Genomic DNA, 144179 nt, shown 5'->3' with positions numbered 1-144179 from the left:
ATAGTTAACTATCAGGAGTTTTATGTATAACTATATGCATTTTAAAGCTTATTATTTTATTTAAACATTACTTTAGATCATATTACTTTGAAAACTGGACCCAGGGGCTTTATTCCCAATAACACTGTGGAACTCCAGATTAAAAATTGAAAAGTTTCTGTAAATATCCTGTTTTTGTTCAATAATGTAGTTCGTAAGTCCCTTAAGTCTTAAGGACCTTATTATATCTAAAGTTAAAAGTTTTGGAGCATATGAAAAGTTACAGAAACCCATCTCCATCCTATTTTTTTTTTTTTTTAATAAAGAAAATTGGGAAATCTTTGACTTTCAAACCTGCATTTCTTTGTGGGACACTGCAGTGTCCCATGCATGCAAGATTGGTTTTTGACAACATTTCAACTTGCATCAGTTAATTGTTAGCAAATAATTTACTCAAGATCTATATTCAAATAACTATTATACTATCCTAATAATACGTCTATTTGCACAAATCTTAATCTTATTTCTATAAAGAAAGATAAACATTATTCGTGGTACTTACATACTTAATATAAATTATTTTCACACAATATAAACGTAACGCAATGCAATGTCGATTTAAAAATTCTTTTTTTAGTTTTTTTTTAAGTTTTTTTTTTAGTTTCCAATTTTCAAATTAATTCCCATGCAAATCCCACAGGAAACCCACGTGGGATTTCCCATGTGTGTAAATACCATATGGTTCCCACATGTAACCCATGTGGGATTACCCACATGGGTTTAAGGTGACAAATTTCCATACGGATACCACATGGGAAAATCCGTCCCACGTAAATCCCATCAATCCCACACGGAACCCACGCGGAACCCATGTGGGACGCGGTTTTATTTTTCACTGGGAAAGTGTATCATTGCAAGCGCGTAGCACGTGATAGAAAACGCTCCACACATTTTTTTATAAGGGTGCGGTTAAAAATCCCCAGTGACGAGGACAAAATCAGCAGTCAAATGCCAAATGGCGGTAGCAAGAACAAGATCAGATATTGAATGCCAAATATCTAATGCCACATTTGACACCTAATTTCGCTTTTGTTCTCACCATCTACCATTTGACAGCTGATGTCAAATGCCAAATTTAGCATTTGACATCAATAGGATTTGACATCAATATAATGTACAATTTTATTACTTTTTATTTATATTTTTAACAAACATTACTTTTTGTTATTTTTGCTTATTTACCAGAGTATCTAACTTAGAAGTTTCCGCATTTCAAAGAATATTTAGATGATTGTCGGGTTATTTGGGTGTGTCAACTTTCACCTTTTTCTTAGTTTCTATGTACGTTTTTTATTTATTGTAAATATTATTTAAAGCAAGAAAGTAATTTTGATTAAAAATATGTATATATTTAGCTACAATTTTGTTACCCCGAAAAATTGCTTTTTTTTTAAATATGTCGAACTAAGTATTGAAAAAAGCTTAATTTATTATGGATTTAAAAAAAATAACCATTTGAAGCATTTGTCGTCAAATAGCTTCGACGTTCTTTCTCTAAATTTTCGCGAATATATCTAGTCCCTTCATATGTGTATTCTACATAATTTAATAGAAAGTTATCATTTCGTTTCGGTTACCTAGTTTTAAAAAATTATTAGAGACAGTTGTAAAATAATAAAAAAGTAAAATCCTTTGGTGTGATGGTAGTGCTACTACTATACCAGTAGCGGTTGTGAGGCTTTAGTCTGGTTACACCGTCTCCGTGAAATAGCCTAATTTTAAATATTTTATAAAAACTTATTTTAAAAAACAATATATAATTACTTTCTTTTAATATAACGGGAAATAATTCTAGAAATAAAAATTATTGTAAAAGAAATAAAATCTAATTTTGCGTAATATCTCTCAATTAACGCGATTAATTTAATATATGATCAATTATTATCAATCTATATATTAATACGGTAATGAATAGTGCGCATAGTTACGCCTAATGTTTCGCCCATTGTTCGTATTGTTATTTACGGTTCTGTATTCTGTAAAATACACTATTTCTTAGTTTTTAAGAAGTTTCTAGACTTTTTTATGCGCGGTAACATTTTCCATGCGGTCTTTCAAGTTAAGTCAGCTTGCGAATTTGAGATGATGTACTTTTATTCTCAAGAAGAGTTGATGTTGTTCATTGTTTAAAACAAAAATTTAAATATTCGTTTGTTTGTTGTTGGTTGTTTTTATTATTCTAATTTTTATAGCCTGTTTTCATTTTTTAGAAGAATTTGAAATAAAATGTCTGGTAAAATAGTTTTTTTAGTACAATCTAAACATAAATGCTGTAATTTATCTAATCTTCTAAATATGAATACTGTAATTCAATAGTGTTAGTGTCGTTTCACTTTCTTTTTTAATAAAGAACTTTCTAGGCTTTTCTAAAAGCGTTTCTTTACTCCACGCGGTCTTTCAAGCAAGGTCTTCCAACCGATTAGAGCTGATAAATTTTTAGTTTCAAGTGGAACTGATGTTGTTCATTGTTTAAAAACTAAAAATTGTTTGTTTGTTCGTTGTTTTTATTTTTCTGTTTTTTTTTTTAGAAGAAGTTAAAACTAAAATGACTGGTAAAAAAAATTTTTTTAGTACAATGTTTCTTTTTTAGTAAAGTGTTTCAGTTTTGTCTTCAGTTATTTTAGATCATTTTAAGCAAGTATTTTTCATTGTTTAGAGCAGTTAGAAGGAGCTGAAGGCCTTTTTAGTAAGTATATAGTGTATAGTAGTTTATTTATAGTTTATATTAGTAACATAGTTGTATTAGTTTATTTATAGTTTATATAGTATATAGTAGTTTATTTATAGTTTATATAGTATATAGTAGTTTATTTATAGTTTATATTAGTTCAAGTTTATTTATCGTTTATATTAGTAAGTTTATTTATAGATTATAGATTAGGATTAATGAGAATACAAATTTTTTTTTAGACAGGCTAGCTGACAGCGACTTAAGTAAGTTTTATCATTTAGATTTTATTTGAGTACAAATGTATCATTAGCAATTTTATTGTATATAATTTTATCTCAATTTTTATTTTTAGACAGACAGGTAGAACTCAGTAAGGACTTAGATTTTGTAGATTTAAAAACTTCTTTTGAATATTCTTTTAAAGCATTGAATATGTTTTAAATATTTTAATAAATTTTGTCATTTAGGTGTGGTAGCATCATCAGTTGGTGCAAGTGGTAGTAATGTCTTTTATTTTATTTTACAGCAAATAGTAATGTTTTTTAATTTATTTTAAAAGGAATCAATAAATGTTGTTTATTTAAACATAATCATCAGGATAAAATAGATAAGATAGATAAAATAGCTTTTTTATTTAATATTTTTTTATTTAGTTATAACTTCGTTGCACCAGCCACAACAGGTAACTTCGTACATTTATTTTAATATACTTGAATTGCATTTGTTACTTAACTTTTCAAGCAATAAATATTGTTTATTCCAACATTATCGTCAAGATTATATAAATAAACTTTTTATTTGATAATTTATTTTAGTTGCTTCTGGATCAACTTTAAATAATGGTAAATCATTAATTCATATTTTATTATATATAAATGTAGATAAAAAAATGTAAGTTGGAAATTTTTGTAGATTTAAAAGCAGTAAGCTTTTTTCTAAAGGTTCTTTCTATTTTTGGAATAAATCCACTATCACTACATTTGTTCTATGTTTATACAATGTATTTTAATAATTTTTGTCATTTGAAAAAAAATATATCAATGTTTAATTACACCAGGTTGTCGAAAATAGTTATAGTTTAATGATAATGTTGTAGACTGTTAGAGCAGATTATAGATCTTTGATCTATTTAATCTATTTAATAACCTACTACCAAAGGGAAAATTTACTATCAGTTGTTTGTTTGTTTTTCTGTTTAGTTGACAACAATGAAGAGAGAGGTAGTATATTTAAAAGGGTTTTTATTTTTTTATAAAGTAACTAAAATGTTTTTTAAAATATTGTTGTTGACTTAAAAGTAAAACAGAAGGTTTTTATATTTTTATACAATAAGCCCAAAAACTTATAGTTCTTGGGCTTAACTAAGGTAATACTTAAAATTATATTGTCAATAATAGAGAAGAAATATAAAATTCTCAATAAGACAGCTTCTTCTTATTTTACCTCAAGTTAGTTTAATTAAAATTTATTTTCTTTAGTTGATCAAGAGAGAGCTAATAAAGGTATTAGTTACATTAGTTTAGTGAATTTATTTTTAAAAAGTTAAGTAGATATTTTTAACGTCTATACATTTAAGTGCTTTTATTGTTTAGACACAGAATTGAAGACTGAAATAAGTCAGTGTTTTTGCTATTAAAATAATTGTTAATAGGAATTTGTTTATTTGTACTGTAACTGGAATTTTAAAACTTCAAGTACTAAAGCTTTATTTTCTTTTTATTTTTTAGGAGAGTCGGAAAAAAAACTAAGTATAAATTATGTGACTAGTATAGTTAAATAAAGCATTTATATCTGTACACTCAGTAATCCAAGTCAGTTGTCACATTTTAGAATTTGTCCAGGAGAGAGTAAATAGTAAAATAATTAGTCTTTATTGGCTTTTTTATTCTTGATGGTTAAATTTATGTTTTATTTAATTTCTCTTATTTAATTTGTCTTGAGGCACATGAAATATAATTTTGACAAAAATAAAAAGTTAAATAAAAAAAGTGAAAAGTCATTTCTGAACTACAGACGTTTTTCCATTGAACATTGTGGGGACACCAGACCCTTTATATTGATCAAACTTTGTTTCACATTGTTTCAGGAAAACAGTCTTTATACCTATGTAGATACTGAAAAAATTAAAAAGGTCTCATACATAACTCATTTTCACAAAAAACTGGATAACCGACCTTTGTCTTCTGAGGTACAGATATTAAAATTTAAAGTTTTTTTTAGTTTTGGTTTAGTTTATAGTTAATTTTAGTTTAGTTTTAATTAGTTTTAGCTTCAGTTATCTTTTATCTTACATTAGACAACTTCACGGAAGAAATGAGGGGAATAGGTAAAAAAAATTATAGTTAAATATTTATTTATACGTAAATATAATTCTATCAATTATTCTGAGGTATATTTTTTGGTAGAAGCATAACTGGTAGGGCTTTGTTTTAAATTTTATATATTTTTTACGGAGAAATATGTGCAATAGGTGAAAAAATTATTTATTATAAATATGACATTTTTAAACTGTTTGCATTTTACTCATATTTTTATTAAAATTAAATTTCTCACAAGTTTGACTTTTTTTAATTTACTTTTTTTTAATTTATTTTTAGCATCCTCTTCATCCTGTGAAAATGGTGAGATTATGCTTTATATTTTGATTTAAAAAAATTGCAAATGTTTTTAAATTTTATTATATCCTTCTATTTGTAATTTTAGAGTCGTTAACATTTGAGGAATATGAAAGATATCGCTCCCAACACCCAGGGCCACTCTCGGAGAGGTCCTTTAATAAGTGGCGAAGTAATGGAGGTATGGATGAGCCATCCTTCAAATGGAGGGCTCATCCATACAGGGGTGTTGGGAGACACCGAAGAAAAAACAGCAACCAAAAGGTTGTAAATGTCTTCTATCAGTGAAGATATTTATAACTTTTTTGTTGCCGTTTTTTTTTTGGTGACTTTTTTTTATTTTTTTTAATTTTGTAATTTTTTTTTTAATTTGTAATTTTTTATTTTTTATAATATACTATTGTTTGTATTTGGTTTGTTTTTGTCTTTTTTAATTGAAATTTTATTTGTTTTTCACCAATTAAACTTAAATATAGTTAAATTGATTCACTACCCAATCATCATAATAGGATGCTACATTCTATTTGTTAAAAATAATTAATTGGTAGTTTAATTTATTGAAAACAATGTTTTTAAAATTTACTATAAGCCAAGACTATTTAGCTATATAAATGCAATTTATTTATATCTATTTGATTTTTTATCTTTAATGTTTTTAGTTTGGCTCCTTGAAGCATTTTTTTTTTCTTTTTAATTAAAATATTTTAAATCTATTGTAATGTCTTTTAAATATAACTAAAGTTTACTAAAAGCCAACGTGAAATAACGTCATAAAACAACACCGACAAGTTGCATCATGACAGCAGTTTAAGTATGACAACAGGCTACCAAAAAGCAGGTAAATTGTTTTCCAGTTTGTTTGTTTTGTTTTTCTTTTATGTCTACTTATCTGTTACAATTTTTATTTTAGGTTTGTCATATGACGCATTAATGCAATATAAAAGATCAAAGTTTACATATTTTTTACAATTTGTAATACACATTAGGGTAGAGCGATTTTGAAAATTTTGAAATTTGATTTGCCTGAGCAGCAAATCAATATCTTTTGGTGAAAAAAGAACCTTACTCTTTTTTTTTTATACTTTAGATAAGTTCTTGAGGTTCCCCTTTGGATTCTAAATTTTTGATGGGTCCTAATATTGTTTAAATTATTTTTTCTAAACTATATTAATTTGATACTTAAAAGAAGCAAAATATTATACTGATTTTGAAAATAATATTTGTTTTTATTAAAAAATTAAAATTGAAAAGTAGAGTAAAAAAAAAAAGTAGAGTTGTTTTTTTCATTAAAAAACCCCCTCCTCAACAAAACGGGGGTTTTAAGGTATATTTTTGCAAGTATTTTTTTTACTAAAAAATTTTTCTAATAAAATTATTATTTATGAAACAAGCATTTTTTTCTGCTTTTTTTGAGTCTAAGGTTGATATGGTTTAGAAAAAAAAAATTCAAAAATATTAGGACCTGTCAAGAATTTAAATTCCAAAGAGGACCCTCAAGGTCTCTCATCAAAATCAAAAAATATTTTTTACTTTTATCTTATAATTATTGACATTGATTCGTGTCTCAGTAATATTGGTTTTTAAACTCTTTTTTTTTTTCTATGAAAATCGCTCCACCCTAATACACATGTTTGATTGTAAATCGACTTTTTTTTGTTTGAAACGTATTTGTACTCAATTGCTTAGTTATTTATAATAAATTTATTTAGTTGTGTGCATTTATCGTTTTAAAGACAATTTCCTTTTTTAAAGAAACATGTATCAAGGGGATACCAATAAATTAATAACTCATAAATAAATTACTTCACTTCATATTCTTATTAATTAAAGTTCAAAATATAACAAGAATTTAGCTTTAATCTTTCGTCAATTTAAGGCATGATGAAGTGTTATTATTTTGGGTCAGTAACTAAAAACGTATTGTGTTGAACTTAGTAATGTCTAGGAAAATGGTTCGGCCATACACTGATATGACCTATGTCAGTTGTAAATTACTCAAATAACGTTAAATAATTCGTAAATTAATTTATTTTAATTTTACAGATAGTTTAATTTTTTAATTTGAAGGAGTTTTTCTTACAGGGTATTAGTTAAGGTATCGCAACTTTAAATTGTGGAAAACAGCCACTATAAATTAACAGACCGACCGTAACCCGTATTACGGGTTGCTTTCTGCTAGTATATATATGCATATACATATGGATATTTAATATATATAAATGTATTCATTAAATATATTTAAAAAGTATTTATTATATAAAAATAAACTAAAATTTGATTATGTATAGCATTTTTATATAACTAATTATAAAATATAAATAAAAATCTAAATAACTAAATGTTTACGTCTAAGTAACTGAACATGAAGTAAGAACATACGCCTAAGTACTGAAGTAGAAATGATATGTTTGTTAAGTTACTGATAAAAATAATATTAATGTGATGGAATTGCCTGCCATGTCCCCTACCTTAATCCGATTGAGGACTTGTGTTACATTCTAGAATGAAAAATTGGAGATCGAAAATAAAAAAAAATGATCAAAAAGCAGCATCAGTCGAAGCATGGGAGAAAATCACTCCAGAAGAATCCAAATCTCTTGTGGAATTGTTGCCTCAACGTCTGCAATAAGTTATTCTGGCGAAAGATGGCCTTAGTAAATATTGATATACTAATTATTTTTGTCTAAATACTAAATTTTTTGTCAAAGTTTGGAATTTTTCTTATTTGTGTAATTATTTTTTTTTGCGAGAAAATATTTGATCAATAGAAGTACAGTTGATTTTTATACGTCATATGAACTTATAATTGACATTTTTTGAATAGGATGCTTCAATATAATGATATTTTTAAATAATTTATAGTTTTTTCCCTAAAAAAAAAAAATCAAATACCGTTTTTAAATCATTTTATACAAATTAAAAAAAAAAAAATGTGTCATTTAATTTTTTGCTTACTGTATATGTATGTACATATATATATATATATATATATATATATATATATATATATATATATATATATATATATATATATATATATATATATATATATATATATATATATATATATATATATATATATATATATATATATATATATATATATATATATATATATATACATATATATATATATATATATATATATATATATATATATATATATATATATATATATATATATATATATATATATATATATATATATATATATATATATATATATATATATAATATATATATATTGTGTGTGTGTATGTGTGTGTGTGTGTGAAATTTAAATGTTTCTAGGAAAGCAGAATCTTCTTTGTTTTATATACAAGTTGCTGGTTCTTTTTTTTCTTTCGTGTTTATATTTTCTGTAACCACGTTTAAACATTGTTTATTTTTTTATCCTCTCCTGAATTGTATAAAATTGTGGTGATAAAGTTGTAAATGCACGGCAAAGTTGTATAATTATTCTAAACAGTTTAGACTAAACTGTTTATCTTTCAAACATATCTACACTATTGATAAATCAACAAATCTCATCCGAATTGCATATGAAAAGGTGGCAATGTTAAAGAAGCAAACAATCATCAATGATTGATTTATAGGTTATTGCTTTGGAAACCTCGTTAAATATTTATCCTAAGTAAGCAGTTCCCGTTTAAAGCTATTTAATTGTTAATGTAAATTGAAAACAATCTTATTTATGTTTCTTGTTGTATGAAAAGAACATATATGCCATAATCAAAACTTCTTGATAAGATTTTACGAACTTTGGAAGACATTTCATGTTGCAACTGTTTCAAAGCAAATTAAGAAATAAGAGTTTTTAACATTTAGAAAACAAAAACTTGAGTTATATCACAAATGATAGGATTCTTGATATTAACTGTTCAATGTTGCTTTTATTTTTAGCCTCGCGCACAATCAGCGCTTATGTCTTCATCAAAACCTACGGCAACCGCTTTTCTATCTGCATTTTACGCGTATCGCAAACGGGTAAAATGATACTGTCAACGATTATTGATATTGCCAATGGTGTACGGAAAAAAAGTCACAACAATCCAGCGGAAATTGCTTTTAAAAAATAAATTAAAAAAAAACCCTTAAATTTAATGGGTTTTTGTTCCCAGACTATAATCATTGCAATTTTTTGCAAAGCATCAATCTTTGATATTAGTATGAACATATAAACATTTAAAGTTTGCTCCATTTTTGGAAATTAGCTGTTTATAATATTAAAAACGCCTTCGCCAACTCTGACTGTGATTACTATATGGACCACTATCATGAGGTTGATAAAGATGTTGCAGGCAATTTAGATTAAAAATTGTGTGATGAATGATCTTAATGCTTAGTTAACAATATTTTTTTAAAAATTCTGTTCAATTGCAAGTGCTTTGAATCAGAAGCAACAAAGTCTGAAAACAAAATTGATGAAGGCTACGCTGCTGATCAGAGATGTTGTAGGCCACGGCAATTGGGTTTTGACAGAATTGAAGGTGCAGAAGTTTTAGAAAATTAAAAAGAAAAAAACATTATTTAGTGAAAATATCAAGAAAAAACTCAGAGGATAGATCTAGAAAGAAAAGTATGAGAATCGATGAGTTAGTAGAAGTGAAAAAGAAAGATGGAATGAAACGAAAGAAAGAACAAATCGCCTTTTGAAAAAGATAAATTGGAATTAATGTAGAGTGGGTTCACCGAACCGGATTAAAAAAAGATAAATGTTCCAGAACAGTTGTTATTAATTTACTAAGGTATTCAAACAAAATTAAAAATTCTGAAAGAATCCTACAGATTCAAAGAAACTAAAGTGTACGTGAACAAAGACTTCTTCCGTGAAACTGAGGATATAAGAAAAAGGTTTTGATAGAAGTGAAGAAAAAACGATAAAGTAGTGAAATTTTTTATTTTCAGTATAATAAAGTTGTTACTTTAAGATACTCTTTTCTTAAATTAGGTAATAATAAATAAAATTAAAAAGGGATATACTGTTACAAGAAATGTACTCAAATGTTTTTCGGATATGGCAAGTACTCAAGCGATACAAAAATCTTTTCGGTACTTGGCTTGCCTAATCTAGATAATTTATTGCGTAACTATAGGCTTTTAAATCAGTTAGTTATCTGTGCCAGAAGCAACGCAACTGTGTATAGATTAAACGGATCTTTTAATTAATTATTATTTTTAATTTTTTATCTTTGCTATGGACCTTGTACTGTACTTGTTGTCTGAATCAAATAAATTTAAAAAAAAAAAAAAAAAAAAAAATAACTATTTGAAGATATAATATTTCCTAATTAAAAAAGATCATGGAAAGTAATATATGTTTTTGATATATTTACTATTATTTTAAAAACTTTTTATTAGACATTATTGAATATTATTTGGTTATTATTGATATTATATATATATATATATATATATATATATATATATATATATATATATATATATATATATATATATATATATATATATATATATATATATATATATAACCATGAGCGAGATCTCGTCTCGTTCTCGTTTCTCGTGAGAAATGGGACTTTTTGTGAGAAACGAGAAATAGAAATTCTCGCGAGAAGTAGAACAAGACTTAAATATTATAATATTTTCCAAATTAAAAATTATTATAATTTACTTTTCAAATTATTAGTTAATTAAAAAACCAAATTATTAAATGCTTAATAATTTGTTTTTTTAATTAACTAATATTTTGACTCCGTGATTTTAATTAAATTTTTAATTAAATTTTTAATTAGATTTATAATAAGATTTTTAAAAAAAATCTAATTAAAAAATTTCAATTAGATTTTAAATATTTTTAATTAGATTTTAAATACAAAAACTTTTTGTATAAAATGGTGCACTTTCGACTTAATTTCATTAGTTTACCAATGGAATTCAACTTGACACATATTGTTCATATTGAAAAGAAATATTCTTGCCTCATTTCAACGATCAAAAATGTCACCAAGAAAAAACAAATCTGGAGATATTTTCAAAAAACAAGTGACGGTGCTGAATGCAAGGCGTGCAAAAAGTCTTTAAAAACAAAAGATGGAAACACAAGCGGACTTCATTGTCACCTCGAAAAAAAATACAGCCAAGATTACGTTGAGTGTTCTGAAAAAACTGACGACTCTCTTCTTCCTCCTCCTAAGAAGAAACAATGAACCATGGTCGAAATGCTTGAAACAAAGTCCAAATATGACAAAGACAATTGCATTCAAAAACAGTTTGACTCTGCAATGCTGGATTAAATTTGCACTAATCTGGCATCCTTTTCAGCAGTCGAAGGAAGAGGTTTCAAGAAATTGTTTGACATTGCAAGCCCTAAACTGAGCCTTCATCACATAACAACATATTCAAGAAATCTTTCAATTCGGTCAAAGAAGTTCAAGCTGGAATGAAGAGCATAATAACGGAGATTACGCCAAATCTAAACAGTGCTGTATACATGTAAACATGAAACTTGGAGTCAAATTGTCAAAGCGCCTTGACTAATACTTGTGCAACAATCATATTTTGCAATGTGCAGTTCGAGACTCATTTGGAATGACTGCTGGAATGGTTAGCCTCACAGATTAAGGATAATGTTGAGTACCAACCTGTTGCCAGAGTCCTTTCGGCAGATTTGTTTCCTAATTCAAAGTTGAAGCGCAAGTTAAACGTCAGACTTGAAACACAAGAGCCAACATCTAAACTGAATCCTATTTTGAGCGAAATGTGCCTGTATGAATATCTCCCTGATGCCAAAAAAGACTTTCCAATTCTTGATTGGTGGAAATTGCATTCAAATACATTGCCAGAACTCTCTTCATTAGCTAGACAAATTTTAGCTATTCCAGCAAGTTCAACTAAATCAGAGAGAGTTTTTCGCTCAGGTGAAAATGTCGTCCGATCATCCAGACACAACTTACACCCAGAAAATGTAGACCAAATCATCTTAATCAGAGAAAACATTGTCTTGTTGGAAAAGTTTGGCAAAAAAACTCTGAATTAAGATTTGAAAAAATTGTTTACATTTGACAAATGTCATTTGTGTCTAATTGTCAAAACCATGTTAACATTTGTTTTTTTTTACTTGGATTTTAATAAATTTGTTTTCAAAAATTTGTAAATTTCTTGTCTCGTCTTGTTCTTGGTCTCACGAGAAGTACTAGCTTTTCGTCTCGGTCTTGTCTTGGTTTGAAAAAACCTAGTCTCGCTCATTGTTATATATATATATAAATATATATATATATATATATATATATATATATATATATATATATATATATAAATATATGTATATATATATATATATATATATATATATATATATATATATATGTAAATATATATATATATATATATATATGTATATATATATATTCATATATATATATATATATTAAATTTAAAATTACCTGTATATATGTATATATATATATATATATATATATATATATATATATATATATATATATATATATATATATATATATATATATATATATATATACATATATACAGGTAATTTTAAATTTAAAAACCGAAGCATACCCAGTAGGACCTTGTCGTAATTTTGATGCATTTTAAAAATTTATATTACTGGTGCTTTTAACACTGACATTTAAAAAATAGATAACGATAAACGGTTTCTATATACTCTATAACTACGTAGCACCTGTAATAAACAAAGAAAGAGCGTAACTTGCAATACTTCTTCAATTATTAATAACATTATCACTAACAGTTGCATGGTTTATCAAATTAAAATCGGCAACCTAAAAGCTGATATTAGAGCTCACTTTTAAACAATTTTAATAAAGATTTTTAGTTTCAACTAACGGGTTTTTTACGGAAACGGGGATAGTGAAGGAAAAAATAATCACGTGAGCATCTTAGTTTTCCTTTGGATAAATTAAAGCTTATGCTACGCATGCTTGATTGTTTTTTTCTTCCTTTTTTAGTTCCTGTAGAAAAACGGTAAGGTGGAAATTTACCTAAACTTACTCTTTAATTCCTGAAGCTAACAATTTTGAAACATACGTAAAACAAATAAACAACTAATCTATTATAAAGTTTGGTGAATTAATCACAAAAAATTATTTGGAATGAAAATTTTAAAAAATAAAATTTATAACAAAGGAATTAGATACCAAACACATTAAATTTTTATTGAAAGATTAAAAAAACAAAACAAAAAAGAGTTATTATTGTAACTTTTTAGAACATTCCATTAGAAATTGTGAACAATCCATTATAATAGCAGAAAGACGTAATAAAAGAAAAAATAATTACAGTTTTGGTGTTCCAAAAAGATTAAAAATATTTATAAACGGAGAAATATTTGACAAGAAAGAAATTGCTGAAAACTTTATTAAATTATTTATAAACGGAGGATAATTTAGCAGCAGATATAATTTAGGAGGGTTATTAGAGTTTTTAATTTCTAGGAGTTAAATTCTGAAAAACATTCCAGTCCTATTTAAAAAACCCACTATGTAATGGGAAAGCCGGTGTCATGTTAATATTTTAATCCGTTAAAATTTTACTGCGCAGTAAATTTTTAACGTTGTTATTTTACTGCGCAGTAAAATTTTAACATTGTTATTTTACTGCGCAGTAATATTTTAACGTTGTACATTTACTGCGAAGTAATATTTTAACGTTGAAAATTTACTGCTATTTTTAGTTTTTTACTGTCATTAAGTAAAGAATAATTGGTAAAGTTTGTGCAAGGGGCGGTTAAATGAACATGTGTTATATAACTAGGAGGACTTCAATTTATCTTCCTGTCAAACTTTTATTATTTAATGCATTCATTAAGTGATAGTTTATTGTAATGTAATTGTAATGTAGTTGTAATGTAATCGTAATGTATTTGTAATGTAATTGTAATGTAATTGTAATGTAATTGTAATGTAATTGTAATGTAATTGTAATGTAATTGTAATGTAATTGTAATGTAATTGTAATGTAATTGTAATGTAATTGTAATGTAATTGTAATGTAATTGTAATGTAATTGTAATGTAATTGTAATGTAATTGTAATGTAATTGTAATGTAATTGTAATGTAATTGTAATGTAATTGTAATGTAATTGTAATGTAATTGTAATGTAATTGTAATGTAATTGTAATGTAATTGTAATGTAATTGTAATGTAATTGTAATGTAATTGTAATGTAATTGTAATGTAATTGTAATGTAATTGTAATGTAATTGTAATGTAATTGTAATGTAATTGTAATGTAATTGTAATGTAATTGTAATGTAATTGTAATGTAATTGTAATGTAATTGTAACGTAATTGTAACGTAATTGTAACGTAATTGTAACGTAATTGTAACGTAATTGTAACGTAATTGTAACGTAATTGTAACGTAATTGTAACGTAATTGTAACGTAATTGTAACGTAATTGTAACGTAATTGTAATGTAATTGTAATGTAATTGTAATGTAATTGTAATGTAATTGTAATGTAATTGTAATGTAATTGTAATGTAATTGTAATGTAATTGTAATGTAATTGTAATGTAATTGTAATGTAATTGTAATGTAATTGTAATGTAATTGTAATGTAATTGTAATGTAATTGTAATGTAATTGTAATGTAATTGTAATGTAATTGTAATGTAATTGTAATGTAATTGTAATGTAATTGTAATGTAATTGTAATGTAATTGTAATGTAATTGTAATGTAATTGTAATGTAATTGTAATGTAATTGTAATGTAATTGTAACGTAATTGTAACGTAATTGTAACGTAATTGTAACGTAATTGTAACGTAATTGTAACGTAATTGTAACGTAATTGTAATGTAATTGTAATCTAATTGTAATGTAATTGTAATGTAATTGTAATGTAATTGTAATGTAATTGTAATGTAATTGTAATGTAATTGTAATGTAATTGTAATGTAATTGTAATGTAATTGTAATGTAATTGTAATGTAATTGTAATGTAACTGTAATGTAATTGTAATGTAATTTATTGTAATGAAGTTGTTTACAATAAATACTTTTAAAATAACATGAAAAAGAAGTGGAACCAACAACATTTTATTTCAGTACATTTTTTCTCACTTTTTTTCACTTTCAAGTTTTTAGTGACAAAACAACAATAAAATAATTGTTTGTTTTTTTTCTAAAAGAATAGTATAAGATGTTAGTTTTTAAGTTTAGTGGAAGCTGGATATTTTAGCCATGTTAGCTTTTGTCTTGTGACTGACCACACCACTATATCAATTCTCTAAGATTTGCAGTACCAAGAATCTCTACATCTGTAGCCCATATACCATCTGCGGGTATACCACTTTTGGTGAGATAACTTTCCACGTCATCATCTAAATATCCTGATAAGAGACTGGGGCAAGGTTCTGTTGTCATGTGTTTTACAACCAGATCGCAAACAAATTCATGCTGACATTTAGAAACTGACAGTAGAAACAAAATTGCTCGAAAAAAACAATTTCCATCAGTTTTTCATGCATGCCTTTTGCAAAGGTACATCATTTTCTTTTCCATCAATAAGATCTGGCATAACAAGTATTTTGAGAAAAAGATTTTCAGCAATTTTCTGGCAAATATCTTTAGAGGGATGTTTCATTAGGTTGAGGTGGCTTTGAAATTCATCTCTGTCACAACATTCTGAAGATAGTTCAGACATTTTTGAATTAATTTCGATCTATTATCACAATCGACTACGAGGAACAAAAGTTTGTTTGTAGACATTTAAATAAAAACAATAATTAGAACCAATGATTAAACAAAAATAATTAGAAACAATGAAAAAAATGATTTAAGTGAAAAAAAATTTTATTAAAATATTGAGTTAGTTAAAAAGTTTTTCTCACCATAAAAATATTTTTTTTGAAGTTTTTACATTGCCTTTTAAAGTTTGCCTTTTTTCCACTCTCGTTTACATCTTCAGGAAACTTTTTGTCATTCAAATATTTCCTGGTAACATGAAAGTTATTACTTTTGTAGATCTTGAAAACGCCAAAAAAATAAACGCCAAAAACTGTATATTAAAAAAGTCAGAAAAATTTTAACGTTGGAATTTCGTTGCGCAAACTTCACGCTACACCGGAATTGTCTGTAAATGAAAATTAATCATCTTTAATAACGAATATATAATAATAATGAACCAAATAAGTGCAGATTTTGACGATATCGATGTTAATATTCTAAAAGCTGTTTTTGTTGTTATTGAACTTTGTCTTTTTCTAATCTTTAATCTTTTACTTGGTATTTTTTCTTGTCGATTAAAAATGTTAGCTATTAGCTAACGTTCAACTGTTAGCTCGACTGTTTCATCAAAAGCTTAGAAAATTTTTATCTTGCCGAATTTAGCACAGTATCTACATATTTTATACGAGTTTAACAAAAATAATATTGAATAAAGAGAAATTAATATTAATTATTAATATTTTAGAATATTATCAAGGATTTTTTTAAGTCATTAATGTATATAGATTTGTGTATTAAGTTATTTGTATAGAATTTTAATATGACTAATTTATAGTGATTGATGAAAACAAAGACAATTCTACGATTAAAATAGGAGGGGGGAGGACACATCCTTAAAAAGTATCCGACTGGCTCCTAAAAAAAAAGTCCTTAAAGCTAAAATTTACCCGACTGATTTGTGTCAAATCCCAACTAGCCGACTAAATTCATATAAAAACCGCCTATAGTTCGAAAAACCGACTATAACTTGTCACACCCACACACCCTCATAAAAACGCCTCTGGGTGTATATATCTAACACTTTTTTTTAAACTAGTTTTATTTATCTTTAACTTGTTTTGTACCTTTTGTTAACTCTTTATATTGTCAATTAAAAATAGCAAGAGTAGTTCTGCAGCCGTTTATCAAACCCGCCTTAACATGCTTATTACGTATTTCGAAAAAAACGCAATTTAAAAAAAAATTATTAGTGGAAACTCTTTGTAAAATGTTTTTTTAAACTGATAATTTTATGAACTAATTCATATTTCTTCAAAAATAGTCATTCAATAACGAGAATAACATAGGAGTTTTGAAAAACGGCTGCAGAGTTTCTGTTTACAAAAATGATTCTATACCAATTAAATGGTGCATAAAGCGCCGTCCCGTAGAGATCTTAAAGGAGGAAGGAGGGGAGGCGACGTCTCTGTTTTTTCGTGACTAAGGCCTAGAAAATTTTTTTTGCCGAATAAGCAAAAAAAAACTTTACGAGGACAGCTAGCTTAATAGGCTAAAGACCTACTGGCTATTGTAGCTAGCGACATACTGTATTAAAAACGCTGTATAAAAAATTTTGATATGTAGCTATCAACCAGCTAGAGTTTGTAGATATTTTATTGTTACCTACAAATCTATAATATGTAGCTAGCGACAAATTGCTACAAAATTCCAATGTTTAAAGTTCAGTTATTCTCAAAGTTATAATAGACTTTAACTTAACGCTAAAAATTGAATGTTTAAAGATGTTAAAGATGTTAGAAAAAAATTAAATAAAAAAAAAATCGCTTGAAAATTGCTACAAAGCTAGATCTACACTGCGCAACATAATCATAAGACACCCCAAAAATATTTATGAAACTCTACTATACATTTATATTTAAAAAACTAATTTTTATAGTAAATGAAAGCAAAAACTAATTTTTATAGTAAATGAGAGCGAAAAAATTACAAGACTAAACAACATTTCAAAAAATTTATTCAAAATGTAACTTGCATTTTATTAAAAAAAAACTGTTTTTTTTGGTGCGAAAAAATTAAATGAAACTTTTGGAAAAAGTTCATATAAATTAACTGTATATAAAAAGATGTCTCACTTTTAAACAATCAATAGTGGGCACTTTTACCATTTTTTTGAATCAATTTCAATCATTCTAGAAGGAAAAGAATCATACAACTTTTTAATGTACGAAATGTCAATTGCATCCCATGCAGATGCGATAGATGATTTCAAGTCATATAGTGAACTATATTGTTTACCACCTTTAAACACTATATGTGACAGCTGTGCCCAAGCATTCTTAATAATGTTCAGGTCTAGAGATCTAGCTGACCACTTCAATGTTTCAATTTTACTGCTGCTGAAATATTTCTTTACTATCTTAACTGTATGAACGCTAGCATTATCTTGCTGAAAAACAAACTTTTTACCAACTATTACAGATGCTTCACGTCTTAAAAATTCTTGAACAATTAAAAGATAATCCTTAGCCTTCATTTTTCCGTCAATAAAATGAGTTTTTGATCTACCATGATATCCAATTGCACACCAAATCGTTACACCACCACCCATTCGACGTCGTTGCTGTGTTACTAGTTCTTTACGCAAATCATGAAAATAATTTTTCGTCAGAAAATACTACTTGTTGTTACTTTTCTTTCCGTGTCACGTGGTCTTTTGCAAAAGTTATTTGATTGTTTATGTGATTTCTTGTCAAAGATGGTTTTCACTGAAGTATTTTGCGCGAAATGTGAAAAGCATTATGAATGACTCGCTGAACTGTACGGAATTTAGCAATCGCACCTGCTTCTGCATTAATTTGACGAGCAGTTAATGAAGAACTTGAAGCTTTTCTCAACAACCTTAGCCTATCACGGTCACTTATTGTTGATAGACGTCCGGGACTTTTTTTTATTCCGTACATATAAGGACTATTAACGTAGTTATTAATCACAATTCGGCTGCGTCCAATAGCTCTAGTCATGTAACTAACGGAGTGACCCATTTTCGATAAGTTAGAGAGCACTTTTTTTTCATCTGGACTCAATGGTGCAGCACAACCCATTATTAATTAGTTTGTTATTTTATACTTAATAAAAAAAAACCTAAACTTAAATTTTTTAAAGTTCACAAAAGTTTAAAGTTAAATAATCGTTTGTGGTGTTTAACATTAAATAAATATTCTTAATTGTCCCTAACTGCGGTTTTCAAATAAAAAATGTTTTTTGTAAAATTGTCTTATAATTTGAGGAGCCCATCTGCTAAACGCGCTAAGTCAAAAAAATAAAAAAATGAGTCAATTACATTTCTACATTTTAGATATTGAAATCTATTATCAATTTAAATATTAGATCTAATACAGACTCTTGATCCTAAAAATATTTTGAGAAAATATAACAACATTTTCATAACACGCTAGTCAAACAGGGTTACATCTTCAAAACGTACCAAGTCCGCAGCGAATCAAATAACGTTATGATTCTTTAGCAACGAATTAAAGGAGTGTTTATATTAAAATTAGCGCACTTTTTATAGGCGCTTCAAGTTTTATTTAATATTCACATTTAAAAAAAGACTGAATTACACAAAGTTCTATAGCTGTTGGAGAAAAAGCAAGCCATATATATATATATATATATATATATATATATATATATATATATATATATATATATATATATATATATATATATATATATATATATATATATATATATATATATATATATATATATATATATATATATATATATATATATATATATATATATATATATATATATATATATATATGTATATATATATATATGTATATATATGTATATGTGTATATATATATATATATATATATATATATATATATATATATATAATATAGGGAAATGAGAAAATAGCAGAAAGAGACTGGAGTGTGTTAGATAATAAAACAGTATCGCTTAGAGTTTTTAAAAAACCATTGTTGTTTAAAATTCAGGAAAATAAACGCTTTTTTATCACAAGAGGATCACTTAAAAATATTAAAGTTCAAGGAGAACCAAATTTTAGATTTTTTCTGAACAGTCCTCAGATTATAACAAAGAGAGGGCGTGACTGTTATTCTTGTCCATCTCAGATTCAGAAAGGAGTACCAGTTGCAGATGCTAAAAAGGTATCACAAGTTTAATTCTTGTGCATGCAGAAATGAACTGGTTAATTGTTTTAATTTTTTAAAAAGTTTTGTTATTGATTCTTTAATAGAAGAACGCTTAGAAGATATGGAAGATACTATATGTACTATATATATCTTGATGAAGATGCTGTAAGCAGACATGTTTAACTTTTTGTTGTATTTCAAATTTTGTTTTAAGTCCAACTGACATTATCAAAATAAGCTAAGTCTATATTTCAAAAAGGTTTATTTCGAAATCCTGTAGAGTTGCATTTTTTTTATGCACGTGGTTTTATATTGTCTATTTAATAATACAAATTTAACGAACACAATTTTTTTGGAGCGCTAACACAGATCAACACAAAAAAAAAAATTTCTGTTGCCGTGCAAACAATTTGTTTTTTGTATAGCATTTCTCATTTTGATTTCAAATATGCAACTCAATTTTCACTATCACGTCAAGTTGTAAAGATATTTGGGTTCAAATCTTTAGCATTTGGGGTAAAATCCCTAATATTGGCAAAAAAAATTATTCAAAATGTCAACCTGGATTTCAAAAGAAGCGTATTTTCATAGAGATTTTTAAAATGTTATTGATTTGTAATAAAAATAAGTATTTTTTGTATTACTGCTAAAAAACATTTTGATAAAATTTTTTCAAACGTCTGAAGCGTTTTTTTTCACATAATTTTTTTGTCAATAAATTTTAAGAAAAAATATTTGTTTTCTAAAATGTCTATAAAAATAGGCTTCTTTTGAGACCCAGGCAGAATGTGTTTTGGGGTGACCAAAATACAAAAAAAAGTTGTCTCAGATTTTTAAAAACTAAATTTCTACTGCTTTAAAATACTCAGATTAAGGAAAATACAAAATATTTTTACTCTGAAGATAGTAATCCCAGAGATAGTGACCATCAAAGTCAAAAATGGTTGCCAAATTTAAGTTATCAAAAAAAATTATACAAAATTTTTGTTTTTCTTGCTGTGTTTCGTGAATTTTTTTTTTCCAGCTAATTTGTTTATATATTAAAGAGCATCAAATTATATACGTCTTAAGACGTTAAAAAGAAAAGAAAAAAAAACTTTTTTCTCATTCAATTTTCATGATGTTTTAAGAAATAAAAGTTTAAATCACAACTTCCAACTTCCGTGAGCTCTCAAAAAATATAGTACCAAAAGGTATCGACCAAATTATTATTAAATAACGTGGAATTGAGTCTATTTTTAAGAAATTAAAAAATTAGCTGCGACTTTTGCGACTATGCGAGAAATTTCATTTTGAAGTTTACGCTACCTGGATTATAGCCAATTTTCAATTTTTTGTTTTCCAGTTTTAATTCCAGTTTTAAATTTTCAGTTTTTTGTTTTGATAATTGATCAAAAGTCTGCATAAGACTTTGTATTCAATAATCAATTGAAAATGATAGTTTATTATTGATAATTGACATTTAACTAGGTAATTATTTGCATATGTGTTATTATCCTATCCTTAAAATTAACATTCCATGCTTGAAATTAATATAACTAAAAAAAAAAATTAAAAAGTTATATTTTCGACTAAAATTAAAAGCAATGGATTTTACAACTAAAGATATTTTTAGCTGTTTCAAATATTCAACAAAAGAAGAAAATAGAAACAATGCTTTACTTTTCACAACCTCTAGAGTTTGTATGAGTGATGGTATAAAAGAAAATTTGGTAGAAAAGTTAAATGGAGTTGAATCAAATTACAAAAAATTTTGGAGAGATTCATCAAGAAACACAGTTTTTTTTTGAAAAGAAACACGAAAAATGGTTAAATCAAAAAATTGTAATAGACTTTTCGTCATTGGAATTGGCACAAAATATAAAAGGCCGACCAAAAAAGGAATTTGATGATATGAGTAAGAGAAGTAAACGTCGGATAATCGCAGGAGAGCATACAAATTCAAATTTTGATTCAATTGAAAAATCATTGTTTATAGCCCGTAGAAAAGTATATAATCAAAAAGATTTTTTTTTTTCAATGTGTTAACACATGTCATCAAAAATCATAAAGATTCACATCATATGTTTGTTCAGTTGATAAACGACAACGATAAAATGATAGCTGAAGAAGCGGCTGCAATAATAATTGACGTAGATCTTAGCGTATCTGGCTATAAACGAATCCAACAGGCATCTAAAATAAAATATCCATCTTATTCAACAGTTGAAAAAGGCACTTAAATTGTGTGGTCCACAGGAAAATCACTTAGAAGTCAGTGATTTAAGAGTCAAAATAGATTTACAAGCACTTATGAATCATACCACTAAAAGAATTGTAAAAATGAGGCAAAAAGAAATAATGGATTATTTGGATATCAGTAACAAACTAAGTGAATATATGTTGCTTTTAAAGAGTTGGGTTATGAATAAATTAACTGTGCAGGCCTTGTATAACCAAGCATTTTCCGATTCTGTTGACAGCTAAGATTCAAGCATGTTTGCAGTTGTAACAACACCTTTGAGGCTTAGTGTGTCAAATTCAAAAAATTACTTTTTGTGGACCAACTTAATGCCTCCTAATGTTAGATTTTGTAGGCCAATTGAACTTCATTTCATCAAAGAAACTACCGTAGTCGTTTTAGGAAAAAAACGCCAAATAGAAAACGAAATTTTGGTTTTGCATTAAGTGAAATATTAAATTGGTTAATGGAAAGTTTGATATTATTGATTTCAATTTTATTTTGTGCATGATTAATGGAGAGGTTTTAACAATTATGACAAACACATCGTCAACGCAGTGCCGTTGTATTTGCGGAGCAAAACCAACTGCAATGACTTGTTTAAAGAACTTTCTAAGTGAAATTACAGCAAAAAAAAGGTACACTTATCTATGGGATATCTCCGTTACATGTTTGGATAAGATTTCTAGAGTGTCTTTTACATATTTCATACCGACTCGAATTCAAAAAATGGAAAGTAACCAAAGAATTCAATACAGTATACGATGACACAAAGAAATTCATCCAGCAAATAATGTTCAAAAGGAAGCATCTCCAAGTTGATTTTCCCGCAGTTAGTGGAACAGGAACATCTACCACCAGAAATGTTTGCAGAAAAGCGTTCTCTGACCCAAAAGAACTAAGCGAAATATTAGGGGTTGATAAAAAAATTATAAAAACGTTCAAAAATATATTAATTGCAATAAGTTGTCAGCAAACATTGAATCCAGAGTTATTTGAGCAATACTGTAAAACAGTAAACCGTCAATATTTAGATTTGTATGATTGGTATAAAATGCCGTTAACAGTTCACAAAGTTCTTGCACATGGAGCAGAAATAATGATAAACTCGCTTGTTCTCTGGGGAGTTTTACCCGAGGAAACATCTGAATCCCGAAACAAATATTACAGACGACACCGTGAACTACATGCTCGTAAATGTTCAAGACAAGCAAATTTTAAAGACGTCTTTAAACGTGCAATGAGATCATCTGATCCTCTTATTAGTTCTATCTCCTTGGAATCTAGACGGACGGAGAAAATTGTACTCAAACTTCCAAAAAAGTAAAGAGTTTTTTAATTTTAGAAGTGGACAATAAGGAATCAATAAAACTGACAGAACTAGAATCCTCAGACTTAGAACTATCAAAACCAACAGAAATGATTTATTTAGAAAATGAAATAATGAACGATTTATAAACTACTAATGAAGATTATTTGAAAGATGGAAACATTGACGTGTGAAATAAATATAGCAATATTAAAAGTAAAAATTGTGAAAAAGTATTACTTTGAAGAAAGCTTTTTAAATATTCTCTTTTTAAAAATTAAAACAAGTTTGTAACCTTTTGTAGAAGTAATAGTATCTTCTTAGGTATTTATGGCCTACACAGTTTACTAATTAGGTCTGTGAGGGTAACGGGTTATCTTTACAAGCTACCTGCTCTAACGAAACATTATAATTAATAATAAATAAAATAATCAGTGGCGCGGCTAGTTGTTTGGAGTTGTCCATAAAAAAACAGTCACTAGGGCCCACCAAATCTTAAAATTTTTTCTTCATAAAGTATAACTAATAAAAAAAAAAAAAAATAAGAATTCGAAATTTGTAAAAACTTTTATAAAAAACTCTTAAAATTGGGTCGAAACGCAGCAGTTCAGGTGTTTGAACTAAATAAGTTAATAAATTGTTAGTTTAAATGACATAAAGATAAAAAAATTAAATAAAAGTTATTACTTTCTTCAAAACTATTTTTGGCCACCCATTTGTATAAAATTACGACAGTGCCAGGTTAACATACTTTTAAATAAATTTTTTTGGACAATATTAGGGGCTTTGCCCCAAATACTAAAAATTTGAAGCCAAATATCTTTACAACTTAACGTGATGGTAAAAAATGAGTTGCATATTTGAAATCGAAATAAGAAATGCTATACAAAAAATATTTTGTTTGCTCGGCACCAGAAATGTTTTTTGTCGTTGTTAAACTGTTTAATTAGGCGTGGGCCAGTTTTCCTTCGATTTCTCAAATTCAATTTACTCTGACTAAGAGCGTTTCGCAGTTGGGCTCCTCATTTTGTCGCACTGAAAAAACGTTGTTTTTTTTTTTATAAAATGTGAGTTACTTGAATATAAATTTATAGCAGAGTTTGATAAATTATTTTGGAGTGTCCTACCATGATGTCGCGCAGTGTATATACATGTATATATATATATATATATATAGATATATATATATATATATATATATATATATACATATATGTATATATATATACATATATGTATATATATATACATATATATATATATATATATATATATATATATATATATATATATATATATATATATATATATATATATATATATATATATATATATATATATATATATATATATATATATATATATATATATACGTAAGTGTATATATATATGAATAAAGAAAATATCTTTATATTATCATGTATAATATTGTATACTTGAAAGAGTGATCAATAGATAAACTAGAGCTATATAATAAACATGTTACTGTTACCCGCAGTACCAGGAATTAGCTAAATGCTAATGTTTATAATATAATTTAATATTGCAACTCTGAGTTTCATGTGTTATCACAATCATCAGGCAAGTAGTAAAAGTTTAATTTTGCTACGATTTGTTTAGTGAATGTTACGGTTTATATTTGTATTTTAGATCGTTACGGGACGGAAATTGATTAGTAGTTAGGTTAATAATATTATTAATTTGTTTTTAGTTGGCTAATAACTGTGAAATAGTTATATGTTTAATGTTGTTTAAAATATTCTTTATGTGTTAATGTGTATTATTTGTGTATTAAAAAATAATAAAATAAAAATAAGAATTAAAATTGATATAAAAATATACATAATATTATGAAATATATTACAAAAGCTGTGTATGTGAGTAATTTATTAGTTAGCCTAGATTAGTATAGTTATTTTTATTTATAGTTGTTAGTCAGGTTTGTAGCGAGCTTTGTAATTTTTTAATAAGAATTTATTTTCGTGGCGGCACTTTTAATAATTTCTGTTTTCTTATTTAACAGTTCTTCAGGTTTTGGATATGATTTAATAGTAAATTTCTCATACAGACATAGTGGGCATCTTTTGGAAATATTTGAGTAGGGGGGCACTGATTTGAGAATAGACCATGTTAGCATAGGGGTTTCATTAAAATTGTTTTTTAAATCCCAGACATAGTTTGATAGGGCGGTAGAATTATTGTATTTAATATTGTTGAATGATAATTTGTGGTTGTTGTATCTGGTTTTCCCCTCACCTTTCGTTAATCCTATATAAACTTTGCTAGGTTGGTTTTTTGCTGCGATGATGCATTTATATATAATATTTGTGGATTTGCACTTACCATTCAGGGGGCATTCTGCTTTATTTCGACAGTTGCATTTTGGATCATTATTTTCAATTCTAGGGAAGATAATTTTTTTGTTGTGGTTTTTTATAATTTTTTCTATATTTTCAGTGCAACTGTAGCTTACCTTTACAGTGTTTCTGTTTAAGATTTTGTGAAGTTTGTGTGTCTTAGGGAAGTTTTTTTTTAGTAAATACAAGAACATTTTTGCAACATTTGTGGAGACGTTTTTTTAAATATGGGGTTGAACCATATGATATTGCGTTTACGATTTTTCTGGGGTATTTTTTATTTGATCTGATATTTGAGGGAGTAGTTTTTGTATCCGCTATTTTTTAGTGCTTGTTCATATTCGTTTTTAGATTGATTAAATATAACTTCGCTGGAGGAATTTTTTGATAGTTTGTTTGATATTGAAGTAGGTAAGTGTTTAATAATTTGTGGTGGATGATTAGAAGATATGTGGATGTATTGAAGATTATCGTTGGGTTTTTTGAAAGGCTTATGGGTGTTTTGTGCTAAATTGAAAGTTACATCAAGGAAGTTAACTGACTTGAGATTTGTTTTTATGTCTATTTGAAATCCAACGTCTTTAAACTTTTGGATAATATTTTTTCGGATTCGCTCCATTTTTTGGCCGTTAGAATTGCGTATTATCAACAAGCCATCATCACGGTAAAGCCCTATGTTGGTTTTTATAATTATATTAGATAATTCGTTGAGAATGTAGATCCCAACAAGTTCGCAAATTTTAGCGCCATCGTAGCTGCCCATTGTTACATCAAAACTTTCATGGTTCAATTTTTTTATCCATGTGTTATTGTTGTAGTAGAGGAGGGATTTTCGGCTATGTGTTAGAATTCTAAGTTGTTCGTCTGTTATTGTGGTGTGTTGTTTTGCAAAGGAAACGGCTTTATTAAATATTTCTGTAGTTATAGATGGATAAAATTCATTTATGTCGAATTAGATGAAGAAACAACTATTTTTGTCTTCTATGCCGTTGAACCAATTAATAACGTCGGTGGTATTTTTCCATTGGTTTACTTTTAGGCTTTTTCTTAAGTATGTGTTAGTAATGTCTAAGATTTTTTTGATTGAAAGTTTTCTTTATGGTCTTTAAAGGTGATAAATGCTGGAGATTTTGCTAGGTATTCTATTCGGTTATTTAAATTTAGTTTTAAAGCTTTTGGTTGGCTTCTAGGTTGACTGATTTTTTTAAATTATCCGGTGCTTTTTTATAGGTTTTTGTAACATTTTCGTTTATCAGTTTATTGTGACTTTCAGCAGACATTTTATATAGATTATTGGTTTTATCAGCAAATACGTGAACTTCTTTGCTGGTTATAATTTTAAGGATATCTTTTTTTATTTTTGTTTGAAATACTAATATTTAACTATACTAATCTGCTCCATATATCTCTAGGCTAACTAATAAATTACTCACAAACACAGCTTTTGTAATATATTTCATAATATTATGTATATTTTTATATCAATTTTATTTCTTATTTTTATTTTATTATTTTTTAATACACAAATAATACACATTAACACATAAAGAATAATTTAAACAACATTAAACATATAACTATTTCACAGTTATTAGCCAACTAAAAACAAATTAATAATATTATTAACCTAACTACTAATCAATTTCCGTCCCGTAACGATCTAAAATACAAATATAAACCGTAACATTCACTAAACAAATCGTAGCAAAATTAAACTTTTACTACTTGCCTGATGATTGTGATAACACATGAAACTCAAAGTTGCAATATTAAATTATATTATAAACATTAGCATTTAGCTAATTCCTGGTACTGCGGGTAACAGTAACATATTTATTATATATATATATATATATATATATATATATATATATATATATATATATATATACATATATATATATATATATATATATATATATATATATATATATATATATATATATATATATATATATATATATATATATATATATATATATATATATATATATGTATTTAAACATGTGTACATATTAATCTCTGTTTTTTTATTATTACAGCAGGTTCCTCGTATCTTTATGTTTAACTTTTAAGTTATGGACTCTATAGTACTTGAAATTATATATGTTAGATTATTAATTATGTTAACATTGAGATTTACCTTCATATATTGGTTCTGGATCAGAACAAGTTAATTTTGCATCAAAATTGTTACGACTCAGTTGAATATCAAGAATCCATTGATAACCAATATTGGTGTAGTTTATGCACGCCTCTGCACCTGCCTTTAAACTCGTAGCATACCTTGCGTAATTAAATTTTCCTTCCTCTGACTTATCATCTTCATATATTTGAAATAAAACACCGCCGACCTTTCAAAACAATGTACAGTACATGCGATGTAGGTCAAAGCTTACTTCAATATCTTTTACATCATTTATTGCTGGTTTATTGGAGCTATTCCATCTATCAATTTCAGAAACTTTTGGTCAAAAACTGTGGGAGTTTGACTTTATGTTATTAAACAAATTTTCAACACAAGAAAGTTTTTTATTTTCATGTTGCTTTCCACAAGTTTTAAACATATTTTCTTAAAATAAATACTTATTTTCAACTATATCTCTTTTAAGACCAAGTATGCTGTTATCAACGTAATCTTTCATATCAGAAAATTTATTGTTTATTTCATTTGTAAGCTTTTCAATAGCTATATTTGTAGCTTTCAAAATGTCCTCAGGGCAAGGGGTTGTAATATCGTTTAGAATTCCAAATGCAAATCCAAACATACCTAAACATCTTGAAACTTTTGACAGTTTGGAAATCAGTGGTTTAACATTTTTTAAAGTGTTTTCGATGTTTTCAAGTGTTGTTTTGGCTTCATCAGTAAGATACTTTAATGATTCAGAAGATTTTTTAGAAATATCGAAGAAACTTTCAAAAAAAGATGCTTCTAGCTCTGCTGTTGGCGCTGAAATTTTTTTGATTTCTACTTCTAATTTTCCTCCGTTATAGCCTTCAGGAAAACAAAAGCCATGTCTTGTTTTTGATGGAGAGTTGAAATAAAAGTTCTTATCTCTTAATGGTGCATCTATTATTCTTCCTGAAACAGAAAAGCAATAAACATAAAAAATTAAAAAATAAAAGATATAGAATGTATATTTATTTATTATATATATATATATATATATATATATATATATATATATATATATATATATATATATATATATATATATACATGTGTGTGTGTGTGTATGTGTGTGTGTGTGTGTGTGTGTGTGTGTGTGTGTGTGTGTGTGTGTGTGTGTGTGTGTGTGTGTGTGTGTGTGTGTGTGTGTGCAATGATTCATTAATCGGTTACAACTAATTAATTTAAAAGCAATTTTTGGTTTGTTAAAATCTTTTAGCTCTTTTTAATCTTTTTTATAACTAACCTTTAAAATTTATAACTTTATAAATTTATATTCTTTTAAACTGAACATTAAAAGTATATAGTAGTAGTTTTCAAAAAACTAAATATGATATAACATCAAAAGAAAAAAATATATATTAAAAATACTTTTACGGTACTCATACCTCCGTCTTTCATTCAATAAAAACCCATCCGCAAAAAACTGAAAACAAAAGATGTTGCTTGTTCATCATTAGCAGCATCTCTCAGAATCTGAAGAACTTAAAGGGAAAACCATAGGTCAAACTATAACATGGTACTATAAAATATGCTTCAAAACTTCTATTGACGATCAGTTAGTAATAGCAATACTCATGGTATTGTTATTGCTAACTGATCTTTACCTCGGATTTTTACCGATGAAAGATATGAACGCTGTAACAATATCTGATTATATCATCCAAAATTGCAAAACGTTTTGCCTTTTCCCTAATAATTTGCTCGGTCAAAGTTATGATGGGTGCTCCACAATGGCTGGAAAAGAAAAATGGTATTCAAGCAAAGATTCGAAGGGTTTACCCCAAAATTAATTTTATTCACCGCGCTTTACATTAACTTAATCTCGTACGTAATAATCTAAAAGTTGTAGCAGTGATACAAAATACTATTGACACAATTAAAGCAATTATTGCAATTTTTCGTGAAAGCCCAAAACAAATATTCCTCTTCTATGGCAGACAAGATGGCAAGGCAAATGGCAGACAAGATGGACTACTAAGTATAAAAGTATTTGATTTTTTTGTGGTAAATTAAATTTTTTTTTTTTTTTTTTTTTTTTTTTTTTGTTCTTTATTACAATATTTAAAACAATATTTACAAACATATCAATAAGAAAAATTACATGCAAAGAAATCTTAAAAATAAATAAATAAAAATAAAGAATAAAGATAAAGAACGCGGATACTCAAAGAAGACTATACAGGTCATTCACCATTATTTTATTCAAATAATGGTGTTTAAATATAGTTTCTCACATAAACTTTAAATCAATATTGTATAAAAGTAAAATATAAATGAGTGATGACAAAACTGGGTACAAATAAAAGTATATAAATATATTTTCAATTGAGAAAATTACTTTTTTTAGTTTTCTTTTGAGCATATAATAATTCCATTCATGAGAAAAATCAAAATTTTTTAAAATTATTTGGTTCCATAAAAAAGCTCCACGAAAAGAAATGCAAAATTTACCAAAGTTTGTTTGAAATTTTGGTTGTTTAATAAAATTATAATTTCTTAAAGAATATTCATTTTTTTCTTTTAAAGAATATAAATCAAAAAGCTGGAGATGAGTTGGTTTTACATTTAAACATAAAACAAAGAACATTATAAACATTTACTTGATATATATTAAAAACTTTTATTTAACATTCATGTTAAATAAGAGTGGCCTTGAGTGAGTAAAACGATTTTTGAAATTTATAAGACGTGCAATATGCTTCTGCTGACAATAAAGTAGGTTTAAGTTACTTTTTTGGGTACTACCCCATGCAATATTGGCATAATTAATATGACAGTGTATAAAAGAGTAATATAGTTGAGTTAATGAATGTTTGTTTAAAACACTTCTTGCTTTATATAAAACTCCAATGCTTTTTGCAATTTTATTGCATAAATGTCCGATGTGATTCTTCCATGATAGATTTTTATCTACAATGATACCTAAGAAATTTGTGAGAACTACTCTTTTTATTTGAATATTATCAATATGAAGAAGAGGCATATTACTTGGAAGTAAATGTTTCTTAAATAGTGGATGAAAGAAAATCCATTTAGTTTTATCTATGTTGAGTGAAAGTTTATTTGACTTGAACCAGTCTGATATTTTTGATAGTTTAATGTTCATATCATAAAAAAGTTTATTGATGTTATTATTAGATAGGAATAGGTTTGTATCATAAGCAAACATTATAGTTGTTAATTTTGAGACTTCATGGAGATCGTTAACATAAATCAGAAATAGTAAGGGCCCTAATATAGATCCCTGTGGAACACCACAGGTTATATTTAGATAATCTTGTGAAGAAGATCCGTCGACATAGACAAATTGTAATAATAAATGATAAATAAATGTTGTAAGTTTTTTGCGAGTTTTACGTTTACTATATACAATCACTATGTCGTTAAAAAAAATTACTGCTAAAGTACGTACTATTAGCAGCAATTTTTTTAATGACTGAAACTATAAATGTTCAAAATTACAATTTGGAGCAAAGTTTCTGATTTTCCTTTACCTTGAATAAATATTAGGCAAGCTTAAAAGAAATCCATTCGTTAAAATACTGAAAAATTTAAGTAAAATGTTGAAACTGTTGCCAGGAAAAAAAGAGTACATTTTAATGGAAAAATTATAAAAAATACCAAAAGTTAAAAATCCAAAAATACATTTTTGCAATCTCAGTTATTATTGATAAATGAAACTGCTTGACATTTCAGTTATTAAAAGTGGAGTATGATCTTTTAATTCAAATATTGTAAGGGTATGAAACCTGTGATGATGTAAAAGGTTTATGTTTTAATATTTTTGCTACAAACGCAGAAAGACTTTCAGGTTGCGTCAGGTTTAGTTATAAACAAAAATTAATTTTACAAAAGTTGGCCCTAAAGGATATTATAGTATATTACAAAGTTTTTATTACTAACACATTAGGAACAAATTTTTAATTTTTTAATTTTATTTAGAAAATGTTTAAAATATGCATGCTTATTTAAAATAAAAGATATATATAAAATATCTTATTTTAGATATTTACAGTATAATTTATTGCAATAAGTTATGCAGTAAATATCTTAAAAACGAGCATAAAAAAAAAGTTGCTAGTAAGTAATTTCTTACCACCTCACTTTAATTTATTCAGGCACAAACTCAATGAGTACATCATTTGGTTGAACAAGATTCCTTTTAATTACACACTCATTAAAATTCTCCAAGCATGAGATAAATTGAGCATGAAATTAAGATGTCATGCTCAATTGAATGAGTGAGCCAGTAAGGTGTGTCGATTTTCACCTTTTTTTTGAAATTTGATGATGGCCAATATTATTTTTTATTTGTAAATATATATATATATATATATATATATATATATATATATACATATATATATATGTATAAATATATATATATGTATAAATATATATATATATATATATATATATATATATATATATATATATATATATATATATATACACATATATATATATATATGTATATATATTATTGACCTACACATACATTTATAAATTTATTCCTAGATATTAATTTCGCTTTAAAAAGTTTTTTTTATTATTTATTTTATTTTATATAGCATTTTATTTATGCTATAGTTTAATGCAATGTTATAGGTAAAAAATCAATAAGTTGATCTAGATCTTCTAAATCACATTATAATAAGATTAGTTAAGCAAGAATAAAGTAAAATTCACGCAATAAGTATTGCTGAAAAATGAAATGAATTACTTAAATGCAACTTTGAAAATTCAATAAACTTTCGTGAGGAGTCTATTAATCATAATAAATTTAATATCAAACATAATATACTTAATATCAGTTATTGACGCTTGGACATAAGCCTTGGAAAATAAAACTAATATAGAAAATATATATCTTGATACAGGGCTTGAAATAAGCGTTGGACAATGGACATTGGCCGGTACAACGACATCTATCGGACATTTTGTCTGACCCAGATTTTTTTGTGCTTTTATTTTCTAATCATTTAGTTGTTCCAAAATTATTAATAAATGTACGCTAAAAAAATATGTCATTTTTTTGAGTTTTATCATTTTTTTAAAGACGCTCAGTGATCCAGAAATGTCACTTTTGAGACAAAAATCATACCTTCGCCGACTTTGAAGCTAAAGAGTTAAATTTTTGGTGAATGTTCATTATTCTCTGGCCAACAATAACTATTATTGTAATGTTAGTTTTCATACCTCTTAAGGACACACCAATAATACGAAAGCAAGGACAAAGGAAATAAAGAATAATAAACATGTGATACGTATTTCATATTTAATTTTCAACTTTCTATTAACTATAAATAGTCACATGCATCTATGAAACATGTTTTTTGAATGAATAAATATCATACATGTGCAGAACACCATAAACACATAGCGTAATAGCTTACATTTACCGTTCTTATTTTAATATAATCATTTTTGGAATACCAAAATTTTAGCTAAATATTCGCTGGAGGACAAATTACACATTTATTACATCTTGATAGATTGCATAAACATGTAGAGTAGCACACCAATATGGCGGACATATATGTTAAAAAATTGTTTAAATTGTTCATAAATTGGGTTTTAATGGTTCTTTCAGGCCATAAATTAAGAATTTGAGAAAAAAGAAAAATAAAAAAAATTAAAAAATGGTGGATCCTATTTGTCCATAAATGCTAAAAAATGGATCAAATGGAAGATGGTGTTAAATATAGAAAAAAAACATTCTGTTTCAGTTACAACCATTTTGGTTCTTTTTAATCTTTATCTGTCTCTTTGTTGAAATCTACATTATATTCAAAGCCTGTTTCCTCGGCACTGCGTCAGAGTCTTCATAATAATCTGCTACAGGAACTAAGAGGGCAACAGCCTCTGGCAACAAGGTCCTCAATTTTTTTGGTGTTGATTTTCGTAGAGATGAAATATAAGGGTCTGTGGTTGCCAGCAATCTCCTGAAAGCGGCTTCCATAGTCTTAGCTCTTGAAAACTTTTGAGAAAACCCAAACGATATTGCTTTACTAACTTATTGGTTGATTCTTGAGCATCCTTGGATCAGCAATCTGGTCCGTGGATCAGCAATCTATGTACTGATGTTGGCATGTTGTACCAGAGATATTCTTTGATAAAGTGTCTTGGAGTTACTAAGGCGTAACCTCGAAGCTTTTCAACGTCGATTTCATGTCCACTCGAAATTGTTTGCAAAATTATATGAAAACGGTGGACTAATTATTCGGAAACACCATTTATCAAGGATGACGTTTGAGTGTTTTCAAAGAAACGTCGAGTGGTGTTTCCGTTGTTCGTGCTGCCCAACCCTTGCTTTGGCATGTCGACTAAAATTTTTAGTTGCTGTTTGCTTTTTAGCTGCTAGCTTTTATTGTTGCTTTTTCCTGCTTTTTCTTTTTCTTTACGCACCTGCCATTCTTTCGTATTTTTTGTTTGTATCCCAAATGAATACAGCATTCAAGACATCGAATCCAGACGTGTAGAGTTGACAGTCAGTACTATAGATAATCAGTGGTTACCGGTCTTTTCAAAACTTCATCAATGTTAATAAATTGCTTGGAAGTTGCCTGGCAGAGATAAAACCGTTGCGAAGATTTTGTGTTGGTGATAGCATTGCATACTTTACCATCTAACATGGTCATACTTAAACTGTATTGAATGAAAACATTTTTTATATGAATGGTTGTTTTTAATGGTTGGAGTTTATCGATCTGTTTGTCAAAATGCGTTTTCTCATTTAAAATAGTTTCCTCGGTTTCCTTTGTAAATTGCAACTTCAGAGGTCTGCAAAAGAGGGTTGAAGATGGCTTCAGATTACTCCATAAGAGATTTTCTTCTTTCTTTTCTTGATTTACACCCATAAGTTGCAATGGAACAAGCAAAGTAAAAAATAAATTTGCATCTGATATATTCGGATCTTCAAAAATCATTTTATAAATGCTTTGTCCGGATGTTCCGTCAAAGCCCCACTTACAAATCAAAGTCATATTCAATATTTATGAATCACTCTTATATGTAGTATTGTCTTGGTTCATCAGTAAAACACGTTAAACGGTGTGGTCTAATAAAGCTTGCAGCTGTACCTCATCTTTTGATTCGGTAAAATTTAAGGTGTCGTTTGGAGGGTAGCAACATTTTTTTGCATCCAAGGTGGGTAAAGTGTATTTAAGCCTTTTTTTGCCTGATTTCTCAAATGATTTCTACAAATCTTTCGTCAAATTTAGGTCTAAAAGAAGTGCTAGAGCTTCATTTGCATCATAAAAGGCTGGCAATGATAATGATAGATGCAAGTCTTCTTTGTATTTTGTATCCTTGAATGGACTTGACAGTGTAACGTCATTTACAATCTTAGCAGCGTCTGAATGCCTTGAAGATCGAAGACTCATTCGCATAGTGAACGATAATTCGACAGGACTGAACTTCGTGCTCATCTCTTTAGTCCTCTTCTTTTGGACCTTTCAGATAAAGTTTTGAAATTTCCGGTGGGCCGACCCGTTGATTTATTTTACAGTTACACGTTTGGCATCAATCTGAAAATTTGCTGAAGTTTTTGACCAGTTTTCTTTCTTTTTGAAAAAGTAATCTTGTCGTTGAGCTGCTTCCTTATACTTGCTTCTAAACTTTGTCATTAAAACAGGAATAGTAGGTCTGATGTCGTCGGGAATTGAAATTGCATATCCAATCTTTTTTGTCAATGACTTTTCCAAATGTTCAATGATCACTTGCAAATTGTTTGCAAAATAATCTTTTGTTATATTAAAGATCTCTTTCCTCGAAAGTTCATATACGGCAACCGGTAGATCTGATAAACCTGAATTTAAAAAATCTGTTATACTTATTTTATAATTATTTTATAAAACTTAACTAACTATTGAGTAAATAAATAAAATTCATTTACTCAATAATTAGTTAAGTTTTTAACTTTTTATTTTAATAAAATTTGTAATTGTATTTATACCGTCATTAAATGAGTTCTATTCATACCCAAATCGTTTGCAAAATATTCCTTTGTAATAAGTCTTATCTCGAAAGTCCCTAAACGGCAACCAAATTTTAAACAAACTTATTTATTTTGAAATTTCTATTTTAATAAAAATGTATAATGTATTAAACAGTAATTTAAATGAATTCTATCCATATATCTTCTATAGAAAGAATATGACTTAAAGATTTATTAGAAATTACTGTATTAATACATTTATACTACTGTATAAATAAATATAAATTACTATATAAATACTTTTAATACAATATAAATGCATTTTTTATTTTAATTATCAATTTATGCATTATTTTCGTATGTATTTATTTATTTATTAATTCATTTATTAAATTCTTAAAAGCGTTAAAAAACATCTGCAGAGAGTATGTACAATGTGTTTTGATTTATATGTAATTTTTTTCTTATTTTAATTATGAAGTTAGTAACTTTTTTAATGAAAAATATTTCCTTATACTAATTATGTCAATAAAAAAATAACCAAGTATTCAGTTTAAAATATGAAACTAGAAAAAAAGAAAGGAATGCAATCATATCTTGAAAATTGGAAAATGGTAATCACTGTGTGGCGGTGGCGTGTGGCGATCATTGTCTTTTTCTAAGTTATTCATCTCACTGTGTAGAAGAAAGCGTTGTTCCCGTCCTTTTCTACATTTAATATTCTTTATAATGCTTCTAGACATCAATTATAATTAAAATTGTACAAATGTAGCTCATAATTAAATAATTTTACTTTCATTTTTCAAGATGCCTTAATAGCGGCATTTTGCAACTGTAAAGATGTAAGTAAAAGATGGCTTAAAAGTGGAGTTGGTACTAGTAGGTGAATTTGAATGTTAAATTACAAAAATAATACTATATACGAACAAACACAATGTAAATGAAAGTGGAATGTCGTGGAATTCGTAACTTATCTCTATTTTTAAAGCAAATTTTTCAATTTTATAAAACATTTTTCTGTATTTAGTTAATTAAAAAAAAAAAACAATTATAATTAATGACTTCATAATAATTTTTTTTTTTTTTAATTAGTACATACCTCGTGAAACAAATTCCATTTTGAAAATATTTGTTTCACGTGCACACAACAAAAATATTTATCTTTGAAGAGAATACAGTTTTTTAGCTTTAACGGTTGCAAACACGACAGACAAAGGACTGCCGCGTTCGATCTGCAATATATCGCACGAAATGAACAGCTGATCTTCTTGCCAACCGGCATTAAGTAGTCCCAACATCACTAAAGCCAACCTGATAGTCCAAAAATGGCTCTAGCTCAATAAACATTGGTAAGGAAGGAGGTGTGAACTTCTGGTTAAATGCTCTCCCGCGGTGCTCCGTGATAAGATTATAAGGACTACCTGGGAACACCTAAAAAAAAAAAAAAGTTTCATGAATATTGTTCAATTTTTGTGGTAGCTCCAACCTTATCGTTTTTTAATTTGTTTTTTTGTTGCACCAGGCCTTCTTTAAAGTTTACTAGTTTATGTAAAAATAACGTAGTAGTTTTTATTTTAAGTGTGTTTTTAATGAGCAATTTTTTCCTTATACCTGAGTAAACTTTTCTACGGTAACGTTTACTTGTATTTGAGTAAAATTTCACTCAAGTAACATTACTTTTACTTGAGTATAAAATTTTGTTACTTTTTTCAGTTCTGTTTTGCAAAAGTTTCAAGTAGACTATATTTACAGAGGTATTTTAAAAGACCCCGAAACCTTGTATGTAGTTGTTCAACTAATATGACATTAGTTGAACGCTAAGAGATTATTCAATCATATTTTATAATTAATCGATGAATTTAAATTTAGTTGAAAATGGTCACAAAAAAATAGGCTTTATTGAGAATTTATTAAAAAAACATATAGGTTTTAATATTTAACAAATAGAGTGATAGAAGATTGAAATTTCACAAGGTGCAATTGATTCTTGAAACAAAAATAAAAAAGGCAAAATTCTGAACTTTCGTCAATTCTGAAAGATTTGCATTGGGATCAGTTTTTATCTGAAGCTATAGACATTGTGCTCTAATATTAGTGTCTTAGAAGACAATCGAGGTTATCAGCACAATAAGTTTCATCATCAAAAACAAAACAAGATTTTTTAATAATTTTATATAGAGCAGCTTTGAATGAAAAATTGCAACATTTTCTTGGTTTTTTTTACGACCAGGAACTTTTTATAAGATTTATAGCTACAATTTCTCTTCACTCTTTGAATAGTTGAAGCACTTGTATAAAATTTATTTGCTAAAGTTCAAACAGAAATAATCGGATTTTTGTTTAGGGTACCTTCAACTTTTTTAACAAAATCTCGTCAAATAAAAACATTTTTACTTCCACTTCCTGATTTCCTTTTGATTGTACGAGGGATTTTATTTTTTATTTTTCAACATAATCTCTTTGTAACTCTACACACTTTTTCCAGCGATGCTCCCATCTCTGTAACACGTCCAAGTAGTACTTGGCAATTTTCTCTGCAAAATAATTGTTCACGAAGGTGATTGCCTCTTCATTTGATGAAAATCTCTGACCTCCGAGCGCAATTTTTAAATGAGGGAACAGATTTGGGGCCAGATCTGGTGAGTAAGACGGAGGTTAAGCAGTTCAAACCGTAATTTGTGGATTTTCGCCAACCGGCAACCGCTGAGGTGTGAGACGGTGCGTTGTCTTGGTGAAACAGGATTTTCTTTTTCTTCAAATGCGGTCGTTTTTCCGCAAGTCGTTTCTTCAGCTTGTCAAGCAATGATTGTATGCTCCTGTAATGATTTTTTCTTTTTGAAGATAATCGATTAAAATAACTCCACGACTATTCCAAAAAACAGTTGCCATTACTTTTCCAGCCGAAAAAATAGTTTTTGCTTATTTTTGAGCCAGTACCCCATTTGCAACCCACTTTTTGGACTGTATTTTCGTTTCGGGTGTATAATGGTGTATCCAAGTTTTATCTACATTAATTAATCGTCGCCAAAACTCAGATTTACTGCGCCTAAACAGCGCCAACAGAGCGTTAGAAATGTTAATTCAAACACGTTTTTGATCCAACGTGAGCAAACGCGGCACCCAACGCGCGGGCAGCATTCTTATGCCTAAATTTTCAAGTAATATATGACAATAACGTTCTTTTGATATGTTCATAACCTCTACTATCTCTCTCACTTAATCGGTGATTGTCTAACACCATTTGGTGAACTTTGGCGATGTTTTCATCAGTAGTTGCAGTATTTGGTCGTCCTGAACGTTCATCGTCTCCGTTAGACAACACTCTGCACTATTCTCAAATCAAACTGTAACTTTTTAGAAAATGTTTTGTTTGATCCAACAGGATTTTCAACCAGAAAATGCAAAATTTTTTCTCTTCGCATATCTTGATTTAATGACAACTCAACTAAAACTAATTGTTTTGAAATCAGAATTGTTTAAATTTTGAATATTACTAATACAATGACATTTTAAAACAATTAGCTAATTAAAGTAATAAAAGGTTTCTGAGAATACTACATCAGAACACTCGCAAATTTTCTTCTGGTACATGTCTTATTTGTGTTAGAGATTGAGAAAAACAATAGTTGTGGACCTTAACGCCTGCAGAGTCACTGACACTAGAACCAAGTCATTCAGTGACAAGTATTAAAGTCATCAACATCGACAATATTGGCTGAAAAATAAAGAGAAAGTGCTTGGTTAATTTGACCGGAAATAACATTGAAAACGTACAGTCTTTAGATGAACGAGAGCGATATAGAACAAAAAGAAAGGTTATAGAGTGAAAAGAATAGTCTGTGGATTCAAACCTAGTTTTCCGACAAATGGGTGAATTCTTACAAATCCCCAGGCCAAGCGTGTTACTATTAGAGTCTATAAAAATAAAGAAAGATAAATATCAAAATTAAGGTCACAAAACATTACAGCTGAACTCAAATTAATCTCACATAGATCATGTAGGTGTGGTGAGCTTTTGATACATTAGTCATTTTTTAAGTTGGTTAAAGAACTTCACTCAAAGCACAGGTAGTACTCAGTACACTATCTAATAGTTCAAGCAAATGCCTCATTGCTTTTATTAAAAAGAATCAGCCTCTCTGATAGCTACCACAGAATTAGAGAAACCGGACTTCTAGCCGGCATCAGAACCATAAAACTGAGTTTTAGAGCTGTACCCTCATTAAGAGATAATAGAAAGAATTGTCTAGTCATAATAAAAGAGATACAAGTAAGACCCATGTAATGAGTCAAAAAGATCCAAAATTCAAGATCCTAAAAGGGATCCAGCATTTAACATCTCAACACTCAACGCCAGCCTAATAGATGACGAAGGGATGTGAAGCCGGTCAACAGATAGAATCTGTTTACCCATTAAATAACAAACAAAATTTATTTGTAAAAGCCTATTATTTGTATGGGCGTGCAAATATTAACTTTCAAAGTAATATTACATAAAAATAATTTAAAACATTATGGTATTTAAAGTGATTTAATTGCGCGATTTAATTTGCGTAAAGTAATTAAATTGCGTGATTTACCTTACGGACGGCCTCTGACAAAGACATTAAAACTGTTAAAAAAGTAACGCGGTAGATTTAATGAGCTATTTTTTCCTTTTACTTGAGTAAACTTTTCTACAGGTAACGTTTACTTGTACTTAAGTAAAATTTCACTCAAATAACAAGTGCTTTTACTTGAGTAAAAAGCTCTTTTACTTTTTCCAGCTCTGTTTTGCAAAAGTTTCAAATTGACTGTACTTACAGAGGTATTTTAAAAGACCCCGAAACCTTGTATGGTCATAATTTTTGAACGCTAAAAGATCATTCAATGATACTTTAAAATTAATCGATGAATTTAAATTTAGTTAGTAAAGTAAAAGTAGTCACAAAAAAAGACTTCATCGAGAATTTACTAAAAAAACTTGCAGGTTTTAATATTCAACAAATAGAGTGGTAGACGATTGAAATTTTTTTTATAAGGTGCAATATTCTTAAATAAAAATACGTTTAAAAAAAGAGTAGGCAAAATTCTGAACTTTTGGTACCGAATTATATTTATGAACTATCTTTATTAACAAAATCTTACTTCTAATGGCTGTTATACTTAAAACACTGAGTAGTTTTGACTCATCAAACGTAAGTAGTTTGTACAGCTTTTTTTTATATCATATTATAGTTAAAATAAAGTAAAAAAAATTTTACTTTGTTACTTTCACGTTTGTGGCAGGGAGGGAGGGGGCGTTTTTGGAGCTATTCTGTTCCCAATCTCCAATTTTTTATGCAAAACATTCTAATTTGACAAGCATAAAACAAACTTTTGGGTTTGCTCCATGTCGGATTTCAAACACGCAAAAAATGCTGGATCCTATTTTTGGTTGAGCACTGGGTGCGGACTTGCGTACCTAATTTAAAAATTCATTTTATTTAAAAAGCGATTACTACAAATTTTACTAACAAAATTATCATCATACAATAAAAACGTATTGCTATTTATATATATAAAAAACAAGCAAGTTTTCATACAAGTTAACGATAAAAATTTAGACAAAATATAAATTCCAATTAAGTACAAAAAAACCGATTGACCAATAAAAATTCGTCAATAAATTCACAACTTTAAATTTATTTATAAAACTACATGAGGGTAGAACAGTAAGGTGTTAAAAAAGTTCGAAAACTGTTATAGGTAAAATTAAAGAAAAAGGAAGCTCAAATAAAAAAAGGAAATGTACTACTTTTTTTACGACTTTACGCGATCATTTTTTTTTTTAAACTTAACATTGAGAAACTTTTCTCAATTTTTGTACAACCACCTTTAATTTTTTACAACTTTATAGGGCCACGGACTGCGTTAATTTGGTGAAAAGGGAAAAGAATTTTAGTTATTTTTGTTAACCTCCTTATTTTTGTAACCACCTTTTGTTAACCGTACCATGACCAAAAAATTTTTTTGTTTCCTTTTTGGAGTTTTAATTTTATTTAACAGTTTTAATGATCTAGATATGGTTCTTAAAGCAACTACTTGAAATACTTTTCTATTTTTTGCTTATTCGTCATGTAAATTAAATCGATTTTTTTTTTAAAAGCCGTCACCATATAATCAGCAATTAGCACATTTTTGTGAGTTTTTTATGAGAACTTATTTAAAAAGCGTTATCTAAAAGAGTGCTCTGGAATAGTCTTAATCAACGTTGACTCGCTTACAGCATTTCTTATTTGATTAAGGGGCGCTAATTCTATCGAATCATGGGAGTGAACAAAGTCATTATTAAATTCAGATGAACGCATGTGGTAATGCAAAGAATCAGCGCTTACTGCAGGTCGCTTTACTTCTTCTCTTGAGTTGTTTAAGCTCAACCGCTCAGTGATTTTATTTTTGCACAAAACTTCTTCATTTTCAGCAAAAACAGTTTTCATTGATTCATCATCCATATTTTTTGGCGGTGGAAAAACAGGAGTAATTATGAATCGTGATTCAGACCGTAGCCTTCCTTCTTTTACATCTGACGAGTCTTTATTAGAGCATACAGAGTCAAAAGCTTCTTGCTCAAAAGATTTTTCATTTAAGTCTGTGAGCTTTCTTACTGCGCAAGTCGAAGCTTCAGAAAAAGTCGCACACCTTGATGTTTTTCGGATATTAAAACCCTTTGAACCTAATATATCAATAATCGAGTCAACCTTCATATTGATCGAATCAATCTAAACAAAAAGTACTTATCAATGGTTTGTTTTTTCAATAAACAGGAACACAAACCACTACACAAAACATTTTACTTTTCTTTCAACAACAGTTAAACGCGAATCAAGAGATGCTACAGTGTACTTTTCTCCTAAAAAAAAAAATCTAATCACTATCTAAATTATATTAACAACTTTTTTTAAATCAATCAAAAAAGAAACAAAAGATAGAGGGAGGGGGGAGGGGGTTCGGAAAACCAAAGTATTAATGCTAATATTTTGGTTTACCGACCCGCCAATAAAAAAACTTAATTTATAAAAAATATACATTTAACAGGATATTAAGGTGTGAAGGAATTCAAACTTGGTCTTAAAAAAACAAAATTACGCTAAAAAATTAATTTGTGTACGTTAAGGACCCGACAAAATATTTTTTTGAATGTTTTTAGATAAACGTATGCGAGAAATGAACGCAAAATTTTCAAGCCGGCACAACTCCGTAATTATTTCCGAATGGTTTCTGTTGCGTGTTGAAAACCCCATAAGAAGAAGAAAAGGAAAAAAAAAAAAGCAAGTTTCGAGAATAGGATTAAGATTCCGTGAAATGAACTATTACGACTTACAGAAAGAATAATAACAATATTAGGTTTCTATTGGTTATTTTACCGTTACATTACAAATTTGTAACCAGTAATAAAAGCACGCAAAATTTGACTTTAAAACCTCATAAAACATGTGTTAAAGTTGAGTGAAACTGTCTGTGAAGTTAACATGTTTTAATTTTCTCCTGGATTGTGAAAAAAAAACGTGTTTATTTGAGTTTTAAATCCGAAAGTGAAACTAGATGTACTCGCTGAGTTACTACAGAAAAGAGTATCTTATGTAACAACCTTTTTAATTGTTTTAAAAATAATTACAAAAAATTTATTTTCAATGCTAAGTTTTAGTTTCATAAAACTGACGAGCCCTAAAGACAAAATCTGCATATTCTAACTTTTAAAATAAATTTATATCACTAAGAATATATTCATGGGCAAGCTTTTGCTTTTTCTCAACCTAATGATTAGATACAATAATAAATAAGCCAGTCATTTTTTTATTATAATGGATATTTCACAGTAGATCATAGTACTTAATAAACAACTTATAGAACTTTTTTCTGCATTGCCGAGTATTTTTTACACTGTTGTATTTTAAGTTACTATTAAAATAGCTTTAAATTTCTAACTATTAGTTTTAGGTAGAGAAGTTTCTCATAATTGTTGCAAAGGTAAAGCTGTAAACAATATCATAGATATTAGTGAATCACTTGGATATGAAAATGCAGAGCAAGTAGCATCTGGATTGTTAAAACGTAATATGGAATGTGAAAGCATTGTAAGTGGAGAGCAGTCGATGTTGTCTACTGGCGGAAATCTTCTCTCTGTTACAGCTGGAGCAAATAAGAGTTGAAAAGAAAGTAAATTAAATCTCATTCTAAACTATTATTGAGCTATTAAATGTATTACAACTCTCTAAGAAAAAGAAAAAAAAAATTATGCTCTATTTTACGCAGTAATTTAACCGGTGTAAAATCAAATATTAATACTAAAATCACTGAAATGCATCCTGCATTTTCAGTCATTTTAATATTAATGTTTGAAAGTACTCAAGATACTTTATATGAAAGTAAAACAGAGGAACTGTTGACGGTGATCAAATAGTTGTGAGAGATATAGGTTATGTAAAGAATCAGTCATTCATTCATTCGCAAATAGTAAATCTAATTTAAGCTGCTGATGAAATGCTTGAACAACAACCTGTAATGTAAACAACATGTGTTAACCTTTTTTCAAACGATTAATAAGAGCTGTTTTAAAAGCAATTGATATATTGAGATATTTAAACTTCAATTTAACTTTCAAGCAATAAAAAAAATGTTGTACAATTGTTGTATACAAACACAAGCATATATAAAAGATTTGATATCACAGAAATAAACTTACCTTTGATACCAAGTGCAGTTTCAACCCTATAAAAATATTTTTTTATAAAACCCTTCAAAAGTTTAAAAAAATTTAAAAACTCCTAAAACAAGAAAAAAACGAAAAAAAAAACACCCTAAAATTAGAAAAAAAAAATTCTAAGCATCAAAAATTACAACTTAAAATAAAAAAAGAATAACAAATTAACTTTATAACACTTTATTATTAGGTTAACTAACCGTGTTTGAAATTTTCGAATAAACCCAAACATTTCTATCTGACCAGACGTGTACTGCTCAATTACATCTTTAATGTCATAGGGTCGTCGAACTACCTGAATTAAAGTTTTTAAAAATATTTAATTATTTAACTTAATTTTATTTTCATCATGCGATCAAGGCTTCAAGTAAATGATGGGGATTTTATACACTACATAATAAATTTAATCACTTATATTGTATTATCTTTTTTGATAAAAACTTCTTTTGACATTTTTTTTATCGCACTATATTTCAAAATTATATATATATATATATATATATATATACATATACATATATATATATATATATATATATATATATATATATATATATATATATATATATATATATATATACATATATATATATATATACATATATACACATATATATATATATACATATATATATATATATATATATATATATATATATATATATATATATATATATATATATATATATATATATATATATATATATATATATATATATATATATATATACATATATATATATATATTAGGGCATGCCAAAAAAAAAAATTTTTGGTCGCGCTTTAAAAACCTATTCTATACATAAAAATAAGCAAAAATATGAATTTTCATCGTTCTATCTCAATTCTAGGTGCTAGAAGATGAAATCAAGATTTTACGAAAATACGCAAAGTATGATGAAATTACATGAAGGATGGCAAAATAACAAGATTGCACCATTTTGTGTTTAGTTTAAGATTACAATCACTACATGACATATCTATTATAAACTGTTAATAATTTTTTATAGCTTAATAGTTAAAAATAGTTAAAATAACATTAACTTTTTCAAAAGAAATGGGTCCAAAAAAGAAGAAAAATGTCCATGTAAGTGAAAGTGTCAGACGACCATTATATCTGTTAACTAACCCAATTTCACAGCTACCAAATACACAGCTTCCAACCAATGGTAGTATTTTAAGATATTATCAATATTTAATTTCAAGTAAAAAGAAAAGATTTATTAAAACACAAATTAACATGGCCTGTAAGAAGCAAAAAGGAACAAGGAACTTGGTGTGCAAAAGTAAGACATAACTGTAAAACATAAACATTTTTATTCCTAGATTAAAGAGGACTAAATAATTATTTTTTCAGGTGCAATAAATGTTAAATAAATAAAATATTTTTTTAAAATCTAAATTAGGTAGAGATTTTTGTGACCTTGAGACGCAATCAGACTGCTTGATTAGACAAATAGTCAACATTTGGACCAAAGCAGGATTTCAAGCATACATCATTTCAGAATATTCAATTCTTGACAAACTTCAAGCTCTACACAAGAAGTATCAACTTTTGAAAAAACGTGTTACCCTGAAAGATACCAAAGATACTAGAGAAAATATTAAGAATGAATTCATTTCAACAATGGAACAGTTGTTTGACATAGGCAAAGATAACTTAGAGCAACTGATGAGAAGTGACAAAATAACACCAAGAACACAAGCTGCTATTGAAGAAGACCTAAATTTCTATCTAGACCAGCAAACAGACAGGTAAGAGTATCAATTATATTGTAGCCTTTTTGTAAATTTCTCTATATTAATCAAATTGTTAGTAGCGCAGCTACTTTATGTAGGGCTTTCAGTCTGTCTGTCTTTCAGCTATCCATCTGTCTGTCCATCAGAGTAAGTTATTGCATTCTAATGTTATACATTTTTGTTTTAGGAAGTGATTTATTTCTAAGCCAGATAAAGAGCTAGCTACCATCATTGAGAAACGACTAGAAAGGTATAAAAGACAAGAACAAATGAGAATGAAGTACCTAGAGGAGAAAGAAAGATGTAAATCAGCTCCCCCACCACTTGATGAAAGTGATGAAAACTTGACGCCAACTAAGAAAAGGTAAAACAAGTGTCATAATTACTTTAAAACTGTTAAAAAACTCACTTCTTAAAAATGAAATCCTAACTTATTTATGTAAATATTTTAGATACAAGTCTGGTCCAGCCAAATTGGATATGTTTGACTCAACTTTGACAGATCCAGATTTTGCTGTAGAAGAAGACTCATTCGAAGGTAGTGATGATGACTTTGAATATGGTGCTGCTCATAATAAAACCCCAAAAGTCTTACCTAAAGGCTCAATGCAAGTAAATAAAAAGATTACAAGAGAAGAATTGATGGCAGTAACTACACCTATTTGTGCTAGAGGGTTAATCAGCATTGAATTACAAACCTGGCTGTTGTCGTCTGTTGTTAATTATCTGGGAGGAGATGTTAATCAGATGGGCATTTCTAAATCTAGTATTTCAAGAGAAAGAGCGAAAGTAATTGAACATCAAGGTAATTTTTAAAGGGACACCTAAAGAAAAAGTCTTTTATGCCAACTTTTTGCCAGTCAAAATTAAGTTTTTTTTTTCAAATCAAAAAGTTTTTCTTCAGATGCCATATTTCTTATCCCTGATTTTCTAATGTAAGTCTATTATAAATGAAAGTTATGATTAAAATCTTACTATACCTTTAAAGAGTGGAATATTTACCTAAAAATAAACCATCATAACAATAATATATTGTGTTAAAAATGATCTTTATTTAGGCAATACCATCAGAGAAAATTACAGAGAGACAATGGCTGGAAAACATCTTGTTCTCCACTTTGATGGCAAGCTGTTAAAACATTTAGATGAAAATACCTTGCAATCTGTTGTAAGAGATAGAGTTGCTGTCAGTGTTACTAGTCCTGAATTTGAGAATAAAAACGATCTCTTACTTGGTGTTTTACCTGCAGAGTCTGGCAAAGCTGTTGATGAAACAGAAATTATTCACAACTTACTTGAGTCCTTTGAAATATGCAATGAAATTTTCGCAATTGTTGCAGATACTACCAATGTTAACACAGGAGCCCATGGAGGAATTATAACCAGGTTGTGCTATATTTTGGGAAAACCTGTTCTCTGGCTGTTATGCAGACATCACATGTTTGAAATAGCAATACATAAGGCAATTGTAATTGTCCTTGGACCTACTGCTGCACCAGATAGACAGTTCTATAAAGATTTCAAGAAGGACTGGGAAGTATATCACGCCATAATTCAAAAAGCTAACCTGTCTGAGTTTAAGAAATTTGATGAGAAGAAGCTGGAAGTTGGATCTGAACTTCATAAACTTTACCTGGAAGCTCAGGAATATCTGAAGTTTGCTCTTAATCACGAAGTGTTTCCAAGAGATGATTATAATCATCTAGTTAAGTATGCTGCTTTTTATTTAAATGTCTCATCACCAAAGCTGAATGGTTTTAAAATTTATCAACCAGGAGCCAATCACAATGCTTGTTTCATGGCTGACAGTCTTTACAATTTAGCTATTGTTATGACATCAGGTATAATAGATTTTCTGCCTAAAGATCAGTTACCTCACCTGGAAAAGTCAGCTTTTATATGTGCAGTTTTTTATGCTCCATGGTATTTACGTTCATACAAAGCAGAATATGCTGTTAAGTATGATTTCCTGTCATTCAAGTCAGCTTATGTTATACAACAAGAGTTTGATGTCAAAATTGGCAATGCTTTTCTGAAATTTTTTCAGCAACACTCTTGGTACCTTGCCCCAAAGGTTGCTGTGTTAATACTGGCAGATCCAGATTTTGAAGAGAAGCTTGCAGTTCTAGACAAGCTGTTGACCTTTGAGGTACCAGATATCAACTCTATTTCCAATGGTAAACCTGATGCTGTCCTAGTTTTACCAACCTCTGAGGTAACAGAGTTGATTACAGAGGAAAGTTGGGCTCTTTTCATTGTTCTAGGCATACAGGACGAAATTCCTACCTGGAAAACAGGTTTAGCTGCTGGAAAGCTGGAGGAAAATGATTCCTATATATCATTTTGTGAGTTTGTAAAATCTCTAAATGTTACAAATGACCCAGCAGAGCGGAATATCAATCTTATACAAAGATATATCAGTAGCACATTAAAGGAGGACAAAAAACAAGATATACTGCTAGTTGTCAGAGAGCACAAGGCATTAATATCATTAGAAGCTGACCAAAGTGCACTGGCCAAATTGTAAAATATCTGTTATAGTAACAATATTAGATTTTAAAGTAAAAAATACCTTTCCTAACTTTTTTATTTCTTCATTTTCAAAAAGAATATTTTTTTTCAGAAAAAAACAACGATTTCTCGTATTTGCGTAAAAACCTAAAATCATCTTCCAGCACTAAATATGGTCCTAGAGAGTTCAAATTTGGTTTATATACTTCTTTTTATGTATAGAACAGGTATTTATACCGCGACCTTTCATTTTCTGAAAATCGTGATATTTTGGCATGCCCTAATATATATATATATGTATATGTATATATATATTTTTTTATAAAACCCTTCAAAAGTTTAAAAAAATTTAAAAACTCCTAAAACAAGAAAAAAACGAAAAAAAAACACCTTAAAATTAAAAAAACAAAAATTCTAAGCATCAAAAATTACAACTTAAAATAAAATTTTTTTTATTTTATATCATTTTTGAGCTCCAGATACACAAAAGGATGGAAAAAAAGGTTCTTTAAGTGAATTATTTGCACGCTGACAATTGTATAGATGGTTATCAAACTTACCTGTTGATTGTCCATTTCTACATCTAGAAATATGTCCGTTTGTGCGAAATCTTAAATTACTTGTTTTTCCAGCATATTTAGCTTTCTTGTTATATAATAAGCATTTACTTTCTTGTTACATGATAAGCATTTTAAATAGTATATTACATTCATAGTATTACAAGTAATATGACTTTTTATGTTCCTTATAGTGCAATTTGATGTTATAAATGTTTTAATGCTCTTGGTATTTTTCTTAAGATAAATACCTAGAGCCATATATTTGGACTTTATACTTGTCAATCTATATACTAGTCTTCCACACAACCTGGGTTTTAAAACTCTGGATTGAATTTAAGTTTTAAAATTCTAGAATGTAAAACATAAAAAAATTGGAATTGATTTCTAAATGCTGATTTAAAAACAAGTTTTTCTTAAAAACTATAAAAATGGGTGGGCTAATAATATAATAACAACAAACCATTAAAAATTTATCAAAAAAACAAAACAAACATATATAGAGAATTCATTTTTTTGTGTCAGTCCTCAAATGTATGAAATAAAAAAATATGTGCGAAAGATTAACAAACATTTAAGACATTTATGAATTAATGTAATTTTTTGATATATTTTAAAGTTTATTTTTTAAATATTATAATTATAACTGAAAAAATGGCTATGACTAAGAACTTGGCAATATTCTTTGTGGTTGGTGAGCCCCGACTTTTTCCAATGTACACTACAATGACAAAACAGACATTAGGCTATCCCGCTGGATGTGGTTCCGGCGCCCAATAACCTAATGGCTATGCTAACAATCACGCACACGTTCATTCGGAAGCTCCACAATGCACGTCGGATCGGCGCTCGCTGACTAGTTAGCTCGGATCTAAAATCTCACTCCATAGCACATCATTCCACACCAGCAAGGGGCAGTAGCTCTTTTGACTAAGAGCGTTGGCTTGTGGCCTACGGTGACTAATGTGTGCATTCGATCATTTGAAATCTATTCTGAAGATCTTACGTCTGGCTCTTATGTGCTAGCCCATAAGCGCAAGGAGTGAGTGTGTTTAGCTTTCTATTCACCCAATTTGAAAGTGAACGAAAATATAACGAGACCATACGAGACAACCAAACGGTACATACTAATACACTACACCATCACACTTGTAGACATCAACAGTCTCTAAAATCAGTATATCAAATATTTGTTCTTTGTTGCATATGTTCAACACTCAGAGTGACTAGAGCGTTAGTTGTTCCTCCCCATACCCCCTTATCGTCTATTCTTCATTTTTCTACTTCACAAAAGTCTTGCCACACATTTTATATTTTCTTATGATTTTTATTTTTTCAATGACACCATCTACAATCTGTTTTTATTTTCACATCTCCCAGGTCTACGTCACTGGACGGCTCCGTTGGTCACTTTTTGAGATCTTTGTGTCGCATAAACAATTAAAAATGGCTATGACTAAGAATTTGGCAAATAGAGACAAAGTTTATTTATTTGAGTTGAATAAGAGAAATTGTTAAACTTTGCAGTGAAAGTATAATATAGATTTGCATAGAATTACAATACAACACTTTTGTAAGGTTGTATGGCATGGAATGGTATTTTAGATTTCACTAATGAAACTATTAATGCTAATTTGTACAACAAAATATTGGACCTAAATTTAAAATCTTTTGCTAAAAAGATTTCATTAATTAAATTGATTACATATTTATTGTTTTAGATAATTTTTATTGATATTTTATTTTTATTAATATTTTTTTAACAAAAACACACTTTTTAGTTTATTGTCTTGTTTTAAAAAAAACTTTTTTTGACGAATTGGCATAAATGTTTTAGAATAGCCTGCACCATTTGATTTGAATTCAATAGAATTTATGAAAAATATTAGATAAATAAAAATAAAAAAAATTGATCATTTACAAAAAAAGATTTAAAGAAAGCTGTTGTTAAATCATGATCTTAGATTGAAACAATTAAATCAAACTAAAATGCTTGTTAATGTAAATAAAAGAAAACAAGGAACAACTAAATATCAAAGTATCAAAAACAAACATAAAAAAATATATAATAAATATAGTATATGCTAAGTATAATATATACTAAATATAAAAAAGATTTGTCAATTTTTTTATTGAACTAAAAGCTGATAAAAAAAAAATTCTTTATATTTAATGTATATATATAATAACTCTATATCTAAATATAGATATATTAATATTACAGGTAGCCTGAAGATCATCCAAGACCTTATATCATATTCTATGAAGTTTTTTTTTGATATGAAAGTAGTCTATACGCACATTCTATAACTATAATTTAAACCACTTGTTGGTCGCTACTAAAATAATATTTTTTCATCAGTTATTTATTTTTTGTAATTGCATATTTGATAGAAATGTGGCTAATAGTTGTTGTCTATAGGACATTGCTTTAATAGCCTAAACATAATAGGAGAGAAGGGGGGAGAAATGGGACACATAAATTTTTTATTAAGAGTAATATTTGATTTGATTTATAAACTAAACCAAACAAGTTTTACAAATAAACCTTCTTTTTAGGCACCAATTCAATCCTCTTAGGTTTCCAGCAAATTATAACTAAGTATAGAAATTTTTGCTTTTAGAGAAACCGTGCTATTGGGGTAAAGTGGAACAAGTGTGAGTAGAAGTGGGACAAATAAATTTAAAACAACATTTTAAGACAAATTATTAAATAGAAACTGATAAAATGATAAAATCACCTAATCGACATAAAATTGTTCAAGAGCTTTAACCAATCGAAACAATCAAATGGCGACGGGAAGAAGCAGGAAATAAATGTTTCTTTTTTCTGTCCCACTTCACCTCAATGTAAACACTTTTTTAAAGTACATTTCAAATTTAGGGCTTCTAGCACATGTAGGGAAACAAAGCAATTTCTGCTAAACAGAGGGAAAGAAATTTAATTGTTTACATTAAATAACAGTATTTAGGCACCACTCCTATTTAGAAATTTCAGGCTGTCCCACTTCTCCCCACTCTCCCCTAACAATGGCTATAACAATATAATAAAACTTTTTATCTTTAGTTCTAGTACTGTTAGAACTATTTAGAAAATGAACTAGTTTTAAATCAAGAAAACAAAAATACCATACATTGTTAAAGATGAGTTTTTAAAATAACTTGTATACTGTTTGAAAAAAGGATTTAACTTAAATTGTTACATTATTAACTTACAACAAATAACGTTAATTTATATTGTTATAATATTGCATTTAGAATATACGCAATAAATTTTAAGGTGTGTTTAGCCCAAATCCAATAAAGCAAGTTCAAAGCAAGGGAAAATTTCGAAACGCTTATCAAGAAGTACTTTTTGGAAAACTACTCTGTTGACAATCATCTTCGACCTGAAATGATTATTCTCAGCGGGAATATATATATATGTATATGTATGTATGTATACATATCTATATATGTATCTATATATCTATATATGTATCTATATGCATATGTATATGTATGTTTGAGTATATATATATATATATATATATATATATATATATATATATATATATATATATGTATGTATATATATACATATATATATGTATATATATATATGTATATATATATATATATATATATATATGTATATATACATATATAAACTAGTAAAAAATACTTATCTAACTTTTTTCTTCAACTTTAAGTTTCACCATTGCTGGATCATTAGGAAAAGTTACTAAATCTAAAAAAAGATTCAATTTATAGAAAAAAATATTTTACAGGAAGTTATAAATTATTATAACTAAAAATAAAAATAAAAAAGTTTTTTAATTACTATATTTTTTTGGTTAACGGGAAGTTTCAGAAAGTAATTATTAAATAAGTTTCTTTGGAATGGAGATAGTTAAATTTGGTCATTTGTTTTTATAATTTCTTAGGAGGTTTTTATTTTCGTGCCTACATTTAGAAATTCAGATTTTTTATTTAATAAATTTTCCTGATTTAAATGAGTAATTATTTCAAATCTCTTTTGCAAACATAGCATACATTTTTTGGAAATGTTATTATAAGCAGGGGCAGATTTTAGAATAGACCATTTATGGGGGTTGAACCATTTAGGGGGGTTGAACCAAATTATGTTTATATTTTTATTAGACTTTTTTGCAATTTTCTTTTCAAATTTTAGCTCAAAATTTTGAAAGCCACTTTTTTAAGGGCATCTTCATAAACGCGTTTAGAGGAGTTAAAAATATTTTCATTAGAAGAGTTTTGGTTTAGCCTATTGTTAATTGAAATTGGAATTTGTTTTAGAATTTGAGGGAGATGGTTTGAATTCACATTAATATACAATAATTTGTTAGGCTTTTTATAGGGCTTATAGGAACTTTCTGAGAGGTTAAATGTGACATCAAGAAAATTCACTATTTTTAAATTTATGTTTATTTCAATTTAGAAGCAAATGTTTTTAAAAACTTTAATAATATCTTTTTTAATTTTATCGAGTTGTGTAAATTTGAAAAGAAATTACAAAAAAAGCGTAATAGAAATAGAAACATAATTTGGTAAAACCCTCATACAGCAAAAATGTTTCAACAAATGTAGGTAAAATTTTTCTAAAATAAGTAGACAAACATTTTCCTCCCTCTAATAAATTACATAAGATTTTTAACAGAAATACCATTAAAGTAATTTATAGTTGTACAAAAAATTTAGAAAGAATTATAAAAGGCCACAACTACGTGTTAATTAATAAAAATGAACATATAAAAGAAAAAAGCACTAATTATTGTAATTGTAAACAAAAAATAGATCGCCCTCTAAATGGAAAATGCCTTTCGAAAAATGTAATTTACAAGTGCATTGTTTCCTCACAAAATAACCCTGATAAACAATATATTGGCTTAACCGAGGGGGAATGGAAAAAACGTTATGCCAACAACAAACAATTGTTTTAACACAAAAAATATTCAAAAGAGACTATGCTGTCAAAATATATTTTTGATTTAAAAGAAAAAAATTTAAATTTTAATTTACAATGGTCTATTCTAAAATCTGCTCCTGCCTATAATAACATTTCCAAAAAATGTATGCTATGTCTGCAAAAAAAATTTGAAATAATTACTCATTTAAATCAGGAAAATTTATTAAATAAAAAATCTGAATTAATTTCTAAATGTAGGCACGAAAATAAATACCTCTTAAAAAATTATAAAAACAAATGACCAAATTTAACTATCCCCATTCCAAAGAAACTTATTTAATAATTACTTTCTGTAACTTTCCGTTAACCAAAAAAATATAGTAATTAAAAAAATTTTTTATTTTTATTTTTAGTTATAATAATTTATAACTTCCTGTAAAATATTTTTTTCTATAAATTGAGTTTTTTTTTAGATTTAGTAACTCTTCCTGATGATCCAGCAATGGTGAAACTTAAAGTTGAAGAAAAAAGTTAGATAAGTGTTTTTTAGTAATTTATTATTGCTCTGTTCTTTAAGAACATTGAGCACTCAATTAGATTTTGGATTTTGCCAATAAAAGGCTTTTATAATAATAATATGTAATAATATACTATATCATATAGTATTATATTTTTATTAATGTTGAAATTTCATAATATAAAATAAAACATTAAAATGACTGAATGATGTTTAGTGATTGTTTAGTATATTGTAAGAACTATTCCTGTTATATGCAATAATGTTAATGAGTTAGTTGCAACAGTTTTACAACATAAATCTTTTACATCAGAGAATGTAGATGTTAAGTTTGGAGTAAATGGAGAGCAAGGTTATTTAAAAGTTACCTTATCAATTACTTTGAAGCCAGAGCAAGAAACATATTGGAGTGAAAAGGAAAGAGCAAATATTAAGATAAGTATGAATGTAAAGTTTCAAAGAATTTGTTTGAAGATTTGTTCGAGAACACTAATTAGGTTTTTTTATTTGTAAATAGTTATCTGTCTACAATATACTTTACCAGAGTTTTGTATAAAGATAGAATGAGATGCATAATCAACTAGACGAGCACAATAAATTTAAATGTAAATATATGAAAGCTTTGAGAGAATTTAGCAATGTGTTTTAAACATTGAACCCAAACTACTATGATATATTAAAAAAACTATACAAAGTTTCAGAGATCTTAGTTCAAATACTAATCAAAAAGTTTAGCAGCATGGAAAAGAGTTTTTTGTTAGAGAAACCTTTATAATTTTAAAAAGTTGTTGGTTAACATTTTACCTGTACTTATAAAAAAATTTTATTTAAATACTTTGAATGAAGGTTTAGTGTATTGGATTGAGCAATCATTGAAATTAGTTGATCAAGATTTCAAACAGTTTTGGTAAATATGTTAGGTAGGATTACACAACGCCAATTTCAATAAAGCCATGTAAAGCTATTTGTGTGTACAACATAAAGCATCTGTAACTAAAAAATAAATAAATATATATATATATATATATATATATATATATATATATATATATATATATATATATATATATATATATATATATATATATATATATATATATATATATACACTTTATATTTTTAGTTAAATGTAATATTTATGTTATAGTAAATATTTCTTTTCTAGGAAAAATACTCCCAAATCCAAAGCTTTAGGCTAAGCCACTGTATTACTGTAAATTACCTTACCAGTATTGCCCTCAATAAAAAAAAACATAGTAGGTCAAACAACCAAACAAAACATATGCATTGCTATTTGATCCCCTCGCTAGGGTCTAAAGGTGGGTCAAAGGGGGTGTAATCTTTAGTTAAAACAAGTCTTGCAAGTGATTTTTTTCAAAAAGCTACCAACAAATGATTTAAATTTTGATTTGAGTTTTGGAATGTGCAAATGGACTGCTTTTAAAATCAAAAAAAATTTTATGGGATAAGATATATGGTTACCTTCATGGTAACTGTGACTTATAATTCAATATATTAACACAAAATTACCTTAAACTTCCTTAAGGCTGCTTTTAGCTGTACTTTCAACAAAAATCGCACACCATTTTTTTCAACTTTGTTTAAACTAAAGAAAGAATTATATAAGAAATAATTTATGTTTTTATTTTCTTTTTAACAATTTTGTGGTTATATTGTAAATAGCAATTTTTTAAATTTAAAAAATTCATTTATTGATCTTAATTGTTAAAGGAAGATTAATACTATCTTTAATTTTCTGAAATCTTTATAATATTGCCAACATAAAAGCCAATACAGACAAATTAATGCCAAGATAAGTTTAAATATCTTAAAAGGTAAGATTGATTTAACTCAAGTTAGGTGTAGAAAAAAATTTATATTGGCAATTTATATTTTACATGGTTTGGGCTTTTCCAATCAAAATATCGGTATATAATTATGAGTTCCATGCAAAATCTTGAAAAAAGAAAACACCCTTGTCTGACCAAAGTTTATAAACAGAAAGAATTAATTTAGTTCAAAGAATACAAAAATTGGACAACAGTTGATTGGAATAATATTATTTGGTTGGATAAATCAATGTTTGAAATTTTTGGCAAGAAACCTCAGCCTTTTGTTTGTTGTCGATCTGGAGAAAAGATGCTGGATATTTGCATACTGCAAATGGTTAAACACAAGGTGGCAACATTATAGTTTAGGGAAGAGGGGGGGGAAGGGCTATGTTTTGGAGGCAATCAAGTCAGAAAATTTGTAAAAATTGAAGAAAAAATGGCAAAAGAAGTCTATTTGTATATTTTGGAAAAAGGTATTTTTGATTGGGGAACAACTTGTAGGTGAAGGATTTGTTTCCTAACAAAGACTATGATCCAAAACATACAGCTAAAGTTGTTAAAGAATATTACAACTGTTGTGTAACAGATTGCCTAATATTTGCCAGGTTATTGTTAAATCGAGATGCTGTCATATTGATGAAAATGCAATTTAATTTAAAGTTTTAATTTTGAGTAGTAATTTATAGTTTTTTTGAGTTTTTACTTACAGACATTGAATACTTAAACAATAGTTAAAGTATTTCAATGTGTGTTATTAAAAACGTATTAAAAAAATCTAATATTTTATCTCTTATATATGGGCCTGATCATACTATCTCTTTCAAGGTTAAAACATAATTATTTGTTAAAGACATTTTAACATCCTAACTAAATAGCTAATCCATTATAAATCCTTAGTTCCAATAACTAAGCTCTTACAGAAGAGAGATCATATTTAAGACCAGCTGCCTGTCATAAACATTTAAAATGTGCTGAATTATATGTTGTATCATCAGCCATTTTAGATGATGAAAAAATGTAGATGAGAAACAATACAAAATCAAACATGGAACCCTGTGGTTACTACTCCACAAGATTATTGGAACGAAGAGTGGATATAGCAACACTCTAACTTCTCTTGCTTCTGCAAGAGTTATCACAGATATAAAGAAAACTTCTACCAGCAGCTCTTACAACTATTAAACTGAGTTTTGAACTAACTTTATCAGGAGACAACAGAAAGAGCTACATAGCCACTACTGAGCAGGCACATGCAAAAACCATTGAGTAAAGTCAAGAAGTTTACCATCTTAGGCAGAAAACAAGAAGTTTACCATCTTAGGCAGAAAACACAGGTTTACATCTACATTAGTCTATTAGATAAAAAAGGGGTGCAATGCTGGTCAACATAAATTTTTGCTTTTGCTTTGCCTAGAAAACCTTCCACAATAGTTAAAATCAATTAACATCTGATTAAGATAAGTATTTTTATTGAGACACCATCTTTAGTCTTTACTTAACTAAGAGCCCAAAAACCAGGTGTTTTAAGTCAAAGTTAAATTCTGCTACAAGAGTCTAAGCAGGACATAATGCAGGTTGTACTAGAAAATTAAAAATCAATTAAGCCTTTTGGGGTTATCCATAAATTATGCTAGATAAAGAGGGGAAAAGGCCTATGAGAAATGTTACTAAAGAGTTACAATGTTGTGACGAGGGGGGCTGAGAAAGTGGGGTGGGGGTGGGAGTCAAAAATAGCCAAAAATTAGATGACACAATTTATGGGCAACCCTTTTAACCTCTTTAACTTAAAAAAAAAATCATTTATTCATCAGTTGTATCAATATCATGTTTTATTAGGCTCTCGTAGTGTTGTGGTAGAACTCACTTTGCAAACAAGAAATTTTAAGTTTGATAAATAAAAATATTAAACAAAAGATTAAAAAAAAAAAGTATACAAAACAAAACATTAAATAAATAAACATTTCTTGTGGCGTATTGTCAATGATGTTTCCTAGATATTTATAAAAACAGACAAAGTTATCTCTTTTATTTTGCAAACTGTTGATTAAAAATTAAAATTGTGCTGAAAAATTGTGATTTGAACTGTTCGATGATTATGTTTTTATATTTAAAAAAGTAAATATATATTAGAAAATAAACTTTTATAGAGGTTTGATATTATTGCAAATTAAAAATGAAATTTGTTTTAACATATCATATCATATGATCATCATGTGATCTACAGGTTTTAAATTTTCTGGTTCATTTATTGTTAATTTACAAATTCATATTCTCAAGTACTAGGATAAGGATAAGTTATAATTTGTAACATTGCTTCTACTTTTTTTTTTCTTCCCTGTATTCACCTCCCTAGGGTCACAGGGGCCACAATCAATAAACTTTTTTTACAATCAAAAAACCTACAATCAAAAAACCTTTTTTTTTTAAATCTATAGTCCTCAATAAAATTTAGGTGTGATAAACAAAGAATTTTCAAATGTTGTTTCTATCCAAGTAAATAGTAATTTCTGTGAAAAAATAAAAACTAAGAAAAATATAAAAATTACCAGAAAAAATTAAGTTAAGGTTTAGTTTTAAGTACTTCAAAATATTTAGTAAAGGGTTGTTTTTTTGTTATAAAAAGATTTTTTTTTTTAATTATTAAAAGATTTTTTAAATAAGTTAATATGTTATTAAAAAAATTTTCTTATTATTTACTAATAATTACATCATTTGAAAAAGAAGTAAATAAAAAGAACATCAGGTAACAATTTTTTGATATTAAATTTAAATTAAAAAAAGGTTAGACAACTTTTTTATTGGATCAGACTTTTATTGGATCAAATTGTTTTATTGGATCTAACTTTTTTATTGGATAGTTTCTGTTTGAAATCGCACATAGTTCTGCTTGAAGTCGCACATGTTTCTGTTTGAAAACGCATATATTTTTATTTGAAATCACACATGCTGCTGTTTGAAATCACACATGTTTTGTCTGAAATCACATATGCTTCTGTTTGAAATAGCACATTTTTCTCATTTTTCTCAAATCACACATTTGACAATTTTTTAAATGTATTTAAACTAAGTTAGATCTTCTGGAGTCAATGAAAATTTTAAAGTTATTTTTCATGTCTACTTCAGAACTGAATAGCTTATTTGTAACAATTGTGTCAAGGTGCATAAAAACCAGGTAAGTAGTTAGAGACAGGTCAAGAGAGTATTGTGAATAAAGGAGGACTTCATAATTAAGTTTATTGCTTTTTTGCTTTTGTTTAATACATAAATAATATTTATTAGGCTTTTTATATTTTTAATTGTTTTCAAATCACTGTTTTTTTATTAATGATAGGAGTAAGGGAGGGGGGATATTTTTGTGGTAACCCCCCCCCCCCCATCCTTTAGTTAAAACCAATGCCGCAACTATGATTTTTAAATATCACTTTGTTTGTTTGTTTTAAATATCACTTCTTTACTTTTTTACTTTTTTTTACCAATTTTTTTATTGTGTTTTATTTCTTTATTTCTTTATTACCCAAAGATAAGTAGTTGATTTAAAATCTCATTGTAAAATTTCTTCGAATACATTATTTAGTGGTGAACATGGACACATTTTTTTACATTAAGAAAAACTATTTTATCAATTATTTAAAAAACCTTCTAAGTTGCAAATATTAGACCAATTGTGAATATTTATTGAAAATTGTTTAAAGTATTTTAAACATTAGGTAACATTAAGTTTAATTTTTAAAATATTTTAAACATTAGGTAACATTAAGTTTAATTTTTAAAATATTTTAAACATTAGGTAACATTAAGTTTAATTTTTAAAATATTTTAAACATTAGGTAACATTAAGTTTAATTTTAGTCGTTATTAAATGTTTAAAATTCTTCAATTTTTAAGCTAGAATTACAAAAAGTACTTGCAAAATTAAAATAATAGTAATTATTAAACCTTATATCTTGTTTGTCTATTATTCGTCTTGTAGTCAAATAAGTGTCTACTTATAATAAAATATATTATATAGCAAGGGAGGATCTATTGGAGTAAGGGGCAATATGGGTGATTGCCCCCCTTACATAACTTGAAAATACTTTTTTTTGTAAATAATACTTGGTGTTTGCATTCCTTTGTAAAAAAAAGCATGCAATGTACTAAAATATTAAAATATTTTAAGGTAATTTAAAATTATTGAAACACAACTATTTGACAAAGATTAAAGAGTTAATTATTTTAATTTGTTGATTTTTTATCTTTTACATTACAAATTCTAATTTACAACTTGTCATATTTTCAAAACAGTTTTCAAAATTTGCATCACGTTTTCAAAATTTACTGGAATTTCTATGTACACATTAAGTAAGGTCAATCCAACTTGTCTGTTTTCTGTCCTTTGTGTTCTTAGCAAGTTTTTAACTGCAGAGTTGAAAAGCTACATTTAGCACTGGCAACACTTGAAGGACATAAACTTAATAAATTAAACAACTTGTGAGTGATTGGATATTGAACTTACAGCAAATCAAAAACAACAGAAAGCTTAGTAAGTAGTAGTAGGTTTAACTTCCAATGTAAATTCAGGTGCAGATAAGTTTTGGATACTCAGTCCAAGAATGGCATCATAGACATTACTGAAGCAGTTTGAATTAGAGAAATTAATTAATTAAGATAATGTAGTTACACTATGAATTTTAATGATTCATTGTAGCAATATTTTTTGACATCAAAAAATATTCTTTCATAAATTGTAAACATATTTTGAATATTTCAAAGAACATATATATTTTCAATGAATAATATATCAATGAGTATTTTAAAATCGTTTTATCTTTTAAAAAAACAACTTTTTCATTGCCTTTAAACTGAGTTTCATAAAAAAATTTAATTGCTTTTTTTTTTAAGCATAATGTTCTAATAGTAACTAAATTTTAAACACTAAACAAGTTATGACACAAAATTATGTTCATTTTGTTGCCTTAAAACAAAATAGAGCTTGGTAAAATAAACAGAAAATTAGTTATTTATTACGCTTTTTTTTTGGTGCCCATACCATAAAATAGGTTTGGGTTTGTCCATGCATGTATAAACTCTTGAATATAAGTTTAAAGAGAGAAAAGCTTTAAAATAATATGCAACTTTGATATATTTGGATAATACTTAAAATGAAAAGGCAAAACAAAATTAACTTAACAAAAAACTGCCATATTTTTGGGCAATGACCTTACATGTTCTGTAAAAAAAAAATTAAAAATTTTTCTTTCATACTGTTAAAACGTATGATCTGATAATAAAAAAATCACAAAAAATTTCATTTAATTTTTATTGCATTAACAAGCTTAATTTAAATAAAAATTTATATAATAAATTAAAAACTTTTATGCAAAAAATTTAATTTAAAAATAAACTTACGGCCGAGTAATAGGTTGAGTGCTTGGTAACACGTCAATACTTTGTCTTTGTAACTTAGAAAACTCTACAAATATTCACAAAACTTCTTTAAAGTACTAAAAAAACTAATACAAAACACATTTACAATTTGTCTTTGTAACCTAAAAACTCTATAAATATTCATGAAACTTCTTTAAAATGTAAAAAACCTAATGCAAAACACATCTATAATTTGTCTTTGTAACTTAAAAAACAAATATACCTATAACTTTCAAATAACATACCATTTGGAATCTTTGGATTTATACTGGGTGGCAAACTAATGATGGTAGCTTGATTATGGTCAAGATTACCTAAATTTGGATATGATAAATTCCCTTCAGAATGGTATCGTTCGCGCAAATCTACATTATTTGGCTGATCATCAGCTGTATGGCGAGGTACTACACTGTGAAATAACAAGTTACGTTCACCAAGATTGCGTTTTTTTCGTTGGAAAATATTACTTTTATGACTGTCTAGTGATGCTGTAACATGAATGTTGTTACGCACAAAGTGCGAGTGAGGTCTTTCTATTATAAATTTATACTTATTCCAAACTTTACTTGAGCAGTTCTCAGCTGAATAAGACCTCCATGCATACTAAAATAATAAAACTAAAAATATATATCATACAAATATAATTAGATAAAAATATATATCACAAAATATATACAAATATTAAACAGTTTTTTGTTTTGTTTTTTTTCCTATTAATTGATTAATTTTGGAGAACTATGCTGATTTAGATTAATTATGATCTTCACGAGTTAGAAATATTAAATTAAATCTCCTTTATTTTATCTTATCTCTGATGGTGAGATCTCCTTTATTTTATCTTATCTCTGATGATGGTGAGATCTCCTTTATTTTTCTTACCTCTGATGATGGTGAGATTTCAATTGTTTTATCTTACCTCTGATGATGGTGAGATCTCCTTTATTTTATCTTATCTCTGATAATGGTGAGATCTCCTTTATTTTATTACCTATGATGATGGTGAGATCTCCTTTAATTTAATCTTAATTTTTAATTGATTTAAAATTAATTCAACTATTAATGTAGTCTAATAATTATAATATTATTACTTTTATTTAATAAATACATTTTTTTAAGAATTTTTTCATCGATGATATATTGTTGTTTTTAATGATGTTGATTATATATTGTTTTTATGGATTTATTAATATAATATAATAATAGGAATTAAACGTAAATTGTATGATAAACATTTGAGTGAAGGAATTTGTGTTGAACTTTTTTTGAACATTTTAGTCAACTATTTTATCAACTGCACTTTGGAAACTTTTAAAATCATTACTATATTTGAAAATTTAAATTATTTTTGCATCATTAGGATATAACTTGCATTTAGAGTTTTCAGAAAAATCGAGGAACAGGTTATTTATAAAAACTACAAATAGTTTTTTAGAAAACCTAGTAGAACACCATTAGTAACTCAAATTCCATCTGAAATGTTATCTCATAGATTTACACTTTGAAGTATCTTACTTGAAAGCACTTGAATTCAGTTTAATAATTTATCAACAAACAATAAACATTTAGATTTATTCTAATATAAAGATTAATATTTTAATTTAAAGATTATCAGAGATTATCATACATAATCATACATACATAATCATCATACATACATATCATACATACATAAAGAAATTAAAAATAATGACTTATTAAAAATTATTAAAAAGACTTATTAAAAATTAATCAAAAAAATTATTTTAACTAAATTAAATTAAACTCAAAAACAATCAAATCAAGATTGAATCAAAGCTGTTATTGACCTGGAAAACCAGAAGTTAAATTGAAAAGAAAAGTTTATGAGAGTATAAACATAAACTTGAGAATACACCAGATATCGTGAGATTTTTAAACCTGAAAGATCATTGAAAGACCATATGAAAAATTTATGAGTTAGCAAATGAATAGTTGACTAGTGTATAATACAAACAGTCAAAGACAGAGGTTATATATATATATATATATATATATATATATATATATATATATATATATATATATATATATATATATATATATATATATATATATATTTGAGCAGTATCCAAGATCAGAATCTAACCAATCAGAAAAAATTTTCTGATTGTTAGTCTTAATATTTTTGTAGCTAAGATAAATCTAAAAATGTTTGTCAAGTGTTAACACACAAATAAATGTTTGTCAAGTGTTAACACACCTATACACACACATATAACAGACAACGCAAACTTTGTAGATAGAGTAGGGAAAAAATGACTATTGGATTTCGATGATTTTGATGCTCTTGAAGAGAATGAAATTCTAACAACACGAATGCTAGTCTACAGTATCAAAAATATTGGCAGGATGGGTTCCCTATGAGGTCTCAAATAAAAACAAAGTCAAACATATTCTTATTTTTACCAACTTTTTTTTCAATGAAATGGGCAAGCTGCATTCTGAAGAATCTTTCCTTGGGTGATGAATCATGGCTACTCTACAAAAACGTGAAATAAAAAAAGGTATGCATAATACTGCATGTTTCTCCAAAAGGAATACCAAAAGATATCCAGTATAAGAAGGATATGTAGAGTGATTGGTGGGACAGAGGCTAACCTAACCATCTACTATGAAGTCATTTCAAACAATATTTTTTATTGGTGGAATGACAATGATGTGGGCCAACAGTGGTGAGTTTTTAGACATAAAGGCAAGCACCAGTTCAACATTAACAGTGATATCTATTTGGCTCAGCTTGACAGCTTTCATACTATATTGCAATTGAAATGACGTTGAAAAATGAACCATATTGTATTCAAATACAATAACGCCTGCCTTCATGTTGAACATTGTTTGAGGACTTTATTTAGGTATATAATAAATAGGATATTGAGGATATTATTTGAGTATATAATAAATAAATGCAGCATATAATATATATAAATATACAAAATAAATAAATATATATATATATTTTTATATATATATATTTACACACATATGCATGTATACATGTATATATATATATATATATATATATATATATATATATATATACATATATATATATATATATATATATATATATATATATATATATATATATATATATATATATATATATATATATATATACACATATACATACACATATGCATGTATATGTATAATCCACACAGATATGTGTGATATATTTTTATAAAAGATACATGTTTATAAAAATATTTACCTACCTGAATGACCATGGCAGCAGGAAAGAGCCTCCGATTAAAATGTTTTTGTTTTTTATTTTGTGCAACTTGCAAGGCAAAACCGGAACCAAGGATACCCTTTAATAAAGAATAGATTTTCTTAAGTAATGTTGTTTAATTCCTACACAAAACAGAAAATTACAGTGATATAACATATAAAAAAATTAAATAGATATTTGTATATATTTATTAAAGGACAACCAACTTAATAATAATTTTAAATACTTTATTAAAAATATATATTTTATTATTTTCGAAACAGTTTCTTGAATTGGAATAATGACTAAGGAAAGGATTTTTAAATCCTTTCCTTAGTCATTATTCCAATTATGAATTTTTCTCTTTTAGAGAAAATCAATGTGTGTAAAAGTTATAATGTGAAAAGACATTATACTGCAAAACATGCTGTAACTTACGAAAAAATTAAAGGCCAGTTTTGTATTGATAACCTGCGATTACAATTTAAGAAAAAATAATTTTGGGCAACAATCAGTTATTAAAAGTAAAGTACTTAATTTATAGCTACCAAAATCAAATTTTTATTTACAGAAAATACTGCAAAAAAAGGTTTTTATAGTATAAATGTCCAGTATAAAAAGGTTTTATAAAATCTCCAGTATAAAAAGGTTTTATAAAAACCTTTTTATACTGGAGATACAATTGCTGGAAAAGTTAAAGATCGACAAAGTATATTGAATTACCATTAAAAGATTAAATAAATGTGAAACATATAGTCAGAAACTGAATAAATCAACAAACAGAGATGATACTATTCAGCTAGCTACTTTTGTTAGAGGTATAATTAGTGAAGTAAATGAAGAATTGTTAGATGTTATTCATATGCAAGAAACAACTAGAGGAGAAGATAATCTCTCTGAAATTAAAAAAATCTGATTGAAATTTGTATTATTAGAAATGAAATTATGTGGTGCCAAATATAGCAAGTACATTGACAGGAAAGATATCAAGACATTCTTCATATGCCTGCACTATATATCAGAAGCAGTTATGCACAAATGTATTAAAGACAAAGGACAAAATAGACTTTGTTATTAAATCTGTTAATATTGATGATCAAAATGTAATTTATTTTTCAAGTTACTGTCAAGTTAAATGGCTTAGTTAAATGGCTTAGTCATATGAAACTGCAGATTTTATAAGAGAAAGACACAAGGTTGCTTAAAAATATAGACTGGGTAAATGATTTGCCATTTTTGGTAAAAATTTTTGATGAAACTCAAATGTTAATAAAATTAAATGTCAAGTTGCAGGGTAAAGTTGCAGGGTAAAGTTCGACCTATTACTAAAATATTTAAAAATATAGAAACATTTGATTTTAAATTAAAATTACTAAAATAACAATTAAGTTTAAAAAGTTTGTCAAGTTGTAAATGCATTTCAAGATACTACCAAAAAAAACATAAGCAGAGTTTACTAATTCTAAATGTAATTGATGGATTTGACACAAAGTTCTGTAGTTTTGAAGAATTTTAACCATTTTTACTTTTACATTTCTTTTCCATTTAAGGTGAAAGGGTTACAGTTACTTTATGTTTAATGGAATTGATAGAATTATAAAACAATAAAGACTTTCAGGAAGCCATTAAAGAAGTAGAATTGTCAGAACTTAATAAAAAAAAACTGATTTGAAGATCTGCATTTGCACTAACAACTGTGAACAGTTCCTCAAAAGTGAAGCATGTTAAAACAGATCAAAGAAATAGATTGAAAAAAAACACCTTACTGACACTCTTTGAATTTAGTCATCTAGCATAAGAGCGGACATGATACATTATGCAAAAAAAAAAAATAATAAAAAAAACAAGCAAATTAACTTTTGTGACAGCCTTTACTAATTAATTAAAATAAAAACATCAAACTTTAAAACTTAAATTTTTTTTTTGCCCGTTGCTTTTTTTTGCTTTTTTTTTGAAAACAAAGTAATGCTCCTTACTGTAAAAAGGTTGGACATCGCTGCACTATATGTTCTTTTTCAAATAACTTTTATAAAATCTTTTAAATTAAACAAAGTATAAAAGATTGTATAAACATAACGTGCGTGAATACTAATTTATAATAAAAAAAGGAAAAACACAATTATAAACTAAGTTTACTCATAATCTGCTAATGATATGCAGCCTCAACAAATATTTGGCGGAAATATGAAAGTTAAATAGATATGGTGAAAGTATATAAGTTAAATAGATATAAATTATAGATATTGGTAGAACTTTTTTATATACAAAAATTCTACTCACTCTACTTTAAAATCAGTTCAAATACTTTAAAATCTTGAAAAATACGGCTGTAATTAATAACATTATTTTTTTGAGGATAAATTTTTTTAAACACTCATAAATTTAAAACAATTGTATTCAAATTTGATACTTTTGCAAAAACATTAAATTTTAATTGTTTATATTTAAGACCTGTTCACCATGATATTCTTCACTATTTAGGTTTTTTTTTTTTTTTAAATTCTTTAAATGTGATAACAGACATTGACTTCTACAAAGCACAACTCATGTTATTAACTATAATCTTAAGTAATGTTATACTAATTAGTGTTATAAATCACAGGTAGGAACTGGGGAGTTCAAGATTCCATGAAGTTAGTAACAAGGATCTTAAAGATTTCATATATTTCAGTGCCAGGTAGCACTTAATACTTAATAAATATTATTTGTAAGAACACATATATAAAATATATTCATATAATAAACAATCATTTAAAAAATTTAAAATAAACTTACTGCAGGTAGAGCAAAAAATGCAGTACCAATAAATGCAAATACAACTGTAACAATTTTTGCAACCCAATTGTTAGGACTGAAGTCCCCATAACCAACTGTTAACAAGGTTATCTTAATAACAATAAAATAAATTAGACTCTTGTATAAATAAAGAGTTTTACACATCATTTGAATATTATTTTGAAAAATCAATAATTCATTTTAAACAAACCATTCCAAAATACAATCCTTCGCCAAGATTTTTAATTTTGTTAGATGATTCAGTTGGATCACTTTTTTCAGCAAGATAAACCAGAAAAGAGCAACCCACAAGTAAAATAAAACTCAAGTACCAACAAGTCATGAGTTCCTATAAAAAATTATTAGTTATTGTTAAAATTAGTATTATTATTTTTTTAAATAAATATAATATATATAACATATAGCTATTTAATATTATAAATGTTTACTATGTTTAAAAATCATAACTTTTAGAAATATCAAATAACTAAACATTAACTAAAATTTAACTCTAACAAATAATCATAATTTAACTGAGGGTGTTTCATAACTTAACTGAGGGTGTATCAAGCACTAATTTATTATGAAACCCTAGTACTATTCATCTTTTTATGAGCATTCTTCATTTTCTAAATAAAAAAATTTATGAAAAAAACTTTTAAAGTTTAAATAAAATATTTATGTTTATGTTATATTATGTTATATGTACTATTATGTTCAATTTTTAGATTTAATAACTAGTTACCAAATGTGAAATAATCAACAATTAGTTGTCTATTTGTTAAATTAAACAAATTTTGATAGTTATGGATATTGTTTTAAATTTGCTGATAACCACTTGTAACTGTATGATCTAGGCAAATAGATTTCATAATTTGTTAATTTAACTTGTAGTTGAACTTTTTCGCTTTACATCTTTTTTCTGACTGCATATTTTTAGTGAAAACTTCCTTGAAATAATGCCAGAAAATATCAATGCTTTTATAATTTTCATTGTCACTTCATTTCTTCCAAAGCGGAGAATCATCACTGGTGCTGTACATACTTTAACTCTTTCTCAGAGCTTCTAAATAAATTTTTTGTTTTGCTCTTTATGTTTTAACTACTCCCATGAAACTAGTTTTAAAACCTGGGTGAAGAAAAGTATTTGTGAAAGAAGATATCTCACAATACACACTGCAGTTACGAGATGATAAACAAATCTTAGAAAATTCTGCTAAGTTTAATATTTTGCTTTGCACTTGCCGATCACCACTAGAAAGGGTGTGCAATCTAATAAGTATATGACTATTTTTAAAAGATCATCCCCATATTATTTTTTGTAAAAGAATCATCACTTTTAAAATGTTGCACCCTTAGTCACTCAATGACATAATGACTGCCATATATCAAATATTTTTCTCTTAAAGTATATTAAGTTGGGTCTCAATAGAAGCAAAATTTTATAGAAAGCTTAAAAAAATCATTGCTTTTAATAAAAATCAATTTTTTTTTTATTTTTTGTAAAAAAAACTAACATTTTAAAACAGTAATTGAAGAGGCAATTTTCGATACTAGGAAAAGTCGCAGTAAAATGATGAGACTTAATTGAATGACAAGTAACACGAGAATGAATTTTAGTTGATGGCAAAAGAGATGCTAGCTCTTTAGAGCAGTGCCAATTATAGTATTCAAGAGAAAGAGAGCCAACATAACAAAAATGTGATAATGGTTGGAGGTTGGCTGCAAGAGCAGGTCCGACTATGTTTACAATGCCTATTTGCACCTTGTCTAAAAAAGAAAAGGCATCATTGGAAGAAGGCCTTAGATATGGCAACAGTATTCCATCAAGAACGAATTTGAGATTTATAGAGATAAAGAATAGAACTGGGAGTAAAAAAGTGGCGAGCACTATAAAGAGATGCAACCTTAGCATGTGCTAATTTTGCAATCAATTTAATATATGGTTGCCAAGAAAGATCGGAAGTAAGAGTTAATCCTAGAAGATGAAGGGTAGATAACTCATCAAGTACATAACCATTCATAAATAGATCAAGATTATTGCGATAACAATTAGCTGAAAATATTGAATTTTACCTGTGTTAAAGTTCATCAGCCACTGAGAACCTCATGTTGTAGCAGAGGTGAGATACTTTTCAAGCTCAAATGCCCCAATCAAGCCAACAGGGAGTGTTGGCTTCTTATCAAGACAAGAATAAATAGTAGTATCATCAGTGAACAATGCAAAAGAAGTTCTGAAAGATCAAGAACAACTTTTATACAACAATTGGTAGGTAAGGATTCAATGATCTTAAAGATGCTACCTGATACACTATAAGAAGAAAACTTATAGAGAAGACTAGGATGCCTAACCTTATCAAAAACTTTAGGAATGTTGAGAAGAATAGCCTTAACCTATCCACATGTATCTATATAAAACCTATTGGTTATTACTGTTAACAGATCAGCTGTAGAACGAGAAGATCGAAATCCATATTGCATAGATCATTCGGGTCATATTTTAAAAATCCGGAAAATTGTTTAGGTAAAATATTTGAGAAAAATCCGGAATATATTTTTCCTTATTTTCTTCTTAATTTTGCTTTTAGGTGAGTTGTTTCAATTTTTTTTCCAAACTTTTTTTATATTTTTGTATGAGTGATGAGTGAAAAAGCTTAAAAAACCAATATATAACAAAAATATTCACCTAAACTTGTATATATAGAAAACATTTTGGATATCCAGAAACCCTAAAAGTTGAGAAAATATCAAGAATTCTGGAAATATCCTTAAAAAGATAATTTCTGATATTGATGATCAGAAAGTAAGCTATTAGATTCAAGATGAGAGATTAAGTGTTAGTTAATTAAAGAATAAAAAACTTTACTTATAATAGAAAAAAGACTAATGGGACGGTAGTTAGGCGAGTTAGGCATCTTGCTATGTGAAATGTTTAATTTTCCTGCAATAGTATTGAGTTTTTTCGTGATATTGTTACCAGTATGTAAAACAGAAAACAGCTTTATTGTTAAAATAGCACGTTTAAGAATAAAATCTAGAGGAATCCAATGACCAGTAAAACTTAAGAAACTTTAGCATTTGTATGTTATGGATACTGCTCTTTCTTAGGAAATTCTGGCTTCAATATTAGAGCAATTCTATTATATATATACATATATATAATAGAATTGCTGTATATATATATATATATATATATATATATATATATATATATATATATATATATATATATATATATATATATAGTACTGTAATATATTTTAGACCACTTGTATAATTAGACGTATTTACAATTTTTTAGATAAAATAAATGTTTGTTTTTATTTTTAAATATTTAGTTTGCATTTTTAGATTAATTAAATGGGTAAAATATCTTTAATAGAGAGACAAAAAGTTATTGTGCTTTATGAAGAAGGTTATTTGCAGCACCAAATTTCGTCCAAATCAGGATATTCGAATACTGCTGTTGTAGAAATCATTAAAAAATTTAGAGAAACTGGCTCCCTTGAAGATAGAAAGAAAAGTGGTAGACCTCCTAAGCTAACAAAAAATGAATATAAATATTTAAAAACCCTTTCTTTAAGAAATAGGAAAAAAACTTCAACCAAGTTGACAAAGGACATTAATACAGTAACTGGGAAAAATGTCAGCTCTTCTTGTATTCGACGACACCTACTCAAATCGGAATTAAGAAGGTGTGTTGCAATTCGAAAACCATTATTACAGCGTGGCAATAAAGAAAAACAACTTAAATATGCAAAACAACACAAAAATTGGGCCCAGGAAATGTTTAATCTGGTTCTGTACACCAATGAGTCCAAATTCAAAATTTTTTGGAACAAAAAGACACCAATGTTCAAAGAAGAATTGGAGAAGCCTATCAGCCCGAGTGTTTAAACCCTACTATTAAACACGGAGGAGGCTCTATACAAGTTTGGGGCTGTTTATCTTCATCTGGAGTAGGTGATTTAATCAAAATAGAAGGGCGACTCACCGGGGAATGTTATGTAGATATCCTAAGGCACCATGCTGTATCTTCCAGAATGAAACTAATAAGTCATAATTTTATTCTGCAGCAGGACAATGACCCAAAACATTGTTCTCGAGTGGCAAAAAATTATTTAAATGAAATGGTAGAGGAAAGAGCACTGGAATTAATGACCTGGCCTCCTTAGAGTCCAGATTATACATATATATATATATATATATATATGTATGTATGTATGTATGTATGTATGTATGTATGTATGTATGTATGTATGTATGTATGTATGTATGTATGTATGTATGTATATATATATATATATGTATATATGTATATATATATATATATATATATATATATATATATATATATATATATATATATATATATATATATATATATATATATATATATATATATATATATATATATATATATATATATATATATAATCCTAAATGCTGAAGAATGTTTTGAAGTACTTCAAAAAGAATGGGACAACATACCCCAGGATTTTATAACTAAATTGTATGAATCTATTTCCCAGAGAATATCGGCTGTGATTAAGGCAAAAGGAGGACATAGTAGATATTAGGAGTTTTTTATGAAGTTTGACATTAAAAAGTTTGTAATTGTTCCATATTTTGGGTGAATTACATGTGTTTTAATAAGTTTATAAAATAGAATTACAAACTCAAATATAAGAAAAGAACTCTCCAGGATTTTTTGAAAAAATGTAAGTGGTCTAAAAGATATTCACAGTATTGTATATATATATACACACACACACACACACACACACACACACACACATATATATATGTGTGTGTGTGTATATTTTGGCATTGCATTTTCCATAAGCTTGTTCAAGCCAACTTATTCAACAACTGATAATGGCTTTGCCATTATCAGTTATCATTGATTGAATAATAAAATTCTATTGATTTTGGATCACTATTATCCCAACCCAACTTCCTTTCAGTTGACTCCTTCAGACTTAAGTGCTTCTTTTTTGATGCTGCTTGTACTGCTGATTGTACATCAATATAAAACTGGTTGAAAGCACTACAAATTAATTAAAAACAAAACGGTATAAATGAAAATAATTCATAACTGTACAGCTTTTAAATAATACTTACATTTTTGTGTTCAAAAACAACATGGCTAACCATTTTAAATGCTCCACTCTGTCGATCTAGTCGTAAAATACGAAGCACTTGAAGAAAATGTAGAAATCTACCAAAAATACAAAAATAATTTGATGAGGCTTTTTCCAATTTAGGTTAGTGCTAAATAACTAAATGTTATAAAACTTATGGAAATCATCATTAACAAATAAATGTTATAAAGCTTATGGAGATAATCATTAATAAATAAATGTTATAAAACTTATGGAGATTTCATCATGAAAAAATATAAAATTTGAACTTGTTATGCAGAGAAAAAAAAATTTTAAATTACAAAATAAGTAAAGAATTGTCCATAAATTATGCAATGCTAAATTTCACTAATAAACAAAACAAAAAAGCCCAAAAGTTTTCCCTCCCAAAGCCTTGAGTTAAATTAAAAAAAAAAGCCATTTAATTTAATGGAAACTGCAGCGTAAAAGAGCTCAAGATTTCCTCCTATTTTTTAAATAAATTCGGCACAGCGCAATTTATGGACTATTCAACAACAGTTAGAAAGAATACTCAACACATGTTTTGTTTAACAAAGTGTTCTGACCCTACAACTTACGCAATGATCCTACTTTGGCCTTATATTTGCCAATTCAAAAAAATCAGTCGCAAAAGGGAATATCAAACATCATCTTTTTTAGATTAGAACTCTATAAATGTGCAACACACAGTGTAGCCATTTTTATTTCCCAGCACTAGCATTTAACTGAGTATTGTCAGCATTTTTTTATTTTTATTGTATCTGTTATAAACTATTTTAAAATTGGGTCTTCATAAAAAAATCCTGCATAAGATTTCATGAGGCAGAAGATTAAAACTATGAACATGATTATGTTTACATAAATTCAATAACTAATTATGTTCACACCATGTAATAAAAATATTTAAAAAATTTGAAACAAACTATTCATACTTAATTTAAATTATGAAAATAAATAAAAAACAAATACTTTTCCATTAATTTTCAAACTAGAAATGAGTAAAGAAAACATAAGCTAGAGAAAAATTTGAAGAAAAAATTTTAACTTAATAATAAAGCTTATTTTTAAATAAACTTTTGTAATATACCTAAACAAACAAGTTTGAAAAAAAATTTTAGAACAACATTTTGTTAAAATATTGTTTTAAAATAAATTTTGAAATGTTTCAAAACAAATTGGAATATGGCATCTGTAGTTGTACCAATTTTCTAAAATCTCTAGAGATTTCACTGACATCTTTAACTATTGCCTAATATTCTTACCATTAGCAAGGTCTCAATTTACATGTAAAACCTGACTTTAGCTTAACTAGGACCTGCTTTAGCTGCCAAGTTTGAACATCTCTTTTCTACAAATACATGGTTGCTGGTCAAGCAAGCAACACTTGCTCCATTAGTCAAAATTCAATCTTGCAAGACTAGTTGTTCGACAAAGTTGCATCGTTTTACTGTAACTGTTCCTTCATTTTCTTAAGACCATAGCTCATGTTTTTAAAATAAGTTTACTCAGTTATCTAGGAATAGTTTTTGTTTTTACAATACTAAATTTGTTTATTATTAACAATAAATAAACAAATTGAATCAATGAATAGAAAAAAAAGTGATACAAAAAGGAAAGGTTTTTTTTATTTACATTTCACTTATTGTTAATTAAAAATCTATTAAAAAGCGGTTTACATTTTTTGTTTTAATCTATTGAAAAGCGTATACATTTTTTACTTTAATCTAATAAAAGTGGTTTTTTATTAATTTTTTTTTTATATTATGTGATTTATACATAATAATCATAGCTATTTTACATTTTTTTATCTGAACACAATATTGAACACAATATAAAAGTGTTCAGATAAAAAGGAATTCAAATAAAACTTAATTTAACTTGTAAAACAATTAGTAAAAATTTGCATATTTATGAGAAAAAAGATTACCGAAATAAAGAATTATTGTACAGTTCTGTTCCAGAACCAATTGTTGTAGGAGCAACCACAGGAACAACCACAACCGCTGCAGCAATTACAATTATGTCTAAAAAAAATTGCAGTACGGTGTATGTAAAATAAATAATTAAAACTAACCATATGAATAATGTGAGCCTGTCATATATGTATGTGTATATATACCACATCTTAGTAACCAACTGCGGCTTATACCTAGGTTCTGGCTCAAAAAATTGTATCAATTTTTTATTTTCTCTATTCAACAATTGTATTTTAGGTGTGTTCTTTTTTTGTGGATTTTTAAACTTTTCTTTTTAATTGAAAACCTCTAAACATCTTCCTTCCTTACAAGCATCTTACTTACAAACATTTTCACTCAAATGAAAGTTGCTATGATAAATTTAACTGATATTGTTTTTCAATTTTACATTTTCAACATTTTACATTTAATACAGTTAAATGAAAACAAATACACATTTTACTTATACTTTAACTGAGGATGTTTCAAAACTACATAGCATTTAAACATTAAATAATTTTCCCAAATTTAATAAAAGTTTTCTTGTTAAATAAAATATTTTTATATTTTATGTTAAAAAGAGATTTAAAAGTATTTATAATTTTGTTTAATTATATATTACAATTATAATATTGTTATTAAATAATGTTAATATTTCTTTTTTTTTTTTTTTTTTTACATCTTCGCTTCCAACAAAATTGCAAGCAAACACTATTAGAGTTGGAAGTTACTGGAAGTGAAGAGATGAAGATTGTAGAGCAAGATAACAACTGACAGATGACTTAAAAGATTGAAAATTATATGAATCAGGAAAGCAAGATGAAGGAAGAGAATTCCAAAGAACTAGTTTGAGGAAAAAAACTAGACAAATAAGAGCTTTTGGAGCTTTTGTTACGCTAGCTCTTTAGACCACTGCCCATTTTAGTATTTTTAGAAAAAAGAAAGAGAAGCAACATTACAGCGATCTGATAATGGTTGGAGGTTGGCTGCAAGAGCAGCTCCAACTATGTTTAAAATGCGTTTTCGCACCTTGTCTAAAAGAGAAAGGGCATCATTAGAAGATCCGCTCCAGATATGGCAACAGTATTCCATACAAGGCCGGATTTGAGATTTATAGAGATAGAAAATAGAATTCGAAGTAAGAAAGTGTCGAGCTCGATAAAGAGATGCAACCTTAGCAGATGCTAATTTTGCAACAGATTTGATATATGGTTTCCAAGAAAGATCGGAATTAAGAGTTAATCCTAGAAGATGAAGGGTAGAAGACTTATCGAGTACATTACTGTTCATATATACAGGAAGATCTAAATTATTGTGATAACGATTGGCTGAAAAAATTAGGTCTTATCTGAATTAAAGTTCGCCAGCCACTGTGAGCTCCATGCTATAGCAGAAGTGAGATAAATATAATTTATTGAAAATAATAAATACAAATAAAAAAAAAAACATTAACAAAATCACTGAATTTAAAAAATAAAATAAAAACTAATTTATTAATTTATATTTTAATGATTTCCCCTTCCAATCTTGTTATAAATTTGCTTTTGTGGTATATTACTTATTGTATTATTTTTATTATTATTATTATTATTTATTTTATTGCTTTTATTGTTGTGCAATAATTTTTGATGATATTCATAAAAACATGGATTAGACTTTTTCAATTTTTGAGACTTTGGTGAAATATAAACTTAATATTCTGAAGAAATGTATATTTTCAGGTAGAGTAAAGCAAAGTAAAAAGGAATCTATTCCTTTCAAAACTATTTTCATTTTGAAGAGAATAGTTTTTTATTCATTAAATAAACCTATCAGAAATAATAGTTACAATTTTTAATCTATTTTTTTCATTTAATTCAGTATTTTTGTTCTATATATATATATATATTATTATATTTATATTTTATAAATAAAATAATATATCTATATTATATTATTGTATTTATTATAAAACACAATTAACAACGTAACTCACCAATCACCATGTAAGGTTTTCTAATAAAACGAAATCGACCCCAAAAGCCAGTGTAGTGAACATGAGCAGAACATGACCAAAGACGACAAAAATACTCTATTGAAAATATAATGACCAATGAAATTTCCTAAAAATTAAATTGAAAATCTAAACTTAAATACATTAGCAACCCTCGGAATTATTAAAAATTTAATTATATAAAATTAAAAAAATAAAAATAAAAAAAAAAAACATTCCACAATATGTAAATTTAAAAAATAACACTTCTAGATTTGTTTTGCTTAATTTGTAAAATAAATTTGTTTTGCTGTAATTTATTTTATTGCGGTAATTAAAAAAGTAAATGTCCTTAAGTGAAGAATAAGATAATTTTATGACATCAAAATCATGATGAGCTAATGTACTAAGCTGTTTTTTTATTTAAAATAAGGCCGACGAATATATATATATATATAAATATAAATATATAAACATAAATATATATATATATATATGTATATATATATATATATATATGTTTATATATATATATATATATATATAGAGATATATATATATATATATATATATATATATAGAGATATATATATATATATATATATAGAGATATATATATATATATATATATATATATAGAGATATATATATATATATATATATATATATATATATATATATATATATATATATATATATATATATATATATATATATATATATATATATATATATATATATATATATATATATATATATATATATATATATATATATATATATATGTAGAACCCTTAGATGTTGTCCGAAAGTTTTTTCCATATTTTGTTGACAAAAAGTAAAAATTAAAATGCAAGACCGGAATTTTTTTTTTTAATAATGATAGACTGCCTGCCCCAACCAAACCCTCAGTCGATGTAGCAGCACTCCCTTGCGGGTCAGGCTATTTGTCAGTCGATGTAGCAGCACTCCCTTGCAAGTCAGGCTATTTGTCAGTCGATGTAGCAGCACTCCCTTGCGAGTCAGGCTATAAGATAGTCGATGTAGCAACACTCCCTTGCGAGTCAGGCTATAAGATAGTCGATGTAGCAACACTCCGCGCATGATTTACAGTAAAAAAAATAAAAATAAAAACATTTTATTAAAAAAAAAAAAAATAAAAACATTTTATTAAAAAAAATAAAAATAAAAACATTGTTTATATTTTTAAAAACATTCAGAATGTTTTAAAAACATTCAGAATGTTTTTAAAAATATTCTGGTCAATTAAATTTGCGTTTTTGTGGTTTTTTTATAACAATTAATTTGTAATTAAATTAATGGTTTTGACTTTCGTCCAACACGGAAATGTTGGACGAAAGTCAAAAGTAATTAAAAGTGACGTATGTGTTGGCGTAAGTATCACTTTTTTCCTTCCGTTCTTCCTAAAGCCAACAAACTATAGATCTATATATATATATATATATATATATATATATATATATATATATATATATATATATATATATATATATATATATATATATATATATATATATATATATATATATATATTTATATATATATATATATATATATATATATATATGTATATATATAAATATATATATAAATTTATATATAAATATATATATATAAATATATATATATATATATATGTATATATATATATATATATATGTATATATATAAATATATATATAAATATATATATAAATATATATATAAATATATATATATATATATATATATATATATATATATATATATATATATATATATATATATATATGTATATATATATATTGTAAAATAAACTTGTTTTGCAGTAATTTGTTTAATTGCGGTAATTAAAAAAGTAAATGTCCTTAAGTAAAGAATAAGATAATTTTATGACATCAAAATCATGATGAGCTAATGTACAAAGGCGTTTTTTTATTTAAAACAAGGCCGATGAATATATATATATAAATATAAATATATAAACATAAATACATACATATATATATATATATATATATATATATATATATATATATATATATATACATATATATATATATATATATATATATAAATATATAAATATGTATATATATATATATATATATATATATATATATATATATATAGATATAACAGAAGCACTTGTTTGTATCAGATGGCAATAAGATAATCTCTGTACCAACACTCCATGCATGTTTTAAAAAATATGTTTAAAAAAAACAAACTATTAATTAAAAAACGGGTTTAAGCTATCAAGATCAAACAATGTTTACAGCCAGTATCATAAACTACCAGATAATTAATTATCTTAATTCTATTTATATCTAGGAGTAGATATTAATAGAATTAAGATAAACAGAGAAGCAGTAATATTGAAGCGTCATGAGGTTATTCAAAATTACAGAAATGAAATTAGAGAGAATTATATGAAGAGAGAAAAAAATCTTGTCCATTACTTTGATGGCAAACTAGTTACACATTTGTATAAGGAAATCCAACAAACAGTTATGAAAGATAGAATCGCTGTGTCTGTTAGTAGTCCTAAATTTAAACACAAGGACGATTTTCTTTTAGAAACTGTTCCAAGTGACACAGGTAAAGCACCTGATCAGGCTTTAGTAATTCAAAATTTATAAGAATATTTTGAAGTATACTATTGAAGAAGATACTACAGCAACCAACACTGGTAGGAAAGAGGGTGCAGTTATTATATTCATAAGAGTATTTCAGAAGCCTTTATTGTGGCTATTATGTCATAATTTGTTCTGGAACTTATCAGATGTACTTGGAGGGAAAGACATGTATTAAATTTGTTCTTGACATTGAGATTTTCTCCCAAGAAGATTAAAGGCATCTTGTGGAATACTTTAGGATCCATCAGCCAGGTTTTAGTCGCAAATCTAGATTCATGGCAAATGCATTATATCACATGGCTTTGGAATTGGTATTGCCAGTTATTAACTACTTAAATCAAGACGAGCAGATTTCTAGAGTTTCTAGAGTTTGTCTAATGATTGTTATATTTTATAATGTTATATTTTTATATTGTTATATAATTTATATTGTTATATTTCTAATGTTATATTTTTATATATTTATATAGCTATATTTATAATGTTATATTTTATGCTCCTGATTTTTAAATCCAGTCTTGCTGAACATTCAGTATTGAATGACTTCAATTTATTTAAAGTAGAAAAAATCATAGAAAATCAGGAACTTCACTTTTAAATAGTTTAAAATCTCACTCCTGGTATCTTTCACATAAATCATGGCTCTTCCTGTTTCTGACCTTGAAATTCAAAAAAAGTATGACATTTTAAATGCCTTGTTGGAGCACCAGGTTCCTAACATTAATGAAATTAATAGAAATTACTTCCTGTTTTAGTATATGAAAATACTAAGCTTTGTGAACTTGTTACCTGTTAAAGCTGGTTTCTTTTTGTTATTTTAGACTTAGCAAACAAAGATTTGGTTGGAAGCAAGCCAGAAGAAAGAAGGTTTAGATTCGATATCCTCGTACAAAAATTTAAGCTTTTTATTAAACACCTCAGTGTCACAATTGATTTTACAGAAAGAAACATTGGACTTAAACAAAAGTTTGTCAACTCTTCACACTTTGAGGATCAGAGACAAAACATTTTGCTGGCTGATTGAGAAAATTAAAAACAGATTTCAAAGAACAGTTGTCAGAAAGATTTTGTTAATTTGAAATAAATATCGTTATTTGAAATGTAAACATGCTTTATTTGTTAAACTTTTTTGTTAATTATCTCAGATAAAAGTTATTAATACTAATAATATAAAACATTATTTATACAAGCTAAAATATGCTTCTTAACATACATTTGTTAGTATATATTGGCAAAAAATGATAATTATTCAAATTATTGAAAAAATACATCTACCAGTTCCAATGATCCTAGTAAGCTAGTATATAGATGGAGAGCAGGTATTTGCACAATGTATTGGCATTTTTTTTAAATGTTAAAAAAGCTCAAAAAATTGTCACCCTAACATAAACTTTTGCTTGGTCATTTTTAATTTTCCTATAAAATGTCAAGTTTATATTGTTGTCATTTTTAAATTGTTTTAAAGACCGGAAAAAGTTGATGCAGCAACACTCTCTTGTAGCTAGTAAGTGACCGGAGCCCTGGCACCAGTTAAAATTGAAACTTTTTGCAAACCCAGCCCTTGCCCCAGCAAAATTATAAGATTGAGCAGGGGTTGATAGCGAGGGGTAGAAAAAAATTTATAATACTTAATATATTACAACTTCATGCTTACATTTACTATTTATTAAATACTAGCATAGATTTGTACTTTTTTAAACTTTAATTTACTTCCAACAAGATTCCAAGCAACCACTATTAAGTTATGAGTTACTTTTAAATAGAGAACAAGTTAAAATACTAGGAAATGTACAACTGAAGACTTAAAAAGTTGTAAGTTGTATAAAAAAAGGAAAATATGAAGATAGGTAAGAGTTATAAGAATTTTTTGATGTAAAAGGAAAAAAACTAGATAAATTACAATGCTATAAAAAGTTTTTATAGCATGAAGGAACAAATACAGTAAGAGGATGTAACTTGTTGATAAATAGCCAAGCAAGAATGAGTTTTGGTTCATCGTTAGATATATTATTGCTCATTTGAGCATTGACTATGATTGTATTAGTAGAAAAAGAAAGAAATGCAACCTTACAACAATGGGAGAGTGGCTTAAGCTTGGCAGATAAAGCAGGTCTAATTACATTTACAATATGCTTTTAGACTTTATCTGAGAGTAAGAGGGTTGCTATTCGTCAATATAGGAATGCCAACATTATTGCAATGTTTTTTGCAGTAAATAAATGAGTTTTGTCTAAAATGAGTTTGTCTAAAATGAGTTTTTCAAAAAAATGAGTTTGTCTAAAAAAGTTATGGATTTAAAGTCCAGAATTTAAATCCAAAAAATGAGTTTGTCTTAAAAAATTATGGATTTAAAGTCCAGAATTTAAATTTAAAAAATGAGTTTGTCTAAAAAAATTATGAATTTAAAGTCCAGAATTTAAATCCAAAAAATGAGTTTGTCTAAAAAATGAGTTTTGTCTAAAAAAAATTATGGATTTAAAGTCCAGAATTTAAATCCATAAGCCACTACAAGGTTTAGGCAGTTACAGAAGAGAGATCTTATTAAAAATCGACTGCTTGTTCTAAGCAATTAAAAAGCTGCTTATTTTAAGCAATTAAAATGTTTTTTGTCAAGACAAGAGTATAAAGCTGAGTCTTCAGCAAATAGAGCCACTTTAGATTTCATGAAGAGCATTATTGTAGATAAGAAATAATACAGGAGCAAAGATAGAACCTTGTGGTACCATTAAAGTTACTTGAAAAAAAGAACAGGGTAGGCCTTCAAAAAAAACTTTACTACTGCAGTTAGAAAGAAATAATTTAGTAACTTCAAAACCCCTACATAAAGAAACTAATAACAGAGTGATGACTAATCGTAGGATAGTTAGAGAGATCAAAGTGTTTTTCCAGAGTTTTAAAAAATTGGAACCACTTATTTAGCTTATTAACCACTTGTTTAATTGAGAATTAAATTTAGTATTGGAAGCCAGAGTGATTTCGATGTTTAACAATGGGTTAATCTTTTTAACTGTCAGATTTATAAATGTTTATGCAGCCCCGGTCACAAACCCAGCCGCTACCCAGGCTATATTTTATCAAACCCGATAAAATATAGCTCTGGCCCAAGTCAGATATCAACCCCGGTCACTTACAAATTGTAGCAGCAGGCTATAAGATAGTTAATGTAGCAGCACTCCTTTTGTAGCAGCAGGCTATAAGATAGTTGATGTAGCAACACTCTGCTCTGTTAAAGACAGAGGAGTTTAAAATATATTAAAACTAATTTAAACTTTTTATAGTTATTTTAAAACAAAACAAAATTAGTCTAAAAAATAGATTTAAAATAAACCTTTTTTAGTATTATTTTTATTATCAACTAATTAATTTCTTATTTATAACATTAAATTTTAAATAAACAAATCCTCAAAGTTTCCCACAAAACAAAAATTGATTTTAATGTTTCATACAACGCGCAAATAGCTTCAGTATAATTTTTTATTGGTTGATCTTTAAGTTACTGCACAAATTTTTCAGAACTTTAGTAATTTTTATTTTTATACCTTTTTTTTTTATAATTCTTAAATTACCTAGTGTTTAAACAAATAATAATTTAAAGTATATAAGTTGTTACTTACTGAACTGAGATTTACTATAACTATTTTGAGTTATGATTTTATTTCACAAAGTGGTGGAAAAACTAAATAAACCAAACTTACCAAACGATTAAGCCCATATATTACATAGAGATTTGCTTTATATTTGTCAATTGTTACTAGAACACTCAAAATTAAACTCGCCAACACCAGCACAAAACTGAAGAAAAAATTAAAAGTTTAATGAATAAATAGAAATTTGATGATTTAATGAATGTAATATTAATTATAAGATATTAAAACAAAGTTTCAGAATTGTTTGTACCTTAAAGAAACATCACAAAATAAATTTTATGGTACCTAAACTAATTAAAAGTAATTTCAACAGACATTTTTTTTAATTTCAACAGACAAGTAATTTCAACAGAGATTTTAAAAAATGTTAAAAAAAAGTTTAAAAAATATTATAAAAATGTTAAAAAAATGTTTAAAAAATATAATAAATATAAAATGATGTCAATACCTAAAAAAACATTTTTAAAAATGTAACCTAAACTAAAATCTTAAATTATTCATATTTTTACTCTTGTATGGGTAAGAGTGAAGAGATGTAAAATTTTTGTTGTACATATGTGTATTATGGACATCTTGTATATAAAAGTGTGCACTATGAAAATAAAATAAAAGAGAAAATTTTGTTGAACATGAGAAAATTTTGTTGATAGATGAGTGCATTATGTACAACTTGTACATAAAAGATTATGGAGATAGTAAAAAAACTTATACAAACATAATAAAAATGACTTAATCAACAATGCATAAATCCAACAGTATGCATTTAAACTCTATTACTTTGAAGTCTGCATTTATTTAATGTTTAAGCTTAACAAAAACTCTTGGTACTAATAAATGTTTATAATAACAAAAAAAAAACTTTAACTAAAATAAAAAAATCTTGTTACATTAATTGTACTAATTGACAATATATTAACTTCTAAAAATGCTAACAGTAATTATTGTTATTAGAAGTGATTAGAGGATAATGAAATTGGTCTGGAACTTATTTCGACATTATATATAATTCAAGTTGCAATTCAAAAAAAATTTTTTAACCAGTTTTAGGTTTTCTTTGCAACTCTACTTATAATAAGTTATAATAAAAACAGAAACAACTTTCTTGTAACCAGTTTGAGCTTTTAAATGTAACATATACATTTTCAACTTGTTTCTCCATGCAGTGGCCTTGTTCGTCGAGGCTATTCCTCTACTGTAGTGGCCATCTCGTGAATAATAAAAAAAAAATGTAGAATATATATATTTTTTGCTTTCACAGTGAATATTTTACCAACTGAAATAATTTGTGTCGATAAAATGACATAACTTTCTCTTTTTAATAGAAAAAGAAAACTGATCCTTTTTAAAGTGTGAGTTGTACTGAAAATATATTTTAATTCGTCAAACGGTTTTTAAATGAACAGTTTGTTTCCATAATTATATATTCTTCTTTAAATATGAAAAAAAACTTTTTTTCATATTTAAAGAGAGTCATTTTTAAATCTGAGAGTCATTCTTAAATCTGGTCTCTTCTGTGGCAATGTGGAGCTCTATTTAACCCAAACAAAACTTTGTTATTTTTTGCTAATAATTAGTGGAATTTTGATATTTCTATATTGGCGAACATCATTAATCCTAATGATTACACTACATCTTCTTAGGTTATCATTTACTACTGACCTCTCATGGAAAACATATAAATAACTGATTGCAGAGTTTAGCATCTGCTAAAAGTTGCCTCCCTTTTTTCTGCTTGTCATAGTTTTACTGCTGATTCCATTCTCTATCTCTATAAATCTCTTATTTTCTTTTGTATGGAATACTGTTGTCATGCTTTTCTAATGAGACCCTCCCTTTTTTAAACAAGGTCTAAAAATGCATTGTAGTGTTATTGGACCTACACTAGCTGCAGCTAGTGTAGAAAGAAACTTGGCAGCACTGCCAAGTTTCTGTCAATTGTTAAAAAATTGCATCTCTCTATCTTTTTTACAAACACTGCCAAAGCCACTGATCAAGCAATCTATATTCAATTAAACCAAGTTATATCCAGGAGTCTCCTCTGACATTAATCTGTTTTGTCAAATCAGGTCTCAATATTTTGTTTGTGATAACACTAGAAAGATTACCATTTAAAGTTTATGAGTTCATACATTCCTTAACCACATTTAAACTGAGTGTTTTATATCATTAAAATGATACTTAAGAAGCTTCAAATAGTTTAATGAAGGGATGTGGAGTCCCTAAAGGACTCTGGCTTTATATCTCTATTTTTTCCTGGTTTTTGTTGTCCAGAAGCTCTAAAAATGTTGGTTAACTTATGATCTGCTACAGAAATTCATGAAATTTAATGACTTAGAACTTATTTTTTTCAGGCCCAGAGTCCAGGAGTCCTTCTTCTACTGATTGTTCTTCTAACTTAAAAATCAGTTTTTTTCCAAATAGCAGTTCATAAGCTTTTTTATATTCTTAGAGTTCATGGACACCAAAGCCTAAGAAAAAGTTATCTTTTTGTGACTTTTAAATCTGGAACCCTTTTTGGGACTCGGCATTCCTGATTTAATCCTACATTAACTCAAAATTCCTGTATTTTTTTTTACTTTATTAAATATGTAGAAAATATTTATAATAGTTAATAAAATATATAACTTTGACAAACACTCTTTTTATTCTTATATGACCATAAGATAGTTAATTAATCAGTAATTTTTCATCTTACATTAAACAGTTTATTCATGTAAATATATCTATATTCAACTTTCAAATACTTGAAAGTTGAATATAGATATGTTTATAAATAAGTCATTTACATGTATACTTCATTATAAGGAAATATGTACCTACACGCTTGTGTGATACAAGACTGCAAACTTTGTACGAGGGCGTTCAAGAAGATTGAATAACTTAACCTTAAAAAGGCGAATACTCCTAAGTCTTTTTCTTTTTCTTTGCTGTTTCATTTCATTCTTTATCTATAAATGAAAAAAATGTAATAATAGTAACAGCATTTATTATAATTATCAATATTATTACTATTATATTATCATAAATTTTTATTTAGATTTATTTAATTTCGATTAATTTTAGATTTAGTCAACAACGATACAATTATGGATCATCACAATGAATTGCCTAATCTTGGTCAAACATTTGTACCTACCACACAAAATATTCCATATATAAATATTACTATAGTAACAAAACAAAAGTTTGAAACATAAAAGCGAGCAAATGAAAACTCATTGCTTTCTTATTAAATAAAAAGCACCAAAAAATTATCAACTCTAAGTCAGAAACTTGTAACACCAGAAACAACTAGGGATGAATCTATTGAAGTTATTCCATTTGATAAGGGTTCAAGGTTTACACAAATAAACCATAAAGATGCTTTATTAAAAAAAAGAGCAAACCACTCAAAAAAAATTTCCAAAAAAAGATCTAACCAAAAAATTTCTTATTGATTTTTAAAAAACACTTTAAAAACTTATAAAAGAAAATAAGATAAAGGAAAAACTATTTAAACAGTTATTTCCACCTTATCCAACTGTCCCTCCGAATACTGACCCTAATTCCTTAGTATTTTAAAATCTTTAAAATACAAAGCAAAAGTGCAAGATGAATTACAGAGTCAGATAAGCATCTTCAAGAGCAATTTGATTGGCTTATATAAACAAGAGGAAAGCAGTGTTGTCAAACTGTTTCCTGAAGTGAAAAAAGCTAGATAAGGATTATCTAGCTTTTTTCACTTCAGGAAACACCTTGTTGATTATCACCAACAAGGTGCCACCATCAATTGCATTAGATTAAAACTTCAGCTAAAGTTGTCTTGACAAAGTAAATGTAATTTAGAATGAGTTGTGATGATTTTACAATTTTAAAATACAATTTTTACAGTGTAAAATTAAATGATGTAGTAATTTATTATTTCATGTGCATGACGAAGCTTATCATATGAGATAATATATTATCATAATGTGTATATTCTAAAATAACAGTTTGTTTGCAAAAAGCTTTGATGTTTTTTGCAAACAAACATGTGCTACATTGTTTAGAAATCATGTGATACATTGTGCTTCATTGGTTAGATATTGTGTTACATTATCTCAGTATTACAATTATAAACTTTTGGTTAGACAACTTTTTTCTTCACTATTTTATGGCAAAAAACTGTTTTAGCAACATGCTGTTGATGGGTATGTTAAATTGAAAGTCAACGCCTTGCTTTCATCAGAAATAATCAAAACAAACTGAGAAGCAAGCAGAATGATGCCTTACACGAACATGTAAACAACCTTGAAAATGATCATAATGTTAAACGTGTTGTAGTTTTGCCATCAACTTATGTAGGAAGTCCTAAATTTATGTAATTTTTTTCGTGTTTTATTTAATTTGTCTTAAGGCACATGAAATATAATTTTGACAAAAAAAAAAGTTAAATAAAAAAAGTAAAAAGGTGTTTCTGGACAACAGATGTTTTTCTTTTGAACATTGTGGAAACACCAGACCTTTTATATTGACCTAACTTTGTTTTAGATTGTCGTAGGACAACAATCTTTATACCTCTGGTTATATACTGAAAAAATAAAAATGTCTCATACATAACTCATTTTCACAAAAAAATGGACATTTAACCTTTGTCTTCTGAGGTAAATATATTAAGATTTAAAGTTTATTTTAGTTTATAGTTTTAATTTAGTTTATAGTTTTAATTTAGTTTATAGTTTTTTTTAGTTTATTTTCAGTTAATTTTAGGTTCAGTTATCTTTTTTCTTACTTTAGACAACTTTATGGAGGAAATAAGGGGGATAGGTAAAAAAATTATAATTATATATTTATTTATATGTAAATATTACTTTATCAATTATTCTGAGGTATATTTTTTTCTCTTTAGTGTCTGGTAGAAGCAAACTGGTAGGGCTGTGTTTTATCTTTTATATATTTTGTACGGAGAAATATATGCAATTGGTGAAAGAATTATTTAATAAATATGACATTTAACTGCTCGCATTTTACTCATATTTTTATTTAAATAAAAATTTTCACATGTTTAACCCTTTTTAATTTACTCTCTTTTTTTTTAAAAATATTTTTAGCATAGTCTTCTGTTACTTGTAAAAATGGTGAGGTTATGCTTTATATATTGATAAAATTGCAAATATTTATAATTTTTATTATATACTTCTATTTGTAATTTTAGAGTTGTTAACATGAGTAGTGTAGTTGTGGCGGTATGGATGAGCCCGCCTTCAAATGGAGGGCTCATCCATACTGGGGTGTTGGGAGATACCAAAGAAAAAACAGCAACCAAAAGGTTGTAAATGTCTTCTATCAGTGAAGATATTTATAACTTTTTTGTTGCTGCTTTATCTTCGGTGACTTATTTTAATTTTTTTTTTTTTTTTTTTTTTTTTTTTTTACAGTATATTATGTTTTATATTTGATTTGTTTTGGTCTTTTTTAATAAAAATTTATTTGTTTTTTACCAATTAAACTTAAATATAGTTAAATTGATTCATTACCCAATTATCATATAATGATGCTACATTCTATTGTTAAAAATAATTAATTGGTAGTTTAATTTATTGAAAACACTGCTTTTAAAATTTACTATAAGCCAAGACAGTATACTTAGCTATATAAATGGAATTTATTGACATCTCAATTTGATTTTTTATCTTTAATGTTTATAGTTTGGCTCCTTAAAGTATTTGTTATTTTGCTTTTTAATTAAAATATTTTAAATCTATTGTGATGTCTTTTAAATTAAACTAAAGTTTATTAAAAGCCAACATGAAATAACGTCATAACACCGACAAGATGCATCATGAAAGCAACTTAAGTATGACAACAGGCTAACGAAAAGCAGGTAAATTGTTTTCCAGTTTTGTTTTGTTTTTTTGTGTTTTTTATGTCTACTTATCTGTTACAATTTTTATTTTAGGTTTGTCATAAGACGCATTAATGCAATATAAAAGATCAAAGTGTACTTAATTTTTAAATTTGTTATACACGTTTTTGTGATTAAAATTATTAAAACATGTGATTCAAAATCAAAATTTTTAGCTGAAACTTTATGTGTTAACTTTTCTTTTTAAGATGTAACAACTAAAGAAGTTTTTAAAAAATTTGAGAAACCATGGTTCAAAATTTCCTAAAATTTGGGTGATTTGATGCGGAATTACCCCTAATCTTGACAGAGAATTTTTGGGTGTTGATAGAAAACCATTTTCTAGGGCTTCATTTAGTTGCTCACTAATAGTTTTTGGCATTTCGCTATCTACACTTTTTAGTATATCATCATCTTCTTCACTTACTAATTCTTCAACTATGTCCTAGGAATTTGTAGGGTGATTTAAATTTGTTACATTTAATCTATTATATATAGTTTTAACATTATTTTTGTACTTTTAAATTTGATGATTTAAAAACTTCACCTATGGGCATTAATTTGTTTTCATCGTAATGTAGATAGTGCAGTAGACTACTTAATTCAATCCTTCCCTCTTTGATTCTGGAGGTTAATGCATTAAACAAATTGACAACTTGTTGTAATATTCAGTTCTTTTAATTTAGTTAGCATAAACTCTAATGCAATGTCAGCAGTTATAAGGTTTGGATTGTGTCGACTATGCCCATCCACTGCTGTTTTACTGGAATTAGCATGTTTACTAGTGCAGAAACAATTTCATACTCATTATCTGAAACTTTTAAAGAATCATTAATACTGATATCAACAAGCGCCTTTTTTATGCAATTTTTTAACTTATGAAACCTTTCAAGCATTAACATTAAGCTACTCCATCTTGTTTTACAATCTTTGATTAAATTAAAGTTTTTTCCAAAGTCATTTTTTACATATTTTTAAAGACTGTCATCATTTTTAGTTATTGATCTTTTAAAAACCATCACGATTTTTCTAACTTTATTAATCACAGGACCAATTGCTTTTGTTAGGAATTATTACGCCTTCAATTGTTTAATCATCCACTATAAAGCAACTCTTATTACCATCATCATCGCTATCTGATTCACAGCTTTCACTTAATTTAAATTCATTTTCCAAATTTTCAATGTGATCATTAACGTCCTTGACTAAATGTCTCTACATACAATTTGATGCTGACGTATTACATAAAACTGAAATAAAAGCCAGTTAAATACTGTGAGCAAAGCATAGGTGTTAATTAATCTGTAATAGTTTTCTACAATACTATTTTCAAGATTTAAAAATGCAAAAAGTTTTTCTTTAAGTAAAATTACACACTTTTGAGCTGGCATTGTCTCTACATCTTTACTAAACCTAATTTCCAAAAATTGCCTCTATCATGTAAATTGATTCATTTAACGGCACTTCGAATTGATGTCCATTCATTAAAAGATATTAAAAACTTAGTTCCACAGTTAATTTTTTGTCTTAATTCATTTCTTATAACATTCGTTCTATTGTTAGAGAAATTTAGTACTGATTTTTTAACAGTATTTGGAGATTTAGGTATGTTAACAAATCGCCTCATAGCCAGCTCAGCATGTATATCAATAGAAGTGCATATTATGTTGAAAGAAATCCCATCTTTAGCTGTTAATCTTGAAAGCACCTCAGACAAGCTGTCTTCTTTATTCATATTCAATAAAAAATATAACCTAATTTTACTTTTTTTACTCTGTGGTTCTTTTCTGATGTCAGAGAATGTGCTTTTAAATTTAGTTTATGTAACTGAAGTAGGTGCAAATAAAGAGCTTTTGTTGATTAGCCAGTAATTTTTATTATTTTTTTGGATTGGCTTAATTTGCACATTGCTGTTTCACTTTCTTTGTTGCACAAAAAATGTTTCCATATAGGGGTTTTGCAGTTGAACTCTTTGAAATATGACATGGTATCATAATTTGACGAATCACAAAAAATATAAGTTGAACTTTTAAAGTTCAATAAATTCAAATAAATAAACTCTGTTATTACAAAAACACAATATAAATCAATACAAATAAATTTTTAATTTTTTTCCCATTATTGCTATTGTTATTATTACTTTTATTATTTATATTATTTGTATAACTTAGTTTTAATAATTAAAACTAATTCCTTACAAGACAATACAAGATTGATTAAACTTACTTTAAACTTCTAAATTTGATAGCTTTGTTGTTACTTTTGTTTCATTTGACACAATTTAAACACGGGTATTAATCGGTAAACGCAGATTTTAATTGTAGTTTTATAATTTTCAGGAAATTTTTAAAATAATCCTGGGAATTCAGGGTTATAAAATAAAACAGGATCCCAGAATTTTGGGATCCCGGGATCCAGAATTGCAAACTATACTCCAAGCATTTTTGTATTTTCAATAAATTTTCAATAAAGTACTGATATATAGAACAAGTAATTCAATAATGTACTGATATATAAAATATTTTATGAAAATATAAAAACTGTTTAAATTAATTCAAATGGGGAAAAAGTCTAATGAAAATATTCATTCTCTTTCCTAATTTAACAATAGTTTAAATCTATAAATAAAGCTTATGAAAGAGAATACTATGTTAAAGTAAATGTTAATGCCCATAGATATGGAAAGGCTCCTAATATTTATTAAGGTCTTAGAAGTGTATATTGTGATTTTTGTGACTTTTAAATCATATTACTCTGACCCCAAGCATGATTCTCCAAACCTCAAGTAAAAAAGAAAAGCTAATTTTAAAAGCAAAGTAATGGCTAACAATTAGTCTCAAGGGTATGACTAGACAAGTAATCAAGCAATCTAGCTGTTCAAAAATATATACAAGAGACAGCATTAAAAATATTTTGATAAACAATATTCTGATAAGAATTACCACTTTTTAGCCAATTAATGTCAAAACGCAATTGATTTGCTGGCCAGCAAATATATTATGTTCTCAAGAAAGATGATTCTGCCTGAGATAACTGTCTGCAGATAATGATAAATAAAAAGTTATGTCAAAGATTTAGCCTACAAGAAAAGAAGGAAACCAAATATATATAAAAACTAAATTGAAAAAACAAGTATTGTTTGGAAAAAGTCACTTCAAAGGTAATACAGAGATAATACACTTCAGAAATGATTTAGTTAGACTTGAAAACTACTTCAGTAGTTTGCAAGCTTAACTAAAAGAATATTAAATAAAGTTCATTTTAAAGGATTACCAGAAAACCATTGAATAATAATATTAAATGTAAATAAGTCCAGCAAAAATAAACTAACTTGATATTTTACTCTAGTTTCATGTTTGAGGAAACACTCATTATCATGGTGCTATTAAAGATAAATAAAATTATAATAACCTTTCCTATCATGTGCATTTACATAACATATGTATGTATTAGTAATTCAAATGTATATATGTTTTTAACTATGTGACTTATATGACCTAAGTATAAAAGTTTCCTTTTATATTTAGGTCATGGTGTTATTTCTATAAACCTTTTTTTTTTTTTTTTTTTGTTATTCACCTTCTCAAGGCCGATAAGGCCACTACAGATGAGGAGGCTACTTAATAGTGGTTATAACCCTCTCTCAACTCTATAACTCCAAAACACGAACCTTGACGAACAAGGCCGCTGCGCGAAGAAACAAGTTGAGCGCGGTACTACCAGGGACATGGTGGGGATCGAACTCGGAACCTCTCGCTTATGAAGCGAGTGCTTTACCACTACACCACTACTGCATACCTTAGTAAACATATCAATAATGAAACTTAGTAAACATGGTAATCATGAAACTAGTTCATTGTTTACACAGAAAAAAAAAATTTTCAAAACTTTTTAATTTTATCTTCTAAATTTTTCAAAATTAGAAAACAAAACAAACAGAATGTCTTTACAATATTAATAAAGTTTACAATAGTATATAAAAATAGATACTTCTTCAGGTAAGCCATCACATTTCTCTTTTTGGGGAGTGTTTGTCAAAGAACCATATAATAAAAGATTTTCTTCATCCGGGTATTTCTGATTAAAAAAAAACAAAAATTATTTATATATTATTATTATAAATTAATAAAACAAACAAATGATTAAAAAAATTATTGAACAGCAAAATATTTATATAAAGTAAAATAAAAATTAAAAAAAAAAAAAACGGCCTTTAAATTTACAAATTACTCTTGATCAGTACCATTAAAATTGCTACCTGACACCTGGTAACATGACATTTGGTACCCGACACCTAGTTTTACTGGATCAGGCCAGAAAATAACTGATGAGTAATTTAACATTTTGCTAAATTTGTTAAATTTACAAATAAAAAGAAAAGTAAAAAATTAGTACATCTATTAAGAATAAAATAAATATCATATTGCATTTTTAATTTTGTTTCTAAAACTCTTTTAAGAATCTTAAATTATTATTGTTTTGTACTTCCAAGACTGTAGGCAAAACTTTTTAAATATCTTCACTTCCAACAAGGCTGCAATCACTATTAGAGTTGAAAGTTACTGGAAAAGAAAAGATGAACTTTATAGAGCAAGATAATGATTAACAGATAACTTACAAGATTGAAAATTAAATGAATCAGGCAAACAAGATTAAGGGAGCGAATTCTAAAGAACTGATGTTCAAGGAAGAGTAGACAAATAAAAGTTTTCGGAGCACTTAGGAACAGTCACAGTAAAAGGATAAAACTTTGTTAAATGATGAGCAACGCAAGACTGAATTTTAGTAGATGGGACAAGAGATGTTAGCTCTTTAGAGCAGTACCCATCATAGTATTTATAGAAAAAAGAAAGAGCAACATTAGGACTATGTGACAATGGAAAAAGGTTGGCTGCAAGAGCAAGTCTAACGGTGTTTACAATGCCTTTTAGTGCTTTGTCTAAAAGAGAAAGGGCATCATTCAATGATCTACTCCAGATATGGCAACAGTATTCCATACAAGGGCAAATTTGAGATTTATAGAAATAAAGAATAGAATGTGGAGTTACAAAGTGGCAAGCAAAATAAAATGATGCAACCTAAGCATTGAATTTAATATATGGTTTCCAAGAAAGATAGGAAGGAAAAGTTAATCCTAAAAGACAAAGGGTAGATGACTCATTGAGCAGATTGTCATTCATAAATATAGGAAGATCTAAACTGTTACGATAACAATTAAACAAAAAATTAAGGTTTATCTGAGTTAAAGTTCACTAGCCACTGAGAACCCCATGTTGTAGCAGAAGTAAGATTCTTTTTAAGCTCAAATGCCCCCTCCAAACAATCAGAGAGTGTATACAAATTGATTGCAAAGGCTTGTGCAACTGCAATCAAAAGGCTTATTAAACTTCAAGATTCAATATTATAACAATAAAGGTACAAAATTAGAGCAGTAGTAGAAATTTTTTATCATTATTAATGCGCAGAAGTAAAAAAAATCTAAAAAATATCTATTTAACTTTTAATATTTAATTCAATCAATTTTTAAATTAATTGAATATTTGATTAAATTGAAAAATATTTAATAAATAACTAATGTTTAATTAATATTTAATGATAAATTTTTTATTTGATTTATCTTCTATTTTATATCTCAACTTTAATTTTTAAAAACGAGAAAAAGTTTAAAATTATTCATTCTAAATTTATAGAAAAAAATGTTGATATTTTTAAAACTTTCAAAAAGAGTAAATGTTTAAACATTTACTCTTTTTGAAAAAATAAGACTCTTTTTGAAATAAAAATAAAAATAAAACTCTTTTTGAAAAAAAAAATAATTTAAGTTTACAATGAGGAATATTAACCAATAAAAATTTCAAATAAATTTTAAATCTTAAGATTTAAAATATATTTGAAATTTTTATTGGTTAATATTCCTCATTGTAAACTTAAATTATTTTTTTTTTTAATTCATATTAAAATATTTTGCAAATTTGCTTTGTTAAATACTTTTAATACCTGCAACAAAAAAAAAAAATTTCCTGGTTGGTAACTTGTGCCAATTTAATCAAATCATTTTTATCAAATAATTTGACCAATTTAAGCAAGACTGGGGTTTAAAAAAATCTAAATTAAACCAGGGTTAAATTTTTATTTTATAAAACCACAAATTTAACTTGAGTTGAATTTTGGGTTTAACAAAATAAAAATTTAAAATCAAGCCTCACTCAATCATTAGCTGTGGCAGGAATAAAATATAAAATACTTTTATAGATGATAAACTAACACTAAAAAAATCAAATTAAGAAGTGCTAAAACTCATTTTAAATGCAGAGAAATCAAATGTATGAACACTGAATTGTCAAGCAAGCAGGTAAATCAAGAGTGTTAAGAGTTTTTGAAGCACTTAAGAACAGTCACAGAAATGGGATGAGACTTAATTGAATGACGAGTAACACGAGAATGAATTTTAGTATATGGAACAAGAGATGCTAGCTCTTTAGAGCAATGCCCATTATAGCATTTGTAGAAAGAGAAAGAGAAGCAACATTACGACGATGTGATATTGGTTGGATGTTGGCTGCAAGAGCAGGTTCAACTATGTTTATAATGTGTTTTTGCACCTTGTCTAAAAGAGAAAGGGCATCATTAGAAATTCCACCTTAGATATGGCAACAGTATTCCATACAAGGACGGATTTGAGATTTTTAGAGATAGAGAATAGAATCCAAAGAAAGAAAGTATTGATCTCGATAAAGAGATGCAACCTTAGCAGATGCTAATTTTGCAACAGATTTGATATATGGTTTGCAAGAAAGATCGGAAGTAAGAGTTAATCCTAAAAGATGAAGAGTGGATGACTCATCGAGTACATTACTGTTCATAAATATAGTAAGATCTAAATTATTGCGATAACGATTGGCTGAAAAAAATTGGAGTTTTATCTATATTGAAGTTCACTAGCCACTGTGAGCCTCATGCTGTAGCAGAAGTAAGATCCTTTTCAAGTTCAAATGCCCCCTCCAAGCAATCAGAGAGTGTTGACTTCTTATCACGACAAGAATAAATGGTAGTATCATCAGCAAACAATGCCACCTTAGATGTGAGAATATCTGGAAGATCATTAATGTAAATTAAAAAGAGTATAGGGCCAAGGATAGAACCTTGAAGAACCCCTGAAGTTACAGAATAAGAAGAAGAGTGCTGTTCATCGATGACAACTTTTATACTATGCTTTGTCTTTAGGTGAGGTGACAAAGTCTGAACCATACAAGAGAGGTGGAATAAGGGATATGCCCTTATTATTAATACTATTAAAGATTCTCCAGAAGTCACGAGAGCCTAACTTTTGAGATGAGATACAAGATTTCATGACCTGAGAATAGCAGGCTTTAGCATTAGACAAAACCTTTTTACAATCGTTTCTAGCAGTAAAACACAGACATCTGTTTTCTGGAGAATTGTTTTGCTGATAGATATGGAAGTAATGGTTTCGATTGGCACAGTGTGAGGAAAACCATGGAGGAGAGTGAGGCTTGACCTGAAATCGCTGAGTGGGAACAAAAGATTCTATGTCAGCCTGAATCCACGAAGTTATGTAAGAAGCACATTTGTCAACAGGAAGACGAAAGATTTCTACCCAAGGGCCATCACGAAGAAAATCACCGAAAGAGTCCCAGTCAGATTTAAGGTGGTTGTAAGAGGTACAATGATAGGGGGATTCAGGTGATGAAGAAGAATGAGATATTAGTTTTAGAGAGATCAAACTGTAATCAGAAGCACCCAAGGGTGAATGTGGAGAAACTAAGCACTGACTAGGATCAGAAATAACACATAAGTCGAGTAGAGAAAGTAAATGATTCGGGTTGTTTGGAAAGCAAGTTGGAAAGTTGACTATTTGTTAGGGATTGAGAAAGGCAAAAGTTGTGGGCTTTAATGCCTGCACTTTTATTCACTGCACTTTTGATGCCTGCACTTTTAATCACTGACACTAGAGCCAAGCCATTCAGTGTGATGAGCATTAAAGTCACTAACAACAACAATATAGACTGATGGATAAAGAGAGAGGGCTTGGTCAATATGATCAGAAATAACATCAAAAAGAGTGCAGTCTTGAGATGAAAGAGAGCCATTCAGATATAGAACAAAGAGAAAGACAATAGAGTGAAGTGGTGCTAAACGAAAGCACATGAAAGAAAAGTCTGTGGATTCAAACCTAGTTTCATGACAAATGGGTGAATTCTTACGAATGTAAATGCCGAGGCCAAGCATGTGACTATTGGAGTCTTTACAAATTAAAGGAAGATAAGCATCAACACTAAGATTGCAAGATGAGACAGCTGAACTCAAAATAGTCTCACAAAGAGCAAGTAGGCCTGGTGAACTTTGCAAGAGATAAGACTCAACAGAAGAAAAGTTACTTCGAAGACCACAAATATTAGTGAATGATAGGTTTAGAGAACTTGGTGATGGTGCTGGTTTTTTGTGTTTTATAGTTTTTGGTACTTTATTCAATTTTAAATTTGATGAAGAACTTGACTCAAAGCATAGATAGTACTCAGAACACTGTCTAATAGCCCAAGCAATTGCCTCATTACTATTAATAAACCTTAAGCCGTAACAAAGGGCTCCAAATGTGGCTTCAGCAATGCACACCAAAAGTACAAACAGGGACACCATCCATGTGCAACATGGCACTGTTAATACTTTGATATTTTTCAGCTATTGATGGAATAAGCCTCTTTGAGAGCTACCATAGAGTTCGAGAAACCTGACTACCAGCCAGCCTCAGAACCATAAAACTGAGTTTTAGAGCTGTAACCTCATTAGGAGATAATAGATTGAGTTGCCTAGTCATAAAAACAGAGACACCAGCAAAATCCATGCATTGAGTCAAGAAGATCCAGCATTCAACATCCTAAACTGGAAACAATGTATTAAAAATACATCTGCGCCAGCCTAATAGATAAAAAAGGGGTGCAAGGCTGGTCAATAGATAGAATCTGTTAACTCTATAAGTCTTTGCCTAGGTGGCCTTTTACAAGACAGTAGCCGGATGCATTTAACATCTGCCCAAGATGATATTTTTATCGAGACACCATCTCTAGCCTTAATTTAACCAAGACCCCCAAGGCAGGGGGTGTTTTAAGTCGGAGTTAGCATCTCCTAGCCTTTGCCTAAAAAGGCGTATCCTACAAGGCAGCAGGACATGAAGCAGATTGTACTGGGTTACATGTTACCAGTAGCAGGATAATCTGACCTTACAGTTAATCTTATTTACAAAGATTATAAACATAATACTATTTACAAAGATGATAAATAAATTAAATCTTATTTACAAAGATAATAAACATACTTTTTATCTGAAACAACAACAAATACAACATCAACAAAATAAAAACAGTATCGTAATTTTGAAAACATGTTATAAATTGTTAAATTTAAACAACTCTTTGACATCAAACTGGACTGTAAAATTTTATCAAATAATAAAAATAATAAAAATATTTTTAAATAATAAAAAGTTCAAAAAATATTAGTTGTGACTTCAAACTATTAAAAATTATAGCATGCTTATAAGCAAAGCTGATAAAATTTAATACACAGCATCAATAGCATGTACAAAATTATTATTTAATAGAAGTCTTATATGAAACAAATAAAACACTGAATTCATTGATATAAATGTTTAATAAATAAGATCACCTCCTTGACACAAACCATTTTTAACTGGAAAAGATTTAGTATTAACCCAGACCATACTACTGTTTATGACTATAAAACTGTTCATGATTATATGACTGTTCATGAACACATGACTGTTCATAACCAGCAAGCCACACAGTAAGCTGTTGTAAAATTAAACCAAAACTTGGAAAAATTAAGAAATAAAGTATTCTATCATATTTTATTAAAAACCTAATAATGTCAGTAAAACAAAATTTATTAATGTGTTAGATCTAATAGGAGAGATCAAAAATATTGAATAGGATCTAAAGGAAATTTAATATGAAAGATAAAAAATATCTACATTTTTAAGTTTAGTTAAAATAGTGTGCAGTGGGTTGAACAAATTGTGATAGTGGTCTTGAAAATGGCAGCTCATTTTTCGTTTTAAATTGGTAGCTTATTTTTCTGTTTTGCTTAATTCTTCATATTTCTTACAGAGTTAGATCAAATAATTTTATATTGTTAATAAAATAAGTCTAAATCATGGATTTAAGGTAAACTACTTTAATGTATAAAATCTTGGTTAATTAACATATTTCAACAATAAGTTTTGTAGTGAAGAAATTCTAATTTAAAGAGACTATTAAGTGAAACACCATAAGAAACAATATTGTATCCTATCTTATTTTAATCTATGTTAACAATCATGACACAGGTATGAAGAACTATATAATAAAATTTGGTGATGATGCCAAAATGTAAATGCTTGTGGTATTTACTCTTTTAAAGTAAATACCACAAGCCAAGATTTAAAATATCAAAAAGTAACATAGTAATAGAAAAGGCAATTCAAAGTAACAAAATGTAAAATAATGCTTATTTGAAATAAAAACTTTAGTTGTGAAAAAACAGACTTGATAATGATGCTATCTCAGTCACTTCTCAAAACTGTTTTAAAACAAGAGTCAATGAGTTATGTTTAACAAAGATAGACTGCATTTCAAAGCGGCATCTGTATAGCTTTTTGAGTAATGACTAAGGAACCATTAGAAAAAATACAGGGTAAATTTAGGGCAATTACAACTTCCCTTTACATAGAAGATACTTTTAACATTTGTGTGAACATCTTTTACAAGTTATCCAACTTGGCACACTTTTATTTCAGTTTCTTATTAATTTTTTTGTTTAATGCCCATGGTTCCATACTTATGTGGTTCAGACAAATTTTCATTATGTAATTTTTTTAATTTAAATATAATATTGGAAAACTGTTGGAGCAACTTTTTAAACTAAATACCATTCCTGGAAATTATCAGATCTGGTAATTTGGGGGTTTTAAATCAAAAATTTTTGTTCCTAGAAATTTGGGGGTTTTATATCAGAGGTTTTCTTTCTTCACCATGTTTAAAGAGCCTTAACTCCCGTAGTAAGAGATTGGGGTTGATATTTGATCGGGGCCGGGTTTGATAAAATATAACCGGTGCCAGGGCCAGATTTGTACCGGGGCTGCATAAACATTTATACATCCTTAAGTACAAAATTTTTTTAAAAATTCATGTTATATTTTGTATATATATGCATATATAAACATCATTATGATCAACATGATCATAATAATCATTACCATCATCATCATTATCATCATCATCATCATCATCATCATCATTATCATTATCATCATTATAGTCATCAGTATCATCATCATCATTGTCATCATCGCCATCATCATCATCGTCATCATTATCATTATTGTCATCATTATCATCATCATCATCATCATCATCATCATCATCATCATTATCATTATCATTATCATCATCATTATCATCAGCAGCAGGCTATAGCCTTTCTCTTTTATGCTGTTTTTCAAATCATGTTTAATGTGCAAACAAGTCTGTTACAATAAACCAAAACTCATTCTTGCTTGGCTTCTTATTCCACAAGTCGCAACTTTTTACTGTATCTGTCCCTATTTATTAAATACTGGCATAAATACATGCAAGAATTTAATAAATAGTAAATAAAAGTATAAAATTATAATATATAAAGAATTATAAAATGTAGCCCCAGCTATCAACCCTTGATAAATCTTATAATTTTGCTGGGGCCGGGGCCGGATTTGCAAAAAGTCTTATTTTTAGCCGGGGCCAGGGCCCCAGTCACTTACTATCTCCCCATTGATTTAGTATTAAAATATTTAGTTGAGGCATAAATTAATTAAGTATTGTTAACTATTATTACATTGAGTAATAATCTGATATGCTTGGATAAAATACATTAAATATATATACAGTTAAAAATCTCAATTTCATCCATTTAATTGAAGGCACATGGCTATAAATACAGAATTTAAGTATATTCTCACAAAACTACAGAGATAAAGGTCTCAAGACCTAAGTCATGGTCTTAAAAGCCTGGAGTATTAGTCTTGGTCTCAGACCTTACTGAATTTTATTTTCTTGATCATTATAAAAAATTAACACAATGGATGGATTAGTAATTACTATTAAATTGTTACTAATATGCTTAACACGTTGTAAAAGTTATTAAAATTAAGTGATAAATAGTTGTTTTACTTCTTACATAAAGTACTTAAATAAAATATGGAATTTTTTACTTTAAATTTTTTTTTGTTTTTTTGTAATTATAGTATGTGGCTAATTAAGTTAAAAAAAAAAGCATGACTTCCATATGTGAGCAATTCTTAGGTTCACAATGCTTTGATCTTTATGTTAGATTTCGTTTTTAACAATACAAGAAACCTGTTGGTTTTCTATTCTTATTTAAGTTATATATTGTAGACTGCAACAGTACGCTGCACAATTTGCATTCTTAGGTTCACAATGCTTTGATCTCTTATTGTTAAATTTTGTTTTTAACAATACAAGAAACCTGTTGGTTTTCTATTCTTATTTAAGTTATATATTGCAGACTGCAACAGTGCACTACACAATTTGCAATAAAATAATTGTATTTTACATGTGTAATTTTGATTTATTTTAAAGTATTAAGGTATAAATGGTAAAATCGGCTATATGCCTAATAGTATACATACATGTTTGAGCATGAGTTTTATTGTGTTGAACTTATAGGAATCTAAGTCTTGGTTTTGTGAAAAAGTTTAAAGTTTTGGTCTGGGTCTTACCAACACTTACATGAGATTCACAAGTGCATTTAACATTTTCAAATGTAACCTTTTACCAAGATGATCAACTAAATCAGCAACAGAGTCAAAACACAAGACGACAACACATCAAAAAGTCAGCTACATAAAAAGACTATAAAAGTAAAGACCATAAGAAGCCATACCGTATACGACAATACATCAAAATGATAATTAACTAGTAAAAAGGAGTACAGTGTACATAATTTCTAAAAACTTAAATAAAACTTATATCTGATTCTTTTTACCTTATCCATTTCAAGAAGGTTTCTTTTTCTTTTGAGCAGAAAGCTTATTACTACTAAAGATCCTAATACCTAAATAATATAAGTCGAAGCATGTTGATAATTTTCTGAGATTAACGTGCATAATCAATAATACATAAATTGATATTGAACTAGTTAGGTATAATATTTATGTACATTATGTACTACAAACATCAAATTTTTTTCAAATTTAAACAAAACAAAATATTATATAATATTTTATGCGTTATTTTATGCCAACATAAAATGTACGCACGAATAACATATAAAATTGTATTTCACGTCATTAAAAAGTTACAAATGCTTATTGAAAAAATAAAATAAAAATTTTCAGCATTTTATTTGTAAATAAAATTACTTCCGTAAATTAATGCCTGCGAAAATAACATTTTTTAATAACTGTTTGTATTTCTCAGTTCCGGTTGGTTGTTTTAAGTGTAAAGTGAAAAATCTTTTTATTTAGGGAAAAATTCTATGCAAATCTGTTATAACAATTCCGGGATTTGCAAATAAGCTTTTAATATAATCTGTGAATTTATTAATTATATACTGGTAAAGCTATATAAGAGACAAGCCTATCGTAGTTAACTGTAGGGCGAAGTTGACTTCAGCTTTGACTTCGGTGCCGAATATTAAATAGAAATTCGGCTTTCAATTAAATTACGGTAACAATTGCTAAATTTCAAACAACTTTTAGTTAAATGTAGTTCGAAAGTTATTTTTAAATTATAATAAAAAATTAACTTTTTTTATTTAAAATAATAGTTATTTTTTATATATAATTTTTTTTTTAGAAAAACGATTATTTTCAAGATGTAATTGAGAACATGAAAGTTGTAATTAAGAAATGTAAGATGTAATTGAGAATATGAAGATGTAATTAAGAAACGAAAGATGTAATTGAGAATATGAAGATGTAATTAAGAAACGTAAGATGTAATTTAGAAGATGAAAGTTGTAATTGAGAAACGTAAGATGTAATTTAGAACATGAAAGTTGTAAATAAGAAATCGTAAGATGTAATTGAGAACGCGAAAGATGTAATTAAGGGGGAACACTCCTCAAAAAAAACGTTTTTTTTTATTTTTTTTTTTTTAGCTATTCTAAAAGTAAATTTATTATAAAATTAAATGGTGAAAAAATTATTCAAAATTAACTTTTATTTGTAAAATAAATGACATTTTTGTATGACTACCTGTTTGCAATTCTCACCTAGCAACGCCCCTAGTTACAAGAAAATTATCAATAAAATGCATATAGTCCCCTCTTTGTGCCGTTTTTTTTTGCGGTTTCATCATAAATACTTTCTACTATCTCTAAAGCCATGATTCAAAACCACATATTTAGAAAAGTGTTTTATGTGTTGTTCATTGTCTTTTAAGCTGCTAATTTACACACGAGTGAAGAAAAATGGACAGCTTTAAGTCGAAATAGAGTTGTGGTAGAGTTAAATTATCAACGAAACGTCTTAAGAAACGTAAATGTACATTTTATGGTTTAAGAAAACAAGAAAAATGTGTAAATATTGATGTAAATAGTGTTAATAGTAATGGTGTAAATATGACAGACTCTGTTGATAATGTTGATAGTGAAAGTGTATTTGCAAGTGTATCAAAAAGAAAAGTAAAACCAATAATAGTACCGAGTAAACACTCAAAATGTGTCAGTGGCTACAGATTTGTTGATATGGAAATTCTTGCCTCCGTATTTGATAAACTTGGATGTCCAGAATGTTTGCAACCTCTGTTGTCTTTAATCGAGAATAAAAAGTCTTGCAAAAGATTTGCATCAAAATTATCTATAGGTTGTATTTGTGGATTTAAATTAGACTTTTACACATCAAGAAATGTAGAAGGATATGATGTTAATAAAAGAGTGGTATATGCTATGAGAACACTGGGTCAGGGCCAAACTGGTCTACATCGGTTTGCCACTCTTATGAATATGCCAAGAGGAATATGTAATAAAAGCTACAATCTTATTGTACATAAATTAGTAACCGCAGCGCAAACAGTATCTAATGAAACTATGCGTGAAGCTGTACAAGAACTCAGGGAAGGCAAATCTCCTGATGAGGTAGTTGATATTGGAGTTTCTGTCGATGGAACATGGCAAAAAAGGGGATATAGTTCCCACAATGGGGTTATGGCAGCATTGTCCATAAAAAATGGGAAGGTTTTAGATGTCGAAGCCTTATCTAGGAAATGTAAAATATGCGATGAAAATCGAAATATCCTCAATTCAAAGCAGCAAAACCAAGCAGAATTAAAAACACATGTTTGTAACAAAAACTATGATGGATCTGCTAGTGGAATGGAAACTGTTGGTGCTGTAAATATATTTAATCGCTCTCTTGAGAAATTTAAATTACGGTACACAGAATATTTGGGTGATGGGGATAGCAAGAGCTACACTACTGTTAAAAGTACATACAAGGATGTTGAAGTAATTAAATTAGATTGCGTTGGACATTTTCAAAAGCGTATTGGATCTCGCTGTCGGCAATTAAAAAAACAAGTCAAGGGCTTAAATGGTAAAGGCCGTTTAACAAATGCTACAATTGATAGATTAAAAAATTATTTTGGTATTTCTATTAGACAAAATTGTGGCAACCTTGAAGGTATGAGATCCTCAGCCTTAGCAAGTTTATTTCATGTTGCATCTTCATCGAAAAATAATTATCATTATCCGCATTGTCCGGTTGGTAAAGATAGTTGGTGTAAATACAATCGAGATAAAGCTAATGGTACAAATGAGTATAAACCAGGAATAGGTCTTCCTATTGATATTATTCTTAAATTGAAGCCCATTTATGTTGAATTAACATCAGATTCTTATTTAAACCGTTTACTTTGTGGGAAAACGCAGAATCAGAACGAAAGCTTTAATGCAATGATATGGTCCAGAATACCTAAGTCAAAGTATGTTTCGCTTACACAGCTAAAGTTTGAACTCTATGATGCTATTGGAGCCTTTAATATAGGATTAAAGTCTAGTATTTTAATATTTGAAAAACTACTTATGATACCAGGACAGCATACCATTTCTAGTTGCAATTACTTGAACCGGAGAAGAATCAGGATGTCGGAGTATAAAAACAAAGATACCATCAAGAAGCGTAGGAAAATTTTGAGAGGACGCAAACATAAAAAATCTGATAAATTTGATCAGAAAGAAGGAAATATGTATGAGGCTGGTTTTCATGATTAAAAACTATAGTTAACATACTTTTATATATGGTATTTTTTGAGTTACTATTGTTTTTATAACATTTTTTTTTCCAATTTTATCTTTATTTGCATTTTTCTCAGAACGCTGGTTTTTAATCTCCCGGCAAAGATATCTTGAAAACCGCTTGACCGATTTGTATGAAATTTTCAGGAAGGCTTCCTTTAATAAAGATGTATACAATGAACAGACAACTTTTTCAAAACATTTTTTAAACAGAAGAAATATTGAAAAACGTATGTGATTTTTGTGCTAAAAATTATTTCTACAATCAAACATGGATAACACCTGGTAGAAAGGTTGTTAGAAAAAACTGTCTGCTTATTGCATAGATCTGTCAATATTCTATAAGTTTTGAAAAAATCAGCTAAAAATATTATTCTAATCAACTCCAATCTTTGCCAGGGCGAGGGAACTAATTTCACTTTTTTCCCTAGTTACCAGGTTGCCATGGCAACGGGGTGCCATTATTTGTGATAAATCTTCCTAACATTTTATTTCCTCCTATTTGAAACATATAACAACTTTTGTAATGCTATATTTTAGAAAATAAATTTTTGAGGAGTGTTCCCCCTTAAGAAACGTAAGATGTAATTGAGAAGATAAAAGTTGTAATTGAAAAATGTATTAAGAATACAAAGTTCTTTGTATTTTGAATTTTGTAGTCTTTTGTAGTCTTTTGTAGTCTTTTGAATTTTGTAGTCTTTTTAGAATTTTGTAGTATTTTGAATTTTGTAGTATACTTTGTAATTTAAGACTGGAAATAATAGTATAATATCAATGAATATAAAAAGTCATGAAAAAGGCATTTGAGGTTTAGGCGGTAACTGAAAAAATCCGATTGGGTGTCAATTAAAACTTTCTTTTATTTTTGTTTGTGAAAAATTTAATTGAGCTTTCTGATGACTGATAAATAAAACACAAATAATTTATTTACATAAAAATCTAAAATTTAAACAACGTCATTAAAAATCATTGCAATATTCAGTTAAGCACCAACTTGAACGTCTTCCATATTTAAAATTGTTGCGTAATACGTGGTCGTATGTTGTACAGCGCGTGTACAATCACCTCCCATTATGGCATTTTTTGCCGCAATAACAATTCTTTCTAAATACTGCGTTCGGTGTTCCATAATCCCAGCACTGAATACAGGTAGAATGCGAATAACATTTTTAACGGTTATTTTTATTTTGGACCAGATAGCTTCCACTGGGTTTAACATTGGGTGTTTCTTCGATTCGATGATCGGTTAATTTTTTTAGTTTAAAACCACCTCTTCCAATAAAACTTAAATTTCCGCTGCGGACCCAATCGTATGCTGTCTTATATTTGACACCTAAAGTTTACGCTAGAGTCACCCAATCGTCGCTTCGCTCAGCACATTTAATTACTCTTCTTCTATCATTTGATGAAGATAAAACATAATGTTTTCTTTCAACTTGTTCAGTTGTATGTATTTCATGCCTACAAATTGGACAAGGTGGTTCTGGTTGCTCCAGAAGTGGTTGTAAACAAATTTGGTGAAATAAATGCTTGCATGGATTCAATTTAATAACAGACTTTCTATTCATAGTGTATTGACAAATAACGCAACGATCTTTCAATTCCATTACTGTATTACTGTATTGCTAGTGCATACAAATGCTAAATTTGATATTATTAACTTATTAAAATGTTCAAGAGGCTCTTATATAATGACCTTCAAGCTAACATTGAATTCGCAATTACAAATAATGTATTCTCATTTACATATTACGATTTCTTAATTACAACTTGTTTTTCAAATTGCATATTGCGATTTCTTATTTACATGTTGGGTTACTCAATTACATTTTAAAATTTCTTAATTGCATGTTGTGTTTCTTAATTACATATTGCGACTTCTAAATTACTTGTTGTATTTCTCAATTACATCTTACTTTTCTTAATTACAACTTTCAAGTTCTCAATTACATCTTGAAAATGTGTAGTAGTAGAGAATGCAATGATAACTTAAGTTCTCATTATTTAGCATTTTTATATAATTTATACTTTTTTTTTTCCAACGCAAAATGTTGTTTTTTGTAAACGTATATTTTATGTTTTGATTATTAAAAAATTACGTTGTTTTGCTTGTGTTTCGTGATGCTTTGAAATATGGTTAATTACGAGCTAAAAAATAATAATTTTGATTTATAAAAAATGGCTATTCAAAGCTTTAATTATTTTTAAAAAACGATTTAATGTTTTGGTTCACAAAAAAGTTCGTTCTCCATATTTTTTTTTTGTGTTTTGTTTTTTAAAAGTTTTTTAATTTTTGTTAATTGATGAAAATTTTGATTGATAAATTTGCAAACTTAATTAATGCTTATATTATGTGTCCAGGCCTGTTGTATACAAAACTATTGTTTATATAATGTGCATATTATCAATCAAAACTTTAATAGTTTAACAAAAATTACCTTTAATTAAATTTCAATCTTAAATAATATTTTCTAGAATTTTTTTTTATTTAATTAAATAACCGATAAAAAAATAAGTGATCAAAAGGAACAATAATTAAATTTTTATTTAGTTGATTGTTCACTGCCGGGTTTTTTTCCATCTCCAAAAAGTAACATTTGTGATTAACTTTATATTTCAGTTAACTTTGAAAAAAGTAAATTTAAAAAAAGAAATCCTTCAGTAAGTTTAATCTATAAGCATTTCCTCACCCAGACAGCAAGCTTACACTGGCCCTACGTTATATTTAACACTGGTATATTTATTCCGTTGGGCCAACATTTAGCCAATGTTTTTTTTTCGGCGTAATATTTCAATTCTCAACAATTGTACAATGTTAGGCAACATTTGGCAAATATACTTTTTCGTAATTTAGCGGCAATTGTGAATCACGTGGTATAATGTTTTTATCAGGAGGGCAAATTTTAATAACATAACACTTAAAAGTTAAGAAGATTCATTAAATTTACCTGTCAAGCAGCTTGTTAGCTTTTTAACTGTTCGTGGGTTAAGTACAACTAAGTAAAGTCGAGCTTGTTGCCAGAGCATTTACTGCAATGGAGTTAAATAAAGATGTTATTGAGACAGCAGAAGAACAGGAGAAAAAACTTAAACAATCATATACGGAAAAACTTAAAGCTTTAGATTTATTTGACCCAAGCTCTGTACCTACAGAAAACAGAAAAGACTTAGTCGCTGAGTGGCCTAGTATAACTATGGGAAACATTTTTTCGTGTATCCTAAAAAAAAAAACTTCAATTCGGAATATATTGGCAAGTACAAGGACCAAAAAGCATTTTCATTGTTGATAGTGGTTTTGTAGGCCCTACTATGCGCTTTAGTTTTAAAAAAGATATTTTGTTTGTATATTCTGAAGTTTGTGGTTCGCAAAAAAGTAAACTTTGGGTTGCCTTTAGTAAGTGTGACGTACATTATGCTTGGTGTTCGTGCATGGCTGGAGCTTTCAAAGTTTGCAACCATGTCATTACCACGCTTTATAAAGTGGAGTATGCTAACAACGAAGGTTTGTGTAATCCAACATGTACTGAATAAGCGTGGGTCTGGAATAAATCCACTCAAAAAGATATCAAACCATGTTTAATAAATGATCAAGTAGTTAGAAAAGAATAGCGAATAATGAAACAAATGGTATAAATAATAAAGAAAAAACATAATTGAAAGCATTGAAAGAAATTGGTCCAAGAATTGAAAGTCATTGTAACTTTAATGAACATTCATTCGAAACTTTTTATATATCTGACCCTTCTGCTATAATATTCAAATCAAAAGTTTAAGTGTTTATTAAAAATATTGAAAGTATTCCTAATTTTGAGGAGTTATCTTTTAAAATACTTTCAGACCATCCTAATGCTGATAAAACAACTTTATGCAAAATATTTTTAGAAAAAATGGTATTGACAGATAAAACAATTAAGCATATGGAATATAACACAAGATCAAGCCTTCTATCAGATGGGGAATCGAACACAAGCAAGATGCTATAAAAAAATTCTTTGCAGAGGATATATCAAAACACACTGATTTGAAAGTTAAAAAATGTGGTCTCTTTATTTTTTATGAAAGACCATATCTCGCTAGTTCACCAGACGTATTTATAGTATGCAAATGCTCCTTTTTTTTAATAAGACAATTTTAATGAGACAATTAAATAGGGAGCTATTGATTTAACTTTTTTACAATAATAAATGATGAAATAGCATTAAATAAAAGTCGTAAATATTACTCTCAAATCAATTCCCAAATGGCTATCACAAATTCAGCATATTTTATTGTTTGTACACTTACGAACTTACATGTTGAGTTAGTCAAATTTGATCAAGAGCTCAGGGATACGGTAAAAAAAAAATTTAATATTTTAATGTTTCTCCAACATTATTACTATCAGAACCTATAACATTCTCTGGAAAATGTAATAAGTTAATAATTAAAGAGCCAGAAATTAGTGTTATCTCCAAAACGAGATAGTGCAACACTAATTATTTACAAAAAAAAAAGGTTTATCTAAATTAGTATTGAATAAAAAGCTTAACTCCATTGAAGCTCAAATGAATGACATAAAAATTGAACTTGAAGGAGCATAGGGAAAAATTAAACAATTGAAAAAGTACTTCATATAAAAAAATATTGAACTGTCGAAGCTGAATTCTGCTAGCATTACTTACCGAAAAAAAAATAAACAGTCTAAAAAATAAATTTGAACAATTTTTTCAAAAACAATTTAGGTATAAGTTTATAAAAGAACAGCCTAAAATGTTTCAATATTTATGTGGTTTATCAGTAAAGCAATTTCAAATTATTTTAGAATGAGTTACTCCTTATACTCATTTAATACAATATCAAGAAAGTGAAGTTAATGCACTGAGCCGAAGAACAACTAATGAAGCAACAGAACTACTACCTGTTCTAACCATATGTAGGCATGGGCTACATTATGGGTCAACAATGCAAAGAATTTTTATTTGATAGGTAATATTTTTTAGCTCCTATATTTATGAGATATATTTGAAACCTGCATCTGGATTTTTGCTTAAAAAAATGCCCAAAAGTTTCATTGAAACAGGACATGGTCTGACAGGCCTTGTAATAGATGCAACAGAGTTCAAACTTCAAAGTGCATCAAATTTCGAGTTCAATTCTCTGATGTTTTCCAATTATAAAAATACTTAAACTGACAAAGCTTTGATTGACATTTCTCCTCATGGTGGAGGAATTTTATTCAGTGAAATTTACCCAGGATCCATCACTCAGAAATTATCAAAAAGTCAAATGCTACTTTATAAGTTGAACAAGAACACGAAATAATGAGTGATCATGGATTTTCAATTCAAAGTTTTTGTGCAAAAAAAGGTATCTTGTTAAATAGACCAAAGCAAAAAGAAAGCAGTCAATTTTCCGAGCAAGATATTGCTAAAAATTTTGATATTGCTGCAACACACATTCATGTCGAGCGTTTTATAGGAAGAATACGTAACTGGGGTATCATGAACACTGTTTGGCCAATAAATCAAATTGATATTTTATAATCTATGTGGCAAATGTTAGGTCATATTGTCAATTTAACGATGGTACCAATTAGGCCTGTACCGGACTCAATTTTTCCAAATCCGGTCGGAGCCGGATTTGTCGGATTTAAATTGACAAATCCGGCCGGAACCGGAGCCGGAGCCGTATTTCGAAAGCAAATTACAGGAGCCGAAATCCTGTAAATTAAACAATGTTTGAAATGGTAAACAATGTTGACCATTTTCAATACCAGGTGACAACTTTTTTCTGTTAAACTTCTTTTTTTTTATTAAAAAAGAAGGAAAAATTTTCAAACAATAGAAATAAAACAATATAACAGAACAAAATAATTTATCAACGATTTTTTTCTATTTACTAAATTAATCTATATGCATAAGACTAAATAGTATTTAGTCTTTGATCAGTTTCGAATTGTAGTTAAGAAATATTAGACGAGCTGCATTATGTGGAAGGAGTGAGCTGCGGTGATCATTGAGGACCTCCCCAGCAACACTGAACAAACGTTCTGATGGTACACTTGTCTGCATATTTTTACTCCACCACTGTAGTGGGTCAGCGAGTCTATTTATTTCTGGTTCTGCCAGGTACTGACTTAGCTGAGTTTCAATGCTTGTTGGCAATTGTTGTTCAGGTGCTGACGTAAATTGAACAATTTCATCAATACATCGCCAGAGTAATGATGATGATGTTGAAGAATTATCCAGCCGGATTTTTTTTGCTGGAACTTCTTCAATTTTGTTAATCTGCTGCTTAGCATGCTCAGATTGACTTTTATCTTGCATCGATACCCTCTGCACTGTAACTTTATTGAATGCAAGCAGAACCGCTGCCTTTGCAGCTGTCAGTGTTGCCTGTGATGAAAAGAATTTAGTTTTGAGTTGTGGATCAACCGACGTCGCCACTATATAAAGAGGTTTCTCCTAAATGCCTTTAAAACGCTCATCCAATGACTTAAGTAGTGTTGACTTCATATTCTTTACACCTGCATCATTGCCTTCATTTTTCAACAGGTTCCGCAGAGCTGTTACAATAGGGATAACCAGTGATATATGTGCTGTTTCATAGCTAACTTCACGAGTAGCCTCTTCAAACGGAGCCAGCACACAAACTACATTCTCCGCCACAGACCATTGATATGCAGTTGGGCAATAAGTTCCATCAACTTCTGAACAGTAGACAGTTAATGCACGACGCTGTTCACATAGTCGGCGCAGCATGTAAAATGTTGAATTCCACCTTGTACTCACGTCTTGTATCAGCTGGCGGTCTGGTAAACAAAGTTCAGCCTGCAGCTCTTTGAACCGACCAGTCGCAGACAAAGAATGCCTAAAATGACTAACTAATTTCTTAGCAATACTTATTATATCTGATACTGCCCGCTGGTTGAGCAAGCCATCATGTACACATAACTGAATAGTATGTGCAAAGCACCCAAGGCTATCTATGTTGGCATCACGGAATCATTTCGATATGTTTGCCGCATTATCGTGAAGTACGACATGACAGCGTCCAACTTCAATGTTTCATTTGTCAAGCATCTGCTGAAAGGCAGTCATCAGTGCAGGGGCAGTATGATGTCCGATGAATGGCTTACAATCCAACACAAAGCTCATGTTTTCAAAGTGCTCTGACAGATTATAATTTGACAGTGCTACAGTTTCAGCTTTCTTCTGTGAGTCAGCAATTTTTATTTGCATTTCGTTGTATTCTTTAGGATGTTTTTAACGAAGATGTGTTATCATAGACGAAGTTGAAAAATTTTTGGGTTCAAGCTTTACCACGTGACAAGATGCTGGGACACAGCAAGCAATCGCATTTTGAGCTGTCGCTATCCTTTAGTTTGAAGAATTTCCCAAACTGGACTGCTTTTATCATTTTTTCCTTTGCCTGCCATCTTGTTAAAAAAAGTTAAAACAAATCTTATGAATGACTATACAATTTTTGCAAAGTAGTTGAATGTAATATCTCAACATAAATATAGCTAAACGTTAGAAAATTATTTATATTTATATTCTTAATTATGTTTGAAATAAACAACTTTAAAAATTTGATATTTTGAATAAGCCTGAATGATTTGAATAATAAGCGAAAATAAAGTTACAAATTACTTTTTAAGATTGTTTATAATAAATAAATTTTATTTAAATTATCAAAGAAAATATTATATTATGTTAATAAGGTAGTTTTATTAATTAAATACTTTAAATAATTTAATTTTTAATTAAGTATGTATTTTTATAAATTTAAATCTTTCAGAAATATTTCAACGACTAATTTTTTCGAATTTCGAATTTTTTTTGCTCTGAAGTTACCAATTTTAATTGTCGCAATGAATGGAATCGATAACTTCAAAGGGAAAAAGGAATTGTAAAGAAATGTAAATACAGATATCTTTAAAAACATGGAGTACATAGAATATAGAATTACAAAGAACATTGATTTGTATAAATAAAAGCAAAAAAGATGTAATAAATAACTGACTAAAATTCAGAAATCCGGCAAAATTTTGGCGGATTTCAAAACTTTTTGCCGGAGCCGGATTAAGGCCGGATTTATAAAAATGGCAGGATTTCGGCCGGAGCCATAGCCGGAATCCGGTACAGCCCTAGAACCAATAGGTCCTAAAGAATAATTATTTGATTTTTCATGTATATATAGTATATTTATAAAAATAAACCTTAATACAAGTAAAAAAACTAAACTGTTAAAATGTTAAAATCTTTTCATGTCTAAAATTTATGACGAGCACAAACTTTGACAACTTTTTTATAAATTTTCTAAATGGTTTTAACATAACAAAATCAGGTATATGACCAATTATATTTTTTCCAAAACTGAGTAGATCCTTGATTTCAAGATGATTCTATGTTTTTATTTTCTTCCTTTCATATATTGCATCTACTATTTCTTTGATAATTAATAATAAGGTGTTATTTCGTTCGACTAAAAAACATTTTGATGTATTGGTCTTAGGATGGAAAGATTGTGAAACACAAAACTCTGCATCTGTACATTCAATCTGTAGCTGACATTGAACATAATATTGAAAAAAATTTGCTAATGTTGTTATTGGCCCAACACAACCTGCTGCTTGAGTTTTCACTTCTAATAAAATGTGTGATGGACCTAATCTATCAGGACTACAACCATATTTATTGTCGATTAAACTATCAAAGTATCCATATTTTTTAATTTTTGCTTTTAAAAGAAATTCAAAATTTTTAATTAATGCATTTTCAAATAATATACCTCTTTAATATTTTTTAAATGACCTAGGTCTGGTGTAGATGTCCCATTTTTAATAACATTCCAATATAATATAAAGTTAGGTTTTCCTAAAATCCCCAATAAATAAGGTAATCAACAAGCTGTAATTTTATGTTTTCTGTATTCATGCCACTCAATAGTGTTTTGTTTTAAGTTATGTAATTAACACCTGATGGTTTTGGAGTCACACAGTTACTGATGTCAATATTTATAACATTATTAGCAATTTGCTCTATAATGATAGTATAAAGTGTATTGTTTTCTAGGCCATCATAAACGCTAAGTACATTAGTAATTTTAAAATAATTTGGAAAAATAATAGTGAAATTTTTTGTTTTACTTCAATCAATTTTTTTTTAAAAGTATTATCATTTGAATTATTAGTGAGTTTATCAAAGTAAAAGTGATGTTTTCAATTATAATAGTGTTATCAATGTGAATTATATTTTGATCAAATAATGGTGTTTGCAATAAACATAGTCTGATAAAGCCAATAGAGTTTTTTGTGTGTATTTATCCATATTTTGATTTCATTAATACAGACTAAACATGTTCCTCTACAGGCATATCTTTTTTTAACTGTTTTTTTAAATTTTCTTTCAAATTTTCAATAACTAATGACACATTTCTTTTAAAATAACTTTGATCTGCTGGTGATATAACTGTACTGCAATCTCTTCTTTTCATTTTTGCAGAACTTGGTTTAATTTTATTCAATAGAATCATTGGAATATATCCTTTCGATCGACTTTTGTAACTGATCTGTGCAGGATAATGCCAAAATCTTTTCTTTTGTATCTTTATAGTGTTTCAAAAACAATAAAAGTGCAAAAATGTGGCAACATGAACCACTTGGACCAACTGGACAACCGCAATGTCTTTTTTCAGGATTAAATCCATCAAAAAGTAAAACAACTCTCAAAACTTTGTCATATGATTTTTGAATCGTCGCTTTAACGTATGTAAAATTTTCATATATTAATATTTTAACTAAAGCTGTTTTGCGATTTTGTAGCATTCTAAATGCTTTTTCATGTTGTCCGCGGCTACCATACTTTTTATAGTCACTGTATCTGTAAAATATATCTTTATTAACAATAGGGTATAACATCTTGTTTGATGACTATTTAGCTGTAATTATAGGTATTTCAAGCGAATCAAGACTGCATTTAAAACGATAATACATGTTTGCTTTTGCTTTCAGTTTATTTGTTAGCTTTGGGTAACGTAAATACATTTTTATTTTGTTTCATAGTTCCTCTAAAGTTCATCCTGAAGATTTTCCTATTTCTTTAAACCATTTAACGTATCGCTCTATATAAAAACTTTCTTTTATTTTTTACTTTTTATTTTTAAAATAATAATTATATACAATTTTAAGATTTTACATTATTGGCTATAATAATAATTTGGTCTTTTATTTTTATTTTTATTTTTTTTTTTACTTTTCGATTTTATGTTGTTTTTTTTGTGTTTTGATTTTATTTTTTTTTTGTGTTTTTTAGTGTTATATTTTTTTTTGTTTTTTATTAGTTTATCCATTGTGCGGATAGATGTCGAGGATATGGTAAGGATTAGAAATTTTTTTTAGATATTTAAAGATAGTGTTCAATGTTGGTTAAGAATGTTTTGTAAGGAAGGAATATATTAATTTTGAAATTTACAGGACCTTTACACAAACACCACTTTACAATTACTACATGTAACAATTATATCTTGAAATTATTTATCATAAAATAATGGCCGGCAGTGTTTTTCTAATCATAAATAACAATAATTTTGTTGTAAAAAATGCTTTGCAGCGAAACGGAGGTGTTTTACTAAACATTTATTTTGAATTTTGAGCCAATCTATCAATTTAGGTCATATGTTTAGTTTTAACTTTCCTGTTCTCAACTTGGCAAAATACATTATTTATACAAAAGAGTTTACAGAAAATGTCCGAAGTGTTTATACGGATATGGTAATTATATTTTAAAGTAACAATATTTCTGATATTCTTGATTATTACGCTGATCACTGCCGTTGGGTCGATATTTATGTTACTAAACATGCGGTGGCATCTACTGTTCCATTTCTCACTCATAATGGTTTGAGTGAGTGTCAACAGCAGCTGCGAAATAGGGTTTTTCTCCGATAAATTCGCTGTTCCTATCAAGAAAATCAAAATTATCGAAGAAATATTTTTATCGGATGTCAAGGAGTTATATACATGTTTAAAATACTCCCATATTTCAACAGAAGGAGGACAGTAGGCAAAGATATGAAGGTTGTCCTCAATTTTACCACAAGTTTTAAAACTTTCTACCTTTTCAGACATAATAAATAAGGAAATAATAAAAGCAGTGGCAGTAATGCTAAAGTTTCTTATAAACAAAGTTACCATCTTTACTTTTTTCCCTACAGCGAATTAATTTCAGGACCAGGCCTCTGAAATAAATTTGGCTTATTAGCAATGTTTGATGGTCCTTGAAATTTTTCTTTTCACATTTGTTTTCTTTTAGAAGCACTTGGAGGTATACAAAGGGTACACTGTTTAAATGCAAGATAAACTCAACATAATAACAAATATTAAAAAAAAATTAATGCCCACTTAAGAGTTACATAAGAATAGCCAAAGTTAAGTTATACAATATTGTTATTTAAACAACAAGAAAATAAATTAACGGTCAAATAAACTTATTGCAAAAACACCCGCTTAATCAGTGCAATTTAACTGTTTGCTCACATCTTTTCTATTTTACTTACTTAAAGATTTATAGAGAAGATTTTATTTAAATAATAAATCTAAATTTCCCTTAACTTATATTTAAATTGTATTAATGTGAGTAAATGCATATAACTTTTAAAATTTTATACCTAGTTCGTTTTATTATTTACTTGTTTGTTTTTATGCTTATAAATGATTTGTTTACATTTTTGCCCTCACAAGAATAACATTGCGTAACGTGGTTCATAATAGCCAAATCATCTATGTAATATCAGCTCAATATTTTGCTATAAAAGGCTGTTCTTTGAACATAGTCATAAGAATAAATAGTCTGGAAATAAAGGCCGATTCTATTGTTTTGCAGTTTTATGTTGAACTCGTATGAATGACCCGCTAAAGGTGCACAACAAGATAAACAAAACTTTATTTAAAATTACTTTTCCTTATGAGTTTAAATTGAAAATTGGTTTTGAAATTTAATGTGAATAGTTTTTAAAGAATTTTTATATAAATCATTTTATATATATGTATGCATTTATATAAATATCTTCACTTTTTGTTTCAGGTGACTGTAAAATAGTTTATCATATACACATTTTTTTCTATCAATAGATCAAAAATCGATATTAATGTTGATTGATTTTTTGTTCTTTGACAAAAAAATTTGAAATTTGGTAGAAAAATTTTGTTCTTAAACATTCTGGGATAGAAAATATTTTTTTTATAATTGGATTTTACGATTTATGACTAATAGAAAGTAATTTTATTAACGGTAAGTAAATTTTCCAAGTTATCTTTACTTTTTATGATGTGTCCAAGCAAATACAATACTATGTATTTAAGTTTGATTTTTTGAATCATCATTTAACTATTATGGATATTATCTGTTAACTTTTTTCACTGGCTCAAAACTCTGAAATTAATTTACTGTTTATGGTATCACAATCGTTTTAGACTGAATATGTTTTGAGTAAATTTTTACTGTATTGCCAATTAAAAATATTTAAATAAAATATTTTTAAAAATCATGATACACTTCAAATTATTGTTAGTTTTTTTGTTTAAGAAATCCTGAAAATGAAAAATTGGAGGTGTACTTGATTCACGTGTAAATAAAACGATGATTTATTTTAGCCATTTTTTAATTGAAATCAACTAAGATATGCCATCCTCCCCTAACCCTGTGAATCAAGGACAACTCCACCACAAATTGTACATCACAAGTGTCATTAGATAATAAATTTTATACATGACTATTACAGTAGCATTGTAGTTGTTAGCAGCTGATGTTTTATATTTTAAATATGTTCATTTTGTTTTTTCTGTGTTTGATTGTAAAACCTCATCTACTAACATATAAACACAGTGTACAGCAGATGCTAATTTTGCGATGGATTTGATTTATGGTTTCCATTAAAGATCGGAAGTAAGAGTTAATCATAAAAGAAGAAGGGTAGATGACTCATCAAGTTTATTATTATTCATAAATTAGAATGATCTCGATTATTGCAATAACAGAGGGCCCCATGCTGTAGCAATTAAAGTGAGATTTTTTTCAAGCTCAGATCCCCCCTCTGAGCAATTTAAGAGTGTTGACTTCATAAAAAGATAAGAATAAGTGGTAGTATCATCAGCAAAGAACACCTGCTTAGATGTGAGTTTCTAGAAGATTGTTTATGTAAATAAAAAAAGTATAGGACCAAGGAAAGAACCTTGAGAAGACCCTGAAGTTACAGAACTGAAGAAGAGTGCTGTTCATAGAGGACAACTTTTATACTACGATTGATAAAGAAATACTTAATAGTCTTTAACTTTATCAAAAGCTTTCAAAGTTTCGAGAGCAATAACCTTACCCTTTCCTCATCTAGCTAATGCACGATTAAACCTATCAGTTATTACTGTTAACAAATCAGAAGTAGAATGAGATGATCAAAATCCATATTGATGATTAGAAAGTAAACTACTAGATTCAAGATTAGAGGTTAAGTGTTAGTTAATTAAAGAATAAAACACCTTGCTTATGATAGTAAGAAGACTAATGGGATGGCACTTAGACGAGACAGATAGCTCTCCAGAATTTTCAAAAATAGGGATAACAGATGCCGTTTCTCAGCTGGCTGGAAAACAAGACTCTGATAAGCATTTGTTAAATAGTTTGAAAGTAAAGACGGAAGCTTCGGAGGAAACATCTGCAGTACACTACAACACTACAACAGGTATTTTGTCCGGACCACAAGGTGAAGAAGAGTCTAAGCAGGAAATTACTTTAGATACAGAAGCTGGAGTGATACTAATGTCAAGCAATGGGTCAATCTGTTTGTCGGCTATATTAGGTAGAGTGTGATTAGTGGAATCAAGAGATGAGATTGATGAAAAGTTCTTAGCAAACAGTTCACCTTTTTCTTTAGGCGAGGTAACAAAATCTAAACCATGTAAGAGAGGAGGAATAACCGACTTGCCATTATTATAGACACTGTTTAAAGTTTCTCCAGAAGCCTAATTTTTGAGATAAATTACGAGATTTTGTGACTTGAGAATAGCGGGCTTCGGCGTTAGACGAAACCTTTTTACAGCGGTTTCTACCAATAGTAAACAAGCGATAGATAATGGATAGATAGTAATAAACGATAGATATGGAAGTAATAGTTACGATTGGAAATTGCAGCAGCACAATGAGGGAAAAACCATGAAGAAGAGTAAGGCTTGACTTGAAATTTTTGAGAGAGAATAAAAGATTCCAAACCAATCCTAATCCAATAAATTGCATAAGAAGCACGTTTGTCAGCAGGAAGACAAAAGATTTCTACCCAAGAGCCATCACGAAGAAAATTACGAGTCTCAGTAGTATGCTAGTTGTAAGAGGAATGAATGTAGAAGTATTCTGATGATAAAGAAGAATCAGATAATAGTTTTAGAGAGATCAAACCGTGATCAGAAGCACGTACGGGTGAACGTGGAGAAACTGATTTTTGACTAGGATCACAAACAAGGCATAAGTTGAGTCACAAATCAAAATGGTAAATGATTCATATTGTCTAGAAAATGAGTTGAAAAGTTGAGTATTTGTGTTAGAGATTGAGAGAGGGAAAAGTTGTTCCACACCTGCAGAGTCACTGACAGCTATTTAGTGGGATGATCATTTAAGTTTCTAATAACAACGATATTGGCTAAAGGATAAAGAGAAAGGGCTCAGTTAATTTAATCAGAAATAAATTTGAAAAAAAGTGCAGTTCCAAGTTCGAGGAGAGCAATATAAAAACAATGGTGATGCTAAACGAAAGCACATACTGGTATAGTCAGTGAATTTAAATATAATTTCCCAACAAATGGGTGAGTCTTCACGAATTAAAGGAAGATAACCATCAACATAATAATCACAAGATGAGACAGCTGAACTCAAGTTAGTCTCACAAAGATTATGTAGGTCTGGTGAACTTTGCAAGGGTAAGGGACAAAAGAAGAAGAGTTTTTTCAAAAACCACTAATATTATTGAATAACAGATTTAGAGAACTTGGTAATGACAATGTTTTTTTGTGTTTTATCGTTTTTGATATTTAAGTAATTTTTTAAATTGGTTAAAAAACTTAACTCAAAGCACAAATTGTACTCAAAACACTTTCTAACAGTCCAAACAGTTGCTTTATTATATTGATAATCCCTAATCCGTAACAAAGGGTTCCAATTGTGTCCTCGACAATGCACACCAAAAGTTCTCTCAAGTCCTTAATAAAAGGAAGGGGGGGAGCGTTTATTGTTTTGTTGAGAATTTCCCCATCCACCCAAAGCTTGTTCAGACCCCTCCTCGCCCCGTTTATTAATTTTTACTTGTTATCAACAACAACAAAAAAATCAGTGAAAATCGGCCTTAAAAATTAGAAAATAATTATTTTAGTCACTGATAACAAAAATAACTTTCAGTGTAATCAGGCTTTAAAAATCGCCGACCAAGACCAATCGCCGATCTCGATTTGTCGAAAACGAGCTTTTGGTATATTTCTGCCCAAAGTATAAAACTATCGTATATCAGCGTATAACATATTTAATGATTATAAAACAGCTGTAAGAAAATGCGTATTTGACCTCAAGCCACGCTAGAGTTTAATAGTTTTATGCGTGTTTTGTAAAAAATGTTAGTTTGGATTTATAAACTGAAATTTTTTATAAAAAATACTTATGTTGTGGCATAAAATATTCCCAACCCCCTCCTTTTTATAACCGCCTTCCCCCCCTACCCCGTTTATTAGATCTGAACTAAAATCCCCCCCCCAACTCTTATTCCCACCCCCTGTTAACAGATCAAATCTGTTAACCACCCTAAATCCCTAAATATTGTACATATAGTAAAAATAATGTTGGTCATAACACACTACTCTGTGGAACTCCACTAACAATCCAAATTGGCTTCGATAGGGAACTTTCAAACTTAACATGTTGATGTCTATTGGTGAGAAATGCGAAAATCCTGTTTAAAAGATTACTTCTTATATTGTAAAGATTACTTCTTATATTGTAAAGATTACTTCTTATATTGTAAAATTCAAGTTTAACTAATAGTTAGGAAAGTTAGTCAAACGCTTTTTGAAAATAAATATTTAAAATATTCGTTATTAGATTATTATAGAGCGCAATACGACAACCGTTTGAAGATTCTAAAAGGTTTGTACACGTAGAATATTTTTTTATGAGGAAACCGTATTGATTTGGAGTTGTTAGGCTATGATGAGTTAGATACTCCGTAATACGTGATTTAATCATTGTTTCTATAACATGACAACAAGTGCATGTCAGTGAGATGAGTCTTTAATTATTTGGATCCTCAGTAGCTTATTTTTTAAAAATTGGAGAGACAAAAGCTTGGGGCCAATGTCTTAGTAAACAGTTTAACTTGAAGCATGTATCAAATATATGTGAAAATGGAATACACAACAAATGAGCTAACTTTTTCTTGAGTATTTTAGGTATGCCTTCTGTACCATAAAAACTTAACTAAGCAATATGCTTAGTTAAGTTTCCGTGTAGGATTTATACAATGCATCTAAAATTAGCAACTAAATAAAATAAATGCTAATCTAGTATTAAATTACAAAGTATAATAGTTTTTTTATTTCATATCTAACAGGCATTGCTTCGTGAGATTTTTGCTATATTTCATCGACATATGAGATATGTTGTCAAGTTAACACTTCTCAAATTCATCTGCAAGTGATCCATAAATCCGTCAACTCATAACACCCGCCAAAAAAAATTCACCGGTATTGCTCATTTAAAATTTACATTTGCGTTCTTGTGTCAAGATAAAGGAATAAACTTGCAAATAATCTAAGGATAATATTGATAATTTTGAGGTCAAAAGTAGACTTCTATTGATTAAATAATTCTTCTCGACATTTTAAACTCTGTCTAATATGATTATTACGTTGATCTTGGTACACCTTTGGTTCCTTGGTTGAAAATATAATGCAGATAGATGATTTAAACATGTTAATGAAAGTTTTTTGAGATTCCTGCTCTTCATCAATACCACAAATACAACAAAATTAAAAATTTTCTAAAAAAAACTATGTTTATTAATGGATAAACTAGTAAAATAAGCAATATCTTTCTCTTTCTCTTTTTTTTTTTTTAATCTTTTTTTAAAACGTTTATACTCTCTTGAATTGGTATTTAAAATTGTATGCCATTGTGAAACATATCTATTATTCGCTAGAAGTTTATGCTCTTCATACTTTAAATCATTGGTTTTCTTTTTGTTTCTACAGAATGTAAATTCAGAATTTAAAGACTGGTTGAAAACTATCAAAGAAATAAAAATTCTCATATTTATAAGCATCTTCACTTCAAAACCAATGACTTATATGCCCTAATTATTTGGCTTCGGTTAGTTTATTTAAATATGAGTTGTTAAAAAATATTGAGTTGAAAAAATAACTTATCACAAAGTAATAATGAATAAAAATTTTAAAGAGAAATTTTTATTCATGGGGAATAATCATGTTAACCACGGATTGGCAGCTAATGTTGATCTAAATTTTCTATATAAAATCGTAGTTTATTTTATTAAACACAAATTGGAATAGAAAATTTTCTAAGTGGACAGAAAATGGTGCCTTCGACCGGTAAAAATAAACTTACACTTCAATCTGACAGTTACAAGTTGCAATTGATCTTAATGGAATTGAACCAAATATTTTATTCCAAGCTGAGAGATGTAAGTAAAGCAGTTTTGAGAGCAATAATATTTAATTTTTGGCAGTGATGACCAATATTCCCAAAAAAAAAAAATTTCGAAAGATTATTGAGCTACTGAATATTGATAGACTTTCATTCTTTGCTGGTTGTTTTACTAATAATATAATTTTATTATGGTTTTTAATATATATTTGATGCATTTAAATTTTAAGAAAACTAAAAATTAAAATATGACAACACGATAATTGTAAAAAACTAAAACTTAAAATATGACAACTACATAATTATAAGGAGACTAAAAATTAAAATATGAAAATAATTATAAGAAAACTAAAAATTAAAACACGACAACAACATAATAATAGTATATTATTTTTTACAATAAATTTTGAATTTACTGTTTAAATTACCTAGTCCGTTGACCAAAAAAATACTTTAGCATTTGTATTAAAGCTAGCTAACATTATTTTGGTAGCTACCAGAGTAGAAAATATGCATCCATGTACCGTAAAGGTGAAATGGAATTAAACCGGAGTAGCTAAAAAAATTTTCCAGTTTTGGTAATAATAAACATTTCATAAATTACTCAAAATGAGAAAAAGAATAATATCTTTAATATAATATCTTTAATAATATTTAATTGGTTCATTCCAGTGCTAAAAGATTTTCAAGCAGCTGCACATTGCTTTGGATATGATTTACAGTAATATGTTATTGAGATTTTTAATACATTCAAAAGTTCTTTTTGCAAAACTCAAGTTCCTGCATAAACCTTTGATGCAAAGTTGCTTTTAACATGGACTAATGAACTGCACATAATAATAAATCTAGTAATTTCATTTTATATTCATCAATCTTGGTAAGTAATTCCAAGTAAACAAGACAGTTCATGCTAAATATAAAAAGATGTTTGGCCGTTACAAAAGTCTCGTTCTCATCGTAACAAATTTAAAAAAAATGTTGTGCTTTGGATCAAAAAGATTTTTGCCATAATATATTCCAGTTTATAAAGCATTCTAAATAAATAAATTAATTAAATTAATTAAATAAATAAATATAATCCAGTTTATAAAGCATTCTGTATATTATGAATATGTAACATAATTTTTAATATAATAAATGCTGCGTTGTTTCATCTTTAAACTTTTTTTAAACGTTGAATCGTTTAAAAACTTCTTATATTTGATGCTGTCGTCTGCATATATCTTTATATGACTTAGATTTAAGTCTGGTAATTGGTAATGTAGAGCACAAAAAGGAGTGGTCCTAAAACTGAACCCTGAGGTACTCGGTTATGTGCATTTCTCCATGGAGACATTGTATTATCTATTTGACAACGTCGTTTTTTTATTGGTCAACCAATTTTCAATCCAGTTATGTAATTGACAGCGAATGTAATAGGCCTTCAGTTTATATATAAGTTTTTTTTCCGGTACCTTGTCGAACGCTTATGAAAAATCTGTATAAATAACGTCTGCCACAAAACCCAGGTTTTTTGTGCACTCCATGTGTTTGACGAAGACATGCTGAACTAGTGTAATATAAGTTGTTTTTGACACAATGCTGCAATTATAAATTGCAACATTGTGTCAAAAAAAAAACTTCTAACACCTTACAAGGTACTGAGGTTTTGGAAATTGGCCGGTAGCTGCTTGCCTTTAATTACTTCCTTTTTTGAATACAGGTGTTAATTTTGCGAGATTAAAAGGAGATTAAAATAAAAGACTTAAAGAAAATGGGTAAAGGGATAGGAAAAGCTTCTGCGCAATTTTTCAAGGCTCTAGGTTTGATTTCATTAGGGCCTGTTGCTTTTGAAGGATCAAGTTTCAACAATTTGTTTGTGCTAATTTCATAAGTGATGAAATCAATTCCGTTGTCACAAGTGGGTTTAAAAATTAAGGTAGCGGTTCTTGGGGCTCTACTTCAAATACTGTATAAAAATTATCATTGAGTGTTGTACAAATGTTAGATATATTATCAGTCACCGATCCACTGCTTTCTTCAAGTAAATGGATTTTATCATGCACTTTGATTTTGCTTTGCTCATTAGAATTGAGTTATTTAAGGTTGCGTTTAAACGAAGCGGTTAGTGCATCTTCGTTTTTTCATCTTTATTTTACAGCTTCCATGACTTCATTAGTAACCTATGGATTTTTATTTTGGCTGCTATTGTTTTGTAGTACTTGGTATGTAAAATGAGATATGAGAAATGGGTAGAAAAAAAGGTAGAAATTTCTACCTTAGGGTAGAATATGTAATATACCCTTAGTAAGATATAATTTTTTACCTTTTAAGGAAGGAAATTATATTAAAAACAATTATTTGTCATACAATTTTCTAACTTAAAGGTATAATATTCTACCTTATAAGGTAGAAAATTGTACCTAACTAAGGGTATATTACATATCCAACCTTAACTAAAAAAATCTACCTTTTTTTTTAGTGTGTAGAGATGAAGTTTACTCCACGCTAACCGAGAAATTTTTGGAGGTTTATTGTTTATTATTGCTGCCGCAATTGAACCTACAATGGTTAGGCAAGCTTGTCCTTTCGGGGTAAATTCCAAAGTTTCAGCTTGAGTTAAGAAAATTAATCTGTCGGGTTCGTTGGTTATAATTAAGTCCAAGACGGACTTTGGTTCTTTGGTAAATTTTGAAAGGTTGGGAAAGTGACAGGTTGAGTGAGAGAGAAAATATGAATTAGCACTCCTAGAAATAACCAAATCTGAATTATTATGGCTATTGCTAGGATTGCTAATTCATCTTTATGTGGTGGTTGGTAGATACTACCTAAAAAGAGCTATTTTTTTTCGAGTTTCAGTTTTATCCTGGATAATGGACTTTTTGTTAAGTTGTTCAAATTTGTTCAATTGTCTTTTACATAGATAGCTACGTCACTTCCTATCTTTCCGGCCTTATTCTTTTCATGAATTTAATATCCAACAACAGCAGTATCTGAAGCCTCATTAGACCACGTCTCAGCAATAAAATATAAGATATTGTCTGTTATGGTTGGTGGTTGATTGTATTTTGACTTTCTGCTCGTCAATTTTCGTTTAATTTAGTGAGCATGGATTATTTGCCTAATTAAAAATGATGGTTGGAGTTGGGCGTTTTCTCATAACATTGAGGCTTAATGATTGTACCGATTGGGATAGTTGAAGCTGATTCAGTGTTTGTTCTTGCTGGGGTGAACTTTCAGCAACAATATTTGTTGTGGTTGTAATTTTGATGGATTTGCTATAATGTCTGCAACATTTTTTATGTTGACAAATACTGATCTTTGGTGATTAGCTGACTCTTGTGCATTAACTGGCTTAACTCAGTTAAGACGTTAATCAATAACGAATCAAAATAGTGGGTCGAGTAGCTTTAATTTTACAAATTCATCATTTCAATCTTTTTTTCACGATTCAATTTATTGAATTTATGCTACTCTGCCTCTATTCTGTATTCTCTAGAAAACACTTTTTTGTACTCCGGTGTGATATCTGGTATTTGACAAGATCAGGACATGTGATCCTGAGTCATTGACTGTGAAGGATTTCTATGTTTGGTTTTTTGTAATTAAAACCTCTGACTCTCACGGTAAGTGAGGTATCAATACCAACCACTCTAAAGAATCTCTTCTCTGTTGTTTATTTGCATTATATTTATCTGAGACCTCCAGTCTAACAACTATCACACTGGATACTTTTTGTTGTATTACTATCTCTGTTTTTGCTCCTGTGCTAGTTTATTTAGAAATAGATTCCGATCATTTTTACTTTTATTAGATGTTTTTTAAGGTCGCTAAGAGATTTTCTTAAGGTTTTGTTTTCTGCTTCTAAGGTCGAGACTTTGTTTTCTAGCGTTGCAATACGTGTTTTTTATAGGTTGAAATTCTGCAAAAATGATATAGTCTAGTTGCTCTGTTTTACAGGGTGATGGGCGTTGTACTAGTTTTGACCAGATTTATTTTCACAAACACGTTTGATAGCGGAAAAAAATAAAATAAAATCTCTATATATATATATATATATATATATATATATATATATATATATATATATATATATATATATATATATATATATATATAAAAGAATAAGATTGTAGACATTTCTATGGTATTGTGTTATTTAAAAAAAAGAAATGGGGAAGGATGGGAAGTTTTCATAAAGAAGGTTTTTTCCTTTTTATCATTATTTAACTTGAACACTACATTCAAAGATCAGACGATGAATTAAAATCTATAAATATAGGAGAGTATAAAATTGTTATGCACAATCATAAATTCTCATGCACAAAAATAAATTGTTAAGATAATATTTTTTTATGCAACAATTAAAGAATTCTTTCTCTGGATGCAAGTATTAAAAATCGTTTTAAGTGGGCTTGTATAACTGAAGAAAAACGGCCTATATTTTTCCTGAAGGTATATATTTTGACTCATAGAAACCTTTGCATATCTGTTTATAAAAGCTCTAAAATTCTAAATTGTTCTGGATGTCAAAAAATACGGTCTTATACTACGCAACATTTCCTTTATTTCCAATTTAAAAAAAAGGAGTAATGCCCCAGTCATTTTAGACTATAAAATAAGTACTCTTCTAGTAAATAAATGCTTTTAATGAGTATATTTATTACTAATACTACCTTTGAACAACTTTGATATGCAATTTTTTTACAACAAATGTTCATATTTTTAAATTTTCTTTTTTGTTAAATGGGTATTCTAAAGTTCTAAAGTTCTTAAACTTATTTAAAAAACTTAAAAAAAGCTAAAGAATAAAAAGAAAAACTATGGGTAAAAAAAAGCTGAAGAATAAGAAGAAAAACTATGGATAAAAAAAAAGATAATACGATACAACATCCAATAACGGTGGAAGTTTAATTTTTATTTTGTTAATTCATCTCCCCAAGGCTGATAAAGTCGCACTATAGCCGAGGAGGCTACTTTAATTGTGGTTACAGCCCTCTTTCTACTCTGTAACTCCGAAACACGATCCGTGGATTGAACTCGGAACCTCTTGCTTATGAAGTGAACGCTATGCAACTTATGCAACTTCCACTACCGAATCGATTTACAGGTACCAATTTTACTTTTTTTTTTCATTAAGCTAAGAGTTCCATTAGTAAATTATTTTTACATTTTTATTTAATAGTACCGCGACATTAATTTTATAAAAAAAGTACGTTAAAGAAAAAAATTTGACCTCATGAATCTAAGAGTGACAGAAGAAAAAAAAATCAACTTTTCAAAAAGCAAGCAAGAATATTTGGATTGTATACGAAATTTATATTTGAAATAGTTGAAGAAGTACTTTTATCATCAATACCTTCTTAAAATTCCTTTCTGTTTATATTGTTATTTAAAATGTGAAGTTTGGTTTTGTAATTGTACATAAAATTTTTAAATTTTATTTTTATTGTATGAAACTCTATAAATATTGAAAATATTGTATATTAAAAAAATCAAATATTGTATTGTATTCCGCTTATAGTTTAGATAAAAAACCATCAGAAACTGAATTAGCAGAGTTAGCACTGCCTAATATTTAGTTTCTTTAAAATAAAGTTATTTTATTATGGACTTACTCCCTCTCACTTTAAAAACGTTAATAAGTCATTATTGTGGTAAAATCTGACAACAATTGCAAAATTGATTGACAATCATGGAAAAAAAAACCTCATCATTTTGCTGGAAAATGTTGGTCTTATTTTTTTAATGGCTAGATTTAAATCTTTCTCAATGAAGGCCAGAATCAACCAGTTTTCACGCGTTACAAATTTTAATAAAACAAATGTTGCAAAGTTTTTTAAAAGTCTGGAAGAAATTCTATTGGAATATAATAATAATCCTGATAATTTCTAAAATTCAGTCAAATAATTTCAGTCAAACATAATTAAAAATAGAAATCTTTTCGAAATTTTTTATCATATATATATATATATATATATATATATATATATATATATATATATATATATATATATATATATATATATATATAAATTGATTTTAATAAAAAAGGCAGCGTATAACTATTTTTTTAATATATAAATATATTATTATATCAAAAATATATTTAAAAAAATAGTTATACGCTGCCTTTTTTTTTAAAATCAATTTATTTATATACATATCGTAAAACAAGATATGACATTTTTTTTTTTTCAATTTTTATTTTAGGTGCCCCAAGAAGTCCTAACGGTCATGTCACAGAGCACCGCGGGAGTGCATTTAACCAGGAAGTTCACGCCTCCTTCCATACCGTGACGCGAAAATTTGTCCAGAGCTCGTTTCGAACCTGTATCTCCTGCTTATAAAGCAAGCGCTCTAACCACTGCGCCACGGCCGCACTTATAAATATATATATATATATATATATATATATATATATATATATATATATATATATATATATATATATATATATATATATATATATATATATATATATATATATATATATATATATATATATAATATAGTTACAAATGATTATTTAGTATAAAAGAAAAATTATCAGATTTTGCTAGGTGCTATTAAGATAGGCGATTAAGCCATTACGATACAATACAAATTGAGTTACAAAAACTACATTTACTTCTGTTATAATTTCTCGACAAAATATAATTTGTATAACAAAGTAAATAGTAATATACTAAATAAAAATAAATAAATAGAATAAGATTTTATTATTTTAATTATAGATATAATATAAATATAGAATAAGAATTATACAAAAAATAGAAAAATAAATTAAAAATAAAATTAATTTTATCATTTTAATTTTTAAATATTTTATTATCAAAATAAAATTATTTGTTTGCTTTTTTTGCGCTTGTCACAGTTGCGTTTGAACATGGGTTAATACATCTCTAATAAATATGTCTGGTGTGACCCATTCTTCCACAGATAAAAAAAAAAGTTTATTTAAGGATCATGGTTATGGTTTAGAGTTCAAATTAGAACAACCTGACCCTTAACTTAACCCACTTAGACCACCCTAAATCTGACCCCATACATGACTTTTATTATCCTAAATCTTGCATTCAAACAAACAAACAAATATATACAAGCTGACTGGAGCAAGTAGAAGTCAAAATGACTTATCATCAGGCCCCTTTGTGAAATACAAAAAAAATACAATTAAATTTTACATCTTCCAATATTACATAAAAGATTTAAATTATTAAGTTTAAAAAAAAAAAAAAATTGGTTAGAAATTTTAGAAGGTTAAAAAAGAACTTAAAGTTAAAAAAAGAACTTAAAGTTAAAAAAAGAAGAAATTTAAGATAAAATTAAAATATAAAATAAAAAATAAAAAATTACAAATCTGTAATTTCACATGATCTATTTTTGCATTCACCTGATCTATTTTTCTTTAATTGCGAGTAGTTTATTGTGAGGGGTGCGTTGTTTCATACGTAATTGTGGCATGCGTGAAAAAAAAATTTATTAACTGAAGGATTATCAAAATTATAATAGACCTACTTTTTTAGGCTTTTTTTTAGTGATGTGATAAGAAAAATGCCTTAAAAAAGCGGCAGCCAAGGCCGCAAATGGCGACCACTGGACGCGCGCAGCTTACAGAAGCAAAGGGCTTTGGACAAGTTTATACAAGCACAAAGGTAAGTGTGCCAACCTTGACAAATTCTGAGCGGTATGAAATTTATCACATTTACACAAAATTTATTATACGATAACACATGATTGTATGTTTCTTATTTAACAATTTTTCATTGATTTGATAAATTCTAAAATATAGGTATGAAAAATCTGAAGAAGCTGCACAATAATCCGTTGATAATTTTTAAACTAAATGTTTTGTCTTAAGAAATTAGCGCTCACACTGAAATAAAAAACAGCTCACACAAGATAGCAAACTAAACGTCGATGAATGTCCACACTTAGATGACATCAAATGAGAAGATGATGCGCGTGAAGAACTGTTTACTAAAGTAATAGAGAAAACAACACAAGCTGTAGATGATGTTTTGAGGCTAAGTCAAGTTCTGTACAAGTTTGCAAACACTTGGATAACAAAGTAATTAATCTACATGTATTTAACATGTATTGATGTTTGGTATTTTCCATTAGTTTGAATCCTAAGATCTAGCAGCAGAAGAATAATCAACTTTATATTAAATCTGTTATCATTTGGAAAGATTTAAAATCAACACTACTTCATAATTTGAAATAAAAGTCATTCTTATGTTCTTAGCAAATGTTCTTAGCAAAACAAAATTTAACTTTGAAAGGCCATTATGAAAATATTATTATTGGTCGCTCAGGAAATACTGGCAATTTTCTAGAAACAATACTTTTGCTAGCTAAGTATGATGCAGTTGTAGGTCAACATATTGCAAGGTTAAAGAGACACGCATTACTAAACAACCCATGGTTTCATATCTCTCTCCTACAATACAGAATGAGTTTATAACTCTGCTTAGTTATCGCGTTAGGATGACTATTCTGGATGACATTAGAAAGACGAGATATTACGCTGTTATGTTTAATAGCACATCCAATATATCCAATATTATCAGGTAAGCACATGTATAAAATAATGAAGTGACAATGATAGTGTCTTTTATTAATTCCATTTAAGTTGAAAAACAGCAGAATCAGTTACGATACAAACTTTTAACAAGCTTGCAGCAGATAAATTTGAAATAGAAAACTGTTATGCTCAAAGCTATAAAAATCCAACTACACTGAATAGACATAGAAGGGGAGTATAAAAACTATTCTTGGAACTCAATCCCAAAGCTCTTTTTATAGCATGAAATAACCATTTGGGCGATTCCACCATTACTTACATTTTAATTTTATTAAAGCTTTTAGTTATATATCTTAAAAGTTTGATGTTCATATAGGTATGTATCATCCCGAAATCATTTAATTGTTCCAATACATATTTTAAATTCTTTTAACTATGAATTGTTTTGGAACAATATTTCATTATATAGTGTGTTACTTTAGGGACTCAAAAAATATTACGTTAAACTTGTTAATTTCATTTGAATACTTTAAGCAAATTATTTAATCTATGTAAACGAGATATATAGTTGTTTTCATTCTATATAAAATTTATTAAAAGAAACTTTTATCAATTTATATAAGCATTAAAAATCAAATTAGTTAGGGTTACTTACGGGGACAGAAATAAACGTTACTAACGGGGACAGAAATAAACGTTACTAACGGGGACAGAAATAAACGTTAATTACGGGGACAGAAATAAACGTTACTTACGGGGACAGAAATAAACGTTACTTACGGGGACAGAAATAAACGTTACTTACGGGGACAGAAATAAACGTTACTTACGGGGACAGAAATAAACGTTACTTACGGGGACAGAAATAAACGTTACTTACGGGGACAGAAATAAACGTTACTTACAGGAAGTAGCTTATTAATAACCATAACAAACAGATTTTTTAATATAGAAAGTTAAAGAGCTATCAAATAATTTCTATAAATCAGCGATACATTACACGGATATATATGTCGATAGACATATTTCTAAGTATTACATCTGTATATTACATATATTGTTATCTATAAACATATTACATATGTCTAGACATGTAATATAGGGGAGAGTGGGGAGAAATTGACACCCCCTGGTATTTTTAAAACTAGTGGACCATATTGTTTTGGACCAGAATAAAAAAACTTCAGTTACATGAGATTTTTTAAAAAACCATTTCCTTTTCCTTAATTTTTATGCACGTTTTTTATTTGCACGTCTATATTTCATTGGATTTATATCAGAGTTCAAGGTAAGTTTGTATTATTGTAAAACCAACACTTCTTTATAATAATTTATAAAATTTGTCTTACAAATTCAATAAATAAAAATTTTATAGTGTTTTAACCAATTCAGGTACCAGTGGGGAAAAATGGTCCAAAAGAGGTCCGTTTCTCCCCGTTCATTTGATTCTTGATTGGTAGTAGATTTTTATAGGGATAATATGCTTATAATTAGTATTTTGAATCTATACAGATTATGTCTTATCTTTACTGTAATAAACCTGTTAATTATTAATGCTGATTCTATTTTAAGTAGATCTAGCTCTAGATCTCTACTAGATTTTTAAAAGTCAAAACATAGTTAATGACAAATTTTTTTTTTCTTTTTCCAGGTAATGTCTCGAGTTTACATAAGGAAAACTGACAAAGGCAAAGTGCCAGAGTCAGTTATGATAGATGCTGTAACTGCTGTTGAGAAGGGAATGACAGTTCGACAAGCGGCAAAAGAATTTAATGTTGCCCAATCATCACTGATTAACAACATTAAAAAGGCAAAAAGTAAACAAACTAGCCTGTGTCCCAACTATCAGCACAGCCTGATATTTACTGCAGAGCAAGAAAATTATTTAGCAACATACCTGGCCAGGTGCTCAAATATGTTTTATGGCCTAACAACAAAAACTGTTCGTGCTCTTGCCCTTGAAATGGCTACAGTGAATAACATAAAATGCCCTGCGTCATGGATCACCTATTCAATGGCCGGAAGAGAGTGGCTTTTTGGATTTATGAGACGCCTTCCAGAACTTTCACTCAGACAGCCAGAAGCCACATCACTGGCACGGGCTACAGCATTCAATAAGTTCAATGTCAACACATTTTTTCAAAGTCGATCCAGTTCTTCCCACAGGTGGTCCATTTCTCCCCATTTGGGGTGGTGTTTTTTATTTTTGTTTTTTTTCTTATGTATAATAATTTTTATTTTTTTATAGACTATATTTTGAAATTAATGGTTACTCTATTGAGAAATATAACAAACATCCCTGAGTTGTTGTTATTTATGTTTTTATGTAACGTTTAGTAAAAAAATAAAAATGGTGGACCATTTCTCCCCACTCTCTCCTATATTTATGAAAAAGTTTGTCTGTTTAATATTCATCATAAGCATAAAGAAAGATAACTTGTCATCTACTATTTTTTTCGTAGCATATACTTTTTAACTCCAGTATTGGGATTAGCTGTAGTATTCTAAAAAATGATTAAAAATAAGTAAAATTAAAGTCTAAAGCCTATTTTATTGTCTACGTTATGTGCATCCTAATTTTATACATTTTATAAAAATTCAAAAAATAAATTAACAAAATACATAAAAACCTGCACTCCCATTAACTTTTTTTTTTTTTTTTTTGCAACTTTAATTTTAGGAGTTGTTGTTTCTGACTCAGAGAAATATCGTTTTGTTAGTAGGCGATTATCAAAGGAAAAGTAATGAAAAGTGGAAATCCCTTTTAGATAATTTGGTTTCTGAAATATCTCTTGTAGATTTAGTTCCATGCTTTTTTGATGAATATGGTCAAATAAAATTAAAGAAATTTGAAAATTTGGGTTACTATTTGAAACTACGTGATAAAAATCTTCAGCATTGTTAATAACAGCCTTCTGGTTAAAACCTGATTAGAAGCAACACTTTTAACAACTGCTCCTAAGTCATATATAGGTCTCTTTCCATGACTAGTTGTACTATAGTTCCATTTGATGGCAATTCCATATAATTCCAGATTTGTTATTGCAGTACCTGCAATAACAAATCTGTTCTTAAAATGGCTTGATGTACTATCTGTCCAAACTCTTAACTCAAAAACATCCTTCGGTAAGCTTTGAATTAATTTATCAAAATATACTAATGATGTTTCTTTATCATGAGTAGTATAATCACTAACAATTGCATGATAATTTTTCGTATTTTGAAACCAAGTCACAGAAGTAAAGATAGTTACCTACTGTTGATTCCTGTGTCCATTTTGAACCTCATCTGGAGAAAAACATTTGTAATTTTCTGCGTAATTCATTTGTATCACTGCTATTCAACTTCTTTTGTGCTGTTTTTGTCAGATTCTAAACTTTTGTGTTGTTGTCTTTTAATAAAACTGTGAGTTAAAAAAGCTAGGCATCAATGAGCACAGATGATCATACAAATGCACTACTAAAGTGCTTTGAACTAATTGCTTCATCCTTCCATTATCATCTTGCCACTGTTTTCACTCAACAATTTCTTCCAAAGTATCACTATCACATTGCAATATGCTCTTTATTGCCATTACTTCTGATAGCAACTTTATCTTTTATTTCAGGAGACATACGGCTAATATCATCATTTTCATAAAATTAAAGACTTTTTGCTTGATTTTTTAATTTAAGAAAGTTGCTCCTCTGTACTCAATAGAACTTTCTACAACTTTCTTTGCAATTTAGTTTTTATTAGTGTTATTTTAATTTTGTAATTTAATTTTAAACACCTAATTTTAGAATAACTGCTTTTTGCTTTGAGGGGCTATTAGGTAACATTGTTTTTACTTTATTTTCAGTTCTTGACAGAGAAGAACGTGTACTATATGGCTGCCTATAGCAAATAGTTTCATTAATCTTATTTGAAGTTTTTTTTCTCAACTTAACTTTTTTTTCCCTTTCTTTAATTTTTCTTTCTGTATCAGCTTTATGTTTTTTATTTTTTGGCAACTTTCTGTATTTTTCCCTTTTTTTTTCTCGGTGTTTCTTAAAATATTCTTTATTTTTTCCCTTGCTAAAATAGGATTCAATCGTCTCTATTTAGTCTGTTTTTCTGCATTAGTTTTAGTCATTAATTTTTATTTTGGTCTAAAATGGAAATAAAGATTGTCAATAAGTTATATAAATGTTGGAAATACTTTCCATAAGATTTTTTATCCATTAAAAGATAAAAAATCTTAAACTATTTATAAAAGTTTTATAAATAGTTCGTTGTATGAGTTGTTACTTACTGGACATTGAGCCGTTACTTATAGGACCAAAATAAACATTTCCTGCAGGCTCAAATGCTTCAACTTCAGGTTTTTAGTTTTTAATTTAGAAAAAGTAGTTTATTGTGATTTTTATAATACTCATTATAGAAATTTTTTAAATAGTCGTGTGCCAATTAATTAAAACACTCTTGCGAGATCTGCTGGAGTTCCAGACATGATGCTGCTCATGCTCTTGGGTCACATCTCAATGATATAACAGATACCCTTTAAGAGCTCAGAAATGGTGACTATGAGACTTTTGAAACAAAAGGTGATGCTGGAAATCACATATAAAGTGTAATGACATATCTCTTTTTTGCTTTACTTTACTTCTGAAGCACTCTCTTAGTTAAAATTAATGATGCGCAGAAGTTTCTACAAATAAAACGACATCTGTTAGAATGAGATACAAAGTGAGTTGTAAAGGAGGCAGGTATTCAAAGATATGCCAAAGATATGTCAAATATACAATTTCAAATATACATTTTTCAAATATACATTTCAAATATACATTTCAAATTTCAAATATACATTTCAAATATACATTTCAAATATACATTTCAAATATACAAATATACATTTCAAATATACATTTCAAATATACATTTCAAATATACATTTCAAATATACATTTCAAAGATATGTCAAATATACAATGTCACAACAAAAAAAAGAGTTTGCAAACAAAAGAAAATGCTGGCTTAAATCTTGTTCATGAAGTTAGAGGAGAACAGTACGAAGACTGTGAGCAGAAATAATTATTTTTAGCTGTAACAGTAGCTAGTTGTGAACAAAGCTTCTCAAAGCTTAAATTGATAAAAAGTTATCTACGCTCAACGACGAGATGAGAAATACAGAGTGCTCATTAAGACGGACAAAATGTAATAGTAAATAAAACAGTGTTGCTGATGAAAATTTATTGATTTCTTTTTTGGATAATGCAGTCTGATTCGTGGCAATTATTTGTAAAATATGATATCGGCCAAATGCCCGCCACGGTTTTATGACACACATCTACCCGGTGGTCAAAATTTTCAATGACATTTCTGCACAGATGGTTGTTAATGTCATGAATATGCCTTATTAGCTCATTTTTAGCTCTTGACTTTACTTTTGAAATATCCCCAAAGGAAGAAATCTAAAGGCGTCAAGTCGCACAATCTTGGTGGCCAATTCACTTCACTGTTTTGAGAGATTGTGCGACCAGAGAACTTCTCATTCAGTAAAGCCATTGTTGCATTGGCTGTGTGGCAGGTGGCTCCGTCCTGTTGGAACTACAGATCTTCACAATCCACATCATTCAATGCAGGCCATAAAAAGTTGGTAATCATGGCACGGTATCGTTCGCCTGTCACATGTACAGAATTCCCGGCATCATTTTCGAAGAAATATGGCCCAATGATTCCGTTAGCAGACTGCACACCATACCGTGACCTTTTGTGCATGAAGTGGCTTTTCAACTATTTTTTTTGGATTTTCATCAGCCCAAATGCGACAATTTTGCTTATTAATGAATCCGGAAAGATGAAAATGGGCTTCATCGCTAAAGATGATTTTTTAAGAAAAAGCAGGATCGACTTGCCTTTGCTCTGGTACCCAATTGACGAATGTACGCGCATCAAATGATCATCAGGCTTCAGTTCTTGAGTTAATTGAATTTTGTAACCGTGCATACACAAATCTTTTGTCAAAATTCGACGTAATGTAGTTGTTGAGAGGTTCAATTCTTGTGCACGATAAAGAATTGAGGTGCCAGGATTCTTGGTCGCATTCTCGCGTACTGCAGCAATGTTCTCATCTGAATTGCGTAAGCGAGTACGAGTTGGTGTTTTTGCATCTGTCATTGATCCAGTTTATTTAAGTTTTGCCACAACTTTTCCAATTGAACTGATGGTTGGTCGATTATGTTGACCAAAGAAATCTCGAAGTGCTCTAAATGCATTTGTGGTTGAACAACCGTTTTTGTAATACTCTTCTACAACTTTAATGTGTTGTTTGTTTGCTAACCTTTCCATTATTTTAATTGCCAAAAGCAGTAGTTTTTGAATCTGGAAGATAAAAAAAATTATTCATCGTTCAAATATAATTTGCATTAAACTTTTGTCCGTCTTAATGAAATACCTTATATTATCTAATATATATATGTATATATATATATATATATATATATATATATATATATATACATATGTATATATGTATAAATATACATATGTATATATATATATATGTATATACAAACATATATTTTGCGCGTACATATATATATATATATATTTATATATATATATATATATATATATATATATATATATATATATATATATATATATATATATATATATATATATATGTTCAAAATATATATACACACATATAATTAGCGCGTACATACATATATACTTATATATATATATATATATATACATATATATATAAATATATATATTTATATATATATATATATTTACATATATATATATATATATATGTATATATCTATATATATATATAAATATATATATATATATATATATATATATATATATATATATATATATATGTATGTATATATATACATATATAAATTATAAATTATGTTAGTGCATTTTTACAAATACAGTTCTTAATGTTCTAAGAGAACAGAGCAATAATAAATTAGTAAAAACACTTATCTAATTTTTGATTACTTTTGATTCTTCCTGATGAACCTACTGATGGTGAAACACGGTGTTGAAGTAATCAAAAATTAGATAAGTGTTTTAACTAATTTATATATATATATATATATATATATATATAAATATATATATATATACTTATATATGTATATAAATATATATATATATATAAGTATATATATATATGTACGCGCAAAATATATGTGTATATATATATATATATATACATATATAAACATATGTATATATATATACATATATATATATACATATGTATATATATATATATATACTATGTATATATACATGTATATATACAAATGTATATATATATATATATATATATATATACATATGTATATATATATATATATACACACATATAATCTACTAGGCTTTATGGGAACCAATTGCTCAACTGTTGCAAGCAGCATAACTGGATTTACTAAGTGCTCAGAAACAAATCATCACGTTAATTGAAATTTTCCGTTTAAATCGACAGAGCTTGGAATCAACTGGAAGACTACTTTAGACAAATGGTATTTGTGCCGAACTTGAATTCCATTATATCATCTTTGATGAACCGTTTCTCTGAAGACAAAAGTCACCATTTCCAGTTATTTAGACTTCTAACCTCAATCATGACACGCCTTAGTTGTTCCGAATTCAAAAACAACATGACTTTTTCATGTATGTACAGTATTGACAACTTATCGGCAATTGTACGAACAATTACAAGAAATCAATGAGAAAATACAACTTAATAACTTGTTGGCAAACATATATTTTTTCCCAGCTGTTCGTTGTACTTTATTTATCACACTGACTCTACCGTTAACAACCTGCAGAGTCAAGCGTTCATTTAGTAATCTGCGACGTGTAAATCTTGGCTTCTCTGAATTTTGGCTAACGAACGTGTTTCAGGTTTGTGTTTGTTGAGCGTTAACAGAAATAATGTGAGCAGCAACGAAACTAAATTTTTGCAGAAAGTCATTGATATCTTTGGAAAAGGTTAACGCCGACTGCAGTTTCTTTTTTAAGATTAACATTTAAGAATATGTGCACTTCTACAACTCTGAAACTGCTGTTCATTATGTTAATAGAGTTGTGGTTAAAACTCTTTAAAATCATGTTTAATTGAAAATCTATGTAATAGTTTACAATACTAATAAGCACATGAAAAATGAATCAATAATTTGTTTCTAAATATTGGGGATTAAACACGTTTTACAAACCCACTCACTGGCACCGGATCTATAACATTCAACGGGTTGCATAAATATGTCAGTTGATTTTTAATATGATTTTTTTTATGCTTTTTTAAAATTTAAAGCAAACAAAAAAGTTAATAGTTTAAATTGTTTTAAATTTTATTAACAGTGGTTTTATAAACAAGATAAGAAAAAAAAAATTTTTAAAAAACAAATTAAAGATTTTCATGAAAAATATATACAGCTATTAAAAAAAAACACAAAAAACACAGAGCAAAAATATAGAGTAAGGTGCATTTTAGTATTTTGTATGCGTACCACGAACTTTCGCACATGCATGAACACGTATAGGCATAGATTCAACTAGTGGAATCCATAATTCTCTTGTAAATTCTTTCCAAAGCTTTTCTAATGCCTGCTGTAATTGCGCAACACCAGCTATGCTCTCATCGACCAATCTCTTGTCTATTAAAGCCCAAATGTTCTCGATGGGACTGAGATCTGGAGAACGAGCTGGCCAAGGCAAGAACGTAATGTTTTTCCAATCGAGCCACTTTTTAACCGAGATCGCAGAGTGAGCGGTAGCGCCATCGTGGTGAAAAATCCATTGTTGTCGTCTTCCGTAAAAAGCTCTAACTGTTGGCAAAAGTCTACTTTTGAGGGTCTCTTTGTAGTTGTACTGATTAATTCTGCCGTTATAATTGTTGTATGACCCTGTTCCTTTACGGGAGAAGCATTCCCATATTCTAACTGATCATCCTCCGCCCTATATCCTTGGTACACAAAAATACTCTTTGAACTTTTCACCAGACAGTCTCTTGATGATTAATTTTTACTTGGAGTTTATCACCTCAAAATTGAATTCGTTGCTGAAAATAACTTTGGCCCAGTCTTCTACAGACCAGTGAAGTCTTTCTCTACACCACTTTAATCTTTTGAGGCAATCTAAGACACGCAAAAGTGGTTTTCGAGCAGCGACATAGCAATCTAAGCCTTTTTTATTTAAACATCTTCGTACAGTTCATCTACTAACACTAAGGTTACCGTATTTGAGAACCCTTCTGCAAGTTTGCGGTAAGAAATTTTAGGGTCTTGTCTAACCTTTCGATAGAGATAAATTTAGTCTCCTGAAGTTAGCTTTAAAGACCTACCAAGCCTTGGTAAATCTTTTACATCATTGTATAGCTCGTGGTTTTTCAACGTTGTTTGTACACATTTAAGCAAAACATTGCACATTCGAGCTATTTCGATTTTTGTTTTCTCTTACGATTTGCCATCGTACCTTGTCTGAAACAGCTTTTCTGACCATTTTTATTTTTTTACTTTACCAAATAATTACCAATGCAAATAACTCAAGATATAAAAATGATAATTTTATTTTATTTTTGCAAGAACGTTTATATAGTTTGAAAGAAATCAACCACCAATTTTTAGATCGCTCGGATAATATTTCCTTGAGATATTTCAACTTAAATCGTTAAATTTTAGTTGACTCAATATTTTTGCTACATTAGAAATAAAGGTATGTTCTAATTAAATTAATAATTACTCAAAACTGGTTTACCTAACGAGTTCCAATAATATAGCATTCGATAGAGAATCAATTAATTAAGACGTTTAATACGCTTTCAATCGTATTAATTAGTTGGTTTCAAAGATAATTATGAAAAAAACAAAAATTTCACACAAAGTAGTGACTTTATATTTATGCAACCCACTGTACAAGAATTTCAAGAGCTCTCTAATAACTTAATCATGATTTGCAACCTATCTCCCAAACTCCCCAAACAACATAAAAGAAAGAGAAATCAGCACAATATTTATTTTTGGTCCTGGTGAAAAATTCCTTGCTACGTCACTGGCAATTAGTTAGACGCTTCAATACAATTTTAATTTATATTGTAATTTGATTAATAAAAATCACGTTAGCATGAAAATTATTTAAAAAATAAAGTAATGTAAAGCAATTTACCAAATTGTATATAAAAACTCTTAGTGACATAAAATACAGCCCAATAAACCCAGGATCTTAAAAAATATTGTTTACCACTCAATCAGTTACCAATTTTTGTAATCTCTTACGTAATATAATTTTTTTATTTTTACCTTTCGTAAATATTGTTTTATTTTTTGTTTTGTTTTTGTTTTATCTTCACTTCTAACAAAGTCGCAAGCAACCACTATTAGAGTTGAAAGTTACTGGAAGAAAAAAAAATGAAGTTTGTAGAGCAAGATAACGATTAACAGACGACTGAATCTAATGCAGATTGTATGAATCAGGAATACAAGATGAAGGGAGTAAATTCCAAGGAACTGATGTTCAAGGAAAAAACTAAACTAATAAGAATTTTTTAAGCATGGAGGAGCAGTTGCAATAAAATGATGAGATTTAAATGAATGACCAGTAATACGAAAATGATTTAGTATTACTGTAGAAAATTTTAGTAGATGGCACAAGAGACGCTAGCTCCTTAGAGCAGTGCCAGTTATAGTATTTGTAGAAAAGAGAAAGAGAAGCAACGTTACAACGATGTGATAATGGTTAAAGGTTGGCTGCAAGAGCAGTTCCAACTATGTTTACAATGCGCTTTTGTACCTTGTCTAAAAGAGTAAGCGCATCATTCGAAGATCCGCCCCAGATATGGCAACCGTATTCCATACGGATTTGAAATTTATAGAGATAAAGAATAGAATCCGGAGTAAGAAAGTGGCAAGCACGATAAAGAGATGTAACCTTAGCAGATGCTGATTTTGCAACAGATTTGATTTATGGTTTTCATGAAAGATTGGAGGTAAGACGTAATCCTAGAAGATGAAGGATAAATGACTCATCGAGTACATTATCGTTTATATATATAGTAAAATCTATATTATTGCGATAACGATTAGCTGAAAAAAATTGAGCCACATCTGAGTTAAAGTTCACCGGCCACTGTGAGCCCCATGCTGTAGCAGATTCTTTTCAAGCTCAAACGCCCCCTCCGAGCAATCAGAGAGTGTTGGCTTCTTATCAAGATAAGTATAAATGTTTGTATCATCAGTAAACAATGCCACTTTAGATGTGAGAATTTCTGGGAGATCATTAACGTAAATTAAACAAAGTACAGAGCTAAGATCGAACCTTGAGGAACCCCTGAAGTTAAAGGATATGAAGAAGAGTGCTGTCCATATAAGGACAACTTTTATACTACAATTGGTAAGAAAGGATTCAATAATCTTAAAGATGTTACCTAATACACTTTAAGAAACGAGCTTATAGAGAAGACCAGCATGCCAAACTTTATCAAAAGCTTCAGAAATATCAAGAGTGATAGCCTTAGCCTCTCCATATCTATCTAATGCACCATAGAACCTATCAGTTATTATTGTTAACAAATTAGCGGTAAAACGAGAAGATTGAAATTCATATTAATTAACCGAAAGTAAGTTATTAGATTTAAGATGAGAGATTAAGTGTTTGTTAATTAAAGACTCAAAAACCTTGCTTATGATAGTAAGGAGACTAATGGGACGGTAGTTACACGAGTTAGATCACTCTCCATAATTTTTGAAAATAAGGATAACAGATGCCATTTTCCAGCAGGCTAAAAAAACAAGACTCTGATAATTAGTTTTGAAAGTATAGATGACAGCTCCGGAAAGCACTTCTACAAGACTATAACTCGTATGCTGTCCGGACCACAAGCTGTAGAAGAGTCTAAGATGGAAATTACTTTAGATACAGAAGCTGGAGTGTTACTAAGGTCAGGCAATGGATTAACCTGTTAGTCGGCTACATCAGGTAAAACGCGACTAGTGGAATCAAGAGATGATATTAATAGGAAGTTTTTAACAAACAATTCAGCTTTATCTTTAGGTAAGGTGACAAAATCTGAACCTTATAAGAGAGGAGAAATAACAGATTCACCCTT

General features: G+C 28.0%; 2 protein-coding genes across 4 annotated transcripts; one reads left to right on the top strand and one right to left on the bottom strand.

Annotated features, from left to right (window-relative positions):
• Positions 1-41631: 41631 nt before the first annotated feature.
• Positions 41632-102859, bottom strand: LOC101235562 (potassium voltage-gated channel subfamily KQT member 4). 2 transcript variants are annotated; one of them, XM_065796334.1, is made up of 17 exons: positions 102650-102859; positions 93581-93667; positions 86548-86675; positions 83776-83872; positions 77445-77571; positions 75442-75538; positions 73495-73591; positions 68582-68719; positions 68371-68481; positions 65600-65695; positions 62612-62969; positions 62349-62412; positions 56659-56734; positions 45095-45189; positions 44877-44902; positions 42988-43043; positions 41632-42912 (listed from the first exon to the last, which is right to left on the bottom strand). In XM_065796334.1, the coding sequence occupies exons 1-17, from the start codon at positions 102656-102658 to the stop codon at positions 42367-42369; spliced, it is 2208 nt and encodes a 735-aa protein (XP_065652406.1). In that variant the 5' UTR covers positions 102659-102859; the 3' UTR covers positions 41632-42366. The 2 variants fall into 2 exon arrangements, with proteins under 2 accessions (XP_065652406.1, XP_065652407.1); XM_065796335.1 differs by having other exon boundaries at positions 86544-86675; positions 102650-102755.
• LOC136079801 (uncharacterized) lies at positions 45757-47106 on the top strand. 2 transcript variants are annotated; one of them, XR_010638236.1, is made up of 3 exons: positions 45757-46180; positions 46301-46998; positions 47087-47106. XR_010638236.1 is itself a non-coding variant. In XM_065796333.1 (2 exons), exons 1-2 carry the CDS (start codon positions 45952-45954, stop codon positions 46651-46653), a joined length of 582 nt encoding a protein of 193 aa, XP_065652405.1. In that variant the 5' UTR covers positions 45757-45951; the 3' UTR covers positions 46654-47011. The 2 variants fall into 2 exon arrangements, 1 of the variants encoding a protein (XP_065652405.1); XM_065796333.1 differs by lacking the exon at positions 47087-47106 and having other exon boundaries at positions 46301-47011.
• Positions 102860-144179: the final 41320 nt, after the last annotated feature.

This window comes from Hydra vulgaris, chromosome 04 (genome assembly GCF_038396675.1).
Source record: "Hydra vulgaris chromosome 04, alternate assembly HydraT2T_AEP".
Taxonomy (NCBI): domain Eukaryota; kingdom Metazoa; phylum Cnidaria; class Hydrozoa; order Anthoathecata; family Hydridae; genus Hydra; species Hydra vulgaris.
Note: the sequence above shows the minus strand (reverse complement) of the source record. Positions and strands in the feature narration are given on the sequence as shown.

Excerpts from the sequence above, each read along its gene's own strand:
- LOC136079801 (XM_065796333.1), top strand. The coding sequence starts at position 45,952 with ATGGGTCCAAAAAAGAAGAAAAATGTCCATGTAAGTGAAAGTGTCAGA. Across the intron at positions 46,181-46,300 it reads AAGGAACTTGGTGTGCAAAA|GTAGAGATTTTTGTGACCTT; the intron begins GTAAGACATAAC and ends AATCTAAATTAG.
- LOC101235562 (XM_065796334.1), bottom strand. Across the intron at positions 83,873-86,547 it reads GTCTTGTATCACACAAGCGT|TTTTGTGCTGGTGTTGGCGA; the intron begins GTAGGTACATAT and ends TTTTTTCTTCAG. Across the intron at positions 73,592-75,441 it reads TACAATAATTCTTTATTTCG|ATTTCTACATTTTCTTCAAG; the intron begins GTAATCTTTTTT and ends TATTTTTGGTAG.